Below are 135,725 nucleotides of genomic sequence, written 5' to 3'. Positions count from 1 at the left end.
CAGAATTCCAGCTACTATTTCAAAATTTCTGTTGCAAAAGTATTGTTTGTTTAACCTCTTTACATTTCAATATTATTATACAAATGAATGATAATAAATTTGATAATAAGCGTAACAAATCAGAAATACAGCATTGTCTGTATGAAGAAGATCCAGGAATGTTTTTTAAAGTAGTTCATAAAATTATAAATGGAAAATAAATAAACACACTTTAATTGAAATAGAGCTGTATTTCAACTACTTTGCATTAAGTGTGTTGTAAAGTTTAATTTCAAATAACAGGGTGTTCTAAAAACACATGAAAAAGTAAAACACATATTGCAGGGAATATTTTAATTCATCAATCTCTTTTGACTAGCATAATTGTGTTTTTCATTCATTTATGTACATATTTTTTAGTGTGCATCATCTTTGCTCTTAAGAAGAGAAATCATCAGTTTATGATGACTAAAATAAGTAATGATTGTTCGTGATTCCAAATTTTATAGGAACCGTGAGAAAACTTGCTTGTTTTTCCTGCATTTCACTTAAGAATATCCACAGCAAAATTGTAGGGGTAGGTGGGGTATGTTGGACAGTGGGGCACGTTGTTCAAGTCCCAATTATTTTAATAATATTAATATTTTTTATTTTATTTTTTGACCAACAAATAGCTCCTATGGTCCTACAAATCCTATCACGAAATCACATGGCACAGTTATATTGAACAAATTTTTTTCCAGAAAGTGTTATTTCAGCAGTCCTGAGTAATTTTCAGAAAACTATAAATTAATTTTTTTAATGGTTTCAGTCAAGATTGAGGAGAAAAAAAATTAAACTCCTGTCTTAAACTTTTACCTGAATGCCACTACCTCATCAAAGAGCTCACTTGTGCTTGTGATTGAAAAAGTGTGAGTGCATACTGTAGAAACTATTTATAAACTGTTCTTGTTTGGCTTTAACATATAAATTTAAGTGAAGTAAAAATATAGAGAATGCAATATAACTGATGCTTAAATTTAGATTCTTTAAAATAAAGCCACATTTTTCAGTAAATTCATTTATCTATACCAGATATTTCAGCTGGCCACATGAATCAGTTTTGAAAGCCATATGTTGGGCACCATTGTCTTAGAGCATTTGAATTCCCCTTTATTTCAATGTTCTATTTCCTGACAAAAGTATTGATTTTCTAAAGCCTTTAACAAATTAAGATAATCTCTGATAAATTGAATATTTGTTTATTTATACATTTATTTTTATGAGTGGTTGAAATGAACTCAAATGCAATTGAATTACCTTTTGAGTGGGTGAGGCAAAATCACAAACATGTAATAAATGAATATAAATAATGAAAGAAACATTACTTTTAAAGTGGATGCATTATAATAATAATAGTATAAGAGAAATAAACAACTGATTTAAGGAAGCAGTTACTAAAGACTTTATTTTGCATTGATTGAAAACATCGGATAAATATCAAAATATCCAATATATATCAAAATATCGGATATTTTCGAACCCAGATCTTTACAGATAATCTCAAAAACCCATTATGAGCCTTTATTTTAAAATGCCACACTAGTTAAAATTTAACTCCACATTAATCGAGATAGGATTATTTAAAAATCATTTTTCCACCAAATATCGAAATTTTTACGAAATTGATGTGGGGTGAGAGCTTCATGTACTTTATTTTTCTGCTGATCTAGAAGAGTAGAATTCTTCTAAAGTTTGATTCCAAGAAACGGGTTGTGTCATAATGACACACGATAGACGCGAAACATGTTAATTGTTCATCAAACACTTTTGAATAGATTGTATTTCTTATTCATTTTCTTACATAAAATTATATACATGTGTCCACTTATAATGATCATCTTCTTCCTCCTTAGAAGAGAAATGATCTGTTTACAATAACTAAAGTAAGTAATTACAAATGTACATATTGATCTCCGCGCTGCCTAAACGTAGTACATGCAACCATACAAAATGAGAAAGAAAGCGAGAAGAGCGGAAGGTCTCACTTTCCTCCAATATCTGAAGGCAAGCAAGCCACTATTTTCCTTCTAACCGACATTGCTTATCCCCACCACTTTTCATCACACAAAAAGGTTGGATATAACTTCAAAGCCCTTGCGTAAAAAGTTTCACTTAAAAAATCCTTGATTCAGCATTTTATTATAAAAGTATTGATATTTCAACCCGCAAAACTTTAAATGTACCTAATTTCTGACAAACAAGAGCTTTGTGGCTGGGAGGACTTTTACAATCTCAAAAACCCATGACAACAGTCCTTACCTCAAAGGTAATTCAAAACTTGTTAAAACTTAACTATGTATCAATCATGGCATAATTATTTAAAAATCATTTTCTCAATAAAAATAGAAATTTTTGCGAACCTGAAGTGGGGTGATAGCATGCACTTGATTCTTCAGGTGATAAAGAAATAGCAGGTAAAGGAAATAACAAGGCAACCTAAAAATTAGTAAACCCTAATTAGAGCATAATAAAATGTACCAACACACTACTTGAACTGAACTTAGAACACCTCAGTTTTCTGTTTATGATGCAACACACAGCGACTGGCATGCTTGTTGAATAAAAAGGAGTAAATTACCAAAATAACCAAAACTACCTACATTAAATTTTTCATAAAATAATACATTTTAAATTGGCTCGCTCAACCTAAAAAATCGATAAAAACTGTACTGTGTGTCAAGCAAGTGTTGCACTTCATATTCACCTCAAACGCTTTGGCAAATTCATGTGGTCACATTAATTTCATAATCGAACTGACATTTTTTTAAACAAATTTTAACTAGTAAACATTTAGCAGAATATCATAACAAAACGTTTCCATAAATCAAAATGTTATTTAAAGATACTGCCAGCAAGCACTGAAAGTCCTATAATTTATAAGCATTTTATTTCCTCTGCATCTCCTTTCAAAAAACAAAAATTTGACACTGTAAATACTTACGTTGCATAAAGTGAAGATTGCTTGAAGGAACATGAAAAACGATACATTAGTCAATTTTTGTCTAAGAAATGATCAGGAAAAATAAAAACCTTAACATTAAAACATAAGTTAAAATGGGTTTTAATATCAAGTCAAATTCGTTTAAAATAAAAATTTCCGCAGCATAAAGCATTTATAATACAAATCACAAGTTAAGATCTCTTCACATCACAAGTGTATGTTTTGTTTACTTTCACTCGTCGCCAAGCACGAAATTGATCGCGCCAAACCGAATACAGAGATCTATCGTTAAAAAAATTTAATTTACACAATTTAAACATTTGCCTTGTCTTAAAGTGTTGTTTTTCAATAACGTTGTGATTGAAATCATCGATTTAACAGAAAAAATAACTATAAAAGACCCAAATACAGTGTCAGGATGGAATTTTAGCACACCGGAACACACGTTCTTGATATAATTACGCGATAGTTAAAGAAATAGGAATGGACTCACTCAAGTAAAGCTACACAAGTATAATTTGAACATTGTAGAACAGTAATATGAGCATTAAAATCCTGGACTCGCCTTTAATTTTTCAGATTCTGGGTTTTTCCACAGCACTGTCATACGCTCCATGTTAATCCTACGGGAGAAGAAGAAACCTTGCCTCAGGCGGTCTTCGACCAATAGGAAAATGATACCGCGTTGTCGCAACTCTGAAAACTACGTTTTCATATAGGGACTCTATGGCGGTCGACTTGGTAGCAACCTGTGGCACCGCTGTCTGGAAGCGGTTAGCGAGATCAGAAACGTCACAAAGTCTGTGTTGGCCAATCCGGTCGTGTTTCATGTTTTGATCGTAACGCACGTGACTTGCCTATTATGAAAGTTACGCGTTGATTGGAGTGTCGTTTGCTGCTGAACTAGAACTACCGCGTTTTAAACCACGAGCGTTCGGAAACACAGCTGTTCTACCGGAATTCCTAGAGAAATTCCAAATACGTCAGAACCACACCGGACTAACCACGCGGTGTAACAGGTGGATCGTTTCCGAACGCAGCCAAATTCAATACATGGCCCCACTCAATACTGTAATATAAGTGACAGCGCCATTGAGTGGGGCCATGGCCATGTTCAATAATAACAAATTCAACCACTTTTATTTGGTAATGCTTGCTTGCGAAAATTAATCAAGCCTCGTGAAAATAAGTGCTTTTAACTCATGGACGTTTAATTCTTTTTATTTAAAGGATCAACTTCTGGTACATATACAAATTCAATGCAGAGAAATTCTTCATTTGCAGTTTATTGCTTTGAAGAAAAGATTGATACCTGGGGGCAGAACGAGTCCCCCAAGAGAGCGTCAACTTTGACTCTCAAAGAGCGCAAAAAGAATAAATACATAAATAAATAATAATAATAACAATAATAATATTAAATAAAAATAAAGAAATTTAAAGAAAAACGAAGACCTCAAAAGAAAAAAGAACAGAAATAAAATCAACCCCCAAGGGCACACAGGTTTGAGGGTGCATAAAAAAAACCGAGGCGCACATGTTCGAAATCACCTGTCATTGTCAAAATCACCAACTTTTGGCAGTTTTAACATAAAGTAAAGGGCGGAAACGGGGTTGAGTCTCCTTTCTCAATATTTTTTTTTTTTCACAATTGAAGTCAATTTTGGTGATGTTGAAGAGTGAGGCTTCTTCCCGGAAAGTTTCTGAAACTGAAGCTTGATTTGGCGCAATTTTAGGCTTACGAGTTGGTGATTGATGACGTTTTAAGGATGGATTCAGAGGCACTCTCTGGAAATTTTTTGGAATTGAAGTGCGAAAAACAGTTTAAGATAACTTTGATCACAAAATGAAATTGATAGTCTTAAAGCAATTTGAAATGATCTTTGGTGGTATTAAAGATAAGCGTGGAGATAGAAAATTCTCCTCTCCTCTAGGGAGAGGCAGAGTCCCTATATGAAAGGGAATCTAGGGAGGGGCAGCTACCCTTCGCTCTATTCCCCTTTAGCTATGCCCAAGCCCATGCTTTTACATTAAATTTCTAGAGTAAAACGTGAATGTATAAAGTTGTGAATTTAGCTTGAAAATATTTATTACATGTGTAGAATTCAGTGGTCAGTAAATATCCAACCTTTTCAACTACAATAGGAGTTTTGAAAAAATAATTAAAGTATTACAGAGAGAAAATTCTTTACAAAATAAAAAAAACTGAATCCGACTCAAAATTTTGGATAACTACTATCCACCTTTCTCTCTCTGTTCTATCTTTTTTGAAATGCCTTCGGTTAAAAAAAAAAATGTACTGCGTTCGCAGCCAATCCGACCTTCGTGGTCTGTTGTCCAACTAGCCCATATATATAAATACAGCATTGGCATTTTCGCCATTTGAAATGAAAGAAGATCAGTCCCTGAAATTACAATAACACAGATCTAATTCAATAATCTAGTTTCGGAAAATAGAGCTACAATCAAAATATATAGTGAAAAAAGCTGCTTTTGTCGTACAATTTTGTTCATAACGAGTAAATTTTTAAAAACAAAGGAAAAAATGAGTTTTCGCTCTGAATATTCAAATTGAAATCCATAAATATATATATATATATATATATATATATATATATATATATATATATATATATATATATATATATATATATTTATATATATATATATATATATATATATATATATATATATATATATATATATATATATATATATATATATATATATATATATATATATATATATATATTTATTTATTTATTTATTTTTTTTTGAGCAATCACGATTGCTTATTGCTTTCATTTGACTGCTTTGATGTCCTATCATTTTATTTTCTCACCGCCACCCTCCGCACCATCATCACCGTCGACCGGCTCCTCACGGTGCTGCTCCTATAGCGAAAGCCGTCTCCAGGTTGCATCCATGTCCTACACACACTCGCATACATACACAACTACACACACGCACATACACACACATACAGACACACACACATACAGGCACCTACACATACACACGCACATACAGACACCTACACATACACACGCACACAAACACATACACACACATACATACAAACACCTACACATACACACACACACAAACACATACACACGACTACCCACACATTCATGCCTGCACACAGACACAAACATATATGCCTACACACATACACATACCCCGCCCCCACGCACACAAACACTCATACACACATTTACCCAAACACTCATGCCTGCACACAGACACAAGCACACATGCCTACACACGGACACAAACACACATGTCTACACACATATACACATATCCCCTACACACAAACACACATATCCCCCCACACACAAACACACACGCCTACATACACACACAAACACTCGTGATTGCAAAAAACATAATTTGAATTCAAATGTCAAAATTCAAATTAATTTTTAATTTTTATTTTTTTCTTATTTGGCACTTATCCCGGCTCTCAGCAGTTCGTAGCCTAAGCATTTTGAGCTTATTGAGAGCGTGGTTTATTTGAAATACAAAAGTGTACGGCCCCACTAAAAAAATACTAGCAAGTTGGACTGAGGTGGTATTTTGCAGATAACTTAAATCACTGTACAAAACGCATTTTAAGTATCAAGCCTCTCATGATAAAGTTTTGTTTTATTCCCATTTTTACTCACAAACATGTTTAGAAGTACTATTGTGATTTTCCAAGACAATTTTTCAAATATTTCACTTTATTTTTAACTTTTCCTCTACGTGAAACTTATTTCCAACGCCAATTTATTTTCTCCACTAGGCTGTAACTTTCGTGATGATATTTTTATCCAAAAAATAAATTATATAAAGGGTGTTTTTTTAGAAATATAGAACTTTAGGTTCAAATAAAACACCGTTAAATGATGTAAATTGCCATGAATTTGGCTTTATTCGAAAGATGATTCTTTGCCATTTTTATTTAAATGTGATTTCTGGTATATGGCCACCCACTTCGGCTGGCTTGGAGAAAGTCTATTCGGGAAATCCAATTTTCTATCACTTTTTGCAGCAATGGGGGCCGTATGTGAGTGATATGTGGCGAATGTTCTCGTACAAGGTGTCAATCGCCTGTGGCTTATCGGTGTAGACCTGAGACTTCACACAGTCCCACAAAAAATAGTTCAGCGTAGTTAAATCGCATGATCTCGCAGGTCAATTCACGGGTCCATTAAGCGAAATCATTCGTTCACCGAACGTTTCTTTCAATAAATCAATTGTGACACGCGCTGTGTGGCATGTTGCACCGTCCTGTTGTCTATTCATGATGAAATAGCAAATCAAACTAAACACAAAACAAGTAACAACTATCAAATTGGCCCACAGATCAAACAGTGTTCTCGATTTAAAGTTCTATACCTCTTTAAAAAAAAAAAAAAAAAAAAAAAAAAAAAAAAACAACTTTTATATAAATATTTCACAGTGGCCATTATGAAACTATATCATGTTTATGCATTTATTAACTTTTATTGCCATAATTTCTTTTATGTACTAAATCTTTTCCTAAAAACTTTTTACACTTACATTTTTGCAGATCGGTAATCTTAATGATAGATACTACGATATTCCTAAATAACATTTATGCGATTCCGATTATAGTCGGTGGAGTTTGTGCAAAAACATTTCACTTCCGGATACCAGTATGAAATTTTGTACAGCACCTATGTTCATATAAGAGATCAGAAAAACGCCGGGAGGCAATTGAATGGAGGTCTAAAGACCCCTGTGGTGACGTCATCAAAATGGCCGCCATGTATCGGTTAGTACGTTAGTTTAACTGCTTAGAACTACATAATAGGTCATAATTTTGTAAAATTCAAATACATTATCTGAAAGCCGTTTAAAAAAGCTCTTCAACAGTGCTTAGTTTTATTTTCTAAGAGTGGTACCCGCACGGCTTTGCCTGCAGTAAAAAAATTAAAAGATCATTTGATTCGCCTGTATATTTACACACAATGGATTATGAATTTTTCGCCAATTTGCTATGTTAATTTACTCGGCCATTTTATGGTTCCTTCCTTCCTTCCTCAGTTGCAAGACAGCCCTGGGTGGGCCCTGGCCTTCAACAATTTTTTTTGTGTTACGGTTCCACGTTATGATAATTTGGTAATTTACTCGTCCACGTTATGATAATTTGCTCGGTAAAATGTTTTTAAAATTGAAATAGAAAAAGAATAAAATCAAATTTTCTAAAAATTGCTTCGAGGTGCACACCCCCATGCTATAAACTAATTCTTTGCCGAATTTCGTGAAAATAGGCTGAACGGTTTAGGCGCTATGCGCGTCACATTGAGACATCCGGACAGACATCCCGACAAACTTTGAGCTTTATTATTAGTAAATAAGACAAATACTTTAATAATTATTACAATATCAACGTGAAAATTGATAGGAAAATAATGACTTTCTTGTATTCGCCGATAATGGAGTAAAATTTTTACTGTTATACCTGCATTATAAAAGAACCTTTCCAGTTTCATTAAACTTAAATTTGTACTTCATGTCTTAACACCTTTTGTCAGTATTTTACCTGTATACTGAATGAAAGGAAGGTTAAAATGCAGACATAATCAAATTCACCGCCCGAAATGGATCGAGGACTTAACAATTAATGCTAGCGTATAATAAAACAATTTTGTTAAACATGCTTACATTTTAAACATTTAAGAGAAATAGATGAAAATTACACGTTTTAATACAAATAAAAATACCTGTTATAACGAAAACTGTAATAAGTTTTTTTAAGGATCGTTTTACGTATTGCATTGACCCCCACAACTGCAAAGAAGTGTACAATTCAGACCTGATCTGACTCATTGACAGCGTGTAGACATCTTTTTACACTTGCATGATATAAGTTCCTGTAATTTCTCAATTGTTATTTCGGGGTATGCATACCAAAGAGGTTCAAACTCTTCCCCAATTTTTTTCCATCCCCACAGGCATGGATCAAAGAGCTGAAAATTTTGCTGAAGACATTTTGTCCATAGTGAACACTGCAACATTGCTTTCTTTAGGTGATGCAGAAGAACGTTGCTAGATGGTGGAATACATTCAACTGGTCTGTTTTGCTGGGTGAAGAAAATTCTCCTAGCAGCATTTACGGTTTCCACTGAGCTTGATGAATGATACGTCAAGACGACCGAAGCGCTGAATAAGTAGGAAATGCTTATTGTCTTCATTGATGCCTTCGGGTACTAGTACAAAAAAACTTTGTCAACATCTCTAAACGCCATCCACATTTTCCATGCAGTACCTAGTTTTACCAATGCTGGCAAAACTAGACACCGGATAAACTCATGTAAAGGCATGGAAAAAAGGCAGAAGATCTGGTACACCTTGTGGAACTTTACGGTGCAAAACGTGGATGAAAAGATACCGCAGATATTCTCCACTTCCATACTCTACCCATAGCTCTTGCAATTTCGGAACTCGGAATATAGCAATCACTACATCATCCTTGTCAACAGTTTTCACGGTGATCTTAGACTGACCCGAGTATTTTATTGTATGCTGCATATAAAGGAATAGCATCGCATCGGCTTCTTCGTGGGATACAGGAGACATGGTTTCAAAATTGTTCTTGACTGAAGCAATTACAGTGTCTGTAGGTGCATACAACCTGCTTCCCATCTGGTAGATCCATCTTCACGAGATTTTCTGCCAAAAACTCGAAAAGCTCCTCTTTATTTTTATCTTTCGCATGAAATTTAGTAAATGACTTTGGTCTAAAAGCACTGGTTAAATACTTATTCTTGGTCCAGATCCTCTCGATTGTCTCGTGTCGCTTTTCAAACTTCCTTTTGAATAACGGTCAAAAACTAAATCTACCCTATGAACGCTTTTTAGTCTCATTAATATGTACGACTTCACAATCTGATCGCAGTGTTGTTGGACAGTTCGAGTAGACTGAGGAAAAAGCATGTGAATCAGTGCAGCCCCATTAATGAAAAATTTGGTTCTAGAATAGCTGTCAAAACCAGTCCAGTAGATTGGACGATACAAGAAACTACAACGGACTTTTTTCTTGGTTTCCTAAATTTGCCAAGGTTGGATATAGAAGGTGGACACGAGCTGTTTTCATGGGAAAAAATTCTTTTACATCCATTTCAGTTGCTTGGCCGGCAACATATAGCTTAGCAAAAAGAGTGCTGCTTTCCTCAAATCAACAATGTTTTGCTTGTCTTTGGACTGAACAGAAATATTTTCTGCTCACCAAGAGGAGATTGTTTCTTTTAATAACATCATGTATGGATAATTTTCTTAACACTAAGCGATCTTCTGCAAATGTATTGAATTGGCTTGCGCTGACATCACAGAAATGGCACTTTTTTCCGAGAGAATTATTTTGTTGCTGTTTACTGCAGTTAAATCGTCATCTTCGAAAGGATTCCCGTGTTCTTCAATTGTTTCAACTAGGCTGGAAACATGAGTTTCATATTGAATTCAAAAGCTTCTTGTATCTTTATGTATCTAGTATCTAGCTTTTCAGTAGTGACGTCAGACTTCAGGCTTTGATTTTCTTCAAACTCCCAAATCATGCGCACAACTTACGATTCAGCAACGATCCATTGTAGTAATGAAGCCTCATATGACTTAAACGGGGTAGATAAGTTGATGATTTTTAAATTAATTTGTTGTTTTGCTCATGCAAATGATCGTGTGCCATCCTGGAAAATTTCCTCTCAGTTTTGGAGCCAGATATATTCCCCCTATGAAACTCCTGGAAAATAGCTGGATGTATCTCTGGTAACTGCTTCCAATTGAACAGAAATACTGAAGGCCATCGGGCATAATTTGTATGATCAAGAGCAAACATCTGTGTTCTCAAGAGTGACAGTAAAACCCGAGAAATTTCCTTGACGAATAGTGCGCACCAGATTTAAAAGTATACATTCTAGCTCCATGGTGATCTTCCAGTAAATGTTTCGTTTATATCTTTTCGATTTTGATACGCTTTCTCTAACAGAACTTGGAGAGTGGTTACTGCAAAATCGTGAGCGTATCGACTTCTCTTCACATGCGAAACTTTGAATGTTCCTTCTGCTCTTCCCGATGTTGTTACATGAGTTTCTATTAGGAGTTCAGTTCATCCGCTTCCTTCAAGCCATTAACCTACTGCAGATGAAGCAGCCATTTCTATGTGGAGACCACCTAACATGACAAACTTTTTATTTTCGCCATACTCATTCGGCATAGCCCTCTGAATCAATTTTAGCAGAGCGCGTAGATGGGAACTAGATTACAAACAGTAAATTCATTAAATATTTTACTTTTTCAAACGCACATTAAAGAAATGATTGCAAGTTATGTTAGTATTTTGAGGTCACATGGAACAAATGAAGGAGAAAAATTTATTCTAAAAAAATATTACGAGTTTTTAATATGTTTTGCTTATTAAAAATGACGTAAAGGAATGAATACAAGCTATATGATAATTTTAATGCTAGATGGAACGAACAATCGAAGTTATCGATTTCAAACCTTAATATATTTATATGACTCACCTTTATTTGATATTATTTGCTACAGCATTAACCAGTCAAATATTCAGTTATTGAAAATTATATCTGAACAATAAACATATCACTATGGAATTTGCTGAGAACAGCAGAACTGGAAAGAAACGAGCTAGGCCGACTGCAATCCAAAGTTACAACTTGTTGGCGGGAAAAAAATCGAGTAGTCGTTCTGATTCTTGCCGCTAGACGGAAGTCTTTCGCACTTGCAAGAGAAGTGAATTATTATGGGACAATACATATGTGTATTTAATCCTGTATACTAAGGTACCTGGTAAGGAATTTTTAATTAAAAGTTTCACTGCGGGTTAGATGCGGCGGAACATTTGGAACAGTTCAATGAGAATGCCTCCCCCCGCCCCCTGCAGTTATGTTAATGCAGTGAAATTTTTAAAACTATTTACTTAGGGGGGGGGGGGACAAATGCATATTTTTCTAGTTTATTTTAGAGCTTTTATTTAGTGTACCTATTTTTTTTTTACAGAAGAATGATTTCTAATGGCGTTTTGAGCAGTTAAACGAAACTTTTCACCTTTTCACGATAGCCATTTTGATGACGGAAGTTTTTATGTCTCTAAAACTACTTGACTTCAAAGGAAATACAGTGGCTCCCAAAAGTCTTCGTACACCTACGACTTTCAATGAAATAGGCCCCAATCAATTAGTTAGAATTAATATTTCGGAATAGGTATTTAATTATAAGATCTATGATCAATTTTTAACAAAAATACATGAAAAGTTTTTAAAAAATATTAAAACTTAATTTTTTAAAAATCAAAAACCAAAAAGTGCCGGAAATTTTATCTCACAAAAGTCTTTGTACACTTTATAAAATGTCTATATATTATTGAATAATCTAACTTTTGATTAAGTTATTAATTAGTAGAATATCATACAGTATTCATAACACCTTTTAAACGTCTGGGAATAGATTTCATTCTTTTTCTTTCTTTTTTTTGCGTAATTTCTGAGTAAGTGTTCTACCGCACTTCGATTCTTACTGTTTCTAGCTCTATTTTCGTTTTAAAGCCCTATTTTCGTAATCTAGCCTCCAGATATCTCTAAATACGTTACATTAAGTTAAAATCTGACGATTTAGGGGTTATTTTCTAAACTTTAGGACAATTTTCGTGGCACTAGACGCAAATGTTGAAAACCGAGTGCTTCTTATCGTTATCTTGATAAAAAACAAAGTTGTTTCCAATAACCAAATTTTTGGCTAAGAGTTCAAAATTGGTTTTTAAAATATTTAAAGGAACAGCATGATTCATTATTTCATCAAAAAATAACAAACTGCCAAGTCCTGATGCTGATATGCACCCTCACACTAGAATATCCCCACTGTCCTGATTAACTGATCCAAATAAGTTCTTAAGATTAAGTGCCTAATTTTTTCTTCTACTTACAGTTATACAACAATTTAATCAAAAATATAAAATTAATTTTTATCTGTAAGTAAGACGTGATTCTAAAACGTTTTTAGCTTATTTATAATTGATTTTGCGACGAAAAGCGTAAGCTTTCTGTTTTTCGCACGGCTAAGAAAATTTCTGTGGGAAGAGGTCCCATTTAATCCAGCTAATCAGAGAACTTGGCGAACAATTTTAGGTGAAAATTAAATGTAATATGTTTTATTTAACTCTGCAGAAACGTTTACAGCACTCAAATGTGTATTTTTCATAAATTTTTTAACTTTAAATCTCCGATCACGTTTTGTCAACTTTGCCGGTTGACCTTTTCTTTCCTTGTTTTTGGTCCGATTCCTTTCTTTAAAGCATTTTATCAAGCATTTTACTATACAAACAATTAAATTAACTAGTTTAGAGATATTTCAAACCAATTTACCGCTACTGTGGGAAAAAATTCAACTTTTGAATGGTGTTTGCGGTTTTTTACGAATATCAGCCATTTTACACTAATAAGCACAATATTAAGGAATAAATAAACAAAAAATCAAAGCCAAATGACTTAAAAGGGTCAACACAATGCAAAAATATTAATAAAACTGCATATGATAATTTTAATCATGAATTTATTCGAAAATATTTGAGTGTACGATGACTTTTGTGGAGTGTTATTTCTCTGTATCTTCGTTTTCTGACCCGTTTCAAAAAGAAGATTCGTGAATATTTTGAAAAAACCATTAGGTTGTATTTAGAATAATATAGGAATGATGTGAAAAAATATTGGACTTCATATTCGAATTCAGTTTCGAGTTATTTTGGTTTTACTAAAAAATTTCAAAGTGTACGAACACTTTTGGGAGCCACTGTATCAGTCTCTATTAAGTAGCTCTTTTAAAGCTCTTTCAGATGATACACATTAATACTACAATATAAAGATCTGTAATGTAGTTCTAAGTAGTTAAACGTGCGTACTTATCTTTCCAGGCAGCTATTTTCATGACATTAATTGTAATAACTCTTAAACTATTTGTGATAGGAAAGAAATTCAATCACTATTAAATAGCTATTTTAAAGCGCTTTTAAATGATATACTTTAATATCACAATATTAAGATCCATAATAGAGTTCTAAGCAGTTAAACGAAAGTACATGTCTTAAAAAGGCGGCCATTTTGATGACGTCATCACAGGGGGTTCATGACCTCTGATCAAATGCCTCCCGGCCGGATTTTTGTTCTTAGATATGTACATAAGCATTGTGCAAAATTTCAGACTGGTATCCGGAAGTGAAATGTTTTGGGTATTTTTGTCACAAACTCCACGGACTATTAGGCTTTGTGCCCACTACACCTCATCTGTAAATTCATTGCACTGCTGCCGAAAAACTCTATATGTGTGTGTGTGTTTGAGTTCATACCGTGCGTGTTTGTGTGTATTTTGCATCTACAATTAAGAGATGCAAGCAAGAAAAAGAGAAGTATATAAAAAAAGTACATGTAGTTTTTCTTCTAACGGGATTATAATTCGTATTTTTACTGCAAAATCGATGTCGAATAATTACAGAAAGTATATCTTCCGTTTCACTGGATAGGTTATTATGATAAAAAGTGATAGTATTTGTCACAATAGGCCGAGCACAGTTACTTTTCTCCATCAATGCCGTGCAATACCACAAAAAGCATTTTATCAAGTCATTCATATCGATATAAGGTAGTTCCTTCAGACATGTCTCTCAAGCTCCAGTTTGCCTTCCAAGGAAAAATAAAGATCACACTAGGAATGGCTCCAAGCACTGCAAAAGGACGTTTCCGCTAGCAGTCATCTTCATTATCAGATATGATCCCTATCCTGTTTCCTATGCAAATGACGGATATCATCACTTCTTACTGCAGCAGGTCAGAAAGATGGTTACCAGAGCCATCCCGAACAGCAGGTACAAATGGCATGGTCCCAGTGTGAATTTATTTTCGTCAGAGACAGCTTCATTATCGTGCACCAGATCACCTAATCCTATAGTAGTTAAAGCGACGAAGCAGAAGTACGAGCTGTTCAAGAAGTTTTAATTTCCCAGTATGTAAAACGCACGGGGCTTCCACAGGTGTACCCGAGCACAGTCTCAGTGGGAGTTGGTTACCGTCAGAGATGGTTTCCGTATGTCATCGAATTTGATTCCTATCCTACTTCTTACGTATCCTACAGATTTCATCACTTCTTCCAGCACCATATCAAAAGAGGTGGCCAGCAGGACCATCCCGAACAACAGGCACAAAGAGTGAAGTCCCAGTGTGAGTTATTTATCACCAGGGATGATGGCCGTGTTTGATTTCAGTCATCTTCGCGCCTTCGTCATCAGATATTATTCCTATATCCTCTTTCTCACGCCACCTGACGAATCTCATCACTTCCTCCTGCAGCAGGTTAGAAGACATCACGAGCAGGGACATCCCGAATAGGAGGTACAAAGAGCACAGTCCCAGTGTTTGTTATTTAGCACCAGGAGTGACCACCGTGTCTGATTTCAGTCATCTTCGTCATCAGATATAATTCCGATCCTCTTTCCCACGCACCTGACGGATCTCGTCACTTCCTCCTGTACCAGGTTAAAAGACATCGCGAGCAGGGCCATCCCGAACAGGAGGTACAAAGAGCATAGTCCCAGCGTGAGTTGGTTGTCGTCAGAGATAACGGCGGTACCGGGCACCAGGTCACCAAATCCTATGGTAGTCAAGGTGACGAAGCAGAAGTACGAGCTGTCCAAGAAGTTCCATTTTTCCCAGAATGTGAAAAGCACGGCGCCCCCACAGATGTAGCCGACCACCAGGGCCACGCAGAGCCACATAGGCACGCTGACTTCTTCGTCGTCCTCTAGGCTCTCGTTCATGTCCCCCTGCGAGTAGGAGTCGTCACCCTCCAGCATGTTTAAGTTCGTGTCTTGGTAAGCCTGGTCTTGCTTCCAAAGTAACCTATGGGAGAAAGAGCATCAAAATGAATAGAAACAAAATACAGTTTAACTTCCATATATCGAACTTGCACATACTAAAATTGTCTATACATCGAACTCCCAGCAAATTTCCACGTCCATTATATTGAAAAACTAATTCTATATGTCGAAAAAAAAATTCTATACGTCGAAAATTTTTTTTCGAGACATTCGGCGATTTCGTCCCCCTTTAGACTGTTTGCCCCACAAAAAATGAAGGATATCTCTCTTGAGAAAATGAAGTTCAATAATGGTTGGTAGGAAAACTAAAAGGAAGTTGGGGTTAGGAGGGATTTACAGATAGGTTGTTCTTCCGTTCTGAAGTTCTAAAATTCCCTCAAGTTCATTTTCAATCATGGTTGAAACCAGCAATATAGTAAAATCAGTTTCAAACTGTTTCTTTTGTCTGCTGATTATCATTCTTAGACTTTTTAGCTTCAGAAAAAATTATTCAAATTAAATTTTGCTGTATACATTCTTTTTAAATTTTTACTTTTCTCTCTATTATATTGTCAAAACAAAATCCTTCAATAATGCAGATAAAGTTGAATTGCCGAAGAATGAACATATTAGAAGGCACAAAAATTTCATCTCTGGTAAATTTAAGATTTCCGCAAGCAGAGGGTCTACTGTATTACCCCTCATTATCCAGCATGCCGCAAAATTCAGTGGTCACCAGATTTTCAATAACACTTCCCTGGTCCTTTCCGGCGTGCCGAAGAAATCGAGGTTAGGGGGGAAAATAATATAAAAAAAAAAAGTTCAGCTTAAAAATGAATGTATAAGTTCTACACATATCTTATTAATATTAGAAAACAGTTTAATTTTGTAAAAATATTTACTAACAATGTCATTTGGTATTTTAACAAGAAAAATATTGTTTAATAACGAATAATTTTAAAAATATTAAATTAAAACTGAGTATGCAAACATTTAAGCAGTAAGCAGTGTTGCCAGATTGGAGGAAATTTTCCCATTTTGGGGAAATCTGGTGCTCTCTGGGGAAATTTTGGGGAAATGGGTTTTGGGGGGAATTCTTTGGGGAAAATTTTTTTTCTTGGGGAAAACCTGGGGAAAAAAACCCTGGGGGGAGGGGAAGAACTTTTTTCGTATTTAGATTCGCGTCAAGAAGTAGTAGTTACATTGTTTGTATCAAACAGCGTTGGTTTAGCTTTGCTCAACTTTATGGAATTCGCATTTCGCATTATGTGGAATATTATGCTACGAAATTCGCATTAATGTTCTGCGTGAGTAACTAGTTGATACGTGAAACAGGTAAAAATAAGTATGATGAAGAATGTTCTTGGATAAATATATGCAAAAATCATAGTTTAAATATACTTACAGAAGCAGAGAAGTAAATGCAAGTAGAAAAAAAAAACATTTGGCTATTTCTTATCTTTCGGTCAGGCGCTTATGACTAATGGCTCCCGCACGGCTTTGCTCGTAGTAGAAAATTAAAAAGTCTTTTGGTTCCCCTGTATATTTAGAAATAATGCATGATGAATTTCTCGCCAATTGGCTTGTCCACGTTACGGTTACGCGTTATGATAACTTGGTAATTTACTCGTCCATCTGATGATAGTTTTGCTCGGGAAAATGTTCTTAAAATTGGAATAGAAAAAGAACAAAATCGAATTTTTGAAAAATCGCTTAAAGATGCACACCCCCATGCTACAAACTAATTCTTTGTCAAATTTCATGAAAATCGGCCGAACGGTCTAGGCGCTATGCGCGTCACAGAGATCCTGACAGACAGAGAGATATCCATCAGACAGAGAGATTTTCAGCTTTATTATTAGTAAAGATAAAGATAAAGAAGACAAAAAAAAAAGAGAAAAAATGGGAAGAAAAAAAAAGTTGGGGAATTCTATAAGAAAATTTGGCTATTTGTTGAAAAAAAATTCAACAGACAAAAATATTAGAGGAAGTCGATTCATTTTATGAAAATATTAGTGGAAAAATAATTTTTGAATTTGGGGAATTTTGATAGAAAACATCGCTTTTGGGGGAAAAGTTGGAAGGGAATTGGGGAAATCTGGATTTGACCATCTGGCAACACTGGCAGTAAATGATCGCCCCTAAACTAGTGCTAAAAAATTGTCATAACTATTCAATAAATAAAAATTAAATTTACCTCTCTAAAAGGAACCTAAAATAATTTATTTAAAAAAAATATGAACAAATCGCAGTAACGATGATTGTTTCTGAATTGAATATTTTGTTGGCATACTAGAGGACCCGACAGACGTTGTTCTGTTCAAACTTTGTAAATTGAAAAATTAAAAAATTTGAATAAACTATCAAGTGTTTGAACCATTTTGTTGAAAAAAATAAGTAAAAAAAAATGTTTTAAGCTGCTTGGTTTCAGAATGCGTATATTTTAATATAACTTGATATATCTAATGCCCACTGAGCAGTTGTTTTGTCAACTTTTTTCTCCCGTACTTGATGGTTTGTTCCTTCAGCCATACTCAAAGGATAAAGAGCGTTCTAGGATATAAAGTGCAAAAATCTGACTACCCATCTAGAACGAACGGGAAATCCCGCTGCAACGTCCCCCGTAGGAAAAATAATAAAACAATCGAAAGGATATCGTTTAAAAAATGATAAAGGTAAAAACAGTTCTCTGAATAAGCGAAAATCACTCTCCCCCCTCCCGATGTAAAATAAACATTCTTCAGCTAAAATGACTAAACACTCTTTAAAAACGAAAAACAGTTCTTTGCAATTTGAAATATTTCGCCAAATAAACAAAAAATACAATAAATTACATTAACATTAGCTTTAAAATGTAAACAAATGATCACGCAACTCTATTGTTTATAGCCAAAGTCGCCAAGCCACCACGTTACTGTAATCCAGCCGATCAGTGAGCAAAGCTAACTCCGACCGATTAGCGGTCCGATCTTTTGAACGAAAACATTTAAAACTTCATGTATTGCCTAATTTGTTCTTTCCACCAACGATAAAGATCTTCTACTGCACTGATCTTTTGTGTACAGAACTACCCTGTTGTAATTTATCTGGACGAAAATAAAATACGCTTCGTCTTTAAATTCCATCATCTTTTCCTTTAATAATATGCTAATTAGTTTCATAATCCTTAAAGTATTCTTGACATTGGTGCCAAAACTCAGATGGATTTGAGCCGAGAAACAAATGTTACTAGGTACGGCACTTTCTGATCATTTGGTTATGAAAACCTAGAGCCGCTATATAGACAGGCCGACGCATCAGCTTAAGTTAAGCCATTTCGGATCGGATTTTTCATTGTTGCATTGCTTGGGTTACCACAGCAAAGTTTCAGATTGCGCCAAAATTGCAGAAAATAATATTTTACTAGCTGCGTCGCCCGGCTTTGCACGGTGCACCTCGAAAATAATAGTTATGTCTAGTGGCGCGTGTTCAACAATCAGGCTTGAACAAAAAAAAAAAAAAAAAATCGGTAAAACTTTGCGGCAGATTGCGGGAAAATAACCAAAAAGTAAACATTTTAAAACCCCCGATTGCAGGAAAAGCCTCATAACATAAACCTTTTTTTTTTTTTTGTTTATATTCGAGGAAAAAAATGGCAACACATCTTTCATCTCAATGATTTTCTTCACGCTATACATTTTAATAAAATCGTTGTTGCGGAAAGTTGAGATGAAGCACTGAATAATAACTTGAATGGAGGAAAGCCTTCGAAAAATATGGATTTTATTTTGAAATCTAAGAGTCATAATTAATAATTTTTAATTGATATCTCCGCTAATTATTATCGGAGGATTATGTTAAATAGCCAAACATGAAGACGGGAAGATGACGAATCCATCGATACCTGGTTCGATGGTCAGTTCACTGTCGTTCGGGAGAAGAAGCTTGGACATAGATAGATAGATACTCAGATTTTATATGTATAAGATTTTATAAGCAATTCACGTGCCGCTAATAATCGCTCGCAGTGAACAATTCGCAACTCCAACGAACTATAGGGGGCACTGAAGTCACTGTCTAATGGCGGAATTGAAAACTACAACAAACGCACATGGTAACGAAGAAAATGCTGAAAGTGTTGTGATTTTTGTTCGTACGTATGATTTTTTCGCTTTATTCTTTTAAAATTAATTTTCAAAGTCTTGTGGATATTCTGGCCCACGTAGAAAGAAATGAGAATTCAAGAAGCATTACTAAACGTCAAAGATTCATGCAAACTACGTAGTTCGTAGTTCTAAGCAGCTATTTCCACGATGTTGAATTCGATATTTATCAATTCTTGATAAAACTAAATAATAATTGTGGCCTGACAAGAATAACAATTAATGATAGAAAATTCAATGTGACATTACAAATTGTTATCGAAAGAAGATGATACTTTTTTGCCTTGCTTGGCTAGCGCTTATTTTTTTTTTCCATTTGTAGTTGAGTTATTTCTCTCGAATTCCCGAATCGGTTCATTTAAAAATTTTCTGTTTCGATTTTTCTAATTTCTGAGTTACGATTTAATTGTGTCATGTTATGCAAATCATCAACAAAATTCTCACGGATATATGGTGGTAGTTTTCTTTTCAGTTGATTGACCATTATTTCCTTTCACTTATCGAATTCTGTAATCTTACTACCATTTTATTCCACTCATGATAAAAATTAAAAATGGTTTAACTAAAAACGCGAAATCTCGCCAAGGCTACTTTGCTCGCACAATACTAAAAATTAATAACCCTAAACAAATTTGGCGAAACCTTTCAGCTGAGAATAAAAGGAATAAAGTAAATTCTTTCTCGGTTATTCATTTTGTTCTACGATAATATATTCAAGAAAATATTTTGCATACTGTCCATTCCAACTAAATGCTGCTGTAAAATATGGTAAGTTTAATTAATTTAAGATTAAAAAAACCCCCATATTCTTACAAATTCATACAAAACAATAAAAAATTTTACCTGGTATAACGTTATCCAATTTTGTTAATCCAGAGTTTTCTTGTTTACGCTTCCACCATTTAATACTTTTTTGAAAGAAATAAGGAAAACTAACATTATTTTGAGAAGCTCGAGTATACTACTAAGGGACGAATTAATTTCTGTTGTTGAAGGCGTTCTTAGACATGTTGAATGCGTTACTCAGAACAAACTGACCGCGTTTACGTCAACAGACACACGTGATGCGCAACGTGGCAATGTTTTAGGTGCAGACGCAGTTTTATAAATCACCGCAAGGTAGCGTATTCGAGCGCTGGAGTTCCGAATCACCAAACGCGATGACTCGCCAGAAAAGACAACCACTCAAACACGCGCTCCGATCCAAAAAGGCTAATCTTGAGCTAATGCGCCGGCTCGTATATATAGGTGCCTTATGAAAACCTAAAGCACACCGATCCGGCCGCGTAGTTCAACTACGACGACAGAACACACGTTTTGCGTGAACCTTCCAGTACTTTACTTTAAAATATATCTCGGGACCTAAAATCGTTACTTTTAAGAAATGAAGGCTTCACTCTCTCTGTCTACGTTTTATCTATTTTCAATTGACATATCACAGTAGGAAATTGCATTACAAAAAGCAGAACTGGCTTTCTTACTGTCATTTGTCAATGGGTTAAATATTTATTTCAGTTCTCGCTCAACAATAGGTTAAAATAAATATTAATCATTTGGGAGAAATAACCATCCAATGTTTTAATTAATTAATTAATTAACAAAAACTTTTCCTATTCGATCCATCGCGCTTCGAAACCATGCTTGCCACAGCTTAATTACACACAAAAAATTTGATCAAAATCGGTCCAGCCGTTTAAAAGCCTTATAGTGACAAACGTAGGCACAGAAGATTTTTATATATTAAGATAATTAAATCCATTATAATGACTTACCATAAATAGCAAGCACATATTATATGCAGTACACATTTTTTTTTTTTTGAAAGAATTACTTTCGGGATTTATTTTTTTTTCCTTACAATAGTTTGATTTCTGATTGGAACTGAATGGGGAAATTTACATTTGTTTTATTACAAAATAAACCTCAAATTATCCGGCATGCCGGAAAATTTGAATTTCCCAGGATGCTGGTCCACATCGCTTTTTTCCGGCATGCCGGATAATGTGGGGTAATACGGTACTATTATAAGAAATTTGAAAGCCATAATGAAAGCATTGAAACTTACTGAAAACTTTCACTCTAAAACATGAAACTGCAATACAGTAGGATTTTTAGAAACTATGCATTACTCAGTAGATGTTTCACATTAATTCATTTTTTAGCCTACTTTCCCAGTTAAAGTCACAGAAAGAAGAAAAACGCATTAAAAAAAGCTTAATGCATCTTAAAAAATATCGCAAAAAAAAAAATAAATAAATAAAAAAAAAATAAATAAATAAATAAATAAATAAAACAAAATAAAAAAAATAAAATAAAATAAATAAAATAATTAAATTAAAAAACGAAAAATTAAAAATTAGAAAGTAGGGTGTTAAGATGGGGAGAAATGTGTGTTAGTCTGTCTGTCTGCCCCCCCCCTCCCTCTAATAACTTTTGAATGAATAGTCGGATTTGGACAACTTTTTTTTATTCGAAAGATCTCGGCGAGTACACCTCATTCCCACACTTCTTCTTCTTTTTTTTTTTGAACAATTTTTTATTCAATTTTGAACAATTACAAAAAAAAAACTTAACTTTTTTTTTCAATTCCATAGCTCAAAATATACAAAGTATGTGTCACATTGTATAGTTTTAGCTGTGATTAAAACAGAGATGGCCAATCCTTAGCAGGCGTGCCACAATGTGGCACTTCAAGTATTAATATTGGAACGCGAGGACTCTTTTGAAAAGTTTGAAAATTTTTAAAAATAAAACTTGATAATAATTTTTGGCAAAGATTCTCGAATCTCGAACTATGTCGCTAGCAAAAATTCTAATTTTTCACTCTTATTTTCTTTTTCTGCAGACGATTGGAAAAAGCTCAATCAGTTTGATTTTAAATGTTGGCATTTTGCTTATTTGTTAGAAAAAAAATAGTGTTGTTTTTAGTACGCATTCGTAGTATTACGTACTTATAACAGTGCTTGAAGGGGAGGAATATTTTGGTTCCAGAGTAGAATTAGGAGAGACGAGCAGCAAGGGATTTTTTCTGAAGGCTGAAGGGGGAGGGGGGAGGATTGGCAACACTGATATGGAATATGGAATATGGAATATGCAGTTACTTTCGTTAATTTATTACACAAGCTTAAATATTGAACAGTCAGACATTAACTATAATGTTTTCAGATTATAATTAAGGTTCAATGAATATAAAAGCTACTTTTGACTTCAACAGTTCGTTGATTTAAAAAAAAAATCTCGATTGACCCTGTTTCATTAATGTAAAAATCATCAGCCAGAGGGTAGATTTAAATGCCATTAAAAGCTTAAGTAATATACCCTGCAATGAATAATAAACATTTCAAAAATCACCTATTCCTACCAAAGGGAGAACTAACAAATGTTGCAAAACCTAATAAATCCGAAATTCAAATTAACCAGAATGAATGATGGTTGATGGTTGTGTCCCATAACTGTGGAATGAGGAGTGTCAGCGCCTCGCATGGAGGTTTGACTTCTTAACAACACGTTAGATGGCAGCACCAACTATTAACAGTTGATTATTTTTAAATCCATAACAGAGGCCGAGGTGTTCTAATTAGAATTTAGTTAACAAATTTAGTTGATCAAAATAAATTAATATAAGCAATAATAACTAAGGTAACAATACAATGTTCAATTATGTAAGAAAAAGAAGAAACAGCAAACACGGCTGTATTGCAGTCGAATTTAGCAGAAATCCCTTGTACTCTAAAACACGGATGAGAAAACAGATCTTTCCAGTAATGCCTTATGATTTAAAAGATAATATATATTAATTAGGAATTTAGAGATAAAGAATGTGGACGCGTGCATTCATATTCGCATAATGAGTTTAAAATTCAGAATTTTTAATGAATATTTTTGTGAATTGAATTCTATAGACACAGTTCAATAGGAAAACTTCTTTTCTGCAGAAATCAATCAAGAGAGGCAACGCATTAGTTTTACATAAAAATCTCTTTAGTTATAAACAGTTTGTATTCTAAATATTGCTGGAGTTTTATATTTAAAAAAAGATGATTCAGTTGTTTAAATTTATTAAAATGAAAGATGTTACGGGGCTGAAGTTTAGCACTGAAAACAGGACAAGGGGTCATTGTTTTAAGCTATTTAAATCTCAGTCTAACATGGATATTAGAAAAAATTATTATTTTAGCAGGGTAGTGGAACCTTGGAACAGCTTACCGGAAGAGGTGGTAATGAGCAAGGGAGTAGATAGTTTTAAGAGGGCCATTGATCTTCACTGGGGATTGTAAATTGACTAGGACCAGTCTAGCTAGGCCCAGAGCCTGTTGCTGGTCATTACTTTTGTATTTGTATTTGTATCAAGTTTTGTACATATATACACTCTGGCCTCAAAAAATTAAGGTACAACCGGTTTTTTGCATGTAATTTGCTAATGAATGAATGCAGAAACAAAAAATTTGGAGGATATGTGCATTAAATAATTTTTTATTGAATGTGTCAAAGAAATTTGTATAAGTATATTGCAAAAACGATTTATAACAAAAAAAAAAAAAAGCAATCTTTGCGGAAAAGTCCATTTTTGAGGAAAATAGAACATCACTGTGTTCCGTAGTAAAATGTCATAGAAACAATACAAAAATGGGTTCTAATAAGAAATATGTCCCCCCCTAACTTGAATGCATTGGCGGCATTGATTTTCCATGCTGTTTATTAAGTTGTCGGACACCGGAATAGGAAGCGAAGACCAGACACAAAGTAAGCCTTGTTCCAGCTCATGTAACCACCTTGGGGGAGGATTTAAAGCAACAACCTGTCTGCCAAGATAGTCCCAAAGATGTTCTATCGGATACTGGTCTGGAAATCGAGCTGGCTATTCCATTCGTTCCAAACCGTGGTCCTCACGGTACTCCTCAACAATCCAAGCTCGTTGAGGTCGTGCAATACCAACCATCAGAATGAAGTCATTACCAATAGCACCAGCATATGAGCGGACATATGGATCAAGGATCTCATCCCGATATCGCAGAACAGTCAGAGTTCCTCCAAGGAAGACATGCAGGTCAGTGCGACCACCGAGCGAGATTCCTGCCCAAATCATGATTCCGCCATCTCTATAATTGCGCCTTTCAACAGTGTTGGATTGATGGTATCTACTGCGCTGTTCTCTCCAGATCAGTATACGCCCTGAATCACGCTCCAATGTAAATCTGAACTTGTCTGTGAACAGAACAGAAGTCCATTGCTGCTGGGTCCAGGAAACATGTTCTCTTGCTCACGGGCGTCGTCGGCACGGGGGACAGGGGGGATACGTCCCCCTCAATATTTTGAACTCTTCAAAAGTCCCCCTCAATATTTGAGAATAATAAATGCGTATACAAAAAATTCCGGTCTTACTCATTTGTGACAAAAAAAAAAAAAGAAGACGAAAAGATTTTGGACCAAAATAGAGCTGCTGATCTACCACGAAAACGAACAGAAAATGACACCCCTTGTCCAGCAAAAACTGCCTTATCTATATCATTTGAGGAACCATCTGAAAGTCAGTTGATTCCCACACTGTTCGCTGTCCGTTTACTTGCCTTTTTTGCCCTCTACTTCTTTTTCTTATTTCCTGTGCCACCTCGTGCTAACAAGTCATTAAAACGATGATCCACCCCATTCAAATCCCCCCACCATCTTTCTGACCACTCGTACGGGGGTGATAAATCTTTGTTGGTTTTTGCCTTGTGTTTCCTTCCCTTGATCATATGGTCTTAGAAGAAAATGTTTTCTCAGAATTGAGATCAAGGTCGAATGTGTCCCCTGCAAAAAGTGCATGTTATTTTCTATCCAAATGCAGCTGTGTGAACAGCAAATTTCGGACCAAAAAATTCTGTAATTCGAATTAACCATCATTTTCAATTTCTCCAAAACTTCAAGGCCCATTTCAATTCTGTTATGGTAAGTACTGTTCTCTTTTTTTTCGTTGAAAAAGGCATAACGATGTACAGCTAGTGGAGGTTCTCTCAAAAAATATTTGAAGATACCCTCATTAGAAAAATACCTCTCAAATTTCTTTTCCCTTTAGGGGGGGCCTCTATTCTTTTAGCGCCATCGACACAAGAGTTCAAATTGGTATCGGATATTTTTTTCTCATGTTTTCTTTTAGCCTAAACATGAACCATATGCCTTTGTTGAAAAAGCGAATATTATAAGAAAGTTTTCGGTATTTCATTTTTATTTTTCATAGTTTTCATCAACTTGCTACGAGCTAAGTTAATAGAAGAACATTTCAGACGAAAATAATGATATTGCGCTATTGATAGTATAAACATGAAAATAAAAGTATTTTACTATTTATTGACAGTTCACATTATAAAATATTTTATCCATATTTTTCTAATACATTACATTACTTCTAAGATATATGAGTAATGAAGAGGATTCTGGATTCTGTCTCTCTCTACCATAGAAGAAATATCTTAATTTCGTTCTTGTATTATCTTTTGGCTTGCAAGAATAGTGACCAAAAAATGCACTAAAAATTAATAATTTAAGTTCTTAAAATTGAAAACTTTTCTTGTTTCTTGTAGCAAAAATTTTCAAAATTTCATTGTTATAAACATTAGTAAAATTTGCATTTAAATGAATGCGTACATTACTGAAGGGAGACGTTACTGGTATAAATATTGAAAACTCGAAGTTTGGTTGGAATTACTAATTAATGGTAAATTTAAAATCGTTCACAATTTTTTTTTCTCTCTGTAGTAAAAACCGCACTACAAAGAAGGGATTGAATGAAGCATCCGGCCTGGTTGAATCATGAGGAGTGACTCGGCCGCTTCGCCCTGTAATAATTTATGTTGAGAATATTCATTTTTACAATTATAATTTTATAAATTATTGTCCTTTTAGTTATACACAACTAAACCATACAACAAAATGTAGTGGAAAATTATATTTAATTAAAATATTTGTGCTGAACACTTGGAACCAGAAACTGCAATAGAATTGATAATATATTCCATTTAACTTGAAAGTTCCCAAGAAATAAATAAGTTAATTAAATTATATTTAGTTAATAATTATAAGAACAATTTTAGTTGCTTCAAAATGAAGCATTCAAAATATTGCATTCTTGAAATATTTCTAGCTTTGAAACTTCCAAAAAAAAAAAAAAAAAATCGTACCAGTTTTTAAAATCTACCGGGACAGATGTCGCAGCAATGAGAACCCTTAAGGAATTTCTTTTAAAATTATATTTTATTGTTTTGTTATTAGTATAAAATTTCAGTTTTATTTATTTAAGGGTCATTTCACGGTATTTTTGACATTTATGTAGAGTCCGTAACGTAACCTTTTTTGCCATAACTTTTTAATTTACTGTTTGAATTGCAAATTATTTTAATTTGAGTTGGTGTGTTGGTAGGAAAAGCTCAAAATAAAATAATATGCTAATCAAACAGTAAGTTAAAAAGCTATGGCAAAAAAGGGACATGTTACGGACTCTACATAATTGTCTAAATTACCGTGAAATGACCCTTAAATATATTGATGTAGCGGTAAAATTTACTCAATTCCCAGTCATTGATCAAGATTATTAATAATAATCTAGGATTATAAAATATCCAGAGAATTATAAAAACGTAAATAAAAGCTGAATTTTTACTTCCTTTTACAAAAAAAGGAAGCATTGTATTTGCGAAAAATATTTCACTCAAAAATCGACCTTAATTTCCATTTTACTCACCCCCGAATGAATGTTGAGTTTATTTTTCAACCCGACCACACGTGGATAGATGTCTAGGAAGGTACAGACACCCAAAATATCCATTTTGACGATCCCCGAGTCAATTACAACGAGTTTTCTCGTGACATCTGTATGTATGTGCGTATGTGTGTATGTCTCTCGCATAACTCAAGAACGGTATGTCCTAGAAAGTTAAAATTTGGTACGTAGACTCCTAGTGAGATCTAGTAGTGCACTTTCCCTTCTGGTTGCATTCGGGTGTTTTTAAAGGGGTCTTTTGCCCCTTTTTGCGGGGAAATCATTGTTAATTTCGATGTAAACTCGAGTGCTGTTATAATTTGGCGGACACTAGGCGATATATCGCCAATTTTGTTTCGCCAAGTTTTGTCGCCGTTGGCGGTTTTTTTTTTTTTTTTTTTAATTTTTAAATCTGATTTTAATTTGGCCACTAATGGTGATATTTAGAGAGTAAACTATTGAATCACATTAAAATTGCCAGTAATCGGGAAATGACATTAAATTGGAGTAAAAGGAAGTCATGTGATGCACACATCAGCTCGTTAACTTTTAGTTTTTATAAACCTAAATATGGGGAGAATGCCCCTTCCTTGCGCATAATTTTGATCTAAAATCTAAATATTTTCTCTCTAGATAATTAAATTCATTTACAAAATGAACATTGATATAAGGCTATAAAATAACAGTGAAAGATATAAAGGCTTGATTTAATTTGTTACTTTAAAGGAAAAGGTTTTGGGGTGTATTATAGGTCAATGTGTGAATTCACGTGCATTGTTAATTATACTCTTATTTCTTTGAAAGTTGTATAGTACGGCCTATTTTGCCATTATCCTTCTAGAAATGAATCAATTTGTTCTTCCTTGTCTTTCAAAGATAAAAACCGATTTAAAAGAATACATTTTTCTATTCATGTTATTTTTACTGTTTATATGTAAATGCGAAACGGAAAAAGTAAGTTAAAGAAAGAAATAAAAAATATTACAATATAATAGTGCAAAATATATCAAAAATAATAGCTCCGCTGCTATAAATTAACATTGAAGTAACTGATATTTTTATATCACTATTATCTTGATATATTTATGATCAGTGATCAAATGGATATTTAATTTTATGTTCGATGTTTAGTCGACTCGGAATTTTTTTGCATTTTAGGGCAATGCCTAGGGTATTTTGCACTACAAAATACCAGGGGAGGGGAGGTCCGTTATCTAGTAAGTAAGTTTTTTTTTTTCGAAATTTAAAACTGCTGCTTGTGAAATAATAAGTCGAGCTATTCTCCCTTGAAAAAAAAAAGGTGAAACTATTGTTATTTTATTGCTTTTTTTTACTAGTATTTTTTCTTGATGCGCTCAACTATTTTATTCATTGGGGAAAAGAGTTCACCTATGTTTGTTTGCTTCGCTTTTAACGGGATTAGATTCACATTTAGAGACTAACTTTTTATTTTCAGTTATCTTATTGAAACGTTAAGAATACGCTTATTTGAGACGGTTTTTGACCGTATTTTTAGCCTTTTGAACGTCAACGTTCCCGAACGGAAACATCAATTAAAAAAAAAAAAAAAAAACCACCTTTATAATAAGTTTCGCTTGTGAGTGTTTTCAAAAAATTACTTTTGTCAACAAAAGTAGATTTAGTTTTTTAAAGAAAAACTCTTTCATTAATACTGTTCCTACAAAACATACAAAAAACCCGTTTTTATGAATTTTCAGAGTTAAAACTTTTTTAGCTTAATGCTGATAAAATTTCACAGATAATATGTATAGAAATCATGTTGATGAACGAACACGACCGATAAAAAGAGCTATCCATAAACTCCTTCTTTAAGATAGAAAAAGGGTTTCTTGTAACTCCGAAACACGTGCTTGCTGCTTCCTGAAAATTTGTACCTATGAACTTTGTTTTATCTTCTTTTACTTTTCAGCCCACGGATATTTATTCAATTCTTACTTTCATTATTTCATTCTTTTTATTTTTGAGCTGGAAGGCTTCCCGTTTCTTTTTACATCACTAAATTAAAGTTCCAGTTTTCAAAAAATAAATAAATGGGGGGGGGGGGGTATAACCCCTTGGTAATTGTTCTGCATTGCATCAATCGTCCCCCCAATAACGAAGAGCCAGCGACGCCCATGCTCTTGCTCAGCATAAGCGGATCCTTCGCTGTGGTCCGTGGATCGGAGCACACACAACTGGTCGTCTTGCATAGGGACATGCATATCGACATGTGAATGTCGATTTCGCACCGTAGTAGCAGAGATTCTTCTTCCTGATGCTACAAAGTGGTCTGCAACGAGCTGCAGCACAGTAGTGGTTCTTTTCCTTCGGATCGAGAGAACTAGAAAACGGTCTTCTACAGGTGTTGTAGCTTTTGATCGACCTGGAATAGGTCTTCTGGACACAGAATCTTCTGAATGGTATTGATCCCAAAGTCGCTGAACAACACTACGATACACATTGAGACATCTAGCAGCACCAGCCTGAGACTGTCCTATTTCCGTCCATCAAACTGCCCGCCATCTTAACGAATGGGGCAAACTACGTCTCTGAGACACTTTCTAAACTCTATTGACTGTTGTCACCGAAACTGCCTACAACAGTTGAAAATCAACACAACTTACACACAAAATTAAGAAAGCTTGATATTTGCATATTTTTTTCTCACTCATAAAGATATGTTCTTTTCTATAAAATAAAAGTGGCAGCTAGCGTTTTTTCATTATTTGTTTTTTTAAAGTTCGTCACTATCATTCACGCAAACTATGCAATTTGTTGTTACTGCCATTCCTTTAATGGTGAGCTTCGAAAAACATGCTGTACCTTAACTTTTTGAGGCCAGTGTGCATAGGTACATACGCTCAGTTTCTAATTATATGAGATATTACTTAGTTAAAAAAAAAAAAAAAAAAAAAAAAAAAACACACACACACACACACACAGAAAATTCAAAAATCTCTTTTTGAAACTTTTTTTTTTGCTTCCATAATCACGTCACACGTGATAGGAAACGTTGCCACCATTTTGGACTTTCTTGCATTGCGCAGTTTATAGGATTGCAAAAAAAAAAAAAAATCAAGCCACAAAGCTTGAAACAAGCACAAAGCTGAATTAAAAGCTTTTTACTTATTCTTTTTGTACAGTTTGTGTGCGTTTTTCTTTCTCTGAAACTCAAAAGATTCTTTTTAGTCATTTAGTTACTTTCTAGATTAGATAAAAATGCAAACACTTTTCCACGTACATGATGAAGTTTTCACTGATGTTGAAATCGATCTAACATTTTATTTGCTAGAAAAAATGAACATGAGTCCGTTTTCCATTTCAACATGCTGATTTTTATGACGAATATTTCAATCTATAGTTTTTGGATATTACACAAATGGTAATAATGTTATTTTAGATTGTTTTTATATGCAGCTTTTCAAAGCATATTATTTCCATATAATATTCAAACGCATTTTCTATAAACCTGATGAAGTTTCTGTAGAGTTTCTATAGAAACTGTTTTATTTTTCTGCGTAAACTATTCTACAAAGTTTTCTATAGAATCCTTATGGCTTGTTTTTCTATAGATTCTGGATTTTTTCTCCTATTGAATCCTAAAAGGTTTTCTATATAAAAACATCCTATGAAGCCTATAATAGAAAAACGGGCCATAATTCTATAGGATTCCATAAATTTTTTTTATATAATTCTATAGAAAATTTTCGTGTGGATTAAATTGTGCATAATTTACAATTATTTAAAAATAAAAAGTTTTAAAATGTCTGTCTAAACATTAATAAGTGGTGGGAAAGGGAAAGGTAAGCGCTGCAGAGGATCCGTTATCTAGTACTGGGGCCCATGGATTGATATGTGAGCTCCATGGAAATGGCAGCCAATTTATGACGTCACTTTCCCTTCACTACTTTTGTTTTGTACTGACATATTTATCTCATCGTGCCAAATTGAATATAAGTTCCAAAATAAATAAATAAATAAATAAAATAAAATAAATAAATAAATAAAGCAGTGGGTACAGAATTTTTATAGTTTACTGAAACAAATGCAAAGCATTTTAACAAAACGAATTAAAGATATTTGTTTCAGAAATAAATAACTAAACGAAACGTTACCTTTTAGAGTCCAGTATGGTGAAAATGCTGGGATCCATACGAACTGCAGAACAGTCGTTGCCGTGCAGTAATTTTAATTGGCCATCTACATGCACGTCTTCTTGTAAGGCATACTTATTAGTTATCACAGGAGCCAGAGGAATATCTCGTGTATGACCTTGGAAATGACCATTATTCATATTAGAGGTTATGAGCGAAGCCGATACAGGAATGTATGGTTGCAATTCATTTATAGGTGAGGAAGTGGATGAACTGATCGTTGGGGAAGAATGACTTTGAGCTGTGTGGTAAGTACTGCTGGATGCTAGATTCGGCGATTCTGTTACTGGTCGAGACTGGACAGGCCGTTGGTGGATGGTGTTCTGAACTGGAGGTTTGTGGTATGGCAATGTCATAGGTTTGTGGAGTGGTACCCTTTTCCGCCGCTTCTTGGGTCGCACGCACAGATAACAGCAAACTTTCCAGTAGATGAACTTGAAAGAATGTGCCATGGCATCTCCTATGTTCGAGAGACACAGCAGCAAGAGAGGAATTCCTATTATAGCGTACAAAACAGTCACCACTTTACCCCATGACGTTTTTGGGGCAATATTTCCGTATCCTTGAAAAGAAAGAAGACAACCTTAAATTTTAAACTTCTTCTTCTTCAAACAAAAAGAAGACATTTATTAGTTTTTTTTTTACATCTGTGACATTGAAAATATCCTCCTTACCTTTGAACCAGTTTATGTCAGTCACACGAATAGCCTATAGTACACTTTGTTGAATATTATGACTTTTTCAGGAGATGAATTTCAAAAACAGTTGATTACAAACCTAGCAATTTTAAATCTAAGCAAAAAACGGTTTCTCCAGTACGCAACACGAAAAATCAGCAAATGAATTTTTTTCGAACTCATTTTAGTTAAAGTAATAAGATTTTTCCAAAATTTCTTCTAATACATTCAGACTACTTTCGTTACTTAACTTCAAACGCTGGAATGACTTGCTTCCACATGCAATGTGCCAACAGCGCGGTTATTCCAATCCAGAGACTGTAGTTTCGTCCTTGTTTGGACTCATCAATCTGGAATAGGAATAACCTAGCTGGAAGCAGATATCATTGCATTTAAACTGAGAGTGCCAAAAAACTGGTAGATAAAGTAAAAATATCTCACCAGTGAGTGTCCGCAGCATTGTACGGTTCGACTTGTGACGGGTTATACAGCATGTAGCTGTGTAATACTACATGAAGTACATGGCTGGTACAAGCGAGAATCCACAGACATGGAGCGGTTCAACTCGTTAATTGAAGGCAAATCTGGGTATTAAGCAGTATGCTACCGCCTTTAAGGGTGGCCCTGGGCACGAGCCAAGGTTGCCATTTTCGAAATACTATACCAGCATTAATTAACTGAAAAACACTGTGACTAGTGAAGTGACTACAAAATGACATTTCAGAAATTAAACACAGACATCAATAAGGGAAGAGTGTGACAGTATGTGTAAAAAATACAAGCGCTACCCCCTGTCACCGAATATGTTGTAACCCCCCTGCCTGCCTTTTTTTTTTAAAATAATTCTTTCTTCTTGTCTTTTTCATGTTTTCTTTTAGGGTATTTTGCCCCAAACGACAGCCCTCTCATACAGTTAAATGCTTATTTGGACACTTACATTGTAAAAGAATCACCTCACCAGTTAATGACAATTGCACTGTTTTATCAATAATCAGCTACCTGTGAAGTTAGAAGGAAGAATTATTAAACTATTTCTAATTAGTGTTCATAAAACTCTTCCTCCCTTTACGTTCCAGTGGAAAAGGACATGTAGGACGTCCAAGTTGACCACGAATGTTCCTTTTTCACTCTGAAACTCTTGCAATACCTGGCTGATTCTCAAATACGATTTTAATAGCAAAAAGACTGAACAATGGGTCATCGAACGTTCTCACTCCGTCGGAAGAACTCTAGTTCTTCGAACGCATGGCCGATTTCACCAAGCGATAATTTCCGAAGCTCTGGAGAAATGCCTCGGTGTGAATTGAAGTGAAAAGCATAATTGCATTTTGAATAGTTTATTATGGCTAGAAGTTTAAGCCGCTGGTAAAATGGTAGCAAAAGCCTCAGCTATGAACTAATGACATGAAATGAAGGCTACATTTTAACCATGCGTTGGATTCATCAAGACAGATGATGACAATTAGGACAGTTGCTAGTCAGATGAGTGTGACTAATCAATGAAACTAAATCTGCGAAATTGTGCTCGTGCCTAAACTTTTCAGTCATTAATCTTTCATTTTTTAAGTCTGATATTACTATTTTTTTCGGTGAGAAAAACACATTCTAGAATCAGAGCAAAGAAGAATATCCATTGAATTCTGTAAAAAATAGGAGTTGACTTGTGACAGTTGATATTCGATTTAGAACCTAAATCGAAAATTAATGGATGGATTTTTTCGTCTCAGTTTACCTTTTTACACTTTACCAATTCTTAATCATATGTTTTTGCAAGAAAATATGCAAAAGTAGGAGGGAAAAAAACATAATTTATAAAAAACTATTTCTAGACAAATTTGTTAATGTGCTATGTTTCAACATGAATGTACACTAAGATAAAATTAAAATATGTCATTAAGGGCGACAGCCCGATGGTATAGGCAGTACAGCAAATTGAGAAGAGATAAAGTGGAGGGAGTGAAGACTTTCATTCATGAAGGAAAGACCCCTAAGTCCAAGTCACGTGATACATTTTAAAGAAAAGCATTGAAAGAAATCAGGTTTATTCCATTAGTATCACGCAAAACGTGTCAACCATTCGTCTTTGTTGAGTCACGTGACTTGAGGTCTTTGCCTAGCCAATCTTTGAACTTGCTCCCTCCATTTACTAATTTCTGCTCTAAAGGTACAGCACGTTACTCCGGGTCCTCGGGTTCTGGATTCGGATCATAGCTAGGCATGGGTGTTGAATCAATATTGAACTTATTCGGAACATTTCCTAATAGTTCGGAGCATTTGGTTGAAGTTCTATAGATCCTTCTACATTCTCAGCCAAACAGGAGCGTACTGTCTGACCACGGATTGTATAGAAAGACAAACGTCCGTTTTACAGCCGTAAATGGAGGAATCTATTATTTTTTAGCGATTCAGCTTTTGCAGAAGCAGAGCCTCATTCAAATGAGCAAAATACGCGCACCAAACTTTTACTTTTCCCCCTCATTCAGATAGATTCGTCTTATCTGGACGTTTGAAAATTCTAAACAATCCGTGGTTGGACAGTATATAGGAATTTATTTTGAGAGGGATCCAAGTTAAATATTATGAGAAATTCCCAAAATTAACTTTGAAAATATTAAATTCCTTATTTGCTATAAGTTGTTTCTAACTTATTTAGAGAGAGGACAGAGCCCCTTTCGCTCCCCCCTAAAATACGCACTTGATTTGAAGTTATTCGAAGAAATGGGTACTGCACAACCTTGTAAATGTTTGTAGTTTTTTCTTCCTATGCTTTTTCTATGTTGGCTTCAAGATTTTACCGAGGCGCAAATATTGATCTGTAATATATTCTGATAATGAGATACTAACAAATGATTTTTTTTAAAACTTATACTTAATGTTAATATTTATCACTTAAATGGTGTTTTGATCCTCAGTTTAAGGTGTATCCAATTTCACAAAAAGGTTTACTGGCCTTAAAGTAAAGACTCACTCTGTATATGAGACGTTGTGAAAAAAGTACGCATGTAGAATTGGTAGGAGAATAAGGGAGGGGGGGGGGGGGTCTCACTGTTTTTGTCAAGCCATTCCAACCAAATGCGAACTTTATGAAACCTATCCAATTTTCTGTCATTTTGTAATCTTGTTTAGCGCAAGGATCGATCACGGAACTCCGTGGGGAAAAAAAAGAGGGAGATGCGACGGTCCATTACCTACAAATCTCGCAACTAAGTCACGAAAGTTATACTTTGCGGGGATAATGACTCCCGCTATATGAGACCGCTGTGGCTGTAGAAAAAGGAAAAGAATAAAAAGAAAAAAAAGAAAACAGACTATCTTTCTGGAGCGGGCGGAGTTACGGTCACGATCATTTCCGATGGTTTCAGAAGATGCAGAAAATGTACCACGTGCCCTCGGAAGCTGGCTTTTGTTTCTGACTGTTCGTTGTTGCCATTTCAGGTACGTGTTGAATAAGGAAATGAGCGCCGATTCATCTTGATTGAAAAGTACAAAGACATATCTTTTAAGCTCGAAACACGTCTGTAGGCATATAATGGGAATATGAGACAAATTGCTCCGACATAGTTCACATAAATGATATTTGAAACCAAACCTATCGATTTCATCTGAGACATACAGAGAGTTATCAAAATAATGGAAACACCTGAGAATAAAAGTGACATTTTTTAATGCGCTTTGTAAGTAATAAAAAATAAAATTAGATATCTGTTTTTTTTTTTTTTTTTTTTTTTTTTTTTTTTGAGCAATCACGATTGCTTATTGTCCTCACTTGACCGTCCTTGGCGTTGTGGTTCCTTTTTTAGCTTGGACCAAGGGCCTCTGCAGCACCACCGCCCACCGTCCTCTGCAGGCTCCGGTCTTGAGTTATCTGCGTCTCCTGATCAGAGGCGTTCATGTCCTACACACACACACGCTCACACACATACACACTCACGATTTCACACACACCTACGTGCATACACACAGGTCTACGCACACACACAGGTCTACGCACACACACAGGTCTACGCACACACACAAGCCTACACACTTACACACACAACTATGCACACGTAACCACGCAGGAGGAGACGCAGGATTGGGGGGACAGGAGCTGTTTCTAGAAATAATAACTTCTCTATGAGTTGGGTCCTGTCGCAGTTCGTGATTGCGAAAAACATAATTTGAATTCAAAATTTCAGAATTCAATTTTTTTTTTTTTTAAATAAATAGCAATGTACATATCCTGGTACTATTTGGTGGTTTAACGGAAGTTCTGGAAGTCTAGGATTTTTTTCAAACTCGTGAAATGTCGGATCTCTTAAAACTTTCAAAGAGGCCAAATTGTTGGAGTGCGACTGGCTGAAGCAAGTGTCACTGAAACATTTCAACTTTTTGGTGCATCTAAAAGTACACTATCTAAAGTCATGACAGCATACACACAGCGCTGTAAGACAAGCTCGGCAAAGCAAAATAGTGGGCGGAAAGAGAAGCTCAATGATAGAAACCGACGGGTATTGAAGTGGATTGTAATGTCTAAAAAGCGAACAACAGCAGCAAAAGTGACCACAGAACTCAATCACCACATAGAGTCACCAGTGTGAGCGATTAAAGTTAAAAGGGCATCTTTATAAACAGTCCATTTACGGCAGAATAGCGATTCCCGAAATTTTTTTTCAAAGTGTGTCCATTATTTTGATAACTACCTGTATATGGATGTCTCGATTGCCAAATCGATTAACTCCATTTTTTTAAAAAATCCTCCTTTCTGCTTTAAAAATGCTTTATCAATGCTTAGCATGTGAATTATATATTAAAATTTTGGTTCAATACATTTCTGTCCATGTGATGGCAGAAAATGTAACACGAGGACCTATATACTCTTATGGATAACACCATCTTCTTCATCACTTTTCTCTATTTTTTCTTTTGTGGAGTTATAGTCGATTTGGCAAGTGAAGTCGATTTGGCATACGTTTAAATCTTTCTAAATGGATTCAGTGTATTTTATAGTCAAGTTTCAGTCGAATCCATAGAAATCCTTTTGAATCAGTTTTTATTTTCAATGTTGCCCACCTGAGGGGGGGGGGGGGGAGATGGCGCAGAATTGAAAATTTTAAGGGGGGGGGGAGGGTGTTTTGAGAGGCATTTTTCATTTTTTTTGGAGGGGAAGCTCTTACTTTTGGGAGGGGTCTTCGCGATATTTAGGGGGGTGGGAGTTGAGCCCTTGCTCGTAGGTGGGTTGGGCACCCCTGTTTCTTTCGTAAGGTTAAACGAAGTGGTTAAGATAAAACGATCATTACTGAATTAACAAGAACTGGTAAAAATTTTTAAATGTTTTTTAAAAACATCTAAAAAGCAAGGAAAAATATGAAAAAGGATAGAAAATTACAAACCAAGAATTGTTTTTGTCTATCACTTGATGCCTGTTTTATTATATCAGTTTTTCAGAAATCAGATTCTGAATGTAAAATAAGAAATAACAACGTTAAATAGCACAAATTTCAGAAGGAACGCCTTTTTCAATGCTCAAGAAATGAGCTTATGGAATTCTTTTGCAATGAAAAATGCGTTCCTTGCAACGTCGGAACAAAAGTCTGCAGTAACCTGCAATGTGTGCTGTTTGACGTTGCTATTTCTTATTTTACTTTTTATGCACAAAGGTACTTATTTTACTCAATTTCTGAATATTTGGCTCCAAAGTTGTGAAATTGTCAATAACCGTGCATTTCTGTTTGTAAAATTTAACAAAACAACGGGCCAAACGGATCAGCTTCGCGGGCCGCAGGTTGGACATTACTGGACTACACTGTTAAAAATTCAACGTTTCCCCGAGAATTTAGTTAAAGCTAATAAAATTTAACCGTAACCATCTCATTGGTGATATGTTCCACCAATGATGTTTTTACAAACTGTTAACTACCAAATGCACCATTGAACAGGTGAAACTTATCACCAATAAGATCATAGGCGGCAAGTGCGCAAAAAAGTGGAGGGGGGGGGTGGAGGGCAAGTGGGGGCTCAAGCCCCCTTTTAGAAATTAGAACTTCCTTGCTTTTAGTACTTTTTTCTTTGCAAAAATATAAAAACATTTATTCTCCATCCATTAATGAATAAGTTATTAAAAATGCTAAAAATTTTAATGACTCTAATCTGCACTGAAATCGGTTTCCATGGGAAAAATATCCTGCTAAGGCATGGAGAAAATATTTGAGCCCCCCCTTAAAATTTTGCATTTAGGCGCAAATGGGGAGGGGGGGGTTAGGGGGCGCTACCCCAAAAGTTGATTTTATCCCTCGATTTTCGTAAAATTGAGTGTGTTTTCGCATTACTGATTAAGTGACCGATGAAAAATGTGGAATGTGACCTAGGAAATTGGGGCGAATGACCATCGCAGACTCCCCCCTTCCAATTAAAAGGTCCATTCTTATGAAATAGCATGAAAAAAGAGTTCATTTCTTTGGAACCATATTTTTTTTTTCCGTGAAATAAATCAATCTACCGTCAAAAAATCAATTTTTGATCGGTCGTTAATTTTTAACTCCGAAAAGTGAGGGGGCAAGGCCTCTTCACTTTTAAAAATGAGGGGACAATCGCCTCCTTGCCCCCCTGTGCGAGCCGCCTATAAATAAGATGCTTGTAGCTAAATTTTGCTAGATTTAACCAATTTCTTGGTGAATCATTGAGCTTCATTTTTAACACTGTACAATGTACCCAACTGAAAAAAGGTAAGAAATAGAAGAAAAAGACAAGATACAACTTACATTTTGCGAAATTCAAAAGATGGTATTTTCCTCACTAAAACACAACAGAGATAGCCGACTGCTTCAGCCCAGCACAAAGTGTTTTTGATGGATAGATAGTTGCCTTCCCCCGGACCACTTGTGTGAATCTGACGCAAAGGAAGCAAGGCCCGGCGACTCGGTGATCAGCGACTCGAAGCGGTTTTTTAGAAAGCGAAAGTGAAAACTCAAGAATCGCTTTGTTTCCCCTCTTGCTTGTTTCGTCGTTCGTTAATTGCTTTGTTATGGTTTGATGCAGTGTTTTTATCCCCGGAGGGTATTCTTTGGCAAAAGGGGTTGTTATGAAACGGCCGCCCTCAGTTAAAAATTCGGAGCGTCCTAAAATGGAACGAGATTTCAATTCTCGTGGATCTGTGATCAGGTACGTGGGCAATTCCACAGAAAAGGGGAAAAAGTGGCAGAACTTTAAAATAATCTTTTTCTCACAATTTTAGTATCAATGGAAAGGCAATTATCTGAAGTGTATGGAAATAACAAAAAATATGCAACAAAAGCAAAATTAATTAGAGTTCTGAGGCTTCAAATCAGATTGTTATGATCATGTTCTTACGAGTAACTTTTTTTATACGACTTAAGAATGGCTGTTTGATGCTTGCATTTTCGCATTTTTCAAATATTCTCTCTAAAATATGCTTCTCAGAACTCTCTAGAAGAGTTATATACAAAAAAATTGCACTTTAAGTGCAAAACTTAATTTTTAGGGATTTTTTCATATAAGACATTTTTGTAATTCTACGTCCGACACCAAATTGGCTGAAAGTTTATATTATGTAAAACTGAGTGGAGATTTTTACAAAATATTTTGTCTGCAAATAAAGATTTTATATGCAATTAAAAATAATCATTTAAATTAAATTTCAAAAAACTAGTTATGCCTAAATAAATGGTCAGAAAAATTTCTACGTCCGACACCAATATTTTCCTAACTGAAACTAGCTTTATAAGTATACAAAAATTCCTGGTTAAATTAAATAATTCACACATGCTATTCATGCCTAATTATGTATTTATATTTATATTTTACATAACATAAATTTAAAGAACATATACGCAATATTTTGACTGGGGAAAATATTTGAAGATAAGAAATGAGTCTCATTTGTTTATCAATAGCGATTAAAGTAGTTATGTATAAAATTATGAATATTTAAGAAGCATTAGGGTTCTCAGTTCAAAAATGAAACTCCTCCCTTCCCCAGTTTTCACTAAAAACTCTCAGGTATTTTTGGTGAACTCACAACAACCCCTGTTTGTGCCTAGAAATGCTCAGTTTTGTTTTCAACAATTTGTAACCAACATCCAAATTTCTTATTATTTGTTAATAAGTTAGATTTTTCTTCATTAAAATTCTACAAATCAATCTTCATTTCTTTTCACCCAAGAGATTGAGTTTTTTGTTGTTCACATAGAGATTGTAAAAGTAAAAATAATAAAAAGAAAACTTGACAATATGCGTCTAATCTCTCTTGTTCTCGTTATAGTATTTTCCTTATTTTATGAGTGCAATGGTATACAGATATTGATACATTAGGGGTGTCCATCTCCCCAAAAGCAATGAGATCCCCCCTGCCCCCACCCCCAAATCCCTCAAGAACACCCAGAAGAATAATATTTTGTCAGAAAAACAAAGAAATGTCTTGAAAAACATTCCTTGTAAACAAGTTCTATGACATAACTTGGGCCATGACCCCCCCCCCTCCATACATTCTTTTTGCATAAAATTTTTAGTTTCAAATTATTTCAATTTTCACAAAATTATTTGATTTTTCATAAAAAATGGAGCCCTGGGAAAAATTCTGCACAGACTCCTGTTATGCATATTTTCCCCTTTTTTATGCTTTAAAATACCATAATATATAATTCCATAAAAAAATTAAGAGTTAAACAGCTTTTTAAGATGTTTATTTCATGTCGGATGTTGTCTGCTTTGCACATTCTACGTCCGACACCAACTATTCTACGTCCGACACCAAGGGAAAAAAAAATTTTGTGCTATTTATCCGTGAATTAATTTGGTGAAAAAGGAAAAATTATTCATATTTCAGCTTTACTTTTCAACATTCAAGTAGTCAAAAAATCTGAAAACAGTTCATTGAGCTGAAACTTGGGTTTTTTCAACGTACGTCAATTTTCAGTTCCCCTTTCATCTACCTCCGACACCATGCGGTTTTTTATTTTTAATATTTATAGTTTGAATTTTTTTTCAGAAATTCTATAAGTTTTTATATTGTTCCTACATACATAGGTATTGAGAAAAAAAACTGGCTCAGTTCATCCATTTTAACTCTGAAAAATATGAACCTTTATTGGTAAATTTTGTGCAAATTCTACGTCCGACACCGTGGAATTGCCCACGTGTGGATGTAAAAGGTTTTGGAATTTTAAGTTTCATACATTTTGTGTTCGTCGTGGTATGTTGGTCTAATAGAAGCCACTAGCCAGAAAAAAAAATTTGGGGGGGGGGAGGGGGGGGGCTCAAAAAATACTTTTTCAGGTATTAATCCATTTTGATCAAATTATGTATGGTAAAAATAAATAATTTTGAGTTCCACGTAGTTGCCTTTAAAGTAACAGTAGCTCTATTTCTTCGCCTGCCACTTCATTTTGTATAAGGTTGACGAGTGAACAAAAAAAAAAAAAAAAAATCATTAAGTGTTCTATGTTCGCGAAGTATGAATCAGTAACTACTGTTCGTACAGTAGGGGGGGGGGGGGCACAGCAAACCTCTCCCTAAACGTTTGTTATTGACGTGGGAAAAACTACTTACTCATGCAGAAATGATGGTTGGACAGGGTTTTTTTTTTCCTTTCATTATAAAAACTTTCACAAAAAGAAAAAATGTCTCATATGTTAATTCTTGAAATTGGTCACTAATGTCACCCCAGCATAGTATTTTTAGAACTTCAACTTTGTTTTCCAAAGACGGGCCAAACTTCTCGACACATAATTTAAAAATATATTTTTAAAGCACCAATGTCAAAAAAAAAAAAAAAAAAAAAAACTGGAGACATCTTGTGAGTTTTGATTCTCCTTTTCTTCGTGGATCACCGTTATTTGTTTACGATTTTACAAGCAGCGTGTGTATAAAACATTGATTTTTGTAGTTTGCTGAGGGCCAACAATAGTATGGCGTACTCTAATAGACAAGTGATTGTGCATGGCCCCCCTAAATTTCGCTTACACTTATAGGCCATGACAATCGATGAAACTCATGGCAACAAAGAGGGCGCAACAGGAAATAACTGTTTTCCATTACGTTTCCATTGATTGGTGGATGCAAGGGTTCCGTTCAGCGTCTCTTGCGGTTAAAATGGGCGACGTCCAGTAAAAAAAAAACCAACCTTGAAAAATGTCATTGATTGGTGGATGCACAGGATTCCGTTCAATTTCAAGAGCAGATCATAGTTGCATCGGTTTAACACAGAAAAGTCATAAATTGTCAAGGCTTGAAAGCGCCAGCGCAGTCTAGTGGGGCCATGGATTGTGATACATAGAATAATAAATGCAGAAAATTAAAAAAAAAAAAAAAAAAAATCAGTTAATGCTTAATGCTAAACTGAAAATCAGGGCAAGGAAAAAAAACCTCACTTCATAATAAAGAAACAATATTTTCACAAACAATCATTCCGGGAGCTGCGTTGCGACACCCACCTTTTTAGATTTTTCTTGAGAAATCACAAATTGCTTATTGTTCTCACTTGACCGTTTTAAAGGCTGTTCACTTATCGGCCGTCCGTCACGTCCGCACCGATTTTTTTTCCACCCGAAACAAGTTTTCTTGGCTGATTGCCATGACAGCAAGCAATCTTGGACGGGACCGGTATCTATCAGAAGAATCTTGATACACTATATGAAAAAAGTATTGGGACACTTTCCAAAATTCACATTTTTAAGGATTTTTCAAGAAATAAGATACAAACTGCTTTGAAACTTTTGTCACATAAAAAGTATGCTCCAGCTGTCATTTTCAAATAAAAATAATATCACCCTTGCGTTGCGGGGGTCAGTAACAAATACAGGAAAGCAAAAGTGTTTTTTGGTCATCATTCATCGTAAATAGCTGAGAATAAACTGTAAACATCAGAAATTAGTTAGCCTACTATGTACTATCATGTTTCATAGTTTTGAGAAGGTATCACTGATATTCACGAAAATATAAGCATTTCTTTCAAAACTACAAATTTTATTTGAAGGTTTTTTGCTCATAACACGTTAAGTTTTTCATCAAAGCTTACGAAACTTTCAGAAAACTGGATAGCACACAAGAGAAAAATAATACTAAAGTTTGAAATTAAAAATTTTAAAATTTGATAAAATATGGACATTTAAAGCAATTAATTTTTCACGGTGCATACGTGAAAGATGGCAATTTAAAAAATTTTCATAATCTAAAATCCAACTAACTTCTTCAACTCATAAAACAATTCCAGTTCAATATCTTAAAAAATCAGAAAGTTATCAGCAATCTAATGAGCCGAATTTTAATAATTCTTGATAGGCGATGAACCTTGAGGGGTCGTTCGCAAGTTTGTAACATTTGCTTGCAATCGTCCAGTGTGATTTATGATAAAAACAGCTTATTTGCAAACGATCCCTCATGATTCGTAGCAGGGTTCGCCGATATATATCATGATATATATCACGATATATATCCGATATTTATTTCGAAAATATCATTATATTTTGATATTTTCGATATTTATTTTTTCAAATATTTTTTAGTATTTTCAATAAAAAATTATATTAATCATTTTGTAGTATTGTTCATTTGTTATTAAAAATAACAAAAAAGTTGTGTACTATAATTATATTACTTTGCTTTATTGATTATGCATTAATACATCATTAATATAACAAAGCAATATAATATTCCTTTTCTACTTGTAATTTTATTAATATTCATATAATTATGAGCAATGTAACAGTTTTAGTTCACACTAAAAGTGACTAGTTAAATATTGAACATTGGTCAGAAAATAAGAAAATTTCTTCTGACCGTGCACTGTACACTGACTAAAGCATATGTTTCATTTCTGAATCATTTTACTGCAAAAAAGTAGCTAACAGAAGAAAAATAAGTAAAACAGCTAATACTTAATTTACTCCATTAAAATTGAATAAAATGTAAAATATTAGATTTAAAAAATGATTTAAATATGAATTTCAAGTCTATATATTGTAATAATATTAGAAAATAAAGAGTGATTTGAGGATGTGCATTTAACATTTTAAAGGCTAGTTTGTTCTGATAGAAAATATCGGATATATATCAAAATATCCAATATATATTAAAATATCGGATATTTTCGACATTTTTGAAAATATCATGATATTTTCGAACTCTACCGTAGCCTATCAAAGAGTTATTCAAATGCGGCTCATTAGTTTGCTGATAACTTTCTTAATTTTTGAGATATTGAACCGGAATTTTTTCATAAGTTGAGAAATCTAGTTGGGTACTAGATAATGAAAATTATAAATTGCCATTCTTCGCTCATGCGCAGTAATAAATTAATTGCTTTATATGTTCATATTTTATCAAATTTTAAAAATTTTAATTTCAAATTTTAGTATTATGCTTCTCTTGTATGCTGCCAAGTTTTCTGAAAGTTTCGTAAGCTTTGATGAAAAACTTTGCGTGTTATGAGCCAAAAACCTTCAAAAAAAAAAAAAAAAAAAAATGTAGTTTTGAAAAAAATGCTTATATTTTAAAGAGTATTAGTCATACCTTCTCAAAAGTATGAAAAATGATTGTACATAGTAAGCTTACTAATTTCTGAAATTTACAGCTTATTCTCAGCTGTTTACGATGAATGATGACCGAAAACCACTTTTGTTTTCCTTAATTTGTTACTGACCCCCGACACCCAAGGATGATATAATTTTTAATGAAAATTGACAGCTGGAGCATACCTGTTATGTGATTCTCTGGTGAGTGAATTCAGGCACGTGATTGATGTACGGCAAGACAGGGTCGTCAAATTCTCTTCCGGAAAATTTTCGAAATTTAAGCCATGAACCAAAGTTAAAGACAACCTTTATTGATTTTGGCAAGAAAGGGGGGGGGGAGCAGAGAGACATTCCTATAAAAATTTTGAAGTTAGCTTTAAAACGCAGGTTTTAGAACATCTTCGGTAATGTTGGTGGGAGGAGAGGTTTGCGAGCCCTTATTCGGTAATTTTCGGCGGCGCTTTAACGGAAATTTTTTTTAAATTGAAGCCCTAAAAACGAAAATTTTGACAATCTTTGGAGATATTGGGGGGGGGGGGGGATCTTGAATTTTTCTGAGTTAAATTGTGAGAAATGAAATTTATCGCAGCTTTTTTTTAATCGCATGCAAGACTTTGAATTTTTTTTGGAGGGAGGGGGGAATTCTGACCCTCTGACCCCCCTCTGGCTATGGCCTTGTGCATACATATACACGCCTGCACACAATACACGCCTACACACACACACTTGTAATTGCGAAAACCACAATTTAAATTCAAAATGTCAAAAATTCAATTTTTTTTTCTTTTCCTTTTTTTTTTTTTTTTTTTTGTAGACAGACCATGTACAGCTTTCAAAGGCAATTCTGTTTTGAATGAATAGTCACACATTAGTGCGTAATCTGTCTCATCCACTATCTTGTCATAAACGCCTTCACTGTTCCCGCCGATGCGAAAACAGAATTTCCTGCAAAACTACTGGACCAATTGGGTTCGGTCAGTCAGCTGTTGCTATATCACAGGAAAGCAAGTTTTTCATCCGCTCAAAAGTCTTTCGAACCTTCAGTAATTTTGCCGTTTAGTTGCACTTCGTTAATTTGTCATCTTTTCGTATGCAAAGTACTTGTGAATTTCTTCCAAGGTTGCAATGCAAGTCTCAAGAGCTGCTTCTCTATCGCAGTTTTCTAATTTATTCAAGAGAATGTGATTTTAATAAGTCTCTGGGACTCTGAATGTATTCACATTCTGGTTATAGTAATATAGTTCATTTCGCCATGTGTGTGTGTGTGTATATGGATACATTAAAAAAATATAAATACTTATACATGGGTGACAGCAGAATCATATGCAGGGGTGCACACAAACTATTATTAATTTTTTTTTTAGTTCGTGTGCACCTCTGCGCACACCCTTTTTTTTTTAAACTTAAAATGCTTATAAGTTTTTTTTATCGTTAACTAATCTCGTCTCCGGTCTTTTTTTCCGCAGGTAGGAAATATTCTAATAATGTATTTCTTCTGCTCTTTTCAATGAAACCAAATTTCAGTTGATACGATAATTGTTTCCAGTAGAAACAACAATTTTTGGGTCAAAAAAATTGAAATTCGAATAAAAGCAGTATTATTCATCGATTTTTTTTCGAAACGATCTATAAACCTTCCCAATACTTACCGAGGCAAACTGAAAATTTCAACGAAATCGGTCCGGTAGTTTCCGAGCACACAAATTTGGAGTCTGTGTTTTATTAAAATAAAGATAAATAGTCGTTAATTTTTTTAGTATTAAAAATATAAAATTATTTTTTTCCAAAGCTATTCAGGTGAAAGTGCACACCATATATATATATACATACTTACAGTCAACTCTCGATAACCTGAGTTAGGGGAAGTTTCCAAAACAGTCTCAAGAGTTAGGACAGTTAGGGACCCGTTGAAAACTTCGAGATAAAAGAATATTCAAGTTATAAGCTTCGAGTTATCGAAATTCGACTATCTATCTATATCTATCTATATCTATCTATCTATCTATCTATCTATCTATCTATCTATCTATCTATCTATCTATCTATCTATCTATCTATATATATATATATATATATATATATATATATATATATATATATATATGTTTGTGTGTGTGTGTCTATACAAAATATACAAAATTTTACCATTAGTAAAAATATATTTACTTCAAGTGTGTCTTTTTAAATTCCTTTTACCTAATACATTTAAAAGAATACAAACAGTACATAAAAATCTCTATACTATCATGTGGTTATTTAAAACCATTTTTGTGTTTAAGAAAATAAAATGATAGTTTAAAAAACTAAAAAACACAAGCTTTTGTAGCAATATGAACTAAAAAGTTATTAAATAGTTTTGGGATGTTAAGTATGATAAAATAATTGACCAAACAACTTAAATGTAAAAAAAAAGTGGGGCGCTACTTATATTTACATTGTTACAAGGTACAAATAGAAGAAATTTAAGACAATTACTGATATAAAGCCTCCCTCTCCCCACGCTTTTTTTACATTAAAGTTAATTGTATGGTCAATTTTTTTTATCATCCTTAACATCCAAAAATTATTTTTTACTTTTTATTTTATATTACTAGAAAAGCGTATTTTTTTAGTTTTTAAACTATTATTTTATTTTATATATTTACTTTTTAGTTTAATTTGGCTTACGAAAAAATATTTATTTTAACATAATTTAAGATTTTTCTGTGTTTATGACCCCCCCCCCTCCTTCACCGCCCTCCCCCAAAAAGAAGACTAAAGGGCTCTTGCAACATTCGGAACGGAGATCACTCGAACTCCAAAAAGAAAAATGACAATCCTTAAGGTGCTCTAAAAGAGCTCTAAAAACGTTCAACTACTCTGATAAGTTGCCTATCTAATTCAGTTGATCCATACCAACGTGTGTAAAAACAGGGACCCCCCCCCCCCAAACTCAATGACGAAAAATTCCTCCCCCCCTTAAAAAAACTCTCGCTTTTAAATCTGGTTTAACATAACACTTTTAAGATTTTTTTTTATCCCCAGTCAAGTTTGCTAGGGGGGAGGGGGCGTTAACTAGTATCATATGAACTGAAATATTGTTAGATAGTTGACACGCCTCGTCTACCAAAACCTTAAAATATGGGGCCCTTGAGGAAAAAAGTTTTGAGACTCCTAAGTTTTGCTACACCTTTTGTTTCTTTTTCAAACGTATGAATAAACACAGAGAGAGTGGATTCAACTTTCTGGTTTTGGTTGGAGGCATATCTAGATGTAGGCAAATCAAACATTGTCGGAAGCAAATATTCAAAATTTTTGAAATTGTAGTTTTAAAAACAGTTTTAGATGATTGATAACGTTAGAGGGAAGAGAGGTTCGGTGGCCCCTCCCCGGAAATTTTTCGAAATTGAAACATAAAAAACGCAATTGTAGATGCTCTTCTGTTATGTATGGGAGAGAGGACGGGTTCGAAAAGGGGGGGGGTCTCTAATCCAAATTTTTTTCAAAATTGCAGTTTTAGACTATCTGTGATTATGTTTGATGTGGAAAAGAGATTCGGGGGCTCGCTTCCAGAAAATTGTCGAGATTGAAGTCTTAAAAAAGGGATTTCAGCTATCTATGGTTAGGGGACAGGCAGTTTTCTGAAATTGAAGCTCTTAAGTCACAATTGTAGCCGATCTTCGTGATGTTAGTTGATAGGAGTTTTTGAAAGTTCTCTTTCAAAAATCTTTCGAAATTGAAGCCCTTGAAAATCAAATTTAAGACGATCTTTAATGATGTTGGCGAAAGTGGGGAAAGTGAGGGGGGTGTTTCACTTAAATTTACGAATTTGTAGCTTTAGAAACGCAGTTCTGATAGATTTTTGGTAATGATAGTGGAAGGAAAAGCTCTATGGCGTTCCCCCGCAATTTTTCGAAAAGGGATTCAGGGGATATCCCCTGTCCATTTTTGAAAATTGTAGTTCTGGAAACACAGTTTTAGATGACTCTTAACGATAGGAGACGGGGGTGAGGGGCATCTTTTTAAACATTACGGATGAAGGCGCTCTCCTGGAAGATTACCGAAATTGAAGTCGCATACCCAAAAAAAAAAAAAAAAGGGTTACACACAGATATTTTTCGGAAATCCTCAGAATGCATTCAGCTATTCAGCAATCATTGAAATTCCGCACTCCAGAATTTTCACAAGTCTAATGCTTCATTCTGTATCTATGCATAGATGTAGAAGAAAGTAAAAATGATTTAAGAAATATAACTAAAATACCTCAAGGGGAGTCGGTACCCTAAATACACGTAATATTAAACAGCTAAACTCTATGTATCTTTTTCCAAAAAAGTTTTAATAAAAGGCATTTACAATTTCTAGTTTTTTCAAGATTATATCTAAGAATCTACAGAAGTGGAATTTTAAGGCAATTCTGTTCATTTCATAATTCATTCCACTTTAATCAATACTCACTTTTTAAATGAGGAGAAAAGAGACCGTCTTTTTTACCATAAAAAACGGAAAAAATTTAAGTCCTAAAGCAAAAATTTTATTTCTGTATAATTATAAACACATAAATAAATTGTGGCGAAATTTTCAACGTAATATGTGGAGTGGTTTTCTAGAAAAAGGAACATGACTTTTTTTTTTTTTTTAAGCTGATGTGAGGTTCACTGGTAACTATCTCCCCCCCCCCCCAGTCCATTTCTTCCTTGGAAAAACAGTAAGTAGGTGCAAGTGAACATCGATATGTTATTGAAAATATTAATGCCCAATTTCAATTTGAAATAAAATGTCTGCAATAAAGCATTTTTTTTCAGCAACTATCAAATTTAAAAATAAACAAATATAAGTCCTTTTTTTTCATACTCTTTTTTTTCTTTCTTTTACGAAACGAACTGATAGGTATTTGAAGGAAAATCCTTAACTATGATTCATTGACGCACTTTTCAAAAACAGTACTTTTTTTCCTTTTGACATTATTTTATTTTTAAATTCGAATCTCGGAAAATTCAAATCATTAACACTTAAAATTGTAAGAAAAAAAAATGGGAATTAGGGAGCTACTGGGCTATATAGTGATCAAAACTCCTACAAACAATAAATAAAGAAGAGAGGAAAACAAAAGAATTAAAATAATTTTTTATTTTAATCATTTTTGACCTCCCTCTCATCACTGTCGCATGCATTCTTCATACAGAACAGTGCTAAATCTTAATATATAAAAATCTTCTGTGCGGACGTTTGTCACTATAAGGCTTTTAAACGGCTGGACCGATTTTGATCAAATTTTTTGTGTGTAATTACGTTGTGGCCAGCATGGTTTCGAAGCGCGATGGATCGAATCGGAAATGTTTTTGTTAATTAATTATTTAATTTAAACATTGGATGGTTATATCTCCCAAATGATTAATATTTATTTTAACCTATTGTTGAGCGAGAACTGAAATAAATACTTTACCGGTTGCCAAAGGACAATAACAAAGCCAGCTCTGCTTCTTGTGATGAAATTTCCTACTGTGATATGTCAATTGAGACTAGATAAAACGTAGAGAGAGAGAGAGTGAAGTCTTCATTTCTTGAAAGCAACGATTTTAGGTCACGTGATATATTTTTAAGTAAAGTATGGAAGGTTCACGCAAAACGTGTCTTCTGTCGTCGTAGTTGAACTATGCGACCGGATCGGTACTTTAGGGTTTCCTAACCAAATAATCAGAAAGTACCGTACCAATGTCAAGAATACTTTAAGGATTATCAAGCTAATCCGTACATTATTAAAGGAAAAGATGATGGAATTTAAAGACGAAACAAATTTTTTTTTCGCCCAGATAAACTACAACAGGGTAGTTCTGTACACAAAAGATCAGTGCAGTGGAAGATCTTTATCTTTGGTGGAATGAACAAATTAAGCAATATATGAAGTTTAAAAAGTTTTCGTTTGGTTTCGATCGAGCCGCTAATCGGTCGGAATTAGCTTCGCTCACTGATCGGTTGGATTACAGTAACGTGGTGGCTTGGCGACTTTGGATATAAACAATAGAGTTGCGTGATCATTTGTCTATATTTTAAACATTTCCTTTTTACTTATTTTTTTTCAACAAAACGGTGCAAACACTTGAGAGATTATTGAAATATTTTAACTTTTCAATTTACAAAGTTTGAACAGAACAACGTCTGTCGGTTCCTCTAGTACTTCCAGAAAATTTAATATGAATTAAAAAGAAATTAATTGATGATCAAAATCAAATCCTGATTTGCAATGGACACTGACTCAATCCCGTCTCTGATGTTCCCTTTGTTTAAAAAAAGAGGGACACGGTTATATATTAAATTTTTGGAATGAGTAAGTCAAAAAATGTATCTATTTATGCATCTATTTCTTGTTAAATAAGTTTAAATATTTTTTCCTTCTGAAAAATCAAAAACTTCATGTTCCAAAAGGAAAAAAACTGGAAAAAAAAAAGAAAAAAAAATCACCCCCCCCCCAAAAAAAAAATTGATAGCGCAACTCCCCCCCCCCCCCCCCTGTAGAAATCGTATTTGTAATACTTTACAAGTTTGAAATACATTTTAATTAAAAAAAATTTGAAAAAAAATAGAACCGACTTCAAAATTGCTCTAAAAAGTGAAAAATAATTTTATTCTTTAAACACCATAGATAATACTTTTAAATATAATTTTTGAAGTTGGCACAAAAACGATAGAAAAAAATATTCACAACCATAACTCAGCTCAACTATAAATTTAAACAGGCCAAGTTTTTTCTCTACCTTATACATTATGCATTGATGACAGCATATTTTAGTAACGTAGTAACGATATAAATGTTTCGTTACTAACTTTGGATGTTTTCTGAACCAAATATGAACGAAGCATGGTTATACTGGATTTTACTTTTTGTTTTTGGGCCAACTTCAAAAATTATATTTAAAAGTATTATTGATGGTGTTTAAAGAATAAAATTATTTTTCACTTTTTAGAGCAATTTTGAAGTCGGTTCTTTTTTTTCTTTTTTTTCCAAAATTTTTTTATTTTATTCTTTTTAGTGTAAATATTTCAGAAATAGTAAGAGTTACCACCTCGAAACTTTACCTTATTTTTTTTCATAAAAATGCTCCATACTAAAAAAAAATTATAAACACGCCTTTAAACTTTAAGCGATTGCAACTAAAAATTTACCCTTGTTCCTCTCTGGAATTCATTCGTGTGTTAATTTAATTAACCATTTAAATACTACGTTTTCCCTAACGAATTTACATTTCACAGCATACAAGTTGCTTGTGATGCAACCCTGTATCTCCTCACTTAGCCCAGATCATCTGTTATTGGCATAGTTGATAACAATAAAAATACTAAACCATAGTTGAGGTATACTTAACCTGGTAGCGTTGTGAAGGCTAAGCAAATCTTAATCACAGCACTATCTCGCTTCCAGGTTAGGTTTACCCCCACCATCACCGTACTAGAGTCAATCACCAAAGCCATCACCGCACTGACTCTAGTGCGGTGATGATAAAGCAGTGATACTGAGGGAACTTGATGCTTGCTTCAGAGAAGCCTTCACTCAAAATTATCATTACAATTACTATTAATGTTACTGTTGTTATGGCACCAAACTTTTATAACAATGGGTTTTATATTTAATCATTTAATAGGGAAATTGCATGAAATTTACTGTTTTTTGCCCATAACTTTTTTTTCTATAGAACAAATATGGCCAAACAAAACAATGGGACCTAAGTTGAGCCATCCCCTATTCATTAAAAAAAGAATCATCAAAATTGGTTCACTAGGTGAGACGCTGTGAGTGGACAAAAAAAAAAAAAAAAAAAAAAAACATACATACGGTATGAACTGATAACCGCCTCCTTTTTGAAGTCGGTTAAAAATCACTGTTCAACAATGACCGTGATCAACAACGAATTTTCATTTGAAGGCTTACCTATATTTTGGCATGAAATTAGTTTAGTACAACAATTAAAAAATTCGCGTTGTAATTAGCTTGGAACATTCGAACAAATTTTATCTGATGCAGAAAAATTAGGAGCTTCTATCGATTTGTAATTCTAATTTTTGAGAGCATTTTTTGTCCTCACATTAGTGGATTTTTGCAAAAATTGATTAAAATTAGAATAAATTAATGATTAATAGTTAATTAATGAATTTGATTATAGAATATTGAATTGTCATCGGGTCTGAGGTTGCATGCCAAATTCCAATAGAATCCGATCCGAGGAAGTGGGCGAAATTTGAGTTGCAAGATTTCGTTACAAGATACATACATACATACATACAGGTGAAACTAATAAAAGCGTGTTAATAAAAACAAGCACCAGTCATAAATTTGTTCCCATTTATAAGCTTCATAAAATTAATTAAACTGGTTTCTGTTCATATCTGTTTCTCTCTCTGTGCGTTTTTTCTTTATAACTCACACTAATATTATACATAAACAAAAGTGCCATGCCACGTTAAAAATGTGTTTCTTTTCGTATTTTAAGGATTTTGTTCGATAAACCAAAACGGATCGCTTAGAATCAGAAGGATCGTCAGTTACCCCACGAATAAAAATATTGTATTATGAGAACGCCATCTTCGTAAATAGAAATGTGGGGAACGTTGAGTTTTCCGTAGCGCGCGGAAAAGGAGATATTTTTAAGTTCTTCTACCAGAGTTTGCCTTCGGACACTTTACGAGCTCATTGAGATGCGTAAACTGTTTGTTTTGCTGCCCCCTCACACTACCTAATGATCTGGATTGGGTCCAGTACAAATAGCAACGATTTTATGGAAATGGGATGTTCAAAAATATATGCAGGGTTGCCGCCAACGCGCTATAGAGCGTCAAATATCCCGAAAGCGAAAAAAGAAAAAGAAACGAGCTGATGTGTGCATCACATGACTTCCTTTTACTCCAATTTAATGTCATTTCCCTATTATTGGCAATTTTAATGTGATTCAATAGTTTACTCTCTAAATATTAAAAAAAAAGTGGACAAATAAAAACCAAATTTTTAAAAAAAATCGCCAAATATGTCGCCAAGTTGGCGACAAAACTTGGCGACTAATAGACTGGCGACATATCGCCAAGTGTCCGTTAAATTATAACACCACTTGAGTTTACATCGAAATTAACAATGATTTCCCCCAAAAAAGGGGCAAAAGACCCCTTTAGAAACACCCGAATGCAACCAAAAGGGGAGGTGCACAACTAGATCCCACTAGGAGTCTACGTACCAAATTTCAACTTTCTGGGACGTACCGTTCTTGAGTTATGCGACATACATACGCACATACGCACATACATACATACGTACTTACAGACGTCACGAGAAAACTCGTTGTGATTAACTCGGGAATCGTCAAAATGGATATTTCGCATGTCTATACGTTCTTTGGCACCTATCCACGTGTGGTCGAGTCGAAAAAAAAAAAAAAAAAAAAAAACTCAACGTTCATTCGGGGTGAGCAAAATGAAAAATTAAGGTCGATTTTTGAGTGAACATTTTTTTGCGAATACAACACTTCCTTTTTTTTGTAAAAGGAAGTAAAAAAGAAGGGAGAAAATGCAGGAAGTCGAAGTTATGCTTATGAAGTAATTATGTACGCATTATGAGATGCGACCTTACTGTATAGCTTTTAATTTGACTTTAAAAAATCATTAGTGTATTTACATCGAGTTTATATATATAGTGCCAATGCTTATGGGTAATTCCATTTTAATACGCGTGCCATTTATAACGCGTGCCATATTTTGGAGTTCAGCTACATTTTGGCGATATGAAAAAAAAAGTACTTGTGGTATATTTTCTTTATGTGTTTATTTAGACCTGTAAGATAAAAAAATGTGTTTATTTCGACACTTACGCATGATGTGACCTGTCCAATGAGACATCTGCCTTGATCGCACAAAATAAAATATTTTACCTCTTTGGCTAATTTCTTAAATTACAAGGTGGCGTATTCAAGCTCTAGAACAATGACGCACTTGCAAATTCCGTTCCAACTTTCCTCTCCATATCACTCCTTCATGTAAATGGACAATTCTGAAACTAGGCAGAGCTAAGGGTCAACTTTTCATGGTCAGACTTTAAGAGTTATACGTATAATTCCTTGGAATTGTCCTCATAATTTCTTTTCTCCAGATGGCACTCGGTCCCAAACAGTACCAAGTATCAAGATTCCACTTAAAAAGTTATGTGGGGAAAATATCCAGAAATGATTGTTAAGTTACTCAGTTCTTTACTAGTTAGCAATACAGCATACATGTTATATCACAATTTCATGGTTGCAGCATGAAACTCGCAAAAACTATTGAGTTCTCTATAAATAGCATACATATGCAAAGCGGTACTCTCGGCAGATAGAATGATCATAATTGTTCCTATTTTTGAATGGTGCGTAATTTATAATATGATTTTTAACATTCATAACTATAACGTATGAAGCATGGATTGTAAAACTAGCAAATGAAAAGTGACACATAATCCCGACTACTATCTAAAATAAAATAAAATCCTCGTACATATATATAATAGCCAATGATCGAGTAACGCTCCTGACATCATCAACAATGAAACTCGCACCACTGCATGATACTTTGATAATATGTTTTGGTAATGTTTAAAATGCAGGGAAAGGCTTTGTTTTGACAAGGCTGAACTGGATCCGGTAACTTAAATGCTTTACTGGTAGGACTGTCATTTCAGGTGCATGAAGAAATGAAAACGTGGTCGACAACGAATGCTATCTACTGGAGTTTAGGGTTAATCCACTGGAGTTTGGGTTAACATATGAGCTATCAAAATATCACTAAACAGGCAATTGCTTCATTCAAATGTAGAAGCAATTTTCACCCGTCATATCTTGACGGTCAATTTTCTAGTATTTAAGTAAACATCCGGTATGACAAGTACTGAAAAATGAGAAAATAAAGAGGGACCCTTGCAACCCAAAAGGTCTTTTTTACTCCTTCTTTCTCTCATTTTACTTCCTTTTACAAAAAAGGAAGCATTGTATTCGCGAAAAAAATTTCACTCAAAAATCGGCCTCAATTTCCATTTTTCTCACCCCCGAATGAATGTTGAGTTTATTTTTCAACCCGACCACATGTGGATATATGCCTAGGAACGTACAGGCACCCGAAATATCCATTTTGACTATCCCCGAGTTAATTACAACGAGTTTTTCCGTGACGTTTGTATGTACATATGTATGTGCGTATGTGTGTATGTATGTCGCTTAACTCAAGAACGGAATGCGATAGAAAGTTGAAATTTGGTACTTAGACTCTTAGTGGGGTGTAGTTGTGCACCTTCGTTTTTGGTTGCATTCGAATGCTCCAAAGGGGATCTTGTGCCCCTTTTTGAGGGGAAATCATTGTTAATTGCAATGTAAACTCAAGTGGTGTTATAATTTCGCGGACACTTGGCGATATATCGCCAGTTTTTTTGGTCGCCAAGTTTTGTCGCCAAATTGGCGATAAATTTGGAGATATTTTTAAAAAATTTTTTTAAAAATCTGCTTTTAATTTGACCACTGTTGGTGATATTTAGAGAATAAACTATTGAATCACATTAAAACTGCCAATAATGAGAAAATGACATTAAATTGGAGTAAAAGGAAGTCATGTGATGCACACATCAGCTCGTTTTACTATTCATCAAGCGAAAAATCAAAAAGAAAAAAAAAAAGGGAGAAAAACTTGACTTTCACAATAATAATTCAAATTATCTTTTATTGTTTCAAATGTTTTTCCAAACTTGCCCCAACCCAGGAAGAAATCGTTGTGCAATGTACATGCACTATATTTCTATTTGCATTCCTTTACTACTGTTCATAGTAGTTAATTCATAAATGCCATTTTCCACTTGCTACTCAGAAAATCATGTCTGAAACTCGGGCAACTCTACTCCTAGAGACCGTTTCACTTTTCCAAGCGTTTTATTCTTGTGCCACATTAATCATTTGTTTAGTAGCTCCTCTAAAAAAATAGTAACTGCTCTTCAGTTTTGTATGCTTTTCACAAGTCATTTGAGCAAACCATCCCTCTTGTGTTAGCAGCTGGGCCATTAATATGGTGTCTGGATGCTTAGAAAGATTGCTCCCGTTTCTTCATTTTTAGAACATTGCTCGAGCAGACGACGGAAAACGTAAACGACACAGAAATTCCATTATAAAAAAAATAGTTAAAAAAAGAAAATAAATAAATTTAAAAAATGGTGATAGCAGTTTATTATATTACACTTCTGTTTCTGAAAATTGCAACACCACGAATTACTTACGCGAGTGAGCTGAAAATTTCAGAAAATGCAAAGTAGGGCATGATATGCAAATGCAAAAGAATTGCAGACCGGTAGCGCATGCGTATGCTGAGCAGTGACCTCTGAACGGCGGATCGAACCGAATGTACATAATCACAAGCTTTAGCAGTTTTTGTAGCTGAGCTATCAATTCCTACTAGTTCATCTTAGTTGTCTTGTATTTCACCAATACAAATATTTAATCAGAGTTGCTTTTGATTCTGAAATCCCCATTATTATAGGGATACCCACTTACCCCTAACAGCAAAAATTTGCAGCGTAAGTGGGACCCCACCTCTTACACATTTATTAATAATATTTTATACAAAATCTCTTGTTGCTGTATGAACTTAAAGTTAAGCTGTAAGTGAAAAAATAATTATCATAAAAAAATAATAATAACTAACCTGGAAACACTTCTTTGAAAAATGATGCTTGAACTCGCAAGAATTTTTTTTCAGAATAAATTGTTTTTTGACTGAGTGCTATGACATAGAAAAAAAATTCCACGAAGCCCAAATATATGAAAAACCAATCACTGTGATGAAATTTAACATGATCAGCGTAAAAAATTTTGAAAACTTTATCCAGATTTCAGTTTTGGGGGTGATCCACTTACCTCAGTGACCCACTTGCCCCAACTAACCCTATTTAATTTTGAAAAGTAAAAAAAAAAGTCATATTTTTAAGCAATAATTTTTTTTTCCTTTGCTGATAATGAAATTCTGATGTCTCAATTACTTGAAAAAAAAATGTAACTTATAAAATATTTGTTTTTGATACATAAGAAAACAAATTTTGAACTTAGAGGACGCATATACCCTATGATACATAAAGGGTTAAAATAGTTTTAAAAATTCTACCCATTTACCGATGGTGGTGATGACAATGATGGAATACAAAAGAGCCCCAGAAAATGTCCATTGCAGAGGGCTTTCGTCTTTTCCGTCGTATCCTTCCTTTCGCACTGCCTTGACCAAAGTGGTTTCGAAATCCTAAGAAAAAATGACGTTCTGAAATTAAATAGTTAAAATTGTTGGTAGAAGACCGAATATTTCCTTTGAATAACCAGTAAAAGTTGATATTCTCCAACTTCGGTCTTTCACAATCACATACACACTGACGGACAATTGATATGGACGGATCACAAAGGGCTGTGTAACGCGTAAAAAAATAAGTGTGATTGGATGTCATACATAATCAAGAACATACATAAAGAAAACATAAATTAATTTTGTGTTTTGTTTGTAAAAAGGAGCTGGCTATGATAGTCTTTTGGCAATCATTAAGAATTTTTCTCTGTCATTTTTTGCAGAGCATTAACGCATCCATACCTTCCTTCACCAAAAACAAGAAAGATTTCTCTATTGTCTAGGAATGGCTAAAAATTTTCAATGTAAACGTTTTTGGTTGTGTATCACCTACTTCGGTATCCTCGTTGGTTTTGGCCTCCTTTATTACTCCTAAAAGCTCTTCTTCCAGTGACTTCAGAACTGTGTGAGTTTAATAACTTTATTTCTGGAAAGAGCTCTGGAACCAATCGCATAAAATGTCTCCAGAGGCCCCAGCTCGATTGATAGCACGCCAAAATGCAGTTGATTACGCGTAATCTGCAATCTTTAGGAGTTAGTATTTTGAAAGAGGGGAAAATGTTATCTGTTTGCATTACCACATCCGCGTGAAACCGAAACTCATCCGCGTAAAATAAAATAAAGGTGTCAAATCTTAAACCGCGTATAATCGAAGCCGCGTAAAATAAACCCGCGTAAAACGAGTGTCTACTACTACAATAACGTTAATTTATTGTGTTATGAAATCCCAACGCCTTTGAAAAGTGTTCAAAGGAAAAAACAATCATTTTGTGTTGAACACGTAAGAGGAAAAAAAAATGTAATTTCCGTTTCTAGGTATTCCGGGGTAAAATGTTAATACTGGATATGGCTACCATGTAGGGTGATGCAAGCTTCCACATGTCGTTTCATGCTTCACACAACATTATTCAGCAGCTATCGCAGTAATTCCATTCCTCTGTCTCTCACGGATGAGGGTGTTCTTAGCAGTGTGACTACCCCTAAGCTAAGGCTAAGCAGACGTGCAATATACTGCAGTCTCTGGGTGTGATAACTATGGGCAGATTTATGGGGGGGGGCGGGGGGGGGCAATGCCCCCTCGGTCTTGGAAGGAATTTATTAATAGTAACAATTAGAGACGTACCGAGTACTCGGTAATTACTCGGTACTCGGCATACTCGGCCAATTTGCCGAGTACTCGGTACTCGGCCAAATTCTGATCAGATACTCGGCCAATACCGAGTAGTTGCAAAAAATTGAATATTGTCCAAGACAGATACCAAAATTTTTATTTAAAAAAAAGCAAGCATTATATTCTGCAATAATTTACAATTAAAATTTATAAGTCAAATTTAAATTTTGAGAATAATGAAGTTTGTTATGCTTCAATGGTATAAATCTTTCTTTTAATGTCCCCAAAGTTTATTAAACTTGTTTATTAAAAATTATGCAAAAAAAGGCAAGTATAGAAAATATGGAATTTTTATATTAAAAATGGATATTTGATACAAACAAAAATTAGTTATAAAAAATATAAAAATACCTTTGCTTAAAAAATTAAAGAAAATAAAGCAATGTTAAAAGCACAGTGTAGGAACACTGCAGATACGTGTTTTGGAAGTTATAAGGAATTCCTTTTTCTATGCACAAAATGGGAGCTCGTGGATTTAAAGGCATCCGACAAAAGTTGGATTTTTTTGTTGAATGTCTTTACCTTCTCTAGCTCGCATGTTATGCACTGAAAAAGACATTCCTTGTAAGGGGGGGGGGGGGCGGAAACATGTGTCTGCAGTGTTCTTGCACATTTGTTTTATCTGCTTTAAAAAAATATTTATGTTTGGCGGACTAGAACTATAATTGATAGATATACAGTGAAACCCCTCCTAACGGACACCCCTCTTATGCGGACAATTTTTAATTCCCCAGTTCCAATGCAAATAACATTATTAAACCCCTGTCCTGCAGACACCTCTCTATTGCGGACAAAAAAAATTGTCCTGTTAGTGTCCGCATTAGAGGGATTTTACTGTAATTTGTTTTAATTCCAACTTGATTAATCATACCTTTTATTTATTTATTTTTAATTTTAAAAATCATTTTTTGGTAAAATTTTTGACAAACAAAATTGTTTATATAATGCGTAATTAAATTTCACCAGGAATTTAGTTTTAAAAACTATTATATGGACAAGGAGGTCTATACTACTATTCCAATAAGTTCAAAATTCATCACATGTGTGTCGGTGGTTCTTGTTAAAACATAATTGGTACTTGGTAACTCGGCCGAGTCGTGAAAGGCCGAGTACTCGGTAACTCGGTACTCGGCCGAGTAGTGAAAGGCCGAGTACTCGGTACTCGGCTACTCGGCCAAAGTGCTACTCGGTACGTCTCTAGTAACAATAAACCTTCCAAAATCTTAAAAGAAAAAAAATCATGATTTTTTTTTTTGAATAGTTCAGAAGCGAAAATGAAGAGAATAGCGACTGTCCTTTTCTGGGGGGGGGGGGGGAGAAATATGTACAATATATTACAAGTAGTAAAGCGGTCACTGGGATGCTGAAATGTGTTGAAAACAACTACTTTTAACTAAAAGCTATTAGGGCAAGTATATAAGTGAAAATATCGACTGAACGAGGTATGTATTCAGCTGCAATACTTAAAATAATCAAGAATTATTTCAACAAATTAGAAACTGAAACAAAGATTTTAAAAAAGCGGATTTTCCTATAAACTAAACAAGCTATATAGCTTAGAACACCCGCTTTGTTGAAGGCCTCCAACTCCAGAAAATTTCATGAGTTGTTCCGTATCAAAAATAAATGGGAAGGACTTGAAAAAATAAATTTCATTTTAAAGTGCTTGAAAACCTTGAAAATTTTGGAAAAGTACGGATACAAACCATAAATTTAAACATTTATAACAAATGGGAAGGGATAGATGGTAGAGGAATAAATGCTAAAATATGTTAAATTCAGTTCCTTGCCTCATCCTGCATCAAAAATGTAAAAATCATGGTTAACACGTTTTTATAACATAGTGCTTGAGATAAATTTTTGTGACTCACATGTTTCACATCTTGCTGTTTATTTAATCCCAAATGCAGTGCAGTATTTTGGAAATTCTTTTGTATTGCTTGCTTCTATCTTACTTTTACTGCATATTGTTAATCTGTTCAGTACGCGGAAAAAAAAACACCACCTCTATTCCTTTTCGTTTTCTGCACTGCTTGTAATTAAATAATTTTAATTGTTCTCAAGTCCTTGAAACGGATTAGATGAGTCTTTGAATTTCCTAAGCAAAGGGTGCTTCAATTTAATTTAATTAAGTGTATAAATGACGAATTGTCCAAATGGGCAGCACGGTACTCTCCTGTTATCTATTTTCTAAATCTGTACACCATTTTTTTAAAGGCATTTTTTACTATTGATCATTTTGTGTTTAATTCATTGTTGTACTTGTGGGTGGATTAAAGGCTTGACCAGAAACTAATTGAATTTAAACAGCCCGATGTAAGCAAATAACAAAACATAATCTTATCTTCTACCTCGCTTTTTCTTTTTGAGGGCTGCTACCACTGATTTGTATTGTGTATTATCGTAATTGGCAAAAGAGTATTTTGCTTTTTTTTTCAGAGATCTTTCTGGTTCGAATTGCAGAAGGCTTCAAAATGCAGAAATTTATATTTATTTTACCAAAATTCCTACGGGGGAGAAACCCCCGGACACCCTAAACTTGGGTACATTCTACTTTGTATATCTAATTAGGTATATTCCCTACTTAGAAGGGACACCATTTCCCATCATGAACCAAATGTATAAAACATAGTGGGGAAGGGGGGTGCACTTTGGCCTTTTTTTGCCGCCGACAGAAAAGTTGTCCGGGTCTACAAAACATACCAAAAAGCTGAAACAGCTTAGGGCCAGAAAAGTGTATATTATAAATCTAGTCTTGATTACAACTAATATTGCTGAAAAAAAAAAAATCCTGCCCCCCCCTCCCCTCAGGAACTCAGTTCTAAATCCGCCTATGGTGATAACCTGATGTCCGGTATATTGCATGTTGTTCTGCCTTAGGCTTAGAGGCGGTAACTTATAATACATATAACGGTGCTAAATACCTAAGCATTGTCTTCAATTTACGAGTCGAAACGCACCATGCTGTGTTCACTCATTGGTGATGTAAATTTACATTGCCTACCAGTTTGCTGGCGCTCTCAGTTAGTCGCTATTCATGACTGATTTTCAATATGAACGAAACTGCAGTCCCTGGATGTGATAACCGGGCTGTCTGGTATATTGCATGTTTGGGTGGTCCTTGTTTATTGAAGGGCATTGTCGACCAGCAAGATCCCCCCCCCCAAAGCATCCCAAACATTTTAGATGTGTATTCAGTAAATTACCGCCCATTAGCCAGGACTAAAGCAGAAATACATGAAATACACCGCCAGCTCAGTCATTTCCAGCCGAGGACAGGACTATACATTAGCTACCAGTTTGTTTGGCACTCTTTGCTTCCTTAAGAGGTTTTCCCTCTCCATATCAGTCACTTTCCTATGCCGGGCTGATGAGTGCTAATTAGCACGAAACTGCAGTCCTCGGCTGGAAATGACCAAGCTGGCGGTGTATTTCATGTATTTTAGATGTGGTTCAGATCTGGAGAACATACTGGCCACCCGATGGATTGAATATCGCCGTTTTCTAGACACTCTTGAGCAGCGACTGTTCGATGACATGTTGCATTGTCATCCATGAAAGCAAATATACCGCCCGCAGCACTACGGAAGATGTGAACATGAGGCAGCAGAAAACATTAATGTATCGCTGGCCAGCCATGGTCTCTTGTGGAAGCACATGAGCAAAGTACAGCTATTATCATAATCCCAGTACCCCACTTGTAGGATATTGGTCCTTTTCTTTTATGTTTCCCGGCCTGCATGCAGTACCACTCTCACGCCAGATCAGTTGTTGCCCGTAATCAAACGACAGACTGACCTTGTTTTCGTCAACACAAACCCATTCGACTTCCCTCCACAACTGCGACGCTGTTGATACCGTTGCAAACGGGTGAAACGCTGACTTGCAGCAACACCATACTAGAGTGCCTTACACCATACTAGAGACAGTTGTCTAGTGTGGTGTGTGGCAGTGGGATGTACAAAACAAGCCGACGGGCTTATAGTCCTGCTGCCTGCCAACGTCTGACTACAGTTTTTCTGGATAGTTGCTTTTCAGTAGCAGCAAGAAATTACTTTGCTGCCTCAGTAGCTGTGCTGATTCGGTTCCTTTTTGCTGCGTGCACTTTATTCTTCTGACGTCTACTGCGTTCAAGACCTTCCCCGCGATGTTTGCTACACATTCCCTTTTTTTGAAATGGCTTCCAAAACCTCGAAACAACACTGTGGCTGGACATCGAACACCCTGGCAACATCTAGTATTTTTCGCCCTTCTTCGACCTTGCCAATTATACGGCCACCCGTAAACTCATCTTAGTAATGTCGGGAAGACATGCCAAGAATTGCAAGTTCGTCAATTGATTTTTTCCCGTTAAACTCTGCCTTTGAACAACACCGGTCCTCACGCGCCAAATCCTTTATATCGCTCAGCGGTATCACGCGACGAACAACGTCTTGAATAAAAATTTGCATATCGTCGCCTCAGAGCAACACTTAGAAATCTAATCCCAGGAATGACGCTATGATATCTTACTGTTGCTCTGAGGCGACGATATGCACAACGCGTCTTACTGTATCTCGCCCTTATGCTAATTTCCATATCTCCATGCCTTTTGTTTTGTGGTTTGCTAATGCTGCAATTGCTATCCGTTCATAGCAATTTGTCCACCAGTGTATTATACATTCTTTGAAAGACTATATACTAACCTGCAAAGTCTCTATGGCCATGGAGGTCCAGTTTATCTCGGAGAGGACGCTGCTGCCAGCTGTTAGCATCCAAAGATCGGATACAAGAGTCTCTCTCTCCCTAAGCATCGTCCGCCTCTTCTCCAGCTCGTATCCAGCCTCCAGAGCTTCGAAAGTGAAGGCTCCAACGATGCTGTAACCAACCACGAGACCGCATAGTCCTACGTGTGAGAAGAGGAACGTGGTCACTCGGCGACAGTATCTTCTGCACTTGGAGCACCTGGAGTCCGGGGGCGCCATTTAATCCTGGGAACACATTTCTGTGGACTTTCTACTGGAATTGATGACTTTAATTTAAGCTGAACAGCTAAAAGTAAAATGGGGTATTCTATCAGAATCATTTTTATCTAGCTTTTCTTATAATTATTATTATTATTTTTTTTAATGGACGTCTTCACTATCAAAGTTGAACCTCATTCTGACTCCCGGTGTGCCAACTGAAGTTTTTTAATCATTGAAGAAGACTTCGAACGGCGGTTCGCGTCTCTGGATTTGGTGAATACGACCGTTAAATCTTCGACCTCCAAGGTTTTTTACTCCGAACATTTAACGAAATATTTCTACGAGTTCATAACTAAAAACGCGAGTTCAGGTCCGTTATTTCAAATTTTCCCGGGGAAGTTAGAGGGTCAAAGGATATTTACTCAATGCATATTATTTCGATATAAATAACCAAAAATACTCCCACTACATGCATGAAAATGTAATGATTTCTCAAAACCAGGAGGGTCAATTGCCCTCCTCCTGACTCCTAAATGGAGGACCTGTGTGAGTGGTAAAAAATTTTGTTCAAAACATTTCCTGTGGAAATGTATTAAAAACCAATACTGGTGCATAGTACTTAAGAGAAGATTATTGGGAATAGCAATACCACAAATGTTCTTTACAACCACGAATGTTCTTTAAATTATGTTTTGACATCATAGAAAAGGAAAAATATGCTCGAGCTTGATATAGAAGCTTTTGGTTCTGTGTTTTAAAGCTGATCAACTCTTATGATGAACAAATTGGCTATTCATCAGGGCCGACGAGAGGCCATGTCAGCTTAGTCGGAAACTAAGGGCTTGGTCTTTGGGAAGGTCCGGCACGGCATCAGAGTCGTACAATCGAACTCGCTTATAACGAGCCCGGATTTAACTAGAAATCAGATTTAACGAGAACCCGGATTTGACGAGGAATTCTGAAACATCTGGTTGGTACAATGTTAAGTTCGTAAAATTTCTATTGACTTCCAGCTCAGCTTATCCTTTGTTGGTAAATTTTCTTTAACATTGCAAAGACAACCAAAGTTAGTGATAAATCATAAATCCAGAAAACAAGCGATGACAGCACTTTTTCAATTTGTGGATGGAATAAGGAAACATTCAAATTATTATATTTGTATGTATATGAGTATTCCTCAAAAACAATGACATAAGAAAGAGACATTCAGACAATTCAAAGCAAAGTGTACAGTGATTAAAAAGAATAAATAAAGCAACTATGATGAACTTTTATGAATTTTTTCGCAAACTCATTTTTTTAAGAGCACTCGGTCATAAAGAGCAAATATCGAGGTTCCTTTGCGCTCGTTAAAAGCGAGTTCGACTGTATAAGTTTTTTTTTTTTGGCGGGGGGGGAGGGGTGGACACCCAACTAACAAGGGGCCTGCCTTGGCTCTTGGCGGCTCTGCGATTATGGACCTCCAAGGCAACAAATCGTGGATGATATTTGTAATCCCCCCTCTAGAGTAAGAGTGCTAAATGTTGTATCATATGAACACACAATCACACAACATATCGTACTTGAGTATTCCTTCTGAAATTTTCAAAATTTAGAAAAATAAAAGCAAGAAAAGTTAGTACAAGTATCCCTGGCGTGAATTGGTAGCAAACGTCACACTGTTCCAATACTGCTTTGTACATAAATGAATTCTCCATTCACATAAAATTGATCACGACTCCGGATCAGGGCCCGATTAACCTCTGAAATGAGAGGAAGCTAGGTCTCATCCCCACTTTTATTTGGAGAAATTTTTCTAAACATTCTATGCGCATTGATACAACACTGACTAATGCGAAGTGGCTTAGCAGAATTCAGGTTTCAGTTTATTGCACTTTACCGACAGACAGAAATTTTGTTTATTACATATGTTGCACTTGAATTCTCAGCAATGTAGGTAGAAACATATTGAATCTTACTTGACACTTCAAAAAGGAAATTGAATGTCATAAAAGTACATTGTAACAGAATTGAATCAAATCCCACTCTTGAAAATCTAGCTTTTAGCTACATTTTATTTACATTTGACCTCCTTTTCTATAATCATTTAATTCTTTCAAACATTTTTGTTGAGCAAGTTCTAATGTTAGCAATCTCTTCAAAAAAAAAAAAAAAAAAGAAAAGAAAAGAAACAGTTAAAAGCAGAAATTGGAAGTATTAAACACAGTTTTACAGTCATATTTGGATCCCATAAAATTTCTGAGGGAAAACTAAAGCATCCCGAGCCTTTTGGGTAATCATCATCCCTGCTCAGAATTCAACAACTATTTCTCATTGGCGTACCGGTGTTCCAGTACTGGAAACTTTACGAATTCAGTCGTAATACACGCCGACGGGGTGAATATATGGTAAACGAACTTTTTGTGTCTCAAAGGAAAGGTTTTCTGTTTAGTTTAATATTCATTATTTCAGTAGTTGCCGTTATTTTTGTGTTTGTAAAAATAAAGGCCAGAAGATATTTGGGCTTTTTTGAGTTTTTTAGGCAAAAGGGGAAAATGTGCTGTCTGGGGGTGACACTATTAGCACATAAACTACCAGAGGAGTGACGCCAGAGAAGTGACAAAATCACACATAGCCTATAAGAACAACATCACGCGTTCTTTTTACCAGAACTTAAACGTAATCCCTGATGTCTGCACATAATAAACATTGCATTGTACAAACGTACATTTAGGTAACGAAAAAATTTAAAAACATGTATTTACCAGGGGAAATACTGTAGCGACTGGCACAAGCACGCATAGTGGCAGTGGCAGTGCAATTGATGCAATATTATTTGAATTTTGTTCAACGCTGTAAGCTTGCTTTCAACTTAAGTCTGTATTGCGCTGGATACTATCGGTCAAGGACATCTTTTATTCATTGATAATTATTTTCAACTATCAGTGCTAAAATGAAGCCGTTACCGAGAACTGACTTTATGGGCCAAATAAAAGACACTATTCTTTAATAACTAAGTATTCCGATTACATTAATACAATTAGTTTTACCTACAAATTTTCTACGTGCCATTGGAATTCAAATAGCGTATATTCACCCATGTAAGTATTGAACAGTGCTCCTACGTCTGGGTTTTTTAATATCCATCTAGGTTCACAGATCTTTTCAGAAAAAAAAAAAAAAAAATTTATTAAATGGGTTTTTGAATTAATTTACTTTAAAAAGAAACTTATTTTAAGTTAAAGTAAATTCTGCATTTTATTTAAAAATATTACAACTGTTTGCAATTACATCGGTCATGCTAAGATGCTGTAAAAATTCCTGTGTATTCAAATTGTTTTACAGCTATTAAATACTAAATATGGAGCCTAAAGTTCGTACTTACAGTTGAGAGATACTGGTGAAAGCAATTTTTCTCAGTGCAGAAAATGATTATTTCAGCTTTTTGTTCTTCTACACTAAAGATTATTTTGCGCTTAAATTTCAGTGGAAACTGAATTTGATGAATCCAAAATTGAAGTTTTTTAACTTTATGAACAGCTTACGAATTTTGCGACTCTTTTGTAGCCTTATACCGATAATAGAATCTTCTCCCAAATCAACCGTAGGAAAAGAAAAAAAAAACCCTAGAAATTGCGAGATCTAAAAATGGCAAAGCAGGTAATGCATATGTCTAACCAAAATTGATTTAAGTAGAAACTGAAATCACTATTCTTTGTTTTAAAAAAACATTCATAGAATTTACTGTTAATTCCTAAAACTTGTTTTTTTTTTTCCTTTTTTTTTAACAAAGAAACATAAAAATTAAATCAAAGGAAAATCCTGCCTGATAATAATTTTATCTGTTATTGCTCTGTACAATGAAAGCTAGGTTTTTATTGGGATTTTTGAATTCTTATCCAACATCTTTAATGAATAGAAAGCAGAGATGCATAGAACTTATATTTCTGGGAGGGCTAATATCCTCATTCACTGAATGGAATTCCAAAAATTTTGTTAATACGATTTTTTTTAACCAAATTTTAAAATACGAGTAGCACACATAAATACATCACATGAAAAGGGACATCGGGGCATTTAAAAACTGCGATATTGTTCTCCTAATTTTCTGAATCGTCAGACAAAATTAGGCGAACCAAGGATATATATTTGGGAAGTCCCAGTGACTTCCCGGACCTCAAATTGAGATATCTCAGAACAGAAACCCTGATACTGAATCTATTATCTTAGGATTTTGAGTTTGGATATTTAAAGTTAACTTACTCAATTTGACGTCATTAAGCGTTCAAAAAGCACAAGAACAGACAATTCGAAAATGACATTTTCAGATTCTTCGAGAAAATCAAGGAAATATTATTTAGGAGGTCACAGTGACCGTCCGTGACCTCTCATTGGGGCACCCCTGAACAAAAACCCTGATACTGAATCTGTCATCTTAGGATTTTGAGTTTGGATATTCAAAGTAAACTTACTCAATTTGATGTCATTAAGCGTTCAAAAAGCCCAATAACAGAATATTCGAGATAACATTTTCAGATTCTTCGAGAAAATCGTTCGAAACTGCGCATTCACTATTTCCAGCATGCTCCAAAATCTTCTGTCTCGGGTGATGGGGGGCACACCGAAACTCCTCACGTGGGCCTGGTGAAGAAGCAACTGACAGCTGTCTCTTCCTTGATTATGAGAGGGCGTGCAAGTTTCTGGCATCGCGTGGGATATAAATATCTTTCCTTCACCGAGGAAGCGGCTCGGCTGTCAGTTGATGAAAAGATCGGAAACCACGCGATGGAATGTCGCTGATGGGGGTGGGGCTCGACCCATCCCATGGTCAATTAAGATCGTCTTCGAATTGCCTCCTCGTGAAAAGATTCATCCCATCCATCTCTGGCTTTGAGACAAACGTGTTTGTCTTAATTGTAACTTTAATTAGGATTTCAACAGAAAGACACTAAAAGAGCTCTAACTTTGAGAGTTTCATCGTAGTAAAAAAAAAGTTTATTGTGTTGTGCCAATTATTTGAATATTCTTTGTCAATAACGACCAATATGCGCTGCAGACGTATTGGTCTCTAAATTCTGTTTCCTACAATATGATGTATTTTTATTTACTTCAGAAGTTTCACAGCTGATCAATTGTAATGGTTATTACCAACCTATTTGTGTTTTTAATTGAATCAAATAGAACTAACTTGGTACAAATTGTGCACATGGGTCATTTCACGGAAAACTTTGATTCTGTCCCACACGTAACGCTTCATACTTTTCATTAAAATTAATAATTTAAAAGGATAATGGACAAAATTTTGTTGCTTTTGAAATCATAAACATACGTGTGACTTCTTAAGCAAAAAGTTTCGTCATTACCTTTGAAAGTTATTTCTTGTTTATGGAATATATGAACAGTCACCAGCGGGACAAAATGACCGTTTTCAGAGGAATGGCCAAATACATATTTTTTCAACGGTATTATTAATAGCTGCGTTGCCCAGCTTTGCCCGGTCTACCGCATGAAAATAAAAATTGTGTCAAGTGACTTTTGCTCAACAATCAGTCTTAAATAAAAGAAAAAAAAAACATCATGCAAAATTTCCCTTCCAAGCAATGATGACAGTATTAAAATACTTTTAAGAAACTAAAATGGAAAAGATAGATTTAAAAAGCGTGGAAACATAAAATAAAATAAGTTTAAGAAATTGAAGTGTGAAAGATACAATGGATTCAAAAAGCGTAACCATGGAAACGCGAAAATTAAATGATTAACAACTTGAATGGAAATGGGATTTTTAGAACGTGATTTAAAAAGTCTTGTAACTTTTCTCCTTTGGAGTTAGAAGCTTACTTTTTCGACCAAAGGTCGAGTTAGATCTGGAGTAAAAAAATGTCGTTTTTTCCAATGGTGTTAAAATGAAAACTGTGGGACAATTCCTTCACTTTTTATTGATTTATTTAATGAAGAACGTAGTGCCTAGATTTCAGCTGAGCCTAAAAAAAATCGAGTTAAAAACGCAAATAACTCCCGCCGTATTAAAGTTAGAGCATTGGAACAAATTGCGTAGAACGCAGAAAATTCTACCATTTTCATCAATATATAATACTAATATGTGCAAGTAATGTTTCATCCCCATATTCGTGAATTTATGTGAAAATTGGGCCTAAATTGGAATAAAAAAAGAACTACTCATCGATGTTTCTTTTTTTTTTTTTTTTTCGAACTGGTCTGCAATCCTTTTCGGTGTTGAAAGAAAGATACTGTGAACGGTAACTTACGGAATACAAGAGGTTGACTTTGGATGTCCCGCACGTGAGGGGTGCACATTAATTAAATTTTAAGTAACGAAGTTATTTATTAAAAATGATACTGTGTTAGAGTTTAATGAAAATGTTAAGATCTATAACAAACTGTTGGTGAAACTATCGAGTCGGATAGTCCTGCACGTGGCAGTGGAATGGCCCACAAGTAGTTTAGTACTGTAAACTATTTTTTCACAAATATGTATTATTTTTAAAGCCATTCTCACTTGATATAGTTTCAAGATCTTACACAAATTTTATAAACAAGATCTAAGTATAGCTTAGGGGAGAGTGTTGTACTTTGGGACACTTTTCATATTTTAATTTTTAACGTGAATTATTTGAATGAAATTTAAAATCTAAATTTCATATTAGAATACGCCAGCATTTTTCATGCAATATATTTTTTAAAATTCAGGCAGTTTGAAAATAAAATATTGCCAACCATTTAAAGTAAGAGTTCGAAGCTGTCCCAAGGTACAACATCCTATTGAAACTTGGGACACATCCTGTTGTGCCATGGGAAAGCCTTCATGAATCAGAAAACAGCCACATACTTAAACTAATTTTGCAAAAAAAAAAAAAAAAATCATGGTAATGAATTAAATCATGAATAATGAATTGTGACCAATAAATTATGACGTATTATCTAACATTAAATGCGTTTAAAAGACTGCATAAGATTCAAACACTGTTCCATGTTACTAAACATATCTTAATTATTAAGAACCATGCATATGTTGCACCTTGGAACGTGTCCTAAGATACAATATGTTTGGCTGTCCCAAGGTACAATCACCACGTGGTATAAGAAAAAACAAAATGGTGGTCAATCTGCACTATCATTATTTCCCCATAAAAAATATTTAAAGTACTTATATTTGTACAGCAAAATAAAATTCAGTTTATTAAGTTTAATAATACAAAGACAGAAAATGAAATAAAATGAAGAAAATATTTACTTTGGAGTCATGAAATTTTCTTTCTCTCACAAAATCGTCAGTTTTACTCATTTGATGCTGATTTTTATTATGGCATCATTTAGTGGTAAAGGTTACTATTAGAGATTACAAAAACATAGCTGCTAAAAATAGATTTTTAGAAATTAGCAGTGTCCCAAGGTACAACACTTTGCTCTACACCAAGTCCAGTGTTACAGTCGGTATTGAAGGTATGCAGAAATACAGAGGACCCCTCGGACCACATGTTTAAAAGGAAGCGGTTGGGGAACTTGCATTTATTCTTCTCGTACCACATTCACCATTTAGTGGTGTGGGGAGGGGGAGTTTACTTAAGAAAAAATCAAATAGATCCAATAGACTAAATCAGTGGCGTATATATTGATTTACGTGCGTCACCTGAAAGATTGATAAGTGCACGCTATCTTAGACCTATCAGAAAACATAAGAATTTATAATATGAAACTAAAAACACCATGGCAATGAGATATACGGGTAATTATAATCATTAATTTTATTTTAATAATAAAAATCGTATTTGAGATGAAAAAGCGGAATTTAGAAAAGGTACTGAATTGAAACATTGCATACATTTTCCACATCGAAATGAAATTTATCTTAACTATACGAGGAAATAACACACCATCACAATATTTGTATTCAAAATTTTCTTAAGGATCACTATAGTATTATTTTTAAAATGAATTTTAAATATAAGGTAAGGAAAAATTTCCGTGCACAAATTATACACAGTTAAATTTCAATGTTATAAGTTATTTTTCCCAGTAGGAATAAAAAATATTAGTAAATTATTTTTAAAATAATTCATAAATTTACAGTCGAAGAAGTAACAAAGTTAGTTAGAACAAACACTTCTTGGAAATTCCAGGTTTCTTTTTAAGAATCAATGTTTAAAATAGACAAAGTGACCTTCAAACGTTTTCACTTGCACAGAAAACTTCATAAAAATTCAAATATAGCATATAAATGAGTAAAAAAATTCTATTTAATGTGCGAATGCGTGGTTAGCAACTTCATGAAAGGTTAGGAATTTTGGCCCAAGTGCCAAACGAAGGAAAAAAAAAGAGCCTAGGGGAGGGGAGGATCAAACAGCTTTCTGTCACCGCCTGTCTCTGGCCTGAAAGTCATCCTTTTTTGGGACTAGATTTTTAATGTTATTTCTTTCCCTCCTTTCTTCTACCTACTGGCGAAGGGAGTTCCCAGCACCCCCACATTTTTTTGAGGGGGGGGGGGTCTCAAGCATCTCAGCTCCCCAAGAGTCGGCGCTCCTGATATAAAGTATTAAATATGAAAAGCGTAAGAAATAATTACGACAAAAATTGGTGAAAGTAAAACATTCTGGCTCAGTTTTATTAATTATCTGCCAGGAATTGAAATCAGAATACAATGGCAAAAAGTAGAAAAATTCAAAAGTAAGCTGAGAAAAATCACGTTCAGAAACAATTACAAGCGTTCGTGAATTTTTCATAAAGTTGAAGTAAAAAGTTAATAAATGGAAATGACACACGAATTATGTATTCAAATTAACAGCGCAAACTATGTAATATAACAAGCAGATTTTAGACAAGAAACGTTTTTGCTTTATTATGCAATATAAGAACTTTTTGGTTATTGCCTTATTCATTTAATTTCTTTTTGAAATAAGTATGAGATTATGAAGAAGAAATAATCGAAACAAAAAAATATTTAAACATTGCAATGATCGATTAAAATAAATGAAAAATGATCCAATAAGCTTTGTGTTACAATATGATTAAAGTAAAAAAGCCAACGTAAATAAAACACAAATTCTCAAGAAAATACAGCATGTAACTATTTCAAAGAGGTACTGAAATGATCAATTTTGGAACAAAGAAAAATCTTAGCGTAAACCCATATTTTGTCATAAAAATTACGTTTTTTATAATGTCTATCAAAAACTACGATGAAACTGATAGTACATTTTTCTGATCTCTTTTAAAACAAGATCTTATTTTCTGGAAATAATATTTTCAAATCAAAAACTTTTCTAGTGAAGCTATTTACATAGTTTTATAATTTTATGCCTTAAAAAAAGATTATACCAAATAGTTAGCATAATTTTATCATTCCCACTTTCAAATTACTATTTTAGTAAAGCAACACTCATGAACAAGGTTAAACAATATCCAACATCCTGATAATGTGTGAAATCCTGGTTGTATTTACTTTAAACACGATTGAATTGAAAAAACAAAAATACTTACTTCTGTGCTACATAGAGTTTTTAAAAAATAATTCATGTTATAATAAATAAGTCCCAGTCTTAACGCATCATTTAATGCAATTTTTTTTACTATTTTTGTAATCTTATACTTTAAAGATCGTCTGTCAGTAGCGAAGTAAGGGCAAATGGAGCACTCGATTTCGATTTTCGATTCCGAGTCACAACTGACTACAACTGTATTTATATCGAGGACTGCATACTAAGTGCCTAGCCTCCATTATTTTTTTATACCGATAGATGGCAGCACCATCACCGGATCGAACAGTTTATGAGAATTTAGAACTAGATCAGGAGCTAATAGCTGCCTGGTGCTAGCACCCCCAGAGGTATCGTTTCACTTGGAGGACATTGAGACCACGAGCATATTTAACGTCGCCCAGTCCCCTTTAATGACGACGGTGGGTCTTCGACCATCGAGGTTCGAACTCAGGACCCTCCGGCCCCGAATCCGACACTCTACCGATCGGGCTACCACGGCCCAAAAGGAGCACTAAATTGCAAAACTTTCGCCATTTCTTCACTTCTATTGAATTACTAGAAAATCGCCCGTCAAGGTATGACGGGTGAAAATTGCTTCTACATTTGAGCGAAGCAATTTCCTGTTTGGTGATATTTTAATGGTTGAAATTTTAACCCTAACTCCAGTTTATTAACCCTAAACTCTAGCAGATAGCGTTCATTGTTAACCACTTTCTCGTTTCTTCATTCTCTTAAAACGACAGACTTGCCAGTAAACCAGTTAAGTGACCGGATCCACTTTAGCCTGGTCAAAAGAAAGCATTTTCCTGAATGTCAAACATTACCAGAAAATATTATCATGCCGTGGAGCGAGTTTCATTGTTGATGACGTCAGGAGCGTTACTCGATCATTCGCTATTATACATATGAGTATTAGTAATAACCCAACCTAGCCTGGTAACATGAGAAATTCATAGTCAAGTGTATTAGTACAGCAATTGGAATAATTATAAGGTAAAATAAACGGCTATAAATAGTAATTGGCATTCATGTTGATTTTCATCCTGTTTTAGGAACAGTGCAATCCTCAATTCATGTGCTAGGACATTTAATCTCAGCAAGTTCAGGCGAAAGTACCCCATATGTCCCCCCCCCCCCCCGACCCCTCGTCATTATACCTATGGGTAATAATAATAAGATAAAATAAATGAAAATAATTACAGATGATATTCTTCTTCATTTTTATTCCTATTTCTTAATGATTATGGGACCAAAGGTTAAGTATTCAGCGAGATGAGGGGGGGGGGGGGCGCACGTGCCGTGAACGGTTCACAGCAAAATAAGATTTTTACTGGCATGGTATTTACAAATTGCTTGAAACATGGAGGTAGTGTGGAACATATTTTGAATGAAACATTTTTTATTATTTTGAAGCTTTTTTTTTTCTTTCTAATGGGACTGCGTTGGGCGCCTTAACCTTTTGCAGACCTAGTGCGGTCCCCCTATATGACATCCAATCCTTCATGTACCACTATTAAGGCTCAGATGTCAATGGCACAGGCAACTTTGACACCCAGTTACCTTCAAATGGAGGCTCATGGGCTCTCTTCGATGCGAAACTGCACTGTGGTTTTAATTTTGCCTAGGGTATTCAAAGCCAAACGAGTACTCGAGGCATCTTTTTACATGCCACGTAACCATACGACATGGGGCACTGACGATGTTCTGCGTTCAGGTTCAAACAACAGACATTCTTTTTTAACAAAAAAATCCGGTTTCATAATTCTGCACCTGGTTAATGGGCGAAACAACATGCGACCAAATTTGGTGGGTTTTGCAATTAATCGGTAGAAACTAAATTTGGACATCATATCTCTTGACTGAATTTCATCATTAGAGTACGTTTTGACTAAAAATATTAATTTAGAGATATAACATTGGGAATTTTCTGATAGAACCCCATTACTTTGTGTAATACACCATTCTTTTTTGAAAATTTCGAGCCAGTTACCATTTGAACATTGATGAGTGTTGAACTGTTCTCATAACAATACATATTTTAGGATTGAGAAACGTTGCCAGTAAAATGACTAGCCCCCAGACATTTTATATTTATACTAACATTATGGGCATTTTAGCCCTCTTTTCTTAAAGGATGGTCATTTCTCTCTCATTTTTTATAGTGTCATAAAGATCTGTAAAAAATTAAACTTTTCTGATAATTACAGTGGCAACGACTTAAGTAAGTAGCTGTGAAATCATCATTCGTTTGCAGCTTATTGTGGAACTAACGTTCCTCCGAGGGAAATATCGTTAACTTAAATTGTGCCCCATGTAAACAATCTTGTAGCAAATTTTGAGACAATTTTCTAACCAGCAAAAATGGTTGTAAACACAACACTGCTTAACGTCGCAAAATATGGATTTTATGGTTTAACTATTACTTGTGCTGGAGTCCTAATCGCTACGACAACGATACTGAAGCATGTAAAGGTATGATATATCTTTCAAAATACTTGACACATTATTATTTATTAGTCTAATGATCAAGTTGTTGTAAAATTTTAATGTTTTGTTAATCAAGCATTGAAAATATCAAGGTCTTTATATTATATTTATGGTTTTGAATGTTACGTAGTACTAGATGTGTAAACTTTATCTGAATGACACAGAGAAAATTAGCCCAAAATTTTAATTCAGTGAAACTGTCTCCTACTTGCATGTATCAGAGAGTGATATCATTTTCGTGAACGGCTCAGTGTCTGTGGAGAGAGAGGGGGAGATGTTAACAGGCCCGTCATTTAAAGGGGTCAGAAGTGGTCAATTGCCGCCCCTAGCTTTTGGAAATCGATGTATTGACCTGTAAGTGGGCATTGTTTTTGGTGTTTATTAATATAATTTAGATGAGTAAACAATATACATCATTTACTCCTTTTTCCTTGAGTATACATCTCCCTCTGAAAAATTTTGAAATGACGAGCCGGATATCAACTTTCCAGAATCCCTGGATTAAAGCCATATAACTAATCCAAGTACGGTATGCTAAATACTGCCGTGGGCAGCTAAAGGGCAGTAACTGCAAATTTTCCATTTTGCATTTTATTGCATTTTTGTCATCTATTGTTCGTTAGCTTTATTGTACAAGCTTGCTTTTTTGGTTTCCGCTGAAAAAAAGCGCGGAAAAGAGGTCCAAATCCAACATTTCCCAATTGTTAGTATTGAATCCGAAGCGCGTTTCTTCAAATGTCTCGAAAATTCATTTCTGCAGATACTGCCGTTTACCTACCCGCAGCAGAATACATGTCAGTACTTTTATGTAGCCCCCCCCCCCCCCATCAGAAAGTAAATTCCGAATGTGCTAGTGATACGCTCACAATGTTGAGCTATTTACATAAGAAATCATTTGCTCTTAAAGACTATGAGTTAGTTATAATAAAAAAAGAAAAAAATACGGTGATCTGCGTTTAAGACTTAAATGCAGAATGAGAAATCATCAATACAGGAAAATTGTGACCAAATTGCAATGTATTACAAATTTCTTCTCTCCGCATCCGTGGTTCAATTCGAGCGTCATGTTAAAAAATTAAATTGCTCCATGGAATCGAGTGCACTACAAACTGCTCCGCATTTTGAGTTTGACGAATAGGGACTTAATTACAAAGTTAGAAATATCTGCATCAATGACCGGCTAACTTAATCGAATGGAATCGTTTGCCAACTGAGATTTTTCATTACGAAGTCCATAGGACGATGTTTCGTACGAGAGCTATGGTTTAATTCTACAGTCATCTGCAATCGGTGTTTTTGGCTTTATTATATTATTAAAATCATCTGAATTCTATGCTAGACTTGATAACAATGCACAGAAATATGTTCACAAAATAATTGATATTTAGTACTGAATGCTATGCCTTCGATTCTAATTTTTATGAAGTGGTTTGACAAGCTTAAAGGATTATGTATGTTAGATGCTTATGACTTGAACACACAGCACGAAGAATTTCTTGAGAAAACTATTCTTTTAATTGCAGAATATATTTATTATTTTTACCATGTTTTTATTAACTTGATTTGGTGTATGTCTGTTCCGGTGGAATTCAATTTTTGTGTACTTCTTGTGATCAGATTCTTTTGAAATTCCGTATTCGACTTAAGGCCCGATGACGATGCAATATTTTATAAGCAAGTTAATGAACTATTAATTTATTATTAGTTTATTTCATTTTAATCAACATTTTTGCGTAAATCCTCTTGTATGAGGACGAAAAAATGCTTGCACAAATTAGAAATATCTGTAGAAAGTCATAATTTCTCTGGTGCACTTTCAATGGAAAATGTAAATAAAATGTTAGGTTGAATTTCAACATTTTAGCAGGCATGTGTCTTTATTTCTGCTTGGCTCAACTTGGGTTATTTTTGCAACCGGCCATGTGTTTCAAGTTCATTCGTGGAGAAATATATGTATGATATTTGTTTGTAATACCACATTGAAAATATTCTGCTTGCATTGAAATTATGTTCTACAAAGAAATGTAAATAAAGATAAATGTTTTCAAAGGTTAATTTTACCTACTGAACAAGTTTACCGAACTCTGCCATCGTCAATTTAACCGTCTCTGTCATTGTCTGATCTAACTATTTAAAATTGATTGAAACATTTTCAGACACACAACACTAATAAGAAGTTCCGTCCAGAACTAAGCGAGTCTACTTTCCCGTATACCACTATCGACTTTCTAGTATGTGATCAATATTCTCAAAATTGGCTAAAACCAGATTATTTGAAACGTAACTTTTAAAATTTTAAACTGATTTCTAGAAATAAAATATGCCTTTTTCATCAAAAGAAATAGATGTGTTAAAAATAAATAAACGAATAAATAGAGTAGTGGGCGCTGGGCAATTCTCAAAAAAAAAAGGTCTCGTGCGTAACGCGAAGTTTTTTATTTTTTCCAGCTAACCAAAGCCTTCAAAAAATAATGCTGTTGCGGAATACATGATGTAATATACTATCAAAGCATAACAGTTAATCCCATATTTAATTAATAGTTACTTGAATCAAATAAAAAACTTTGATTTACGCTCGGGACATTTTTTCAAGAATCGTCCAGTAGCACCTTTTAAACAAAGCAGCGATGTATTTTTGTATTTTTTTTCCATCAAAATTTTTTTTTAATTGCTTTCAAAAGAAAGGAAACGAGCTGATGTGTGCATCACATGATTTCCTATTACACCAATTTAAAGTTATTTACCCATTATTGGCCATTTTAATGTCATTCAATAACAACAAAGGCCAAATTGAAATCAGATTTTTAAAAAATCGCCAAATTTGTCGTCAAGTTGGCGACGAAACTTGGCGATATATCGCCAAGTGTTTGCATAAATTATAACACCAATTGAGTTTGCATTGAAATTAACATTGATTTCCCCCCAAAAAGGTGTAAAATACCCCTTTTCGAACATCCGAATTGAACCCAAAAGGGAGGTGCAAAACTAGACCCCACTAGGAGTCTACGTACCAAATTTCAACTTTCTAGGACTTATCGTTCTTGAGTTATGCGACATACATACGCATAGTACGCACATACAAACATACGAACGTCACGAGAAAAGTCGTTGTAATTAACTCGGAGAATGTCAAAATGGATATTTCGGGTGTCAATACGTTCTCAGGCACTTAAATGTATTATAAGTTATGTTTATTGTAGACATTCTGCTCGTGTTTTCAAACAAAAGTTCATAAGTAATGCCCTTTTTGAAAAAAAAAATGCATTGTTGCAAATAGAGCTGAAAAAATGTATCCTCTCTTTGGTTCAAGAAGAAACATTATTGATGTTTCGCAATGAATTGTTAGTGTTACTGGTGTGATTGAGTTTCAATTAAATTGGCCGGAGAGGGGAAGTCACATCCCTGAAGTTCGCCATAGGTGCTAGACCTCAAACGTACGCCTCTGCTTTATGTACATGTTCGGGTGTTCTAGTTCCTTCACCACTAGCGCAGCCAGAAAAGTCGTTTGGAGGGGATTTTTGGATCAAAAATACCATCTGGAGGTGGGGATTTTTTAAATCTAAGATACCTGCTGGAGGGGGTTTTTCGGTCAAAAATACCTTCTGAAAGGTTTTTTTGTAAATCAAAAATACCTTTTAAAGCGGATTTTTTGATCAAAACAGCCCTTTCATGTGCATAAACTACTGTATTAGAATTTGCATGTACGTTAAATCTAATGCCTCTGGGGAGTATTTTACCCCCCCCCCCTCTCGCTGTGCCTCTGTCCTTCACTATTATTTTCTAAAATGAACTAGAGCTTTAACTAACAGAACTAAAACTACTGATCCGAGACAAGCTAAGAGCAGTTGGACTCTTCTGAAGTCACTATCAATCGGCTTAAAAAATACTAAAGTACACTGAAAAAAAAAAAAAAAATACATCCCCTGGTGTTCATTTGAATTTTGACGTCTTGAATTCAAACTATGTTTTTCGCAGTCACGATATAGAACCCTACTTGTTGGATTTCCTGTTTCTAAAATTGAAATTGAGAAGAAATTCGCACCCGTCATATAATGATTGGTGATTTTCTAGATTAGGTAATATGAGGGATGCCCGTAAAAAAATTTAAGACTGATATCCAACAGTACTTATCATAAAAACTAAATTTACAATGTATACATTTATGATATTTTTATTTCTTATTAATCTTAAATGATAGGAGTTATCTGAAAATTTTGTATTTAAATGAAATTTTGCGTTTTAAGTTCATCTATGTTGTTATTTTTCCTGTAAAAAAGTAATTTTACAGCGCCTCCCCCCCTTTTTTAAAATTTAAATCTGTTTACCTGCTGCCTTAAATGAAACGCGAACGATTTATAACCATGGCGACGAAACTTTGTCCCCTTAATAAAATACTAAACCAACGAGCTAAACTTATTCTCGTCGTTATGGAAATCTGAAAAATCAGAGCAACGTCAATCCTGGTCAAGTGAGCAGATTAATAAGCAATTCGTGATACAAAAAAATAGTATTGTTTGAAAATCTGTTTGGCTTAGGGGCGGTAACTCACTGCTAAATACCCAAGCTTTGCTTTCAACTTTTGAGTCAAACCGCACCATGCTGCGGACACTTGCTGGTGAGATTTACTATATCTACCAGTTTGTTCTTGCTCTCAGCTTCAATGAGATGACATCTGCCTCCAGCTCGGATGTTCTCTATTCCAGACAGAGGAGTTCCAATAAGAACGAAAGTGCAGTCTCTGGTTGTAATAACAGAGGACTGTCTGGTATATTGAATGTTGACAATATTACTTCAGAAGAAGCTGCATCATTACCAGAAACCTTAATGAAAGCCTGGTTGCCTAGTTATTCTCTAGTAATATTGCATTTTTTTTTTTTTACAACGTAGGTGAAATTTAAATGAAACCCCTGTGCTTCAAAAGGAGGCCTTGATTTTACCAACAATTAACTGAGGAAAGGGCTATTTTGTAAAATAAAGGGTGTGGTGTATGTGTCCCCAAATTTATTCTTCATGTGCATTACATAAAATTTATTTAGCAAACTAAAAAAGGAAAGCGTTTAGTGATTTTTCGAATATTTATTCATACAAATACAACTTTAGCAGTACCATTAAGTGTTATACATGTAAAGCCATATATGTGAACATTTCAAAACATTTGAGTGTAAAGGGTCAATAACCATTGAGAAGAAATAAAAGGTAGAGAGAGATTGGAGCTCTTTATTCCTAAAGCAAAGATCCCAAGTCACATAATAGCATTTAAAGTAAAATATTAGAAGAAATCGGGTTTCTTTTATTAGTTTTACGTCGTAGTTGAATCACGTGACTTAGGATCTTTGTTTCAACTTTTCCTGAACCAATGATTGGACCCTCCAGTAAGTAATTCCAGCTCTAAGGAGTGTGAAACACCCCACGTCACCTGTTAATGGTTAAACTATCCCCAATGGAATTATCAGAAATCGTTATTCCTTATGTATGGTCAGTAATGCAACTAGATTACTTCTCAATGTTACAAGGTATATTCTAAACAGTGAAATTGTATGGCTTCTCTGCAGGCACCAGATGACTTGTCTTACAACGACTTACCCTCACTTCCGCATCAGAATTCAGTGAACATATTCGACCGTCAAGTGTCGCACTGCCTCACCGTTCCGACCAATCCATTCTGCTTGAAAGATCCTGACCAGAGAAAGCAATTCATTCGTCTCAGGAAACATCATAATGACACAGAGGAGAGAAGCAACAACCAGACGGTATGTATGCATTTGACGTGTTATCTACCGAAAGAAACCTAAAGAAATTTTAACTATTATGAACTACAATGTGTTGGACCGTGTCATTAAGATTTCATATCCCGGGGAGAGTTGTCCTAGCTTTATGTTGCACATCCTCTTACCTGAAATCTGTCAACTTACTTCTGACTCTTGGGACTTAGGAATCCAAATTGAAGTTTCTAAAACGAGCACCCCGCCCTCCTCCCGTAAGAATCAAGTTTGTGCAAACACTGTCGACTTTTTATGCTCCTCTCAACCCAAATTCGTTGCTGTACTTATTGTTGATACTGATGAGTTTATGATTACATTTGAATTTTTTTAAGGGGGTGGGGGGGGGGCAACATCGCATTATGATATTAATCAACATTCCCTTCTTAAAACAGTTCCGAATTATTATTCCAAATCCAATTGGCGCCAAAATGGAAACGGCTCTTGTACCCCCCGTTTTTGTTTAAAGTCGTTCATTTCACTCACCCATTCATTTAAGTTTTTAAAAACATTTATTAAATAAATGTAAACGGAAGTAGTGTGATGTCCACATCCAATATTTTCCTTTTATTTTAACTTACATATATGATTTACGTCCAAACGCGAGTTCCAAATACGAACTGCATAAAACTAGTTATTGGTCAACCTAATAATCAACTCCCGATTTATCGGCGGTGGGTCTTTTCACCTTGCTTTTTCAACGGTCATGACTTACATCTAACCGACTTTTTTTGTTAAAACTTAAGATATATACTAATATTATAGCCATTAAATGTGTTTTTGAACTCGGATTATGTTATTGTTCGTTTTTAGCTTTTAAACGTATATTTTACATTCAATGTTATTGTTTTTAGCTATTATTTAAATGTGAGTGTTATTCATATTTCTTAGCTATTATATACACTAGTATCGTTTTAACTAGTGATGTTCCGGATATCCGTATCCGCGGATATCCGAGGGAAAATAAAGATCTGTATCCGTATCCGTTACTTTTTTGACGGATCTTAAACGCGTCATTTCTATTCTAAAAAATTTTAAATATCTGAATTAAAGACTCTTAAATTCCGTTTAAATTAGGTTTTATTCCCAATTCAAATTATAAGGTATCATTTCCGAAGCCAATTATTAATTAAAAACCGACTTAACGTTTTTCACAATTATGGTAGTAAAAATTTACTCGTACATTAAAAATGTTGGCCCGAATTGAAAGAACGAAGTTTTTTGAGTTAGATATTTATTTTGAAACTTCCAACTTATATACAGTAGGAGCTATAATCTTGTTAAGTAAATTTTAAATGCAATCCTTATCCTTTATAGGCGTGATTGGTAGCAATTTCATTGATTTAAAAGTTTTAGCTGCTGTCAGTTCATATTTAATAACAAATGTGTGTTCTGACCAGCGGAATTCATCTTAATATGAGGTCTGCTCTCTGAGACATGTATTGTTCTTTTAACTTAATATTAGTTTTCGTTATTGATTTGGGGTCTCTGTTATTCTTCATTTTTGTTGATCTCGACATCTTTAAAGAAAAAGTGAGACTAAATTCTCTATATACTGTTTGTAAAGGTGCTCCCGGATCTATATTTTGTCGGTCGGAGTAAGTTCGGCGGAATGGGTCAGCGCTGCATTTATGCTGAAACAAAACGCGAAAAATTATTTCTAGCTTGTCCAGTAGCAGCTTTACACTCTTGTTCTTGTATCCTACATCTACCGAGTAAGCTGGAAATAATTTTTCACATTCCATCTAAGCATTAATGCAGCGCTGGCCCATTCCTTCCAACTCTCCCTCAGTTTTAACGGAGATTTCTTTAAAGAGTAAATGATAGTCTTGATTATATTTTTGCCGCAGTTGACATTTTTTGAAGAAACTGCCATTATTCTGACGGGAATACCTTCCGTAACAAATTTTACACTTGGATAGTTGAATTGGGTAAAAAAAAAAATTGAGATCCGTATCCGCGGATCTTGACACTAATGATCCGTATCCGCGGATCTACTTTTTTAATGATCCGGCACATCACTAGTTTTAACCCTATTCGGATTATCCGTGGTTTTCGCTTATCCGCGGTCAAGGGCGCCCATATTCTAAATTTTAAGGAAGGGCTCAGATATTTTCCCTATTCGCAACTCCAGAGCTCGAATACGCTACCTTGCGGTGATTAACAATACTAAAGAGAAAGGTAAAACATTCCTTTCCACGTGTTTTCTTTGGGATGAATTACAGGCTTCAGATAGTTTGTGATGTGATGTAATTTCAGAAGAACAGGAAAGAAAGCTTCCTACAAACACAATGAAAAATTACTGTCATTCACTAAGCCTAAGCGTCAAAGAAAGTTATAAGTTACGGCATTTGTTTTACCTTTTTCATCCGCTATTAGACTGTGGCTGCAACGCCCCCTGTAGTTTATTGGAGTTGCAAATGGTTTAGCAGGATATTTTCTCCACAGAAACCGATTTCAGTACAGATTTGAGTTATTAAAATTTGACATTTTAAATAACTTATTCATTAATTGCTGGAGAAGAAATGTTTTTATATTTTTGCAAAGAAAAAAGTACTAAAAGCAAGGAAGCTCTAATTTAAAAGCGGGGGGATCAAGCCCCCCCTTGCCCCCCATATGGGCGCCCTTATCCGCGGTCACCTTGCCACCCTATTCCGTGGATAACCGGGAGTTTACTGTTTTGCACCCTAAATTGAGTAATTCTCTCAGGAAAAGGGAGCAAGCTACGGACTTACCGAATTCTACAAAAATGCAAAAAAAAACTGTTATAAGCAATTTTCACGTTAAACATTTGTTGTCAATTTACCTTTAAAATGTTGAGTTCTGTCAGCAGAAGTTCGGAAGGAATCTAGCTTTCGCTAACATTTAACGTACGTGTCGGGTACTGTCTGCACATGTTCACTATGAAATTGGCTAACGTCCAGTTAATGAGTCTATCTAAATGGGGGGGGGGAGTAAAATTTAATGCGCGTGTTTTGTTCATTTCAAAGCGACTCTGCTTATTTAAGAGGCTAACACCAATCGGCAAAAGCTGACATCCCCGAAAACTAATAGGTGCATCCATTTCCGCTTGTAGAACGGATATTAATCTTTCCATCTCATCGGTGGTCAGACTTCAATTTTACGTCGTTCGATGACGGTCCTTGAACGGTCCACGTAGATTTCTGTTTTTCTTTGAATGTTAAAATATAATACGCTGCGTTAGTTTTTCACTTCATGCATATTATTTTACTTTTTCTTCGTATCATTATTAGCAAAATCATGTACTAGACATGTTAAAAACTTCTAGGCACATTAACAACTAGCTTTGTAAAATAAGCGAGTATTGATTAAACAAAGCTGCTACACTCGGTGTTTATTTAAGGCCTGGGCTCCACATGCGCGGAAAACCGAAAGCGTCGGCATAAACGGAATTTCCGATTCAGTCGTATTTCCGCGCAACGGGTGGTTTTGAGAGCAGAAAAGACAACGCGGAATTCTAGAGCGGAATTCCAGAGCGCCATCTGCAGGTGGCTTCTGGACGCTCAGCTTTTTGTTTTGGTATCGGCGGAAAAAATGGATGATCAAGATGAAGAGATTGCCGTGCCGAATTACATTTTTTAAATTTGACCGCTGCAATTGAAAAATAAATAATTAAAATAGAATGAAAAAGGGGAAAAAAAAATAAAAAAAGCATTCTTGGCAGCTGAGGAAGATACTGCAAGAACGGGAAAAAAACTAGGCTTTCAAGCTACTTTGATAAAAGAGCTGAAGGTGAATTCTACCCATTCATGAACGATCCACTGTAGATGTTTTTATGATGAGCTTAGATTTCGTGAATTTGACATTGCTGGAGCCAAAAAAAAAAAAAAAAAAACACACACAAAAAAAAAAAAAAAAAAAGTGAATGAATAAATATTTACTGAATAAAACTCGAAACAAAACCATTCAGTGTGGGTAAGAAAAATTGAAGATCATGAAAAATTTAGATTACATACGACGTATATTATTTCTTCCCCTTTTTGGATAATGAAACAATAATAATTTCAATTATTCATTCATATTTCAATATTTTAAATTTGATTTAATATTTCATTAAGGAAAACTATTGTTTTTCTAAGAGAGCAATTTGGAATTTTAACTATTAGAATCAGCCAAAAATAGTGAAATTTTGGTGTTTTATATTCCTAAAGAAGTTTATGTGCCTGAAGAGGGGGAGGGAGCGATTTATATAAATAATATATAAGAATGTAACGTAACCAACTAAAGTTTAAAAAAAATATGATGCCTAGATTTTCAGGAAAACCACAGTAGGTTGAATAGCAAATTACACCTCAACTGTTGATATTATCCATTCATATTTCATTGATGTTAAGCCAAAACCTAGTAACCAAAGATACTAGCATTTTGCTGGTTTTATAGAATGTTTTGTTAACATTTTATTCGAATTAAATGTTCTAAGAAATTTGTTAGTAAAACTCATAAAATCAAACTGAGAACGAACATATTTATTAAATCTTAATTTTACACCCCAAAAAGTTTTATTTTTTTTCATTTCATACCATTTCACCCACAACCTTATTATATAATCATTACTGGCCTAAAATATTTTGTGTTATAAATTTTAATATATTGTTCTTAATTTTCATTGTTCACAGAATCTCATTATGTTTAATTTATTTAAATATTTTTAATTCTAATCAAAAGCATTTTAATCATTCAAAGCTTGCATTTTTACAAAGCTCACTACTATTTCAAACATCAGTGAATCAAAATAACACACAAATAAATATTTTTTTTTATTTAAAAAGTTCCATTTATTTACATATTTTAACTCAATTTATTCTGCTGTATTAAAAGTTCAATGTCAGACATCGCTTCTATAATTTTTTTCTCCCTGAAAGGAATTTACATTTAACTAGAAATTTTTTGAAATGGGATCATCTTTAACTAAAAATTCTCCTTTGCTTTCTTGACAGCAAAATGGCAGTTCTACTTAAGTCATTCCTGCATCAGCATTAATCCTCCAATCCTTCTTTTAATGTGTTTACTGGATCTGAAATATAAAATAAATTTGTTTACACACAAATCAGGTAACTGCAGCAGTAGAGCCTGATGTAGATCCTTGACAGGGTCAATGGTACAGACAGAAAATTTTCTTTAGGGGTAAACTCTTTCCTAGCTTCAAAGCAAAGGTACAACAACATATGTATACACAGATGCACAACCAGTTTATAAGGGTTTATCCTTATCAGAGCTATGCTTTTATTATGGAGGTGGTCATTCATAAAGGCCAAAGTTAGTCTTCTCTTTTTTGAGGCCTCACACTTTCTCAGGAACACCCTTCTGTTTTTAATCTGAGGTGATTATTGAATAGGGCTGGGGTCTTCATAGTGATAATAATTAAAAAAAAAAAAGAAAGAAAGAAACTAATATGCAGCACAACACATAAGTATATAACTGAGTAGTGAGCAGTAGAGACAATCATTGCAGTTCAAGGGATGTTGAAAAAAGCTAAAATTCTCACTTGAATCTAATCTTTAATAGAGGGTTAGTTTTCAGATTATTTGTATAATGTTTGAAATTTGATTCAACTGAACAAACTATAAGAATATACTTAATATACTTACTAATAAGTTTTCAATAATTGGTTACAAAGCTCATTTTTGTCGTGTAATTTAGGTTTAGTCGCTTTGTTGATCAAAGCAGATAGTTTTTAATACTTCTTGATTTGAACAATCATTTCTTTGAAAGATAGTTTTGCCAAAGCAAAAATCTTTTTGGAGGGTGTCACATACAAACATTAATAAGAGATCTAATATAGAAAATGTTCAGTTAAACTATTTCCCTTTAATGATCTAGTTCTCTTTAATGATTTATTAATTAATACTTATATATAACTCTGCCAATCACTTCATCTATTTTGTACTCAAAATATTCATCATAGACTGCTTTGAGGCACTACACACTTTATATTCAAGTTTCGAATTATTTTCTAATAATAATATAGGCTATTCAGATTTTCCAAACAATCCAAAGAAAAACAGTTAACCAGTAGGATAGGGTTCTGAAGAGAGCTCTGATTTTTTATCCAGAGCAGGAGCCGAGCAACCCCTGATCCAGCAGGCCCAGAGAAAAGGATTTCAAATAGAAACTTGGGGGACATTGATTACGAACACATTAAATGTGCCCCAGTCACCATTAGTGAACACGGACGTCAAACTCTTCAATCATTACCTTCTGGAAACCCTATGTTGATGAGAGTTCTTGTTTTTTCAACTTGTAGGAGTACCAAAGGTCTACCAAAAGGAGACTTAAGTGGCTGGCTGCTTGCCATTAATACCTGGTTTGAACAATGGTGGATTGAGAAAGATACTTATATGAAGCTTTTGCCTAACTTAAGAGGCCGTAGGCAATAAGGATGTTTTGGATGTGTTTTGGATTACTATTACAAAGTATAACATAATAATGCATCTGAAGTGGAGCATTTCAAGAAATTTTTTTAAAAATATTCTTCATTAAAAGTTTAAAAAATCAAAATAAAAAACAAAAAATTCAAACCAACTGGGCAGCTGCAATCTAAGTACCCATATTTTGTTGATCTAAAATAATAGCTGAGACTAACATTTCATTCAATCATGTTGGGCACTGCGGGTTAAGTTTTTGATCCAAGAAGTTTTCCTCGGGCTCGAATTCTGATATGAGAAATATGAACCGGGCTCGAGCTTTCAAAAATGAGCATGAACTCAGGAGTAGGGGCAGACTGGGTCTCATAGGTGTGCGGAGGGCTTCAGAAATGGGGGTACCACTGTACCAAGAAGTTGAAACTGCATTTGGAAAGGCTCCCATACTTGTTTGCTTGAGGAAAAATTTAAAATATTTTGAGTAAAAAAGCATTTTTAAAGCATATGAGGTAAGAAATTAATGAACCTACAACTATAAAATTTTAGCCACTTTTGTATTAACTTTCATTTTTATGTGCTAATGTGGGTACCACGGTACCCCTGATGCCCCCCGTGACACGCATATGCTGGGTCTACCAAGAAGGCACGAAAGTTGACTACCAAAAAGGCGCCAAAAAATAAATAAATAAATAAAACAAAGGTGCACAGGTTTGAGGGCAGGGGAAAAAAAACGAAGGCACACTTAATTTTTGACATCTTGAATTCAAATAATGTTTTTCGCAATCACGAGTGTGTGTGTGTATAGACGCGTGTGTGTGTGTAGACATGTGTGAGTGTAGATGTGTGTGAGTGTAGACGTGTGAGGATAGACATGTGAGGATAGACGTGTGTGTGTAGACATGTGTGTGTGCAGACGTGTATGTGTGCAGACGTGTATGTGTGCAGACGTGTATGTGTGCAGACGTGTATGTGTACAGACGTGTATGTGTGCAAACGCGAATGTGTGCAAACGTGAATGTGTGCGTGTGTAGGGCATATAGAACTCACCACCCAGGTTTGTTCCCGCTTGAGTATGTAGAGGCTCAGGTCCAAAAATCTTAAGTTTAGCTTTGTATGAATGCAAACAATTTGTGATGACAAATTGTGGCGACAAAAATTTGTCTACCTATTAAAATATGAAACGAGCTAGACTTATTGTCGCTGTCATGATAATCTGAAAAATCAGTGGAACATCAACCTCAGTCAAGGGAGCTTAATAAGCAATTTGTAACTGTTCAAAAAAGAAGAACATCTATGATGGACAAAATGTAAGGTATTCACAGGGCCGACAAGAGGTCATCTCAACCCAGTCGGAAGCTAGTGACCCGGCTTAGAATCATGGTAGCGTGGTTAATTACAAGGAGTTGGGGATGGTCAAACTAGGATCCTGCCTTGGTTTTCCGTGATCCTGAGTATTTATAGGCAGATGAGAACAGTGGCACGAAGGGTAAACAATATCATATTTGTCAATGAAGCAATCACATGTAAGTTACATATACACAATACTAACAAGAAAGAAACATCCTTTAAATAATAGAGACGTACCGAGTAGCACTTTGGCCAAGTAGTCGAGTACCGAGTTCCAATTATGTTTCAAGAAATACCACCGACACACACGTAACAAATTATGAACTCATTGGAATAGTAGTATAGACCTCCATATCCAAATAATAGTTTTTAAAACAAAATTCCAGCTGAAATTTAACTATGCATTATTTAAAAGATTTTGTTTAAGTCAATAATTTTACAAATAAGTTATTTTTTAAAGTAAAAATAAACAAATACATAAAAGGATTAATCAAGTTGGAATTTAAAACAAATCATATCAATCTATGCTTCTAGTCCGGCAAACTTAAATAATTTTTAAAAGCAAATGAAACAACGTTAAAAGCACAAATGTGCAAGAGCACTGCAGACACGTGTTTCCGTATTACAAGGAACATCTTTTTCGGTGCATAAAATGTGAGCTAATGAATGTAAAAAAATCAGATATTTGTCAGATGTCTTTAAATCTGTAAGCTCATATTTTGTGCATTGAAAAAAGCATTCCTTGTAATGCCAAAACACGTGTCTGCAGTGTTCTGGCATATTTGTGCTTTTAACGTTGTTTTATTTTTTAAGAAAAGGTATTTTTATGCTTCTTATAAATAATTTTGAAAGTGGCAAAAATCCATTTAATATAATAAACATTTCATATTTTCTGTACTTACCTTTTTTGCCTCATTTTTAATAAATAAGTTTCATCAACTTTGGGACATTAAAATATAAGATTTACTCCATTGAAGCATAACAAACTTCATTATTCTCAAAATTTGAATTTTACTTGTAAATGAGTGCAGTATATTATATGCTTGCACTTTTTTATTAATTGTAAAATCTGCTTTGAACAATATTAAATTTTTTACAACTACTTGGTGTTGGCCGAGTACCTGATCAAAATTTGGCCGAGTACCGAGGACTCGCCAAATTGGCCGAGTACCGAGTAGTTACCGAGTGCTCGGTACATCTCTATTAAATAACCTCATTCAGGAATATGACAAATCCTGGGCACTGGTATCACCAGTGATTTTCCCATCAATTTTCCTGAGGGTATACTCTCAGTAATCCATTACGCACAATAAATGTACATGATCATATACATAATGAGTCATAATGTGAAAAATTTTGACATTTGAGGGTATACACTATTTTTGTAAAAAAATATTTGAGAGTATACGGCATATATAGAGTATACCCAATCAAGGGTGCCCATATGCAAAATTGCAAGGGGGGGGGGGCTCAGATATTTTCTCCATGGTTTAGCAGGATATTTTCCCCATAGAAACTGATTTTGGTGCAGGTTAGAGTTATTAAAATTTTACGTTTTTAATAACTTATTCATTAATGGCTGGAGAAGAAACGTTTCCACATTTTTGCAAAGAAAAAAGTACTAAAAGCAAGGAAGTTCTAATTTCAAAGGTTGGGGGGACTTGAGCTCCCCCGTAGCCCCCTATATGGGTGCCCTTGTACCCTATGGGAACACCACTGGGTATCACCCAGGATTTATCGCACAAGTGACTAAACAAACCTTGTCAAACTTCCTAAAAACAAAATCTATCAGAGTGCCACTGAACTTTACCATAAACTGAGAAATAGAGCGCCTAGTACGTACAATTTTTTTTCTAGATCTAAAAGTTTCACTTTTTGTGCATTTTTCAATAAGCAAATATTTAATGAAAACCTTATAACTACACACTTTCCAAGTTTTTACTACAAAATCATGCAAATTAGCAAATATGTTTTATCTGTCAAACTCTGTATACACAAATATACATATTGTAATGCAACACAATAATTAATGATTTCAGAGTGGTGAGAAAATTATACTCCTTCAGAAGAAAAAGTAAGGAAAAGTTTGTTATTCTCTGGCTTTATCAATATGTTAACAAAATACACCATAACAAAGTATGACCTACCTAACGCAACATTTAGAAGGTCAGCAATATTGTACTACATTACGGCAGGGCCGGACTGGGTGGTCGACAGGGCGCGGGAAAGCTGAGTTGAAGGGCGCCGACTGAGCCTCCATAATATCTAAGAAATTAAGATTTAGTGCGGACTTTTTAAAAGGATAAAAAATTATTGAGAAGCAAATGAAGCCCTTTTTTGTTGCAGAAAATGTCCGAACAAGAAGTCATACTTTTTGCAAGTTCAAAAATAGTAGGAGAGACCTCCCCCTCCCCCCAAAGAGTGTTGGCACATCTCCTTAAATATTAATGATTACCCCCTAGAAAGAGCCCCCCCCCCTAAAAAAGAGAGGAAAGACCACCAAAATACCCCCTGATAATTTGAATAATGTCGGGGGGCGGTTGGGGGGGGGGAATAATTTCTAGTTTCGAAGAATGAGAAGTTTTGCTAAATGTTTCTCAACAGATACTTCTTCCGAAAATTCATTGCTTGTTCGTCTTTCTTCTGAAATGCATCATGCATCATTCATTAGTTCAATAGCATTAAATAACAACATCTCTTGCAGTAATGCTTTTTTTTTTTTTGAGTGTTGTGTTGTCGATTGAATTTTTTTCACTGGTATCTGCTGTTGTTTTAAAACATGATGCTGTCATTTTGTTACATGAATTTGTCGATTCCTTAAGCTGAGAGGTTTGCTCCATGCGATCGATATTCATGGCCAGGGTTTTTTTTTTTTTTTTTTTTGTCCCTGCATATGCTAGTTTGTCATTTTCGACAAAATGCTTCTGCAATTTAAAATTAAAAAGAGATATACATAACGTTTCAAACTGTTGTCTGTTTTCAAAGGCTGTTTTAAAATATTTTTTTTCCACTTTATTTATTGTGCTAAAGTTCAAAACTCAAAAAGAATAAATTAAAAATATCATTTCATTTGTAAATTTTTTCCTTTGGATTGTTAAAAATCTTTGCATCTCTGCATGGTGCTCTTTTAAAGCATTTTAGTTATGCAATTATTTTGAGAGTAGGAGCGAGTGGTAATGAATATCAGGCCATTACTAGTTCTCTATAAATGTACTTAAAAAAAAGGTATGTTTTTGGATGAATAGCAATACAAAAAAGGCAACAGCAGTATTTGTGAAAAACAAAATTTTATGTGGAATAATATACAAAAAGGCAAATAAAAACTATGAATGCTTTTTATGTAACTTGCCCTAGACGCATATATGCGTCGAAAGATCAAAAAAGTAAGGGGGTCTGTGAAATTGTTGGCCCCATAATTACTTCAAACGTATGTCACACACAGGGAAAGATAATGGGTTTTCAATATTTTGTTATAAGAGGTCACTACTAGGTCTAAGTATTGACAATATGAACCTAATTCTGAGTATAGTAATATGTATAGTAGTAATCCGGGCGGTCCCACACCCTGTAAAATTTTGAAATTAAGTCTTCTGTCTTAAAAATGCATTTCAGCTTCATTTTTCTTCTCCAAAACTTGCAATTCCACTTTGGGTATCACCCCCCAGACAGTCAAACCCTAGGCGGACAGCCCCCCCCCCCCCCTTCGCGACGTCAAATAGTAATAGGCTTTGCGTTTTTCTTGTTAACAACATCGTTATACAATCCTTCTTCAAACTCAAACTTCGTTTCGCTTATAATTAATTGTATTGTTTCCTTGTTGCAAAGTTTATTAATAATAACCTTCACAAGTCAGCAGGATAGCGAGGGGGGGGGGGGGCGGAATCGAGCTTCATCTGAGGGAAAACACAGATCAAAAAACTTCCGAAAATGATATAAAGGCAGCATAAAATGTAATAATATATAATTATTTAATGCAGGAATTCAAATATTAATATTTTTAAGCTAGTATTGTAACTTTTTTAGATAAGGGCGACAAACCCCCACCGCCAGGACAATGACGAACCTCCTCCAAATGCTACACGCACCCCCTCCCGAGAACGTGCCCCCCAAAATGAGATTTAAAAAATATCTTAAGTTAACCCCTAACAATTTCAATGCCGAAGGCTATGCCATGACCCCTTTTCTTTGTGCACACCTCAGCACTCTCAGTTACAAGTGATACTTTTATTTTGGGAAGGGCGCCATGCGAAAATCTTAGTTCCAAAAAGGTTGCCTTGACTGAAAAATCTAGGAATCACCGTACAGTCCTGTCCTAATAGTTTTTGTTTTTTTGTGAAGCGACAAAAAAGGCGACATCTGTCATCGTGTTCATCCATCCACTAAAATATTGCTTTTATGTGGCTTATTTCGAAATTACACTATTTTTAATGCGCAGATTTCAAAAATTAACATTATTTGTCTTCTTACTTCCTTCTATTGCACTTATGATCGTTAGCGGAATAGAGAGTCATGCTATACGCTCTTTTACAGCAACTTAAGTACAGTCAATAAATCAAACCATTCTCGTATTCTTGACCATAGATATGTGCTGTCACTTTCTATCCCTTTTTTATTGGGGAAACATCATGGGTCCGCTTTTGTCCTCAGAACTGAAACTTGGAGCAAAAGATAAGCCACAAACGATGCCCTGGGAGCAGACCGTTTACGAAAGGAGAGGGGATTAATTGCCTTTATGAGGGTAATAAAAGGGAACTTTTATATAAATAAGAAGAACATTGCTTTTGCATGTGAAAATATTCTCATGCAAAATCACTTCTTGGTTCCACATATTTTATTCCCATTTTGCTAAAACATTGTTTTGGAAAATAAGAAAAGAACAGAAGGGCGCCTTTCGAGAGGGCGCACCGGGAAAAGTCCCGGTCAAGTCTATGGCCAGTCCGGGCCTGCATTACGGTGATCGGGTACAGAAGATTAACTTTTCAAAAAGGTAAAATATCAAAAGTATGGCGTCATTACATGATTTAAAACTCAAATAAACAAAAAGAATGATCAAATAAACGGCTATCAATACATGTATTAAGCAAAAAGGAGGGTAGGATTCTTCAAAATCCAAAATGAAAGAACTAACCTTGTAAGTTCGTGGAAGTATAAGTCCAGTCCAGTATTAAATTCATCATCCACCAATTCATATGATAAAGTTTCCATCTATTGTTTTTTTCTCTTCACCTCCTTTTTCTGTACTTCTGGAGCTGAGAAAAGTGAATATTTAATACAATTAAATGAAACTATGCACACATTCATTACATTACAAATTTATGATAAGTGTTCAACAAAAATTCCACTTACCGCAAATGCCACATTTTGTCCCAAGCATGGCGCATCTTATCGCTACTTTCTTCTCGTTGTTAATAACAGCAAAAATATTTCTTTAATTCTTCCATTAAAAAAAATTGATGATACAGCGATACAGCATACGTTCAACTTCGGTGGCCGCCATTGCTAATGTTTACAATCTGAAGTCGAGCTCCTATTGGCTGTTAGAATGCGGAATCCGCTGGCGGAAGCAGAAAAGTTGAAATTTTTCTACTCTCGATTCAGTCGCGTTTCCGTCGGGCAGAAACGGAAAAAAACCTGTTTTTCCGATTCCGCATTCGGTTTCAGTCGGTTTTCCGCGCATGTGGAGTCCAGGCCTAACTCTCCGAAAAACGCTCGGAAACCGAAAGCGGCAGAATAGATCTCGCCATAAGTTATATCGAGTAATAGGAAACACATCTGAAACCGGGAAACACGATTCTTAAGCTGAAACCAATGCAATAAACTGAAACACAAAGGGTTGAAGAAAATTAACGTTCTTCTTGTGTTGTATTGTCGCAATCCTTTTGATGAATACATTTGTATTATCCCAGCATTTTTAATCTACATGTATTGCCCTCCAGGTTCCTTCTTTGCCCACAACAACGACAACCAAACAGCTATTCGGCGACTTCTTGAGAGATTTCTGTTACTTTACGACGTCATTGGGGGTGCGTTCCTTCCTGATCGAACCTTCTATGCTGTTCTGCCTGATGAATCCCGTCGCTAAACTGCGCCTGCTCAAAGATGGTTTTGTACCATCTAGAACGCTGAGAAAGAGAAATGTGGTTACCTTCGGAGTCATGTCAGAAGATGCGATGACCCTTGATGAAGTAAAGTACAAAAACATGTTTTACTGCTATAGTAGAAGTTTATTAATGGAGGTTATTTGTGATTGAGAGCGATATGGATTAATTAAAATCCAAATTGATCGAAGCAAAAGTAAAATTCGATTTACTTGAAGAAATATAGTAAGATGATATAATAAACGAGGCTGCGGAGTCGAAAGAAAAATGTCCGACTCCGACTCCTGGATTTCGAAACCTCCGGCTTATTTATTTATTTATTTATTTTTTCCAATTTTCCCCCTCACGAGAAAGGGGGAAAAAACCCTAAACATAGATTGAAATATTAATTCATTTTCATGAAATTTTCGCGTTATATTTCATTGTAAATTTAAGATGCGTACAACGTTAGAAATTCAGTTTGAAAATCATATTTTCCAATAGTTGCGATTTTAAAATTGAAATTACTTAAACATTCCATTTTTAAAAACTTGAAAGTATTAATTTGTTCCCCTTAAATGTTTTTCAAATAGATGTTGATCAAATCGAGTACTTTCAATTTTTGAAAGCTGTAACTTGAGAGAACAAAAACTTTTTTTTTCAAAGTTAAAAAAAACTTTCTTGAGAGGAGGCGGTCCACCCCGAGGAACACCCATCTCGTGGGTGACGCCCCAAATTAATTTCAGAGTTTATAAAAAAATATAGGTACTTTAATTCCGAAAAGTTTCTCCAATAAATCTCAACTTATATCAATAAAGTTCCAACGAAAATAGGGCACTATATTGCGAAGAAAGGCCGGGTACGTGTACGCCTGGGCAAATTTTACCCAAATTGTGACGGTATATACTATTGTACGAATAGCTTTTAATATATCTATGTGTCTTCTTTGCTCATCTTTTCAATTTTAATTTTGTTAGCTGCTTTAGAATTAACCTTAATATGAAGAATTTAAGATAAACTGCAATTATTGAGTGTTGCAACCAAGAAATCATATTCTTATTTTATTTCATACTTTTTAGTGAGAACGAAGCTTGTAGCTATCGTCTTTAGATTTAAAAAACAGATATATTTTATCGGATCATTTTGGATTCACGCCAACACTCATTTGAATTTACCGAACACCCTCAGAAGTTTCCTCCCGAGCTACGGGTCCCGACTTTGCTCAAGGGATATATTCCTTTTACTATTTTATAACTGAGATCGAAGTTTTTTTTTAAAAAATGTTTTTTGAAAGTGATGACGAAGAAAATGTTAGGTAACAAAATTGTTTGTTTGCTGATAGTTGCTATTGGTTAAAAAATAAATTATTTTCCAATAAAAAAAAAGAACAGACTTCAAAAAAACAAAGAGGAACTAAAAAGTAAAAAATAATTGGTCAAACTTGCATACGATTTCCTACACAAACATATAAATCAAATTTATTTTTCCAATTCCAGTACAAAAATCAACTAAACACCCAATTATAAAATAAACACCAATTTTAATTACTGTACTATGAATTATTTTAATACCTAACTAATTATATACGATCTCTTAATTTTTAATAACCATTTGAAATCCCGGCCTCCTAACGTAACTGAGTAGGTTTAAATTTAAAGGCTAATTTCGCGTTTTGTTAAATTAGTGTTTAACTCGGAATTTGGTGGGTTGTCAGCTACGTTAGGTAGTGGTTTATAGCAGGCACCGACTTCAAGTGGTTCTTAAAAAATTAAGAGATCGTATATAATTAGGTATTAAAATATTTCATCCTGTAGTAATTAAAATCAGTGTTTATTTTATAATTGGGTGTTTAGTTTAATTGATTTTTGTACTGGAATTGTAAAATTAATTTGATTTATATGTTTGGGTAGGAAATCGTATGAAAGTATGACCAATTATTTTTAACTTTTTAGTTCTTCTTTGTTTTTTGAAGTCGTTTTTTTTTTTCGAAAATAATTTATTATTTTTCTTTTTAGTGGCGTAAATATAAAATAAGTACGTAGAGTAGAGTATATGGTACACTCCTTACGTACACCTCGAGGGAGAAAGCGTCGAGCAGAGGAGTTTGAAAACAGCTAAGATGAGCAAAATAGAGAAAGAAATAGAGCACAGCTTCTCGGAGACTTCGGAAGACTGAGAAAAAAGGCTTTTTTAAATGCGCAATTATTTACAAAGAAAATTGTCTTCATCATCAGTTTGACTTTATCAAAGTATGCTTTCCGAAAACAAAATTCACTAGTCACTAAAGAACAACAGAAATCGCTTTAACTTACCCATAGAATTTGAAGAGTTTTCTTGATTTTTCAAGGATCACTGACTTCAGGCACTGACCTGATGAGCATGGGCTCACCTAGGAAGTATACCTTCTTAAAAAATAGAAAAAAAAAAGTATTTTCCAAATTGGTCTATACGTGTGTGAGTTTACGGGGGCCGACATAAAAAAATTCCGATGATGCGCATAACCTTTTATACTATTGGCACTGAAAACAGATCTTTGTTCCTCTCCAGGATTTATTTGTGTGCTAATTTAATTAGAAACATTTAAATGTCAATGGTTTTCCTAATTATTTTATATTTCATAACAATACGTGTCACGTAACTCGTGATAAAAGTCACATTTCTCTTTCCTTGGCCCCGTTATAGATCCACACCACACTAGCAACAAAGTATCTACTGTGATACTGTATATATAAAGATTAAAATACTACTAGAGCAATGATGCTAAATGAATTTCCTGTTTGCTTCAGAGGAGTCTTTATTCAAAATTAGTGATATGTCTACTAATGATTAATACAGGGGAAATCTTTTGCGGGTACTCCCACAAAGCAAGACCCCCCCCCCTAAAAAGGAAAAATACCCATCAACCCCCCCCCAGCCCATAAGAGGGCACCCCTGATTAATATTAATGTTTTATGGTACTTAAACAGTGAGTAATGAAAATAGCTTTGTTTTTTCGGCACTTTCTTTAACAATGGATTTTATATTTATTTTTTTAATATTGAATAAAATGAAGTTTATTGTTTTTTGCCCATAACTTTTTTAAAGTACAAATATGGTGAGGCAAAGGTTTGGAATCTAAGTTAGAACACTCCTATAAATTAAAAAAAATTAAAAAAAAACCCATAAAAATAGTTTCACTTAGTGGGACGCTATGAATTTAGCATAGTATGTAAAAAAAATTACAACGGAGTCTGTTAATTAGTTTTGCCATAACTGTAAATTAAACTGACGGTGTCATGAAATATTGAATCCTGAATACTTGTCAAACTTCAGAAATCTTACACCAGTTACGATACGTTTATAAAGGAACATAAATTCAATCGTCGGAGTGGACGGGATGAGGAGGAGTATTGGCATATATATATATATATATATATATATATATATATATATATATATATATATATATATATATATATATATATATATATATATATATATATATTAGGGTGATCCTTATTTATATGGGATTTTTTTTTCGGAATTCAACAAGTGACGCCCCCTAGTTTTGTGACACTATAATAAAAAGTAATCGGTGCAAAATTTGAACTCGATCGGTCAATAATAACACGTGCCCCTAGGATGTTGAACTTGAACACTTTTCATAATTTTCCCACAAATCTTCGAATTTTTACTTCAGACCCCTTACATCGTTTCTCCTAGGTTTGCGAAATATTTTTACGAGGTAGCACTAAAATCAATCTTTTTAACTACAGTGAAACCTCCCTTAACGGACACTCCCGAATAACGGACACCTCTAATTAACGGACATTTTTGCAAGCCCCAGTCCCTCAATATAGGCCATTCCATGTAATTCACTCTGAATAACGGACACTCCGAACAACGGACAGTTATTTCACAAAAAAATTCCCTTGCGATCGTAGCACTTCCGGTTTTTTTTTTCTTTTCACAGAATATCTTAGTAACTGCTTGCCTTACAAAGCTTTTCATCCTCCACAACTGATATCCCCCCCCCCCGTCATTTCCTTATCACTGTTTCTTAGAATTAAAAGGGTGGTAATGGACAGAGGCAGCGATTGGGGCTTAAAAGTTGGGGGCAGAAAAAAAAGAACTAAAAGACATGGTACTTTTTACGGGCAGCAAAAAATGAAAAAGAAAAAAAAAAGTCATAATTTTGTTACGGCTAGTTTTGAGAGTATTGAAGCAGATAAGTGAAAACTGATGTCAGTCTAACAATTAACGTATGTTTTTCTTAAGATTTTAATGAATTTTGTACACAATAACTTTTCAAAAGTTAAGATAAAAAAGAGGAAACTGGGCGCTTTTTCTAACTGGGGCTCTCGGGAGATGCAATTGAGCAGACCGGCGCCAGTAGTAGTCGGCTTTATGGTGCCGTGGTTTTGTTGGGTTGTTTAATTTTTAGACATGAAAAAAATTTGCCCATATTCAAGGTCATATTGCCAACTGTCAATCATGCAACAGTGATACTCGAGATAAAATAAATAAATTAGTTATAAAAAGTGTGTGGGGGGAGGGGGGTTGCTCCGCCGAATCGCCGCCGTTGGTAATGCAAAAAAGAGATGTCAAGCTGTTTTAATTGATTACTTTAATTGATTAAATGCTTTTTAAGACAAGTGGGTGCTGTCAGTATACTTTTATTAAGAAAAAACAGATTAATGACGCTTGACGTAAAATGTAGTAAACCTTTCGCAATTGTTTCGATTGTGTTCTACAAAGGGAACAACAGCCCATTTTGAAAAAGGTAAATTAAGTAGTTCCTCCTAATAGCGGACATCTCCCAATAACGGACAAAACTTCTAGTCCCTTGACTGTCCGCTATTCGGAGGTTTCACTGTACTTCATATCATCTAAAGATTTTAAATTGAATAAGAATGAAATAGTGCTTTAGAAACTTTACCTTAATTGTACGCTTTTCTCAATGTATCTCAATCGTGTGCATTTTTTTCCCGATAGCCTTGGACTGTCTGTAAAATACTAAATTGCTTTTGTGACTCATATTTGGGTCATTCCATACAGATTCAACGGATGAGTGCGCTCGACCATTTTTAATTTTTTTGAAACTCATATCCCAAAAAGATGCATATGAATGATGTTTAAAACCACTTTTATTTTTTCTCTAACCTTAACCCTTGATTTCTTAGGGGTCAATCAAAGTGATTTTCGCAGTCAAAAATGGGCCTTTTAGACCTTTGCATTTTGGCCAAAATGTATTTGAATTGCATTTATGGCAGTTAATTTTACGCTTTGATGTTAAAGTGCATAAAATGATAGTCTCACATGCTGAGTTATGTGGCTGTAACTTAATAATTAAAATAATGGCAACAGGTTAAAGTTCAAGGTCAAATGTAAAATTTTTACTCATTTCAAAGGGTCATAACTCGCTTAGGGGACGAAAACACAAAATGAAATATGGCAAAAACTAATCACTGGAGTCACACTAATAAGAAAATATAGCTGTAATTGTGTGTTTGTTCACCCTTTACAAATTACAGCCCCTCAAAGATCAGAAAATTGAGATTTAAACCCCTGTAAACCAAAAGGGGATGGAATTAAAAATGAAATTTCTTGACCAATTGAATATTCCATTCAAGTACTATACATGTTATATATATTGTTTTGTGTATTTGGTTTGTAAAAAAGATATAGGTCTTTGAAATTGAGCAATTTTGCTAGTTAATTTACGCACTAAAACAGAAATAAAAAGTGTGAAAACTTCATTGCACTTTCTTAAATGGCCTATGTAATATATTATACTGAAAAAACATATTTTAAGTATTAAAAAAAACTATTTTAATTTGATAACTTAGAAATATTTGGACATGAATGAGTAGTTCATACTTGATTGACAGCTTAAGTAGTTAATTTATATACTATCTACACACACAAATTTTCAATACACACAATTATATGCTCTGTACATTAACATATCTAAATTGCCTTAAAAATATGCAAAAACATTATATATACAAAATTTAAATTTTAAAAAGTGCGTTTTTTATTTCTTGTTTGACTGTAGTTTTGAAAAAGTGAACTCACATAGTAGTCCTATAGTTGTAATGGTGACTCAAGTATATGGCGTTTTAAAATGCTTTACCAAGGCACATTCATAATTTGATTCTTCGAAGATGTACTAGGAGCAAGACAATGACAGGGGTTCTAAATTTAGTGATCAACACAAGCTATGTAATAACTTTTTTGACAATAATGGGCATTTTCCTTTAATAGTCTTTTTAGTAACACACTATTCTTCATACCTATTGCTAGGGGACAATAATTTTACAGTGATAATATTTAAATACGGTGGCATAAAGCAGTGATTAAATGTTGTAATGGGAATTTTATTTGCAGAGTCAAACCTTTCTTGCAGCATTTTTTCAGCTAGTTTAATATACTGAAGCTCACAAGGATACATGCAATGTTTAGTACCAAAAATGCAGAAGGTATACATTTCTGTTGGAATTAAGATGTGACTTCTAGTAGTTCTTTGCAAGCTATTCTTAGTAGTATCAATTCTTTTTACGGTTCTTCTGTCTGTTACAATTTCCATTACCGTGTGATATTGCATAGAAATGCCATTCAGCTCTAAAGTGGACATCCGTTTCGTGATTACATAAATTAAGAAAGTTATTTCTATTTTTGTTGTGTATTTGAGTCAAGTATTTCAGTACGCGATATGCTGTGTCACCACCAGAACTATAGTACTACTGTGTGAGCTCATTTTCTTAAAACGACACTGAAGCAAGAAATGAAAAACGCATTTTTTTTTTCCTTTCAACTATGTAGATAATGCTTTTGCACGTGTCTAAACAAGTTACATAAGTTAATGTACAAAGCGCATGTTTGTATGTATTGAAAATTTGTGTGTGAAGATAGTCTATAAATTAACTACTTAAGCTGTCAATCATGCATGGGCTACTTATTTATGTCCAAATATTTCTTAGTTATCAAATTAAAATAATTATTTTTATACTTACAATATGTTTTTTCAGTATAATATATTACATAGAGCACAACATACGTAATTTAAGAAGATGCCACGAAGTTTTCACACTTTTTATTTCTGTTTTAGTGCGTGAAAACTAGCAAAATTGCTCAATTTCAAAGACCTGTATCATTTTTACAAACCAAATACACGAAACAACAGGGGCGGCATTTCAGCATTTCATTTGGGGGGTCGAGTTTCTTAAATATGTATTACTACAGTGTGGTACAAAACACACATTATCTAACAGGGAGTGGTCATAAAATCGGTTTACTATGAATAAAAATTTGTGTTTGGAAACAATTAAAATTTTGATTCATTTTCTAATACGTTATCGCACAAAACATCTCGATACTAAAGTTTTTATACCTCTTGGAAAAGTTTTAATGCATGATTTTTGGAATTCGGAAGAGCAGGAAATCGTGTTACTAATTTGTCAGTGCCCAGTGTCGTGCTGTTTTACCAATACAACTAAATAGAAAATTTTTTTGCCCATTGTGTTTCGAAAATAATTCTCTAACCTCCTGAGACAAAGAAATCTTTTTCTACTAGCTGAGCTGATAGGAAAAGTTAAAAAAATAATTGAAGTAACAAAGTTATGTATGAAAACACTTTTTATATCTTGCTCTTCAAAATCACCCAGGCAACTTCAAAAATAGTGAAGGGCTTAATTTTACATCATTGAATAATCTAGTCTCATAGGCGCTCTCAGCTTCAATGAGATGTCCTCTGCATCCAGCTCTGTTATTCACTATTCCAGACTGATGAGTCCATAACAAGGACGAAACTGCAATCTCTGGATGTGATAACTGGTCTGTCGGTATATTGCTTGTAATTTTTCTTGCCTCGTGCTAAAAATTTTACTCAAAACTGAAACATTTTATTTTTTGTTTTCAACATCCAATCCAGATAATATAGAGCCAACCATACAGAAAAAAAATATCATCAAATCTTGTGTTAATTTCATTCGAAACTGAATTGATTACTTCATACAAAATATTAAGAAAACAATGTTTGACTTTACATCGTGTGTGTGGGGTTTTCGTCACTTTTTTTTCTTTTTTTTTCCGCACCTTTTTAAAATTGACTCGGAGGAAGAATTTTTTGAAAGGTTTCACGATTTATTGAAACATGCATCTATATGAAATCTAGTTTCAGTTTCAATTGTAGATTGAACTATGGTAGTATGCTGCACAGATCAATTGTAGATGGAACTGTGGTTTGAATAGTCTGAAAATTAAGGGTAGTGGATGGAAGATGATTTGATAGAGTAAAGCATTTTTCAAAAACTTTCCTCAATACAAACAAATTGAATAAAAATTCAAACTAAGTCATACATGGTAAAGGGCATGAGCTTTTTCACCATTGAAAGAATCGTTTTGCATTAAATCTTCCAATCGTCAAATCACTGCTTTGAAGTTATAGAGAAATAATTTTATGGTTTTAACTCGTGAAGACCATCTTCTGTCACTCCGAGATTGTATACTTATAGAGCGCCCTAAAAGATATTTGTTGATATGTTTTTTTTTTAATTCAATAATCATATGCATTTTTAAGAAGTTTCTATGAAAGCATATAATGCATTGAGCAGCTGAAACGTGTTTCTAGCAGAAGAAAAAGATAAACACTCATCAAATAAATATGCACTTAAAAAATGAGCGTAAAATTTATTGAATAATATCAAGGACTTTTCTTGTGAAAACCATGCAGCCACACCACTTTGCACGAGCCACTCATATTGAACATGCCATCGTTACAGTGGGCACACAAGTATGAAATATTTAGCCAAAATGAGGAAATGTCTTCTTTAGTTAAAATTAACCACGGTTCTCTATCACTTTTCTATGTTCTGAAAAGGCCGGAAAATACTTCATGAATTTAAGTCATCATCCAAATAACGAAAAACACTTTTTCTAGTCTGGGAATGCGTCGAGTTTCATCAAATATTTACTGAGAACCAGCGAGATTTTTTAAAATGAACATTGATTTCCGATTTACATAAATTGAATTCACCCATTTTCTATCATTCTGCTTAAAAAATTTGGGGGTGCGACCGCCCCCTCTTGACCCCCCTATTTGCCGCCCCTGCCGAAACAATATACATAACATGTATAGTACTTGAATGGAATATTCAATTGGCCAAGAAATTTAATTTTTAATTCCATCCCCTTTTGGTTTACAGGGGTCTAAAAATGTCATTTTTCTCAATTTTCTGATCTTTGAGGGGCTGTAATTTATAAAGGGTAAACAAACACACAATTACAGCTATATTTTCTCATTAGTGTGACTCCAATGATTAGTTTTTGCCATATTTCATTTTGTGTTTCCGTCCCCTAAGCGAGTTACGACCCTTTGAAATGAGTAAAAATTTTACATTTGACCTTGAACTTTAACCTGTTGCCATTATTTTAATTATTAAGTTACAGCCACGTAACTCAGCATGTGAGATTATCCTGTTATACACTTTAACATCAAAGCGTAAAATTAACTGCCATAAATGTAATTCAAATAGATTTTGCCAAAATGCAAAGTTCTAATAGTCCCTTTTTTGACTGCGAAAATCAATTTTGATGACTCCTAAAAAATCAAGGGTTAAAGTTAGAGAAAAAATAGAAGTGGTTTTAAGCATCATTCATATGCATCTTTTTGGGATATGAGTTTCAAAAAAATTAAAAATGGTCGAGCGTACTCATCCGTTGAATCTGTATGGAATGACCCATTTGATAAATTTATTGAGAAATTCTTCGATTAATTGTACTCCTCTTTCAGTTGTATCATTCACAACTTTCAGCATTTTAACGGTATCTCTTCCCTTTAAATAGCTTCCTTCATTTTTCCATGAATCAAGATCAAATAGGAAAACATCTTTTGGTGTTTGTAACTTATCAAACAGTTTTATTGACTTGCAATTGATTCCATAAAGAAGATCTTTACTAAGAAAATATTCCAAATCATCTACTGTTATCTGAAATTTTTTATACAGTCATCAGTCACGTCTTCCTTTCCAGCAAGCATTGTTTTGGAGTAGTCTTTTCCTATCTTCAAAGTAAATTCCTTCATCCAATACGGACAAAGCTGCTAGTTCATTCCTTAAATACCATAAGTGATTTATGAAGTTTCCAATCACTGCTTCTGCTGCATGTTTGTCATTTTGTACACAGCTAGTTTTTTAGACACATTAACTTAAAGGGCCTAGATTGGATTGCTGCGAAAAACCATATTTTCATACAACATTATATGTAAAGCAGCATTTACGGGCATTCTCTTCATGTAAGGTCAATTTAAATTGTTTCCTAAATATATAAATATTCAAACAATAAATTCCTTTTGCCATCCGTCTCAGGCATAAGCTCCAGGTTGCCGAAAACATATCCCTGTAAGAGGTACGACTTCACCAAGAAATACTATTACAAATACAAATACAAAAGTGACGACCAGCAACAGGCTCTGGGCCCAGCTAGACTGGTCCTAGTCAATTTACAATCCCCAGTGAAGATCAATGGCCCTCTTAAAACTGTCTACTTCCTTGCTCATTACCACCTCTTTCGGTAAACTGTTCCAAGGATCCACTACTCTGCTAAAATAATAATTTTTCCTAATATCCATGTTAGCCTGAGATTTAAATAGCTTAAAACAATGACCCCTTGTCCTGACAAGTTATGAGATTTCTCTGGAATCTGTCCCTATTCCGCTTTCTACGAACAATAATATGTTATCAATTCGTCTTTTAGAATTTAAGTGGTATGTGTACTTGATTGAAAAGTTATAAGTTCTGAATGATGGAGTTCTTTCCACGAAATTTGGAAGCGCTTAAATAATGGAATATCGAGTCTAGAACTAAGAAAGACAAGAACTGCTTTAAAGACACTCTTCAGTACGATTTCAAGTGCATGATGACGGCAATACAAATGAAATATATCACCGTTCAGCTTTTGCTCTAAAAAATTACATGCACAATTTATACGGCCGGTATTGTAAACCGTTGTATCAAACAATACAGCTTGAACAGTTAGCAATAAAGAGCAATCATCTAAGATATTATATACAACTGAAGAAATATCTCAGGAATTCTTAGTAGCTATTCAACATTGGACCTGAAGTTATCATGGTAAGCCCATCGGTGTTTTTTTTTCAGTTACATCTGGATGTAGCTTTGTATCCCAGGGAATAACTAAAAAATCTAAATTTAAGTTCATGTAATCTGATTTTACCTCTCGAAGATTTTCTCTTGCTCTCTTAAGGGATGTACAATTGATCATAAGGTCATTTGGATTTAAATTTACTGCATCTACATAGGCTGTTAATACTTTAACAGCATATTTGTCCCTAATACGGCATTTGTCTAACATTGAAGAAATTCAAGCAGATATCAATAGTTGTCAAGCTGTTTTGCGTTGTGGTAGACTAGATATAGAAAAAAGGTTCAACGGGTTAGGATAGATACCCATTTCGATTTCTAAATCTTGTGAATTGCAAGAAGAATTTGATAATAATAAAGGACTATGTACTAAAAAGGAGACAATTTAAAGTATAGATTTTTACATTATTCCGATCTGTAATTTTTTAAAATTTATATTTTAGATATGGAAAATAGAGTAAATTTTTATGGTAGAGTAATCGAGGATTTTTCAAAATCTATATTTTAAGAATGCATAAACATTTAAGTATATTTATAACTAAAGAACAGCATATTAAAATATAATAATTTATATTTATAGCATTCAAACCTAGCGACCCTATTTGCCACACCTATTAGAACACACCATACACAGGAAATTTTCTAAATCAACACCCTGAAAGCCTGGAGGAGGCAATTTATTGTTGTCAAAGATCATTCATTAATGGCCTAGACCATTCATTAATGGACTTTAGAATAGCTTGTGTCCATCTTGGTGGAAAGAAATGTTCCCCTGCCGCTTGGGTTGAAACGAGCGCGAATAGCGGTATGCCTGTCCCAAGGCCAATTGGTGTACATGTAACCATCTGTAATATGTAAAATTTAGCAGAATGAAAGTGAGAAAATGGTTGGTATGGAAGTAGCAACAGATATTGAGATTCAAAATTACTTTAAATATGAAACGTAAGAATATTTTACATGAGAATGAGAAAATCCGCAATTTTTTCTTCCAAACTCAAAAAAAGGAGGCCCTATGGGCACTGGTTAATATTCATGGATTGACTTAAAAGGATTTACTTAACATTTTGTATGGGATCATTTATTTGTATAATGGAGCAAATTGAAGGGGCGTAGCGTAAAATATCTACAACTTCAAAAATAAGGATCACAATAATATATAAAAAAATTAATTCAACTATTTTCACAGCAAAATACATTTCATTTACTGATTTGCTACATGAGTAATAAATACATTAGTAAGACTATAATTAAAATTAACTGGCGGCGGCGCCGTGAAAATCAAACATCGCGATGCGTGAGAATTAAATATTGTTCAAGACAAGATTCCTCCGTCTAAAAAAAAAAGCACCGTTCACGCCAAAACCATGTGACCTGTGACGTATAGCTTAGCTGACGAAAGTTGGTCTACGTAGCCACAACGTATGAAATTTAAATTTTCTTAGGTTTCTCCGGGACCCCTCATCAGATCCAGACAAAATTAAAATGGGACTATCTGGAAAGTATACCATATTAATTTCGTATTAATTTAACCATTAGTTAATTTTCGTATTAACCATATTTTCGTATCAATTCGTAATATTACGAATTAATTTATTTCGTAATTTTATTATGAGGTCGAGAGTTCAAATGTAATGAAAACATATTGATGGTGAATGTAACCCAACCTCCAATGTCAAGAATGGCAAGTTTACAGCTAATAGAATTAAAACTTTTAGATTTTCATAACTTATTATTAGTACCCTCATATCAAAACTCATTATCTAACGATTTTTAATTTGAAGAAAAGGAGATTGAAAAACTGGTGCAAATGCGCAATTACATCACGTTTACATTAAAACGTACGACGTACACAAAAATTGACTTTGGAATTTCATAATTCGGTCACGAACGGTTGCTTTTTGCTCCCAAAGTACTTGGCCTATGTTATGTGACTGATACAAAAGCCCAAGTGTTGAAAATTATTTGAAAGTTACAGGATATTTGTAAATCATTGAATTTTTCATGAAATCAAAATTCATAAACCTATTTTCCTAAGGATTCTGCTGTGGGAAAAGCTCTATCTGCTGGATTCGAAGTCTCCAGAAGCCGCCGATGGAAGGGCCCGTGGCTTCAGAAGAATTCTAAAAGTGCCCTGCATACCACCCATTACTTTTTCGTTCGCCGAAATTTCATGGTACATTTAGTCATTTTCTTCGAAAGTGGAAATTTCCTATGGCATTCGGAACTTACTGCTGAAGAGGGTAGAAACCTGCTTTTTAAAAAAGAATCCTTATACGAAAAGTAAGTTCTTTTATATAATTTTTTGCTTTCTTTACTATTCAATTCCAAACTCAATTATTTTAATGCATTTAATAAGAAATAATTGATAAAGAGGATTCTATTGATGATAGGTTTTGAAATTACGTATCAATTAGCATTTTAAAGTAAAATTGTTATGGGAAGTTTGTTGTACTCTCGGATGGTTGTACCTACGGACGTTGGTCAGGAAATTCCTGGTATTGTCGCGAAAAATCGGATGGGGGGTTCAACGTGTGTCTCAGCCCTCTACAGTATCTGAGGAGGTTTCAACGTCATCAAACGAACATGTAAAATTCTATCGCCATTCTTCGGTTTTAGTAGGATCTAAGTAAAAAAAAAAATTATAATTTCTTTTTTTTGTACGTCGTGGATTGTATTATTCATGTTTGTTGTAGGTATCATGTTTCCTATGTTTTGAAGATGTTGTTTCTGATGTTTAATGTCGTGAAACTGTGGTCTTGTCGATGTGACTGGCTTGCAAAATCCAAAATGGCGTGCCTTTGTACCCAAGGATATATAACCATGTGTACCCACGAACAGCAATTTTTAATGTCCTTGGGTCACACCTGAGTCTTCTTACAATGTGAAGTACCTCAAAATGGTGTCTTGTCATAAACGTCCGAATTTTACTTACAACAATGATGATGAACCTGAGGTAGGGCTTGAAGATATAGAGTTGAAGTAATCTCCACCTGTTGTAGGATCTACAGACCGTCAATCCAAGCTGTTTTCATTTGAAATCGATTTTTTTGGGATTTCGTTGCAGTAATCTAAACTCAGTGTTTTGTAATGGGTTAAATTTGTTACAGGTTTCAATTTCCATATAAATTGAAGTCATGATATAGGTACATAGAAAGCCATACTAGTCGTGTATCTAGTTAATTTTTTGTTTAAAAACATATGCTCTCTTAAGAATAACAATTTTTTTTTAAGACAGTTCACTGATGTTAAAAATTAAGGATAATTTTTTTTTTAAAAAAAAAGGAAAAACCTTAGGTATTCGATTATTTTTCAAAATTTGATTTCTGTTTGATTTTTTTGTTTAATGTTATTTTCAATGGATGTTTGAAGTATTGCAATATAAAATGGCGTTTGAATATGAATTGAGTATAATTTAGTTCTCCAGACCTATTTCTTTATTTTTTTACATGTTCAGGGGTACAAAAGCCCCTGTCCGTGGGGTGAACGGGGTGTTGTACTCACGGACAAAAAACAGTGATTTTAGAGTTTTTTTTTTTTTTCGCAGTTGAACGCTTTGAGATTTTCACCTGACAAAAATTGCCAAGTTATATGAAAAGTTGTAGATTCTGCCAAAAAATTTTACCGATCGATTGTTCATTGAGACCAGCAAAAATTCAAAAGTAAATTTTGTCCGTGGGTTCAGCAGCTTCCTCTACTCTCAATTTCTTGTTTCGCATCTAAAAGTAAAAAAAGGCTTCAAACAAAGAATTTTGTTTGTGTTGTGTCGAGTTGACATTTTAAACCCCAGGTACCTCCGTTACAGTCATACAGATAAAGGCGAAACACTTATTTTCATCAAAATACCATTTTTACTAGATTTGTGTTGTTACAGTTGACGCTGATTTTACGAACCTCCAATTTACGACCATTCACAATTTTACGAACTAGATTCACTAGTCGCAAAAAATCTTCCACTGAAATACTGAAACTTTCCTTGTTTTTTTACGAGCTGAGAACGGCAGAAATAGCTGCTTTGAGAACTCTACTTATTAGTGAAAGATCTTTCTTAGGAATTCCAGCAGCAGGTACTGGAAATCTCAGGTTGAAAATAAACCCCTTTACTTCTGCTTACATTTTCCACCATTGTTTCAATCCCTGCAAAGAAAATATTAGTTGTTTTAAAATTAGTCAGAGGACCCTCGGCTTTATAAACTGAACTTATGGATGTACGGGTTTAGACTTTTTTGTTTTTTTAATTGGAGCAACATATTAGTATGCATTAAATGGAAAATGGGAAAAATTCATTTTTCGAAATACCGTATCTAAGAAAACCAGAACTAAAGTCTACTTGTATGGGTGACAGGGGCATGCACGGGGGGGGGGGGAGAGAAGAAACATTTGTCGGCCCGGGCCTGAGCCTGAAGGGGACCTGATATTGCTGAAATATATGTAGATACGTAGAGGTAAACTAGATGGAGCGGGGTTCGTAAAAGTTATTTGTGATGGGCCCAAAATTTTTGTGCACGCTCCTATTGCATGTACTAATTTGGTGGTATTATATGTATTCAATTTATTTGACTCGAAATTTTAATTTTCAACATAGGAACCATGTAAATATGCATACCATATGCAATATCTCGGTTTCACTGCGTTCCGGTTTCGTTTTTACAAACTTTTTCAATGTTTCCAAAAGAGTTCATAAAGTCGAGCGTCAACTGCGTAATTCAGTTGAAGAGTCAAATCTTTCAAAAACAATGAAACGATTCTTCGTAGATTCGATCTTCTGCCGTTTGGTGATGAAATTTTGCCCGGTTTGAGAGTTCCGTCAGATTCTCAGTTCTTCTTGCTGCAAATCGAATCTTCTCGAGTTCTACAGCCTCCTCGCCTGATCTCGGGAGTACAACTACAGGAAGATGCCACATATTCGCATGATATGAACGACGAGCAGATGCGGGTTAGAGCTTTTGTGGCTATCGAGGATCTCAAGAACAGACTTCAACCGGAAGGAATATTTTTTTGGATGCGATCTCTAACTCTACTAGGTAAAGTCTAATTAGTGATTAGCATTTCACGTTTGCCCCCCAGTTAGTACGCTATACAGGGTGTTCCGTTTTAACCTGCAAGACCTTTAATTTCGCAACCGTTAGTCCTAGATGCATACTTCCATCTGCAAAAATATTCAACATCAGATGCAGAGTTAAGATATTGAAAGTTTGAATCAAAAATAAAAATGAGTCGAAAAATACAAAACATAACTTTTTATACGAGCCCTAGGTTCCCTTACTTATATTTAGGGAAATTTTCTCCATTGAAAAACCATTATTCGTACGACCGATATTCACCGAGTTATGAAACGCAGCGTTTTGTGACTTACACTACACCACTTTACACTCGCCATCAGTAGTACCTTTAGGGAGGAAATATAGCGGTTAACAAGGTTTTGAAATTATATATGTGCATATAGTGTGATTTTTCAAATTGTTTGAGGTTTTGTGGTATGTTTTTGCGTATCATGGGGTAGCATTTATTTTGGAATAGCAAGGAAAAATGTAAATACTTAGTTTTTTTTTCTTCAACACCCTGACATTCTTCTGAAAAGGCAATAGTTTTCTATCTCATTTTTTGTATGGTCCCTTAAAATTTTAAACTCGAATATCTTCCTGAATTTTGGTCGCACAAGTGTCAAGTTTTTTGTGCAAGTAATATTTTTCTATGGAGATTATTTCCCTAAATATAAGTTAAGGGACTTATAAAAAGTTAAATTTTGTATTTTTTGACTCGTTTTTATTTTTGCTTCAAACTTTCAATATCTTTCAAAATCAATGCATCTGATTTTGAACATTTTGGCAATTGGAAGTTTGCATCTAGGAGTAACGGTTGCGAAATTAGAGGTTTTTTTTGCAGGTTAAACTGGAACACCCTGTATAAAAAGTCAGCACCTTTTAAACAACAGTCAACTTGTCCAGCATGGTTACATACGAATTTGCAAAGAAACATAAAATTAACATGTTTCAGGATTACGAACATGGGTGTAGCCAGGGTTCACGTTGGAGGGGGCAAACAGGGGTTTCTTGGTGGGAGATCATGGAAGATCACTGTGATCTCCCAAAAGGTTTTTATCCGACATATTCACTACTATGGCCATTAAAATTGCTACACCAAGAAAGAGTTGTCGGAATGAAACAAAATTTTGCACACGTGATGACAACTTGAACACTAGAAAACGATTACAAAATGAAAGCAAAATGATCATTTATTACTGGAAAAATCCCACATGAATGGAGGTTTAAGTACCCCGTTGCGCCACCTCTCGCGTGGATGTAAGAGTCAATATAGTCGAGCATTGAGGCACTGCAGTTTCGTACGATGTCCTACGTCCTCTCGTACCACAGTTGCTGTAAACGCGCCACTAATTCGATCAAACTTACAGGATGTCCAATTTACCGTCTCAAGTGATCCCAGATATGCTCGATTTGTGACAAATCAGTGTATTGCGCAGACCAGATAAAGTGATAATTTGTAAGATAGTCAGGGTGCCATTTCGAAAAGCGTGTTCCGAGGTATGAATAAAATATTTTTACTGTTTTTGATAGCTTATGTTATGTACATTTCAGATCCGATTGATGCCACTTTGCCCGAGTTGAGCATTTTGAGCAATTTAAGATGGCATCCAAGATGGCGCCCAGAACATTGAAAATTTTGTTATGAAGCAACATTAACTTTTAATATATTATTATACGGTCAAACCCGCTATAGTAAGATGAACATTTAAATTCCTTCTTTTAAAACCCCGAAAATCGCATTAACAGGCTGTTTAGGACTTGTAATCGTGTGATAGAAAAGTACCGAACGTTATCATAACTTAATTTTTAAACATAGTTGAACAAGTAATCTTGAATGTATGTGTATCTTACGAAAGCAAATCTAATGTTTGAGCATTTTAAAATTATTTTGATTAAAAAAAAAATAATGATACTAATATTTTAGAAACTAAATAACAATGCATCAAAAATTTAGTTTACTGCCTCTTCTCATATTTTAGTGCCCGGGGGCATCGCCCCGCTCGCCCATCCCTTCCGACGCACATGAGTATTTGGCCACTAAAATCGGACAAAAACCAAAATCAAAAAGTTTGACGAAAATTGTTTTAAACCTACTTTACTTCAAGTCAGATAACTGTTCTATCCAAGGACAGCAGTAAAAATCTCAAATGTTGCATTTCCGTTGATATACGCTAGTCGGAACTTAGATATTGTTGTATCCTCTCGCTTTTGCTTTCGACGCTTTTCATGCTAAGTTTCCATTTTATTGTCACTGTATTTGAATGCGATGAAATTTAGTAAAACAAACTTTTGAATATGGAAAAGGGAGGTATGTAGCTCCATCTAAAATCCTGCTTCGTTGAATTATTTTTCCATTTGTCATATTTTTACTCTGTGGAATTAAGTCAAAATTGGGTGTTTAATTTCCAAAAATTTTAGTGAAAAATAAACTTTTTGTTTACTTTCCGGGCCGAGTCGGGCTCTACTTTTGTTATGGGCATAAAATATAGACTGTCTGCTATGATATTCTGTAAAAACATCTTCCGCCTATTTCCGCCATTTTGTTTTTAAGAGTTTAAAGTTAATGAGTAAAAATGGCTTAACTATTTCAAGTACAGAGATTTTTCTTATTTCTTTATAAATCCTTCTGAAACTGTCAAGTCTTTTACCAGAATATGATATATTATATCATGAAAGAATTCAAAGCCATGTTACTGGACAAAAAGTGTACATTGTCGGAAGGAAAACTTCGAGAATTAGGAAAATAGGCAGATCATATTGAGTCGCATTTTGAAGTATCTTTAAACAGAGTTCAATTGTAAAGAGGCATCTGAATGCTATATTGATGATCGTTTCTTGAAAAATAAAGAAAAATAGCTAAGATATTTCTTTACTGGTAGACAAAATCTGCGCAATTAGCAGAAACCATCAAAGTCCTTTCAAGAACTAAATTGTAAAACTAAAGAACTACAAAATCAGGTACCTGTTGAAGAGATAGATAGATGACAAGTGTAGTTGGTACAAGCCAGTGCACTATAAAAACAGTGATAAATTCAAAATCATAAAATAATTAAATTATTTACCAACTGGATCAACCAAACTTCGAAAAAAACTATTATTTCCTCTATAATATTCTAACTGTTGTTATGAAACATACAATTTAAGAGGCTCTCGCAATCTTTGCAGACAGAGACTTCCCTGGAAGGTAGTGGGAAGAAATTAAAATGATAACAAAAGAAATTACCCATAGATGGTCAATTGTAGCAAGTGTTTTCAAGGAATGTTGTACGGATGAGAACTCAGTACGAGTAACAAATACCGTCTCTAAAATTCAACTTCACGTACTGCTTGACCACGATGGGTTACGACTGTATAATTATAATAGTACAGGGGGAGAAACGTCTTCTGAGGGAAAAAAGCAAACTATGATACTGATATAAAAATAGGGTTATGATGGGTACCAGCAGACACAGTATAAACAATTATTTTTAAACATTACCGAAAACGAAGCAAATATTAAACACAGCTCATACTTCTAGTTGTAATTATTGATGGTGAGGGAAACAAAATTACAAAATATTATTCCTTCCTCTGTTAGATTTTGTCGATCTATACCAGTTAGGTTATCACCCTGTGACTAAAAGCAAGCATTAATTTTTGATGCCAGGTACTGCAGTTTACCTGTTTACCTCTCAAGCAATCCAACCAATTGCTCAGTTTTCAAAGAAGGCAACTGTAACCCGTAATAAGCCCGCGCAGCATCACCGAGTACATTTTTCACTGTGATTTTCATGAGTGGATTGTAGCAGATGCAGACTAAACAGACACTTAGGAAATCATAACCCCTACTAGTCGTTTCCATAGAAGGAGTAAATATGATGACCGCAAGACGCAGGCAAGCAGTAATAAATACTAGATGAGCAACCGTTTACAACCGTTAAGTGTATGGAAGAGAAAAAAAGATAATAAGTTTCTCAAAAATATCTTTTTTCCTTTAAATAAACACCTTATTTTGATCAAGTAGCAAGTTTCAATGCATTATATGACAAAAAATAGCATCAAATAATTTTGTCCGGTTTTTTGATACAAATACTCCTATGTGCGACGACCATGTGTGCACCCAGCAGTTAGTCCACTAAAACAGATGGTTCACTATAACCAAATCAGTATTTCCTTGTATAATTTCCGACTGACTGCAGCCATCTTCAATATATTTGATAATTCGAAACTTTTTCTCAACGGAAAATGTTTTGCTTTTTACAGAATTCAAAATTTATACATATATTGTCTGAAATCGATTCTAAGATAATGAAGAGAGTTACTGTAAAAACGGGGAAATTCATAGACTGTTCTACTTTCTGATTTTCAAGGGTTGAATTGAGGGAACAAAAGGGTTCTGACAAATGATAATGATCCAGCAGCTAGCATCTGAAACTAAAATGAAAGAAAATTAAACTGTTCATGTTAAATGTGACGACACTGATGTATTCGTGTTACTGTTATACTTCTACCATCGACTAGGTATGAAAAATGAAGTCTGTATTGTATCGTTAAAATCAGGAAGGGCATCAGTAGACATCAAAGAAACAGTTTCAAAATACAAGGATATAATTTTAAGTTTGCCGGCTGCTCATGCCTTGTCTGGCTGTGATTCTGTAGCTCCATTCTATGGGATAGGAAAGAAAATAATTCTAAAGTGTCTTCAGGCTGGTAAACAGTTACGAAAATTGGGCCATAAAGAGAGTTATATGACAGAGGTAATTAAAGAATGCACAGCATTTATTGCTTCTTGTTATGGTGTTGAAGGTGCTACTAATATGACACAAGTAAGAATTTCTCTTTGGGCAAAAAAAATTGGTCAAGCACAGCTACGAGCTACTTCATTTGCTTTATTACCACCCAATAGGGACTGCTTTGCCGAAAAAATGTAAAACGGGCTCACTTTCAAACTATTTTGTGGTTATCTGCAAACAGTCCATTATTTCTTCACCCAGATCCAACATCATTTGGTTGGCAAAAAGATGAATTCAACAAAGAGTTTTTTCCCCCATTACCATTCCATAAAATACTCCAATTACTCCAGACTACATTATAGCAATGATGAAGTGTTCATGCCGATCTGAACAATCCTGCATAACTATGAGATGTAGCTGTAGGGCAAATAATACTTCATGTAGTATAATGTGTCGATGCTTACATGAAGGGAAAAGGTGCTGAAATCCAAAAACCAATATAGCTCGCATTGTAAATGAAAGAGACTCTGAAGAAGAATTTTAGCTTGATTTGTACTTTACAACTATGTAACCTTGAGCTCAGGTAATGATATCATATATATCTGTTTTATATCAACTTCAGTACTATCTTTTAAACTGCAACTTTAGAAACAAATCCTTAATGTTAACATTTGAAACATAGTTTCTTGGTTTCTTATTCAAAGCATTACAATACATTTTTGTCAACTTGATTCAATAAAGCTTTAAGTCAACATGCTTGCATGCATTTTTCACCAAAAATGACGTTGTATTCTGATTCCTCGACCTAAAAAACATATAAAAAGAGATATCACATGATAAAATCGCTCCAAAACTAAATTTTCACCTTTTTGAGCGCCATCTTGGACGCCATCTTTAATTACTCAAATTTCTCAAATCTGGCAGAGTGGCATCAACCGGATATAAATTCTACACAACATAAGCATTCAAAAACAATGAAAAAATTTTATTCATACCTCAAAACAAGGTTACCCTATTTTTGAGCATTTGGCGCCCAGACTAAGAGGAAGACCCTTGCCACCCTTGCTGTGTGTGACTGCGCATTGTCAGGTTAAAAAATGGCTCCTGGGAGCCCAGTTGTGAGTGTGAACACATGCGTATGAGTTTGATCGAATGAGTGGCACATTTACAGCAACTGTGGTACCAGATGACGTAGGATATCGTAAGAGAATGCTATGCCTCAATGCTCGATTCTATCGCTTCGTACATCGTACATTCATGCCACAGGTGGCTTAACAGGGTACTTAAACCTCCATTCATTTGAGATTTTTCCAACAATAAATGATCAATTTGCTTTCGTTTTGTAATCACTTTCTAATGTCAATTTCGCTATCACGTGTGCAAAATCTAGCTTCGTTCTGGCAATTTCTTCTTGGTGTAACAATTTTAAAGGGCCAGTAGTGTATTTATTGACTGGTGATTCAAAATATTAGGAAACTGATAAAGTATTGCAATGCATCAGTCATTTCTTCAACATTTTTTTCATGATGCCTAATGTCTCCTTTCGTAGATGTAGGAAAGTATGAAAGCTTGTGTTTCATTTATTTATTTTTTACTGATTCAGTAAAATCCGGAGTTTCATTCAGTAATTTGAGAATTTTCCCCTCCCAGAAATTAGGTACGGGACACCCCAGGAGGCACGATTACTTCCGTCTTCTCAAAAGTAATTAATACTAGAAATAATAATGCAGTGTGTACAAGAAGCCCAAAAATAAGCGTCAAATTTTTCAACAAAAAAAAAAGTGCTTGAAGCTGGGTTTTCTTAAAAATGGAAAAACTAGTTCAAAAACTAGTGTAAGATAACGAATATTAAGCCTGTTCAGAGGGGGCCCAAACTTAAAATTGGATGGAAGGGGGGTGGGGGAGTTTAAATATTTTACCGAATAATAAAATACAAACTTGCTTACATGTACCAACATGTAACATGAGAAGCCATCAATTTTTTTTATTTAAAAAGGAAAAAAAAATCCAAAAGATTCTTTCTGAGATCACGGTCCCCTGGCATCGGGTGCCTCTGGCTCTGATCTAGGAAGGGACAGTTGTCCCCCCCCCCCCCCTCTCTCTCTTTGGTTACACCCATGATTAAAACGAAACCTTCTTTCAATGCAACGAAAGAAAGCCATGCCGGAAAAATTCTCGTTATTTAATCGCAAGCCATCTTTTGCACTGAATAGTGTAATGCTTATAATTTTGAGCATACATGCAATTTTTGTTGTACTTCGAGTTTAACACCATGGAAAGCAGTCACTGCAAAGGAATTCGTTTCCAATTCCAACTTAGGGGATGTGGGTCAGAGGTAGGCTGAAATGTTTGTGCAAAAAGATGAAATCACTTAAAATTACACTTCAAGTGCATCCAATGTACATTTAAAAGTTCTGGTTGATATAAGTTTTTTAAAAATACGAAAGAATTTCTTTTCCAATCGGAACTGAAGATGTGAATAATCCTCTCCGTACGGGATACTATCATGGAATGATTTAGACCAAAAGTATTGGGACACTTTCAAAAATTCACATTTTTACGGATTCCTCGAGAAATAAAAGACGAACTCTTCTGTAATTTTTTTTATATAAAAAGTATACTCTAGCTGTCGTTTTCCAATAACAATTAAGTCTGCTATTCATTTAGGGGACCCGCAACAAATTGAGGAAACAAAAAAGGTTTTTGATCATTTTTCATTGTGAATAGCTTTGAATAAGCTATAAAACACAGAAATAAGTTAAAACCCTATCTAGAATTTATTTTTATATTTTCGTGAAAGTATCTCTTATACCCACGGAGATATAAGCATTTCTTTCAAAAATACAAAAAAATTTTTGAAGGTTTTCTGCTCATATCACGCAGAGTTTTTCGTCAAACGTTACTAAACTTTCAGAATATTTGACAGCATATTACAGAAACATAATAAAATTTGATGTTAAAATATTGAAAATTTAGTGAAACATGAACGTTTAAAGCAATTAATTTTTCACTGCGCATGCGCGAAAGATAGCAATTTATAACGTTTATAATCCATAGCTCAGATATATCCTACATCTCATAAAAAAATTCCACCTTGATATCTTCAAAGTATAAAAAGTTATCAGCGATCTAATGAGCCACAATTTTAATAATTCTTGGCTAGACGACGAATAGTAAGGGGTCGCACGCAAACTGGCAACACTTTCTTGCTATCGTTGCAGAGTGATTCATGATAAGAACGGATTATTTGCGAACGATCCCTCACGATTCGTTGTCTAGCCAAGAATTATTACAATTCGGCTCATTAGATCGCTGATAACTTTTTAGATTTTAAAGATATCAAGGTGGAATTTTTTTTATGAGATGAAGGATATGCCTGGGCTTCCGATTATGAAGGTTATAAATTACTATCTTTCGCACATGCGCAATGAAAAATTAATTGCTTTAAACGTTCATATTTAATTAAATTTTCAGTATTTTAACTTCAAATTTTATTATGTTTCTGTAATATGCTGTCAAATATTCTGAAAGTTTAGTAACGTTTGACTGAAAACTCTGCGTGATATGAACCGAAAACCTTAAAAAAACATTTGTATTTTTGAAAGAAATGCTTATATCTCCCCGTGGGTATAAGAGATACTTTCACGAAAATATAAAAATAAATTCGATAGGTTTTTAACTTATTTCTGAAATTTATATCTTATTCCCAGCTATTTACAATGAAAAATGATCAAAACCTTTTCTTGTTTCCTCAATTTGTTGCTCGTCCTTTAAATGAGTAGTAGACTTAATTTTTAATGGAAAATGGCGGCTGGAGTATACCTTTTATGTGAAAAAAATTCCAGAAGAATTGGTCTTTTATTTCTCGAGAAATCCGTAAAAATATGAATTTTTGGAAATGTCCCAATACTTTTGGTCATATAGGGTAGTACAATGCTAATGCTTCCGTAATGGATTCTCCACACGGCCTGAGAGGAATAAAAGAAGCAGTGATGTTCCCATCATTTTTCTGAGAGTATACTCCCAGTAATCCATGATGCACAATATGTGTATGCGATCATATACAATATGTTCAGAAATTCTTCCGAGTTCTCCAGAGAGGAGAAAAAAACCCAGTAAAATTAAAAGTTTCGTATATTCCTTATATTTTGAAAATTAACTTTAATTAACTATCACTGTAACGATTAATAACTACTCTTTATGTGCAGCTATAAAAAGGGTCCATTGGTAAAAATTGTAACCAGTAGTTAAATTCTTCCATTGCTTTAGAAAATTTTTAAACTGCGATGATAAAACCTGAATTATGAATGAAAATTTTTGAAACTAGAGGATGTACGCTATATGTCTAAAATGAGAGTATACGGCGGATATGGAGGAGCACTGTGGGGACACCCTAAAAGAGTCCCTAGAAATGTATGATCGCACATGTTTGCAAAAACCAGATGAAAACTTTCACGGGGAAAAATTTGTGGGACAAAGTTTTTGAAGCAAAAAAGCTGTTAGGACATATGACATTACGAAAACATCTAACTCACGAGTATTACAAGAATGAAACTTCTGTATATTTTCAGTGCCAAGAAATGTTTATTGCTTAAGACCATTCCCTTGTTAAACGTTCATAAAACGCTATTCAAGGAAAATATAGACCGAAAGTAAACAAACAGATTGCTAGAATGTTTGCCACTTTTACGGATTTTCTCTGGAATAATAATAAAAAAAGTAAACCAATACAATTACTTTCGCCGCCTGTTTGGCACTAATGTATACAAGAACAATCCAAGCACGCGATTAACGTCGCCAAATGGCGCATTGCTTATTGTTTATATATAGTCCTTCTTTCCCGTGAACGTAGTATTAACAAAACTATATCTTGGCCATGGAGAGACGGCGGGTGACCTGGAAGCGGACAACTTCACTTTGTAATAAGTAAACGATTGTGCGTGCGAGCATGGAAATTTCTACTTCTCGCGCGATCTTACTGACCCTACCTGGAACAATGAAGTAGTCTGTTTCCGCTTCCAGTTCACCCGCTACCTCTCCGTGGTCAAGCTATAAACTGAGTCGGGAAAATATGTTATTTCCCTTCCTTTAATATAATTGAGTATAAATACTTGTAAAACATTTGTGTAAGCTTAATCGTGCTATTTAAGAACTACTTTTTTCAGTTTTTGCCTATTGTTCTTTCCTTTCTCCTTCTCCCATATTTGGCTTTTACTCGTTTCATGGGATGAACTTGCTTCCTTTTTAGGATGGTACCTGCACGGAGATATTTTCAAAGTTTCGAACCAGCTCCAAGTTGCAGCCTACTTTCGGACGCTTAACGATTCCGCCATCACAAGCTTGTTTTTCGACGATGACTATCTACAGATGAAGCTTCGTTTCGGCTCAGTAAGTGCTTAACCTATAAATTTTTTTTACAGCATCCCTCTTTAGCAGTGGCCTTTTGTAGATTGAGGTTCGCCTGTAGTGGGTATCACCCAGGTGGTCAGGTCACCACTTAACAAAGCATTCCCTGTTCAGTTCAAGCCACCCAGCGTGTATGCCCTTACCTGCACAGTGCGTAGTTGTGCACTTTTTGTTTTTTGCATGAACGAAATATATGAAGTATTGTAGTCACAGAAAAGATTTCATTCAAATTTTGGCCTCAATTTCCTTTTTTCTCCCCTTAATGAGTGTCATCCGTACGTGCATAAGTATATTTGAATGAATGGAAAGCTGTATGGCCCTTTGTATCCACCACTGATTGTAGGCTCTTTTTGGTAACATTAGGGAAAAGGATGGCATACAGAAATTTTTTCACGGTAAAGTTTTTGACATTAATGTCCAAAAACGCAATTTTAGGAAGTGAATTAACAGAAAGAGAGTGCAGGGCTTTACCCGTTTACCTCCAGAGTATTTCAGAATCGAAGTTTTTGAAACACAGTTGGATGCTATCTGTTTATTACGTTAAGGGCATAGTGTTTGGAACTTTCGACCAAAGTTTTTTCTTTTTAACTGAAGTTCCATGAAACGTAATTTCAGACTATTTTTGATGATCTTGGGGGAAGAGGGGGTTGGACGTTCTTCTCCCTCGGAAGTTTTTTAAAATTGAAGACCAAAAAAATGCATTTGGTAGTTATCTTTGACGGCGCTAGGAGGATGGATGGAGTTTCGAACTCCCTATCGGAAATTTTCGAAATTGAAGTTCCAAAAACGTAGTTTTTGATGATCTTTAGTAAAATGTAAGGGAGATTAAAGCTTAGTGATTAATGTTTCACTCAGGGTCCGATTAAAATATGTGGAGGTCCTAGCTCAAAAAAAGGGATTAAAAGTGGGGGCTCTCTCTCTTTAAAGGTGGGTTGGCCATTTTTTTCTTTACCTGGTGAGGAAATTCCCATCAGATGATTCCATGAGCTCGTTTAAAATGGAGTATGTGATAAAGGGCGCAGAGTTTTACTCTTAGCAGCCCAGATTTGACCCAGTTATTTGTAGCCCAGTTCTGACACTTCTTGCCATAGAACCCATACACTGATTTCAATTAGGAGTATATTTACATAGTTTCCATTTAAAATTCAATTTTAAATGTTTAATTATTCAAAAACATCTGAAATTTCGTTACAGGTGAGAAATGCATGTATGCATGCTGCTATGTCTTAGAGAACGGTCGGGAGTTAAGGGTTTGACTAGGTATAAAAGTTAAGGACTTTCGAATGAACTCATCATTTAGCCCTGTTTCATCTTTATATATATTTAAAAAAAAAAAAAAAACTTAAAGGGCACTTTACTTATGTGTTTTCCTTTATGGTTGTAGCCTGAACAAGATTTTGGTTACGAATTCGATTGCGACGGTCTCATAGTCAACTTTTTAATAGTAAGGGAAGATGAAAACGCCTTGTGGTCCGTCAGTACGGAAGCAGGGAAACACACGAACAGGTAAACCATTGTTATGCTATACCGACTGATTTTTTTTGTTTCATTTATTATTGTGCTATAATTTCAAACAGTGCATAGTTCACCTTTGTTTTGTAAATGGTAGAACAGCATAAACATGAAACTTTTAATTAGTCCTGCTTAACACTAATAAATAAATAAATTTTAAAAAAATGGGGGGAAAGTCTGAAATCAAAACAGTGTTTTAATTCTACTTACACCTATTATTTATTACAAATTCCCTTTGGAATTTTTCATATTTTTGAGTGTTGGTAATCTAGAATCTATCCAGAATCAGTCAACAAACTTTTTCGTCCCAGGTCGCGTAAAACAGATTAAACATTAGCAAGGTGGACCAATCACGATATCTTGCGCAATGGAACCGACGTAACTCCAAAAACGAAGTAGGAAAAAATAAAAACTCAGCTAAAATAGGGACCACATCACAGGCATATAAGATCTTAGTTTGCACAGCAACAGCAACATATGTTAGTCATAGACGACAATATGGAGTTCTAGGTCACTGAAAAAATACTGAATTTGGGGATGGCTTACTTTACTATTAATAGGATATAAGAAAAAAACGATAAATATGTAGCCGAAACTTTGGCAAGATCAGCCTTCCTTAATGGAAGACAGAAAACACTTATGCTCTGATCTCAGGAATAAACTGCATATTCCAACAAGACAAAGCAAGGTTACACTCAGAAGTAAGAAGCTACAGTTTGAAAGTTGGCACATCAAAGTTGTAAGAATTGTTAATATCAAGGTTTTTTTAGATTATTATTATTATCAATTCCTCATAAGAGCATTTTTGGGGAAAAACGACTACTTGGAGTTTCATACATAGAATTTTTATTTTTAACCATTATTTATTGCTTGTCACTAATTAAAAAAAATAAAGCAACTATTGATTACTATAGCAACATAAATTCCTGTTCTGGCTTTAAATGAACTTTTTTGAACGAAATTCCACACAAAATAAAGATTTTTTTTAAACCTTTGAGTTAATATGATAAAGTATTAAAGTAACATATTACATCTTGTTAACTTGGTGAGTTATGTCCGGATTAAAACAAAATAAAAAAAACTCTGAGTTTATAAATTTGTCCAGCAGTAAAAAGTATTATGATTTTCATTTAAGCAGCACTTAGAAAAATGTTAATCTCTCTTTTCCAGAACAGAGTATCCAAAAATTGATTTGTGCTCAACAGATGTCGTGGGGCAGAAAATACTCGTACCGTGTGAACCGGAAGAAATCTTTAAAGCAGAATTCGGAGACAGATGGCGGAAAATGTCCTCTTTTAACAACAACTTAAATTAAAGTGGCTGATAAATCCACAGTAGGTGGAATTCAGTGGCATACCATGGACTGAATATTTTTTTCAACGACCTATTTGTACCTTATTGTTGAAAAAATTAAATTCTGATACAATCCTTTTTATTCACAGGACTGTCTCTGAGCATGGAATATATTTCATTCAGCGATTTATTTTTTACAATTTTCAACCAGTGACCTTCCAACCAACGACACATCTCAAATCAGTGATGTTTTCTGAAAAATCTTTTCTATCGGCAAAATATTTTTGAGAGTTGGAAACTGAATATTGTTTAAAACCGTTCTATCAGTGATATTCTTGAAACACTGTTCTGACAATCTACCGTTCAAACGTATTTATAAAGACTATTTTAAAGCTAAGAAATACTAAGGGGTATAACCTACCCGATTTTTGCAGTGTATCATCTTTTCTAGTAGTGTTCACTCTAGAAAAAAAAGGGCAGGGTGCTGGCCTTTGAAAGGGGCACTTTTTAAAAAAAGGGCACGATTTCAACGTGGTGCCCCCCCCCCCCAAACCAATGATGCACCACTCAAAAAGTGCTGAGCGCCCCCTGCCCCAAAAAAGAATTAAGAGGAGAAATAACACTTAAAACACCTTGCAAAATTTCAAACAGTCTAGTCTGCACCATGACCTCCTCCCCCCCCTCGATCGCCGTCACCACTGACTTTAGTATTAAATATGATTTCATCCAGAAAACGCACTTGTCTTCTGAATAAGGTTAGCTCCCTCCCCCTCCCCCCCACACACAAATGCCAACTAAGCTAAGCATATTTTCCACACTCCATAGGAACATTTAGCTAATGCCATGTTTTTCAACACTTTTCAGGCCATAATTTTAACTAATACTCATTTTTAAAAGTAAAAATTAAGGACTTTTTATGGATTCTGAAAAAATTTTAAGGACTCGTTGGGGAAATGATTAGATAATTTTAGGTATACCATTTAAAAGTTTTCCAGAGGGGGGGAGGGGCAAAGTACATTATATATATTATATATACACATGCTCAAATGCATCATTGTTTCCAAAAAGCAGGGAGAGGCACAATTGACTGGGATGTCCCCTTATCAGTGAATAAAATTTTGATGATGAGTGTAAATTCTCCTTTTTTTAAATATATTACACTTCAAATAGAATAATTAACTTAAAATACTGTGTGCAGTGCTTCAAAAATTCAGTGGTAGCAAATTCAAAACTAAAAAGACTTTATTTGACCTCTATTTCCTAGTCTTGGAGGTGTTCAAATTCATAACGCAAATGTGTTGGCAGATGTATGCGCTCCTAAATGCAATGCATAAACAGCTTGAACTAAGCTAACTAGTAAGATTTTTATCTCAGACAATTTTTATAAGAAATTAATATATCAGCATTTTAATTTAGTGATTTTTTTTAAATATATTGTATAATATTTATAAAAGAAAAAGAAACAGTGCAAGATCATTTTAGTTAGAAAAAAGCACAAGTATGTCAAAAGTATGCTTTTTATTATGTCAGTAAGTGTTTTAAATAATCTGTTATATGAATCATATACAAAGATAATAAAAATACTTAGCAAAAAGGAAAGAATTGAATGAACGCCCTGTCAATGCAATATGTTTCCATTTCAAACGGGGGAGGGGAGGGGAATGGGGGTTAAAAATCCAAGATATTAAAAAAATACCTTTGCATTTTAGCCCAGTAAGCTTTGTTCCATGTTCTTCTTAGGAAACAATCAGAAAGTTAACTTTCTAGAAACAGATGTGAAAAGATTGCTATACAATCACTAGCACTTTGTGTCCGAAAAACGGACACAAAGGGCTGAAATGTTAGGAAAATGTCTTATTCCCTCTCTCATTGTTGATTCTCAGAAGGTCAAGAATGGGAAGGAATGAAACAAAGATCTTTCCCTTCCCAGAGGACCCTACTCCTTCCCACAACCTTTCAAAAACCCACCCTCAGTAGAAGGAAGAACATGCCTTTGTTTCCTACTGATAAGCCTGTTTGAATTCTGAGAATCTCATCCCCTCTTGGCCTAGGTATTTGCTTCTCCTTTTGTTTATGGGGCCGTTTTCCAGGTTGAAATTCTAGGAACAAGGATAAGACATGGGCGTTTTTGCAGACGATCGCTGGACAAATAAAATTTCCCTGATATCGTAGCAGGTCGAAACAATGATTGAGGCATCTTTTTAAAAACACAGGGTGCAATTTCTTATTTTTGAAAAGGGCGGGGTGCATTTCGCGATCTAAAAGAAGGGCAGGGCGCTGCGCCCTTCAAAAACGGCCTAGCGGGAACACTATTTTCTAGTATCTTTTGATATTGATTTTAAGTAGGAATTTTTTCTTCTAGGAGGTTGTTTCCTTTGCTACATCACTGCTAACCATAGTTTTTAAAAATTTTGTCTGATATAATTGTGACTGAAGTTGATTTTTTTTTCCAAACCTTAAAACCTATGGCAACTGTAAAAGCAGAAATATGTAGTGCAGGTGTGCAGACGTGTGTACGATATGAAAACCAAAATCAGGTCTTCAGTTTACCAATTTTAGTCCGAACCTTACCATTAGTGTTTGAATTGAACTTTGTAGGAAGGGGCTTTCAGGTTTTAAATAATTAAGTTTTTAATGGACATTTTTTGAATTTCTAAAAAATAACAGCAAAATCATACTTCACAGATTTTCCAAAATTAAAGAAGTTTTTGAAATATTTAAAGATTACCATCAATTAATTTAAATAAACTTTTCCATTCAATGGAATCAATCCTTATAATCCTAATTATAACACATAATTATCTTTATCTTCTGCATAATAAACTTTAAAAGATTTTATAAATAGATAAATATAAAAGTAAGCCATCTAATTTATACAAGATTTTAAACAATGTGGTGAATTGTAATCCTATTCTAATTGATGAATGAAGTTTCGGTTCTTAAATAAAATTGAGTTTTGATAATATTGTAATTAAAATTATGTTCATAAATGCCATTGAAAAAAAAAAAAAGAAAGTAAAATGAAAGTTGGAGCGATTACCACTTTGCTTCTCCTTCCTTACAGAATAATAACACCAGTTGCATAATGCATGTTCTACATTTGTCTGTTTAAGTTAACTAATAAAAATTGCTGAACTTGTATCTTAAAGATATCTAAACTAATGAACTCAGTTTAGAGAAATTAGACTTCTAATAAATAAAATATACATGCAGCTGGGGAGGGGAATTGCATCATAGCATAGCCGTGTTATAATCAACAGTCAATGTTAGAATTTAATTTCCTTTTCTGAAAAATTTGTTAACTCGATTCTTTTTTTTTAAAAAACGTTTTAAGGGGACAAACAGCAAAACCATTGCATGCAAATATTGTGAGCGCTACTTAGTACCATCCTTGAGAAACTTTCCTTTGAAGAAAAGCTTCTTTTCTTCAAAGTGAAACAATGTACATGCTATATTTTTGGGAAATATGTTCATTAATAACATTGATTTTTCTTACTAATTGTGTACGTCAGGAGTGCAAGTGAAATTGAGTAAAATGTTCAGAAGAAGGTGAAATTTTCGGACACTGGACAGCCTTTCCCCTTTCCCGGAAATACTCTTCAAAACTGCATACAAAATTCAAACTATTTCAATTTATTTTAAATATATATATATAATTTTTCAGTTTTAGAATGCTGCTCGACCAAAATTTTCGGAAGTGGCAACCCAAAATTTTCGGAATTGTCAGAAATTTTGGATCACAAACACCCCGGCTTACATACAAAAGTAAAAGTTTTTACTTCTTATTCTTCATTTATGATTCAATCAAATAATTTCTTCTCATTTTCAAAAATTAAAAATATTTATTTAACAAATGTAAATAATTCAGAGACTAAAATAATTATTAACAATTATAAGACCATATTTGTGACATTTCATAATTAAGTAGGATTACATTGCACTTGAAAAGGTTTAATCACCAAATTTTATGCCAATAAACAAATGTTCCATCAACTGTCATCTTCAGTACTCTGGACATGATAAACTTTGTTGTAGCAATCTTTTTTATATGATAAGACTGGTGATGCTTTAATGGCAGCCTTTAGGTTTCTACTCTCCAAAAATGAATTCATAATAAATTTATTAAACTCAGTCACTTGTGGATGATTCAGATAAGCACTAATCTGTAAAATATAATTCATAATAAAAATCTAAAATAAAATTGTACATATTCAACTACACAGGGTAAAAGTTGCAAGAGAAATGGTGTTTCAATTTGAAAAGAAAATATACTTTTTACTTTATTTATGCAAATGGTTCATTGTAACTTTCTCTATGGCCGCACTTGATTCACTGACGCTTATAGGCCGTGACAATCACTGAAATTCCTGGCAACAAAGATGGCGCTACAGGCAATCTCTGTCTTCCATTCTTACAATCAAAAATGTCTAATCAAAAATAAACAAACTTTGAAACGGAGCCATTGATTGGTGGATACACAAGATTGGGTTCAGCACCTCTTGGAGTCAAAATACCTAACATATTAAGTTTCGAATTTGATTACAGGATTGTGTCCAGCGCCTGTTGCAGTCAAAATGGCTGATATGAAGTTTTGAATTTTTCGAGAATTTCAGGAGCAAATCATCTTAGGTTACTAGTTGCATCGGTTTAACACAGAAAATTCATAAATTGTCTAAGCCCATAAAATGTAAGCAAATCAAGTGCAGCCATGCTTAATCTAATCTTAATTTATATCAGTTCTGTTGATATAAATTAACTTTGAAGACATTTTATTCATGTTTTGAAGTATATACTCATTTCTGTCAGAAATAGTGGACTTAGAAGCTGCTGTTCATGGACAGTCATCATCAGAACTTGTTGCTAGTGGGCATTACGGAAGTTACAATTTTTAGCTGTAATCATTACAACTTAATTTTTTAGTTAACAACATATTTCCTAAGAATATGAGCAACCTAATTGTGACCCAAAAAGATAAAAATTGCATGTTTTTGAGATGTTTGATAACAGTGTCATTTTCTATCATCTTTTTTGCATTAAAAAATATTTTTAATAATAATATCTCAGAGTTTGGTTCATATAGATTGTGTGAATATTATTTATTCAATTACAAATTTTCAGAAAGATTGGTCAATAACTTTTTGAACTAGAATACCCAGCAGTTGAAAAAAGTTTCAAGAAAAACAAGTTTGAAAAAAATAAATAATAATAGCGAAAACGAGGAATTTAAAGGAATAAGTACCTTTGAGTACCTCCTGTCTAAGGCCAATCAAGGGGGCCGTTTCTCAAAATTCTTTTGTCTCGAATTTTCTCTAGTACAGGGGTATTAAGCCAGGTAATTGAATAAGGGACTACCTGAATAGTCCATTGTGGGTTGGTTACAGTGGGGCTTGGGCTTTATTTGCATACAATGTTTTTTTCAATACATATCACATAATAAATTATCTATTTAAGTTTCAAAGAAATTCAACTTTTCAAAGTGCGTGTGCCCTGAATGCTGCAGGCGACAGAGTTTTGCAAAACATATAAGCATTATTGTTGAAATGCACCCCGGCCTGCTCAACTATAATGATGTAGTATCTGATGAGGGAGAACTGCTTGCAGTTGGTAGCACCTTCTATATTGTTATTAAATTCAAAGTGTTATTTGTTTTGTTTTCAGGTTTATTTGCTTGATTAATGATTTGAAAAATGTAAAATATATCTATAAAAAATAAAGGGCATACAAACATTTCACTAAAATAGCCAAGAAAAGCAAAAGAAAAAAAAAGTCAACTTTTGGCACCTGTTCTGGCATGTGTTGAGTACACACCATCTTATTCAGAGAAAACCATCCCAGAAAAGCATTCATAGTTCACTCAAAGATTTTTCCGAATACATATTTTTTTAAAGCGTTGTGTGAACCTAAAAATTTTCATAACATTGTATTGTAGTATAATTAATGCCAAAATCTTCAATCCAGGGCTATTCTACAAAGCAGAAAAGAAAACGAAGATCATACATAATAAAGATAGCAGTGCTTCAACCCTTAGAAAATTCAATGTTTGCTATGGGTGATGCAAATTATGCTCATCTTCAGATGTGCTACAATATCATTTGCAATTAAAAAGAAATTATTTTGTATTTCTCTTTATTTATTTACAATTAAAAAACGTTTCTTTAGTGATAAGAGGAGAAAATGCTTGGAAAAGTCTAGAAATAAAAATACTTACATCCATCCATTCACAAAGTGCAATTTCTTCACTACTTTTCTTAATCTCTGAGGTGAGGGGCTTTAAATGACACACTGCATAAATGTCACTGCAGTTAAAAAGGTGCTGGTGGTGGTGCCTAAAAGCAACTACTGAAATAAAATCTGTTTCAATACCAGTTTCTTCAAAGACTTCTCTTTTGGCAGTATCTGCCAAGTCTTCTCCTGCAAGAACAGTGTTTAATTTGAAAATCAGTCAAAATGCATTTGATTTTGAGAACATACATGAAAATGTAATGGTGTGCATATAAAAACTAGTACAGTGGTAGATCAAGGGCATATCCAGGAGGGCTATGTCAGGGCCGGCTCTAGTAGTTCTCCCGCCCTAGGCGATATTGACAAGTGCTGCACTCGCCTTGAGTAATAGTATAGAATAATGACATATTGATAAAATAAAAATAATTGTAAAGTGCTTAATGTGGAGTTGTTTCCTTCAGTAAAAAGTACTACTTTTAGTCATTGAATTTGATAGAATAAGTTAAAAAAAAAAAAAAACCCATGGAGCAAGAAATAATTTTCATTTTCCCAATGCTTAATTTTTTATTAATATTTTTAAAAGTCCGATTTTGATAAGGCGTGGTCTGTACGACGTCACACTAACTTCCTTTGTGATGTTAGATGATTTACTTTGGCGCATCTGTCCGTTCCTATGTTATGATAATCAAGAAGCGAATTAAATATTGTGCTCTACACTTGTGCTATCAACCATTTTGTGGCCAGTACTTGTGAGTAAAGAAGCAAATTAAATATTGTGTTCTGTAAATGGTATCAGGGAATGGCATTTCATCATTTGTGATGTCATTGGCAAAAGCGTAAACAATGAAAGCGCACCGATTAAAATTTAATTTTTAAAAAATAATAAACTGAGGATCTGAACATTTTTTAAATAATTTGACTTGTTTTTGTTTTTAAGCATTCTCTTTCAGAAAAAAATACTTTTAAAATTTCGTAAACGACCCCATTAAAGTGAGTTTCTAGTTAACTTCCAAACTGAGTTTTGCGTGTACAAGCACTGGTACACACTTTAAATTATCTTTTTTAACATACAAGTAGTGCAACTTATAACACTGAAAAAAAAAATTTCAAAAGACTTCTAAATTATGCAATTTGCCGCCTCTAAATTTAAATTAAATTTCTTGTTTAATTCCGATCTATGTATTGTCCAAGCGCTGTTATACACTCTAAATCATTAATTTTTTTAGAATTGAAGCAGTGAATTTTATGATGCCTAAACAGATATTCATACTTTTAAAAAAAGTTTCATTTTTGAAATTTTAGGGATGTATCCCTACTGAAGCATGGGGAATTTTCCTTCTTTGACCATAGAAAAGGATTAAACTGAAAATAACTATATCCCTATATGGACAGAATAGCTAACCTAGAAAACTTCCTAATAAAAAGATAATAAATAAGTACGCTGAGATTTTTTAACTTTTTCTACTTTTTTTTAAATTTGAAATTAAAAGGAAATGATGAAAATTTTATGTATGACAGTCGAAAGAATGATTACATTAATGCTTTTTCTACAAACAATGGCTTGATTAACGACACCTTTTTCAGCAAAAATCAGAAAAGATCTTTATCTGTTCTATAAAGTTAAGCTTTAATGGTAACGTGTGCCAAAAAGTAAAAAAAGTTACAAATTTCTTGAAAGCGAATGAATTTTATTGCCTATAAACTTCTAGAATTCCAAGAAGAAATTGAGAAAGGAAAAATATAAGAAATTTTTTTTTCAGTTTCATCGTTAAAAGTCTGTAAAAGTTAAATTTCGGGTCTTAGGTAGCGCTTGGAACTTCCACACCGCAGATAAGAGGGGGCACGTCAACTCAGCCCTTCATCTTTTCAGTGGGTTGAAATGTACCAAGAGTGTTTGGAAAATAAGTCCCAGGGTTCTGTGTTCAGTTGACCACCTAACCAGAACATCAGCCTTGCACCCCAAAGCCCCTTATCTTGTAAAGTGGGATGGGCACAGAAGGCCTTGCCCCGTGGGCTGTTTTGCCACTGAGTTTAGTTTAAAAGATAGATTTATCAATGGCAATATTCTTTCCTAAATATATGAATACAGTTCTAAGAGCCAATTAGGTATCATTAAGCAACAAAAAGTTACATCAAATTGATCCCTTAATATGCAGTTTTGTTTCAGAGACGGATGCCTTATTTATCAAATCACAATTCTAGTGAGCTCTGTTTGCTGCACAGTGATTTGAGGCATTGACTTCTTGATGAATTCACTTTTGAAGCAATTAACAGATATAGTGATGACTAACATCATTTTTTTTTTCATATTTTTCAAGTAATGAGCAATTGTTGTTAGAGAATAGTTATGTCAGGTGTCTACTTGCTTTCAAAGTAAACCAACGACTTTACGTTTTTATTTTTATGATAATAGAATATTGAAGTTGTCGGTTAGAAGTAATCTGTGAAGAGCAGTCTAAGACATCCATGCTGACTTCAGTTGACTTTAAATTACAGAAAATAGTGAGCAATTGACTTATAGTTGTAGCATGTTCACACCTGACTTGCCGTTAATATCACTCTGAATTTTGATCACCAAGTGTATCAAAATATATAGGATATACCTAGCTTAGGGCAAAGGCATTAAATGCCTGTTTTAAGCAAAAAACAACAAAAACCAAGCCTGCATGTAAATACATAATTTTCTCCAAACCATAGAGGGCGGCAATTGTTCCATCCCAGGCCTGTGGAGAGCCATGGTGGGCCCTTGTCAGTTTGATCACTGGGCCGCCTTCCACTGATAAAACTTATAAAATTACAACGATTCCAAACCGGGCTAGTTTCTGACTAGGATGACATAGCCTCTTGTCGACCCTGTTCCCTCCCAACTTTCCTAAATGATGAGCCTGTGAGGGATTTAAAGGATAGCTTCACATTGTAGAGTGTGCTACATTAACAATGTTTATTTCAATGCAGTAGTTAAATGAACAATAATAAAAGTAGAATTACCTGGATCTCCATACCCTCCTGGTAATTTCCAATGAGGTGTGGCATGATATTTTTCTTGGATCGTCAAAACTTGGTTTTGATCATTTATGACCATGCCCCCAACACCTATTTTACGTTGGGAAAATTAGGAAAGAAATATTAAGACCAGCACAAGGAAGTTATTGAGCAAAACAATATTTTTGTTTAAATTCTAACACATGAAAAGGTTAAAATAAAATCTTCAACAAATAAATAATAGTAATAAATTCAATTGAAACACAACAATGTTTTAGCATTTGATTCTCTTCTAATGCCAATAGAATGCTTGAGTTTATCAATACACCTATTTCAAACTAATCTAAGAGAGTTTTATATAGAAGCTTGGTTAAACCTAACTTGGAGTATGTTCTTCAGTTTTAGTCTCCTTATCTTACGAAAGATATTTCTTTCTTGGACAGGTTCAAAGATGGGCTACTAGACTAGTAACGGGCTTCCAGATTTAGCTTATGATACCAGACTTAAAAGACCTTATATATAGCCTGGAGCCAAGAAGAGTCAGAGGGAACATGATTCAGCTGTTTGAATTTGTCAGAATGAAAGATTTTAATGGGTTAAAATTTTGCACGGAAAGCAAGATGAGGTTTCATTGTTTTCATCTCTTTAAATCTCAGTCCAGCCTGAAAATTAGGAAAAAATACTACTTTAGTAGAGTTGTGTGCACTTGGAACAGGGAACAGCTTACCAGAAGAGGCTGTAAAGAGTAAGGGAGTAAATAGTTTGAAGAGCGCCATTGATCTTCATTGGAAACTCACACTGATTAGGACCAACCTAGCTGGCCACAGAACCTGTTGTTGGTCATCAAGAGTTGTACAGTAGATCCTCGTTTTATGAGGGGGTTACAATCCACGGAAATGCCACGTAAAATGAAACCACGTAAATTGAGACCTAATAATAGCGTTAACCTAGGGGTTAGGTTCCGTAGATGAAAAAAAAAATCCATTCTAGTGATAGATAAATATATATAATAAGTTTAATATGTACTTATTCCAATACATACGCACAAGTGCATAAAGGAAACATAAATTAACTTAGGGCTAATTAAAAAGAGCTATTTATGTTATTCTTTTGGCATACAATAAAAAAAATTCTCTGTAGTTTGATGTGGGGCATTAATGCACCCATGATCATTCGCTTAATCTCCATGATGCGATCTTCCTTCACTAATAAATCAGATCATTAGTCGTTGTCGAGGAATGGCCCAAAATTTTCAGTGAAAGCTTTTGGTTGTGTGTCATTGATGTTCTCATTGGTTTTGTTCTCCCTTTGTCACTTTTAAAAGTTCTTCCTGTGAATTCTAATTTGTGCGAGTTTAATAACTTTACTT

The 135,725-nt window shown here is 34.4% G+C and overlaps 2 protein-coding genes and 1 long non-coding RNA gene across 3 annotated transcripts in view; all 3 read right to left on the bottom strand.

The window, feature by feature from the left end:
• Positions 1–14,481: 14,481 nt before the first annotated feature.
• On the bottom strand, positions 14,482–64,538 carry LOC129220840 (TWiK family of potassium channels protein 18-like). The gene is made up of 4 exons (XM_054855271.1): positions 64,260–64,538; positions 58,184–58,307; positions 31,823–32,423; positions 14,482–15,873 (listed from the first exon to the last, which is right to left on the bottom strand). Exons 1-4 carry the CDS (start codon positions 64,536–64,538, stop codon positions 15,429–15,431), a joined length of 1,449 nt encoding a protein of 482 aa, XP_054711246.1. The 3' UTR covers positions 14,482–15,428.
• Positions 64,539–87,083: 22,545 nt separating this feature from the next.
• Positions 87,084–95,455, bottom strand: LOC129221402 (uncharacterized). Its single transcript, XR_008580508.1, has 3 exons — positions 95,316–95,455; positions 95,098–95,218; positions 87,084–87,274 (listed from the first exon to the last, which is right to left on the bottom strand). It is a non-coding gene; the product is annotated as an uncharacterized LOC129221402 (long non-coding RNA).
• Positions 95,456–129,023: 33,568 nt separating this feature from the next.
• LOC129220543 (uncharacterized) overlaps positions 129,024–135,725 on the bottom strand; it is a 17,788-nt gene continuing 11,086 nt past the window's right edge. Inside the window, exons 6-8 of the mRNA XM_054854973.1 lie at positions 134,363–134,467; positions 131,361–131,563; positions 129,024–129,315 (exon numbers count right to left, since the gene is read on the bottom strand). Coding sequence (XP_054710948.1) covers positions 129,142–129,315; positions 131,361–131,563; positions 134,363–134,467 — 482 coding nt within the window. The 3' untranslated portion in view covers positions 129,024–129,141. The remainder of the gene's footprint in view (positions 129,316–131,360; positions 131,564–134,362; positions 134,468–135,725) is intronic.

This window comes from Uloborus diversus, chromosome 4 (assembly GCF_026930045.1).
Source record: "Uloborus diversus isolate 005 chromosome 4, Udiv.v.3.1, whole genome shotgun sequence".
Classification (NCBI taxonomy): Eukaryota; Metazoa; Arthropoda; class Arachnida; order Araneae; family Uloboridae; genus Uloborus; species Uloborus diversus.
This window is presented reverse-complemented; position numbering and strand designations above follow the sequence as displayed.

Coding starts and splice junctions, on each gene's coding strand:
- LOC129220840 (XM_054855271.1), bottom strand. CDS start 64,538: ATGGCGCCCCCGGACTCCAGGTGCTCCAAGTGCAGAAGATACTGTCGC. Junction 58,308..64,259: donor TGGCCATAGAGACTTTGCAG/GTTAGTATATAG, acceptor ATTTTTTCTTAG/GATTTCGAAACCACTTTGGT. Junction 32,424..58,183: donor CATTGTCATCACCACCATCG/GTAAATGGGTAG, acceptor TTTCTTTTCAAG/GATACGGAAATATTGCCCCA.